Source organism: Electrophorus electricus, chromosome 14 (assembly GCF_041902795.1).
Source record: "Electrophorus electricus isolate QZ-2024a chromosome 14, ASM4190279v1, whole genome shotgun sequence".
Classification (NCBI taxonomy): domain Eukaryota; kingdom Metazoa; phylum Chordata; class Actinopteri; order Gymnotiformes; family Gymnotidae; genus Electrophorus; species Electrophorus electricus.
The window spans coordinates 18,725,001-18,842,500 of record NC_137510.1 but is presented as its reverse complement, the minus strand read 5'-3'; the positions used below and the strand labels follow the sequence as shown (position 1 = coordinate 18,842,500).

The window sequence follows — 117,500 nt, the reverse complement described above, 5'->3', positions numbered from 1 at the left end:
GTTCTGTAAAGTGTTGGGCACTATTGAGCCCAGTGGCTTACAGCTCAGTTTTGCATTTAAAATTAAACTTGCCTTTGTGATCTTTTGTCATATATACAGATAGAAATATCCATTTCATAAATTTATATTTTACACAGACAAAAATGACCGAAATGAAAAATATGATAATCAAATTTTCAGTTTTGTGTGTTTCAGACCCAAAAGCATTTGCACCAGGTTGTGATTTTCCAGATATTCTCAAATATTTATATTTATTTTTTATAACAGTCCAGGGTAGACCATTTAAAGATTTTGTTTTGAACTGTGAAATCATATGGTAACTTCTATTCATGTTACAGTTTGTGTTTAATTTACTTTACTTACAGTTCATGTTACATGTAACTTTCCCTTTCTATATTATTACATGCACATTATATTACCCAGCATGAAATAATATATAGTGCAACTGAGAGGCACATGCTGCTCACTTGCGTGCACAATAGAAAATGAATTGGCCCTTGAATGCTACTTGGTCTAGTTTATAGACTGAGTTGATGCATGTGTTTCTAAACCTACTGAGATGATACTACAATCTGAATGAACCTTTTATTGTGGTCTATTTTAGGTGCCATTGATGATTATGTGTGGTAATTTTACCTGACACAGTATATTCCTTAATATTTCCCACAACCTTATTTTACTCTTATCGATGTCAGAAAGTGCTTACCGACACAACAAAGGCATCATTTTAGTGATGTAAAATTAAACTTGCAACTGTTGTCCACAGGTAACACATTTTGAGGAGCTTATTGTACTTCTCAGAAGTGAAATGTCTCATCATAGAAATGTCAGGCATTTGGGTTCCATTATACTTCTTATGTTATTGTATGTTTCATCCACATTCTCTTTCACTGACCTACTTCACTGGATAACAAAATTTCTCTCTATGGAATGCTCTACTCTGTCGTCCTTTAATTAGCATAAGAGCCAGTGCCTCAATGACACACCACAGGCCACTCATTAAAGAACGAGATGTGCTTGGGAGGACTTGTCCCGTAATTCACACCTCACTGAGCAGCGCTTCCCACATAACTCAGAAACAGGACAGGAATGAGTTCTCATCTGCTGAGGCTCTCCCACTGAATTATTGTTACATGTGGACAGATAGTCCATATGAAGACTAAGTTTCCCCTTCAACTCATATTTCTTCCTTTGGAAGCAAGAAGTGCTCATTTTTTGTTGCCATGGAAACATGATGGTTTTAAAAAACCTAATTTTAGGGTCATTTTAACATTAATTAAAAGAAGTAAATGAAGCCTTAATACTATATTGAAATCATTCACATTTCACATCTTTCACAAGTTGGATCCTAAAAAATGTGAATCCTGAAAATATGCTGGTAAACATCCACTTTAGGAACCTGATCTAGTTCAACAAACAAAAGAGGATTACAGTGGCAGTACACTCATGGCAGTAGAGGCCTACGAGATCCACTGTTTACCCATGTGGCACTATAAATTATAATGAATGCAATGCAATGACACAGGGCCAATCCTTGGCAATTTACATGAATGAACTGGTGTATCATATTCTGTGAGGTATGACACACTCACTGGGCATCAACCAGTATGGCAGGGATAAAAACAAGACCTTCTCAGTCTCCTTTGTTTGTCTTATCCAGTGAATGGTTCCTGGCGAAAAGCCCCATGCATGACTCAGCACAAACTGCTCCATTCTTTCTGTCTTCTCAAGGCCTGTTGTGTACTTGCTCCACTGCCCTCTGCAGTCATGTACTCCAGCAAGGGCCTCAAGTGCTTCCACCTGCATAAAGCACACACCACACAGAAAAACCTACAGCACACAATCACATTAGACACCAACGACAACAACCAGCCTTGGCAGTGATAATGTCCTCTGGCTCGGTGTTCTAATTATTTAAAGTGGGTTGTTGTTTTTTTAAAGAAAATTTTGCCCCTTGTGAAATTGCCCTGCACTGATTCGAGCATGCACATTAAGACCTTGTGTCCACCAGAGCGTGATGAAGCCATATGCTAGACTGGAGCTAAACCCCTCCATCCATAGCAAACATGTCAGGCTGTTGGTGCAGGATGGGCTACTCATGGTCACTGCCCTGTTGTCCCCACTGCTCTTTCCCTCCTGCTCTCTCGCTAGTGCTCCTTCACCCTCACCAGAACTGAATGAGACTTTAACCTTTCAGTGATGACAGCAGATATGGGATTGCTCAGGGTAACATACTGTGTGGCCAACATGATATGACAATGGTATCACTTGGCTCCCTGTTCCTGACACTACTGTACTGGACTCTCTAATGCTTTAAAAGGTCATTTAGAAGGTTTTAGATCTTCACTGCAAACGTTGTGGTTTTACTGCTGAGAAAATGGAACAAATTATAATTATTCTTGGCGCATTGGAATTTACTGTGGACCATAGTTCAATGTTTGATCACTCTTAGATCAAGATTTTAAGTAAATATATTTCTTAAAGACAAACGCGACACTAGATTATGAGCATTTAAAGGCAGATACTTTAATATTTCTCCTCTGACACATAGATTGTGGCATTGAGAAGACATTTTAGAAGGCTTTTGTGTGGATAATTTAAATATAAGGTTAAAATACACTTGTGAGGGGTCGGACAAAACCAGACGCTTGCGGATATGAAAAAGGAGGTGATTTATTAATTGTACAGGGATAGGGGAATAATCCAAGGTACATAAAGGGGCAATCCAAGAGGTAGAGAAATAACCAGTCCAAGTCCGAAACGAAAAGAGCAATGACAAAAAGAACCAGGCAGAAAATCCGAAGGGTAGACAAAGACAAAAACCAGAAATATGAGGACAGGATACGATACATAGAAAGGTTATCCAAAAGAACACTCGGTATGCTTTAAGATAAACTGTCGGCAATACTTCGCAAAGACTACGAGTCTGAAACATTCTTATATACACTTGTCATCAAGACAGACAGGTGAGTTCATACTCCGGCGACACAGATCTGATTGGACACCTCTGATTGGTCACTTCGTTGACTGGGTGACGAACGGGCTGCTGGGTACGGTAGTCTGTATTGGGATCTGGCGTTATCACAACAACACACTCACCACCTCCTTTATTACAAATGTTTATTTATTACAAGCACCTTGTACACATATAGTTACTGATAATAGTTGGTCTTTTATTATAAGACCACTGATGGCAGGATGTGTTTGGATGGGAGATCATTCTCAACACAGCAGTGAAACTGACATGCGTATTCCCAGTAGCACTGCTGTGCCTGATATGCCCATACCAGCAAAACACCCTCCATCATGCTAATACAATAGCAGTGTCACTGCTGTGCTGAGAATGGCCCACCACCCAAATAATACCCAGCCTATATCCAGTCAGACTGTAGGGGCAAATTGTTTCTTTATATATAAATAAAAGGGGCGAAAAAGAACTGCTGAATTTATCATAGCCTGAAAGCATTATTCCCGTGCCAGCTTAGTGTAATGGGCATGTGTGAGCAAATTATTCACTAAAACACAATTTATTATTCAAATACATATTCAAATTTAATGAGAGGTAAATTAGGTTGTCCTGTGATGTTCCTCTAGCCTACCTGGTACAGCATGTAAGACAAGGTGCCAGCAATACACAGGTCATGGGTTTGATTCTTAGGGAGCACACATACTGTTATACTGACAAACTCAGCTATTTAAGTCAATCTGTATCAGAGCATCTGCCAAATGCTCTAAGGGTTTCAATCAATTTGATCACTTGTGAATTAGCCTCTCTAGGTATTGTGTATTAGCTTCCCAATAGAATAGGAGATGGATCTTGTTTCTAAGAAAATGCCTTTAACCTGTATCCTCTTCTAATTGAAGTCACAAGCTGTTTCACAGTTGGTGTATCTCGAGCATGGTGAGAATGCTATTCAAAGACATGTGTCTCTCAAATAATCAGACTCAGCTTCATGACATGAAAAACCTGAACAGTGAGTCAAAGCACTGTACTGTTCCACTGTAGACTGTTATATTCCCTGTTGCAGCTGCCAGTTTATGTGTGTACATTCGCAGCTGTTACATCTAAATATTCCAACTGGGTTCAATAAAGCGTTATCTATGTACACAGTATGGAACAGTGCAGCAGCATTTGAAGTTCACGTTCATTGCATTTGGTCCTTACAGAGAGTTGTTTTGCGGACTACACAGTACTTCTTTTTGTATATGCAAATGGATTGACCTACATTTGGCACAGTCATAACATGGAGCCTTACTAACAAGACCTTTTTTCTCACTTATCTGGAGCTTTGCATGTGTTTGTGTCATATTGTGCACAATTTAGCATGCATATATTTAGATTACAGCAAAATTAATATCTCGTTATAAGAAAGGGAGAAAACATTCTAATCAATTTAAAATGTATGCTGATGCCACCATCTTAGAAACAGCCTGCCTGTCCGGGACCCACTGGACTAACTGAGACTCTAGACCCACTGGACTAACTGAGACTCTAGACCCACTGGACTAACTGAGACTCTAGACCCACTGGAGTAACTGAGGCTCCACATCTACACTGACATGGCTACTCAGAGTACAAATAACAAAGTATGGATTGGTACTAGCTGGGCCACCCAATGGAGAATGGGTTCCCTCTTGAGTCTTGGTCTTCTCAACTTTTCTTTCGAAATCCAACCTAGGGAGATTTTGTTGTCACCTTTGCCCCTGGCTTGCTCATTAGGGATCTGGACCCACACATTTGTAAAGCTGCTGTGTGATGTGTGTTGTAAAAAACAGACACACTATATAAATTAATTTGACTTGACTTGAATAGTGTTTTAGAGTGTTATGTGTTCTCAGAGATGGGGCTAGCCGATGTTATAGGGAACATATGTTGCATTATCTACCCAAGCTAATACATTAGATTATCTGACCAAGCTAATTCACGAAGAAGTAACACTCGAGGCACCAAGTGAGGCTTTGAGAACAAAAAGCTGGGAAGTGTGGGATCAAACTGCATACTGCCTTATTTTCCAGTTGTCACGGTACCCCCCCTTCCTTGCTGGTGTCTACCGGCAACCGGCGGTGCACGTGGACTTTTGTTTGTTATTCCTGTTACCTTGTCAAGTCTTATGCTTGTCCACAGCTTCCTCAGGTGGTGTGTGTTGGAAACGAGTAGCCACACCACCTGAGGGTTATTATGTTGTCTGTATTTAAGCCTGTTTAGTTCGTATGACTGATGTTGGTCATTATTGTTTTTGGCGCGTTTGTTCGCTTTAGTGCACTTGTATGTTCGGTTTCGGTCATTCCATTAATTACTTCAGTTGGAAACTTGCATTTGCTCCTCTTTGTTTATTTTATTAGCCATGTCCTATGGCCGTGACACCAGTGCAGCTGAACAGCCTCCAAGCATTCACTGCACGACTCTACTCAGCCATGTTTCTCTTTAGGGACTCTGCTTTCCACTGACAGACACTCAACGAGGAATATTCTTGACAAACACTAGCAGTGTAGGGAAGGCCTACAATGAAAACATGTTCAAACAAAATTGTCTTGTCAGAAAAGGAGGAAGACCTTATTCTGGAATAAATAACATTTATTTAAACACTGGAACACCACATCGACCCCGTTTTCCGGAAGTCTATTAAGCACAGAGCCTGCTTTCATTCCCTCTGAGGTGACAACAGATTCACATCCATACACAACTAATCTAACATCATCCTGACGAGGGTTTCAGGGCAGCACTGCAACTACCTCAGTACACAGCATGCTTGAGACATTCCTTATATCAAATGCACATACAGGGTTCAAAAGTCTATCCTTTGCCATGTTGAGGTTGCTACTCTAATCAACAAAGACCTACTTTAACACATTATGAAGATTGTCGACCAATATTTCTTGTCTAGTATAAATAATTACTCCCTGCAGCTATGGGAATGTTTTTTTTCCCTTTTTTTTTTTTTTTTTTTTTACAAAAAGAACAAAGTAAATGTGTTGAGTATCAAGTCATCATGCAGATTATCTAGCAGTGCTGACACAGTATATGTGGATTAGAAGAATACAGGCCAATATACAAATGCCATAGTAAAACACAGAGCTTCTTTAAAATACCCTTTGGTACGTTTACATACACATATATAAAAAGTCAAACAGCAAAATCATTGTGAAAGAAAATGATTAACATTGTTGACTATTAAAATAAACAGATTCTATTTCATTTGATCATTGACATGGTACCACATTTGGTAAGTAAATCTAAAAATAGGTAACTGGTGCATTTGTCTTTATTTTTTATAAAACCCACCATATGCATGTTCTTAGTAAACACTTGAACAATGCTTTAGGTGACTAGAATTCTCAAGATCTACTGTGCAGTGTTGTACAAGGACCAAGTGACAGTACTGAACGATTAACTTGGCCCACAGGAGCCCGATAGATAGAGGCAAGAAATTGTCAGGACTTTAAGAGTGGGAGGATGGAGGCAAACTGAGGGTGTGTAGCGTTTAGTTTCTCCCCACATTACGTTGGCTCACTTTGTCCACTCGGGTGCAAAATGAACAAGGGGAGAGAGCAGCTGGAGGTGTGGGCTGTGACGATGGCAGCGCAGTGATTCACAATGCGAGTCACCCTTCTCTTTCATAAGTGCTAAAGGAAGACCCATTTCGTTCCTCAGAACACAGAGACATACATATTATCGCCTCCTTCCTGTGAGTGAGGGACACGGACTATTCACTAAATAATTCAGCACTGAAGAGTGAAGCAAATCTATACAATTGAGAGCCAGAGACACTAATCCAGTAAATTGGTGACAAAGTCATGATGAAATTATATAACTTGAGGAAAGAAGAAATCCTTTCTATTGCATGTAAGAGGATATACCATAGGTATATGATATTTCATGATATTTTAAGACTACATCATTAGCTACAGAGAATGTTCTAAGCACTTATGGTCATTAAAAGCTTCTCACAACACAGTTTTCTCAAGAGTGCACAACTAGGATTACAATGTTAGTTTCGTCTGTTTTCAAGAGCCAGCTTGCAAAAGTTCTCTTTATTCCAGTTTTCTAACTTGTCTTATTACATTTTCTAAGTAGGGCAGCACCAATTTCATGAAATATTTGCATTACAAAAAATAAGGGCATTGGCTAACAATCACTAAAAAATTACTTTTATAAATGTATTTTAGATGTTTACAGTGTTTAAAGACTTGGCACTAGCTGAACTTCACAGTGTGTCACATACAACAAAATATTTGTATGATATGCTACAGTATATTTCCTCATTATCACAAGGGCCAACAGCCTCCAAACAGTTCTGAGTTTGTGCTTTTGTGTTACAGTCGCTACATCAAATATCTCATGCATGATAAACAGTAGGAATCATCAAAAAATAATGAGGTCTATCCAGAGGGCAAAACAGAACAACAAAACAGACATGTGGATAAATACAGTGAATACCTCAGTGTAATAAACATGTTCTGATCAATCTTCACCCCCTTTTTCTTTGTAATAAACAGTGAAAAGGCCTTATTGGCTTGCTACTCTTTAAAAGCTAGGGTGGTGGAAGTGCCCTTGTAGAAAATGTTTCTGGTATTGTCAGGACTGTTTCCTCTTTCAGGAATCAGGATCATATTGCTCTTCCTGCAAAGGGTGGAATTGCGGCTCTGGGGGCCATTCTCGCTGCTCTCCAGCGGGGTAACGCGGATAGTGGAGATGGCCTGATGAGGGTGGTGGTCTTGCACTGTGTTGGATAGGGTGGAGACAGCAGAGATGGTAGGGAGAGTTGGCACTGTGGCAGAGACTGGAGCGGTGGAGTTTCTCCTTTGTCTGTCTGTGGATCCATAGCCATCCTGAACCACCTCTGAGCTCTCGGAGTCTCGGTTTAGGTCGTTGAGCTCGATGGACTGCCTGAAGGTGCTCTGAGACTTCCAGGTCCAGGAGCCGCTGCCATCAGTGGAGTGAGCATGCACGAGTGGCCGGCTGTTCTCAGGGTGCGCCTCCACCCTCACAATGGCCCCCATGGAGCCCTGGCTGGCAGCAGCTAGCCCAGGCTCCTCTGTCAGGCTCTTGTAGCGGTGCAGGGGAGCAGTGGAGCTGGTGTGGCTGCTGCTTTCTGAGCTGGGTGAGCCTGTTGGCAGCAGACCCTGCTGCTTAGACATAGCAATGACCTGCATGACACGTGGCTGCCCATTCCCGTTAGTCCTGACGGGGGGCACCCCACCCTTCTCCATGCTCTTCAGCCAGTTGTCCTGCATGGTGCTGCCTGGTGAGGTGCTGACACACTCCTGGCCTTCCTCTGGAATGTGCACCAGCTGGGAAGAGCCTGGCCTGGACTGAATGGGTATCCTAGTGCCTCCTGCAATGCCGCTGGGGTTGCTGGGTAGTGTAGAACTCCCGGTGGTCAGTTTGAGGCCCTGGCGTTCCCCGCTGATGCCCACGGCAGAGGGCTCGGAGCTGGAGCGTGTCTCCAGGCTTCCAGGCACTGGCTGGCCTGCTCCTCTCTCCATGGCCTGCAGAGACAGCTTGCGGCTCTCAGTCTTGCTCTTCCACTGTGACAGCAGTTGCTTGGAGCGACTGGAGTCCACGGAAGAGTGAACGGTGGCGCAGCGCCGGGCGTCATCGTCCATGGCAGCCGAGTGGATCCGGGGAAGAGTGTGGCTGAAGGTCACCAGGTTCTCCCTGGCTATGGGGCTGATCGCCTCCATGTCAGCGCTGGACCTTTTCAGGTTGCTGAGGGAGGTGCTCTGGCGGGCCGCGGCACTGCGGTGCAGGATGCTCTCTGAGCGGGAGAAGGAGAGCCCATCACTGCTGCTGCAGCTTTTGGCAGGCAGGTGGTGGCCCCTACGCTGCCCCAGCTCGGCCAGGGGCTGCAGCGGGTCCCGGGCTTGAGGCTCGCAGCCGCCACGCTTTTCACCACTGGGCTGGAAATTCCCCACTGCATTCAGAGCCTGCATTGAGCCGAGATATCAGGATCATTCAAAGAGAGATCAGACTCATTCAAAACCACACACAGTACCAAGTGCACATGAGGTGTCTTAGCACTCCTGATTAGACTGGGAAGGAACTCACTAAGTAAACAGCAATGCTTCCTCCAAGGAGGAATCCCAGGTAGACATCTATGGCATGGTTCTTGTGCTGGATGATGCGGGTCAGGCCGCATATGATGGCGCTGATGATGAAGGAGAAGATCAACAGAGGCTTCAGTAGTTTTGATGAGTCTGTCAGAGTGCTGTTGAAATACATCTATAGAAACAATTGCACTTGCATTAAAATCTCAGTTACACTAGCATGGAAAAATAAGACTAGTGTTTGACTCCATTCCACTGACAGTGGCGACTTTCGATACAAAATTCATTTTTGTCCAATACTGTTTAAACAGTGTCTGAGAAAATAAGCATTAACTCTAATCAAGATGACAAAAAACTAATATGTGTGGTTCTAAGCATAGCTCAGTTTATTATTGGTTAACAGATGGACTGGCTTAAGTTAATTGCAACAAGATGGTACCGGATTTGTGACAAAACGGTAACATCTGTTCACTCTAATTTGAATCCAGTGTTTTATATTGATTGAGGATTGAGCAGATCTCAGCCTTATGCAGCTTCTGGGACTGGTCCAAGGTATGTGAGTCAGCGTACTATTCATAGTCACTTCATTAATAAGGCAGATTTATTGCTTGTATTCGCAGCATGAACACACGCCTGCTACTCCAGGGTACCAGGGCAAGGCCAGGCATTGAGAGGAGAGCCTACTGCACCTTGGCTGATCTTGCATTTTTTGTGGTTTACGCTGACTTTTTGCTTACAAGAGAGAACAGCCTAACTGAGCAACAGTGAAATGCATCAACAACAAGGCAGAATTTTGAAATATTCTCTTTATCATTGCAGCATGCAATATTCAAGTACGGTGGATTAGACTTCATATGAAAAAGCTTTGTGTGAGGAGGTAGAATGGTGTGAAGGAGACAATATACTCTGCGTAGGAATAACATGCTACTCACAGAGATGTAGACAGCAGCGAAGGACGCCAACGTGGCATGCTGGGAAGGGAAGGATTTTCTGAAAATGAAAGCATCAAATCACACTGGGTGCCATTATACTGACTTTATCAATAATAATTTAAAAATTCCTTTTTTTCCAAAAGTGCCGGGACAGCAACATAACTGCCTGTACTATTGTAGTCTTTAAACCAATGATCAACCACAAAAACATCAAATGCCAAAAGTTAGCTTTCATTTTATTTTAACAAGTAAATGAGAATAGGTTCTCTGGCACATCAGATAGCAAATGAATTTCAAGTAAATCTAAACTATTTCTGCAAGTGTTCCAAGGTGAATAATCTCACAAAAGGTGGTGCACTGCATATGTCTATGACTTGTGCCATTTTGGGTGTTTCCCAGTGCTGGCCTGAATTTAACGGTCCGTTTCCTTGTTCTGGCTGAAGGATAAATAAAGCTGCTCGTTTTTGCACTCATTGATAGGGACACCAAAGGAACCCTGAACTAACTCCATATTCAAGCACTCTGTAGAAAGGTGGCCTGAATTTCTGCAGTCTAATCCTGCCGTGCAAGGAAACAGTGTATTTTTAGGCTCTCCATACTGAGGGATACAGGGAGATGCAAAATGATCCACTCAGTAATATTTATAAAATGTCTGTCCAGTTGAACTGGTCCAGTGTAAATCCCACATGTGCTCTGCATTCTGTGCTGAGTGTGGCTATATTTCCAATTATTTCATTATTCACTGTCCACTCATAACATTGCCACATCCCCTGAAACCTACCTCATTAAAGTGAACATCAAAAACCTCTCAATCTACAGCCCCCATTCTTTGACTCCACAAGAGCTTCCATATCTGCGGGCTGTTGAGCTCCTTGGTTTAAAACAACACTGGGAATCATGTATTCAAACATGAGGTAAAATACAGGTCATTTGCATGCCAGGTTATGCATGCTTTTAAAGTTTCTGCATGACATGCTGATGCTCTGTGTGGACTTCAATTCCCCAGCATCTGTTAGGGTTGGGGATGCACACTCAGTTCTGCATAACATAAATAAATCAATCAATCAGTCTAGCCTGGGCTGGAAGCTTCCTTTACACCCTTTTTCCTCACCCTGAACTATGCCCCCTCAGCACTTTGCTTAACTGCTTATTTACTTTGAAATTTATAGTTTGTCATCACAACCATACAAATTTACTGCTGACAGTCCCTGGGTTTTTATACTCGCTAGTTTTATGCCGGTTCTACCTGCCAGCATTGATGATGGCAGTGTCAGGCCCAGAGCAGATGTCCTCCAGGATGAAGGAGCTCTCGTCACACGAGGTGTTCAAGTAGGTGTAATTGGGTTTGCAGACAGTGAGGAAGTAGGGTGCTGGATAACCCGTTGACAGCTGGATGATGTCAGTTATTAATGCAGTGGCACAGAGGCCAAACACATGAACCCCTTTGAAAACACATTTTGAGTACAGTTCAATAAATGTCAGAGACTATACATTCACTAAATCCAATTAAAAGAAATCACTGCTCTCAGGAGTGCCAGTGGAAGCTGGGCTGGTAGTTTAAGTGACCTACCCACAAACCTGACAGCACGACGGATGTAGGAGTTGAAGTTGCAGCCGGCTGCATTAATGTCGGCCTCGGCTCCAGGGCCGCTCTGAGTTCTGGACACACAGCAGAAGAGAATGCCCTCTCCTATCATTATCTGTAGACAGAGGAGCCTCAGGGTCAGAGGTTTTTTCATTCTACAGCAGGGACTAAAGGCAAGCTGACATCCTGTATTAAAGGTCTTTTATTAGAGAGTTAATTTCACTTTGTGGATGTGAGTCAAAGATAACTAAAAGTATCTGATAAATGGTGCCATACTTTGAATATGCAGTAATAATTCTGCAGGAGTTAAAATTTTTTCTCTTGATTTGCTCTTGATTTAGTTGTAGTCAGGTGCAGTGATGAGGGTGTCTGACACCAGTCTGTATAGCACATCACTGCATATCTTTTATTCCAGTCTGGCCATGAAACACTGTGGAACATCTCAACAGACAAGAAAACTGTCTCCATCACATAAAAATGCAGGCACCCAGATCACTGGTGCAGTATTTACAAAAAAATGGTAATCAGAAAAATGATCACTTCTTTCATCACATACTCCATGCAGGGTTGACTGGAAATGCCATTTTCATGAGCCATTTTTAACCGGCGCTAACTTCTTACCAATGAGGATGAAAACCATGGAGCAAATCTGCAGCTCTGCACCTGTGCATCCCACCTGTGTATGGTTCAATCTGTCCCTGTCTTCCCATGTGGCCTGTTCTGGCATCACCACAGGCATGGAAGTGGAAGACTACACAGTGTAATGATTTTGTGCTGCCCTGGTCAGCATATCAGCAAAATAACTGCAAATTTTGTCAGCATACATCCATCCCAAAAGCCTGCTTAGAAAATCCTCATTTGGTTTTGTTTCTAAGTGCAGTATGATACTCAACCTTTACAGTCAGGCAAAGCTATTCTAAACATTTTCTGCATATATCACATACATACCCACATACATACAACTGCTGCTTCCATTCCTGTGTAGACTAGACTGCTTTGGTTGCTCGGTGAGGAGTTTAAATCCCGGTGGGACTGTGCGTTTGATGTGTACAGTGCTCCACACGCTGCCCTGGCAGGCAAGGTGCTAAGGATACAGACTGAACGTTGGCTTGATGATGTGTCACGCAGTGAGCTGAATCGGAGCCCAGAGAGCATGCGGATCACAGCACACAGCTCCATCTGACTGACTCCAGCACTCCAATTACCAGCACACAGCCTCTCTTCTACACCGTGACAATTGGCAAAACCACAGGAGTGCCCACAGCCTGCAGTCACTTCCTCCCTAATGCTAAATCTGGCTTGTTAGGTAAACAGACCCCAGTCAAAGATGAGCTAAGGAAAAGGAAAGAAGTGATCTTATAACCCAGGATTCATGGCCAAATGTGTATTTCTACATAGGTATTAGTATTAAGGCAGTGCATATCAAATTAAAGAACATGCTGTAACAAGTAAGTGCTGTAACATAACACTCAGCTTAACTGAAATAAGTTGAAAAGAACACATTTACTTATTACTTACTTTTTTAATGACAAATCATATTTTGTAACATATGAAAACAGCAGATGTATTTATTTTTAATCTGTACTTGAGAATTACATGAAAAACCCTGAAACCTTCTGCAAACTTCTAACTGCAGTCAGGTGTTGAGACTGTGCGCATATATGCTGCCATTTTTGGCTAGGCTCTAAACTGCAGTTCTTTCTGGGTTACAGAAAGGCCAACTGTGGCCAGCAAATGAAGAGTAGGGTCTTTTCATACTTTAGACTACAAACCCATTTAGCCATTGTGTCATTTATCTAAAAATGTACCAATATGCCTCGAGAACTCAATGCCAAATCAAGTGTGCAATAATCAACACATTTGCACCTGACTGACACAAACTCTTACCACAATAAATCTCCAATAACAGCCTAGTGTGACACAGCCCACCAGAAAGCACACTGCCTGGTTTGAGCCCTGGCCACCCTCTTGCTCTTCCTCAGCTGTATACAGATGAGGGAAAGCAGGTTCACCTGTGCTTCCATGACCCTCAAAAGGACAGCCAACCAGCTGGCATTGACTTCCCAGCACCAGGGAAGGGTTGGTCCAAAGTCTTTCTGATTTTCAGAATGGTTGGAAATATGGGACAACCCCATTCTGTCAGCATCTCATAGGAGGTCTACTTTGCAAGTTTTAACTGAATGCACCTGTGCCATATTACCTGTTGTTTTCATATAGCTGTTTATTTCAGTTCATCATTGCGAGGTATTTCCTATTCTTATAAATGCATACCAAGCGGTTTCTCCGTTTTGTGTCTCCTTTGGTTTCAACCTTGTTAGTATCTTGGATTACACCTCTTTGGATCTGCCCATCTGTTTGGTGGTCATCTCTTAACCTACTCGGTTCTGGACTTAGCCCGTTATTGTTTTTGCTCTGGAAACACCTCTTTTGTATTTTTTGCTCTGCTCTGGTACTGACCTCTGATTGTTTATCATTTATGTCTCTGGATTAATGGATCATGATAAAAATACAGTGGAATGCAGCAGATCTGTGGTGATTTAACCAGCAATTATTTATTTTTCTTTGTGTGTTTTGAGTATAAACTAGTGAAACCCCGTAATGAGTTAATATGACAAATCCACCTATAAAGTGGGTTAAGTATGACAAACCTACCTATAAAGTATAAATAGACTGCAACCAACCATGAATGTTTTATTTAAAAGGAATAATCTGAAACAATACAAACAATTTTACTTTTAATGCAAGCATAACAAAGCAGTGTCCTGATTTTAAAATCCTACATGAACAATGCTTTGGGAAACAGTTCCCACTCAGCTGACCTAACAAACAAGCAAGCAAGAGTACATTTTATGACTTTTCAGCATGCTAAGAGTAGAAGAAGCCCTAATGAGGAATACTGTCTGTGTATGAATGTGTGTGTATATATATGTGTGTGTGTGTATGTGTATATGTATGTATGTATGTGTATATATATGTGTGTGTGTGTGTGTGTGTGTGTGTGTGTGTGTGTGTGTGTGTGTGTGTGTGTGTGTGTGTGTGTGTGTGTGTGTGTGTGTGTTACTAACCGTGATGGCAGGTGCAGCAAAAGAGAGGCTGAGGAGCATGAGGAAGGGAATAACCTCGTGCATGGGCTCAACATATGGCAAACTCAGACTGCGGTCATGGCAACTGAACCCCCAGCGCACTGGCTTGAAAATGTCTGTCCACTCTAGAAAGTAAAGGCTCACCACAGATGACACCAGGATTGGAAGCTGGAAGAAAACAAAACAATATAATGAGAGAAAATTACATCAACAGAGCATCTCTAGTGCATTTCATTTTAGGGAGAATGTGACTTCTGCAAGGGTAAATCCTACTAATTTTTAGATCTCATATGTGAAGTCTGTGTAAGCTACAATACTGATTTTCTATTTTGCCAAGACAGAGAATTTAACATGGCTATTCACAAGAACGATGTAATACATAACCACTGACCAATGAAAATCAATAAATCAAACCAACCAAATCAATCAAAGAAATGCCCAACTGGGACCGAAGTCTTGTTTACATCTGGGCCTTGCAACCCAAATCAAGTAAGACACAGTAAAAGCTAAACCACATAAGATAATGTACTATAGCAAATAACAAAGAAACACACATATACCCCTGTATCAACCATAAAACAGAAAATTAAAACAAGAACACTCCTTGTTGAAATTTAAATGGGCTTAAAGTAACCAGATAAGAAAGAAATGCTACTGAAATTAACCAAACAAAAATGACCAATAAAACAAAATGCTTTCTTTCTTCAGTGATGCTATAAATGACTTGCCTGTAACACTGCTTTATCAGGCTATGAAAGGATGCACCACTGCACTGATCTCTTATTGTTATGTCTTGGTTCCCATACAAAGAACACCAATTATCTTTAAGTGCTTTGAGAAGCCCGTTCTGTTAGGCACTCTTTCCTCAGAAGATGTTGCACAGTGCAAACATTCTCATTACTAGGGTTGATGTTTAGGTAATGAATTTCCTGATCAGAGTACATTTCACTTTACAAGGTCCCGACTTCAATCAATAACAACTCCATCTCAACTCAGTTTTGGAATCCAACAATAATTAGAACCGCAACATGGCTTAATTTTTTCCCCCCTTTCTTTCCAATTTGAAAATTTAGGTTCAAAGACACTGGTTTCAGTGTGCTGCCACCTGCCAACAGACATTCCACAGTAGGCAGACGAAACACTGTACAAGGTCCATTCCTAGCCAGGAACAACATCTGTGAAGGGATAAGGGCAGCACCTGAATCCATTGTGAAAGTCATGTAAGAGGACATAAGGTATCTGATAAGGCAAAATGCACTAGGACTGCAAACTGATTTAGTTAAGGTCCTAATGTGTGCTGGGGGATGAAATTACTGACTGGGCAGCTTTTAGAAGCATCTCATGCGTTATGAACCCATACTCACTACAATACATGGAAAAAGAGGGACTTAAGGATGTCGCTTGTAGCTGGAGAGAATACTTGTGCAGCTTAACCGACACAAGTATGCTGTTTATGAGTGGCACTTCCGCATGGGGTCCAAGTTCAGAAATTGGATTCTTCATACAGCATGATTCAATATTCAAGGATGTGCTGAAACCCCCCACTACCTGCTGACCTAAAGGACACATCTTGATGTCAGACCAATCTGACATCTTGTTAAGCTAAGAAAGGCTTAGAAATCCACCACTGAACTCAAACCCACAGCTGGATACAGCATACCCAAAGTGCTAGAATGATAATACTAGAATGAGAAAGTAGAAACCTAATGACAACATAATCTATTAAGGCTCTGCATTTCATTTGTCAAAAGAAGGCAGAAGACACTTCTAAGACACTTTTATTCATGTTTTGCCATTATGAAAAGTTCAAAACCTCAGAGGACAGTGACTAAAGACTGAGGTATGTGTGAAATGATTATTTATGGAAGGGTTGTTCAGAATGCTGTCCCTGAAACTGAATACAGATCTACAGCGGAAAGGAAGAGGGGCTGCCGGATGCCTTATCACTCAGTATCCAAAGAAGTTGCAGATCTCTGTCCCATATGTTCATCCAAAATATTACCTTAAGCATCTCTCTCTCTCTCCCTCCCTCCCTCCCTCTCTCTGCACACACTTCTACTGAGGAGAAATCATAGGTCACTGGACACACCTTGAGTACAGTAAAACTCAGCAAGCAGCAAGCAGTCACAGCTGCTCATTTTAACACAGTGCATATTAAACAGAAGTGAACCCAAAGATCTTCTCGTTCTGCAGCATAACTTACCCCCAGATCTCACTCATTTACTGCATAATATACCCCAAGCCTCAACCCTTTAGTTAATTAATGTCAAAGACCATCACAATCACCATACACCAAGGCATATCATATAACACTGGAGTGTAAGTGATACCTCCTTCACTCCTGGAACACAATTAGGGTGTTAGGGTGGAGCACAATTAGGGTGTACCTCAAAGATGCGGCTATAGTGCCACGTAGTGTCTCAGATTCAAAGAGAGGCAGGCACTGTAAGAGTTAAGCATGGCTGCAATTTCAGATACACATCAGCCAATCTTAAAAGATAGATTAGAATTCCCCTCATGCCTGAAAATGGCCTTCTATGCTTATTCAAGTGTATCATACCTCAAATTGTGAAAAAAATGGGAGGAGGAGGTGGTACTGAAGTTTAAATAATACATTAAAACAAAGAGAGGCTGCTTAGGTTTGGGTTAGCCACTTTAAATACTCAAGGTAGCTGTATAGTTACATCAAGCATGGAACACTTCCCACTGGTGATAAAGGCTTACTAACCAATTCTTTTTAAATTCTTAGACAGTAAGAATTTAACTAATTGTCCCAAAGACAGCAGTGTACAGAGATGTGACCGAGGAGTCAGAGTAGTCACATAAATAGGGGCTTCCACCTCCTGAGTCACCAAGTACAGGAGAGGTGGAGGTGCATAGCATGACCTGAACCAAGGTATACCACCACACAAACACACTCCCACCCACATGTATGAGTACTGGCTCAAGCCTCTGTCTTTCTTGCATTATAATTTCCTATGTGTCCATTCTGTTCTTTGCTGTAATGTAATTCTACATTAGGTCAAATTGGTGGATGAAGTCTCTCTCCTAAAACACACAGACTAAAACACCCATTAAGAATATGTAAAGAAAAAAAAAAAAAAAGTTAACTACACAAACTCAGGGCATAATGACTGTGAGAGGTAAACATGAAAGAGCCAGGGTTCCCCATAAAAGTACAGACATGTTTTAATTAAAAATGAACAAGTTCATTGTTTTTTCTCCTTCTGATCTGGAAGCCTTTAAGAAAGTGTGTCAATGATTCCAAATTTGACTTGTATGAAAAAAAATACTCACATGAAAAATGGTGTTATGGCATGTTTGTTTATGAGTAACTTTTGTTTGCAAACTGTCTCCACAAGTGTCATGCAAAGCCAATACTGATATGGTGACTCATTTTATTTTCTGTATTTTAAAAGAGCCAAACTCTGCAGGGAGCCGTACTGCATTTCATTTTAAATCAAACAAAATGGCATCACGGCAGGTATCTTTATCGCAGGATTTCGAGCGAGATATTTACATTTATCAACAAAACTCCCCATTAGGTCCAAAAAGATAACAATTTAAAGCGTACTTAATCACCTATGTCAGCATACGCGGAGTGCATTTTCTCAGCTGGGGTTTTGGTAAAGCTTTGCCTGTTTTAATTGCCAGTTTCTACGGTAGCACATCGTAGTGGTCAAAGCAGACTGTCACGACAGACATCCAAAACATTCAGTGAAGGAAAAGCCAATCAAAACACAAAGTAATCCATAACCTACCTCAACGAAATAGAAGCATGGTAACAAAGTAATGCTATCCTTAGTCGTCCTTGCACCAAATCTTTCTCTCGAAGACATGGTTATACCTCTTCTTTCCCCCCAGCCAACAAGAAACCCGGATAACTTGTAGCCTTTTTAGTTGACCGCGACCACCTTCAACCGACAATTCAAGGCGACTGTCACAGCTGCTGTTTGCTCCATACGTATCGCCAAGGCTGCAGGGACTAACTACATGGGCTATTACAATATCTTACTAAATGGCCACAATTAAATATCCACCTTTTACGACTCATACGCGCATCGGTGTATAACGCTCATATTCTAATTCGCAACAGCCAGCGAGCACAACAAAACCGCCAAATTACACGAGAGAATGATGGCTTTGGAAGTGCTGAAGCGCATGCGCAACATTAACTACGCTTTGCATTCCTCTGATCTCATATGCTTACTGGAGCGGAAAGGCGCTAACTATTTATTTTAGGTTATTTATTTTACATTTTGCTTTACTACTTTCTACTATAACATTAATATTGTACAATTACATACTATAAATTACATAATATAAAAAACGTTTTCATGGATTGTTAAGGTAAATATTCATGCATTCCTTGCATGCTTTCTTTGCATGCTTTCTTCTAATATAAAGCCCTACTTTTTCATGAAGAATTTTGCAAAGAATTTTTGGAAAGTGACGCTGTCCAAATTTCAATTCTAACTATTACAAAGAAATCCTGCTGTTGTAAACTAGTTTCAGCTATACCTTTATGGTAATGGATTTTAGATACTTAAAGCATGCTTCCTTTGTATTCCTTGAGGTTTGAAGAAACTATTAAACATAACACTAATAATTATATAAACACAGCACTGATAGCTATATTTCAAAATTGCTGGCATCTCCTTATAAAACGTGGTATAATTATGTGATTTTCAGTAAGATACATTTTAAAACAAAGTTTTTGTTTGTGGAATTGTGAAATATGGATAGACTATCAAGCTGGAACTGTATTTCCTACGTTACTACTGTCATTACTATGAGTTAAAACACACTGGTGATTGTACCTGTGTAATCAGTAAGGACTATGTGAAATGGGTCAGGGTGCTCAGATCACACAACTAGCCTGTTCTGAGGTTTGAGAGAGCAAAAATAAAGGTGTAGCAGAGGGCAGTGCTATCAGAACTAACTAACGGATTGTAGATGGATTGTGTCTGGCAACGTTTCTTTGTAAACTTGCCCAAAGTCCTGAACTATTTTTGGACCCGAAGTGGCACCATTTTATTATGAATATGAAAAACTTTATCTCACTGGGAAAAGTTTAGTAAAGAATATGCAAAATAACATAATATGGAAACGATGAGGTCATACTGACATAACGTAGGCTAGATTTAATCAAGTCATGGATCAAGTTTATTTAACCAGCAAAACATCTAACAGCAAACTATATCATATCTTAAACAATTCAATCTCTTTCTGTGTTATATGGGAACTCCTTGACGGTTTTTGTTTGAAAGCTACTCTGTTGTCGGGTTATGTTACTCACTGAAACCACAAGAACGTGGAAAACCTGAGCGTTGTGGTGTGGATGTCTTGTGAACAGATAGCCTACGTGCTATCAGATGGAGGGAGAGGACCAGGTTATGTGGAACGTTGGAAGAACCGACCATTTGTACAGAATGTAAGGGCGACTCAAAGAGCGCATGCGCAGTAGCGTATGCAGTAAAGTAAATGAATAACATTGCCCGGTATGTTATAAAGTGTTTACAAATGTGTGGCAGCAGAGACGAAGCTGTTTCTAAACGTTGGCATAATTCTAAATCAAACAGGAGACAGTCAAAAAGTAGAGTGAGAAAGAAAAAACGTAGTTTGTTCAATCTCCAGGTACCTCTGATACTGCACTGCTAAAACTCGAACTTGATACGGTAGGACTTTCTAATACATCTTGTCATATAACTCACATAGCCTCCGGTTATTATTTAGCACGTGATGTCTGTCCCGTGGTTACAGTAAAAAGAGCAGTGCACCATCGAGTCTTTGCTCCTGTATGGCTATTTGCCTACTCAAAAGCTAGTCATCGAATGTCTCCATAACACCTGTAAAAGCTCGGGCAGTAGGTTACAAAGTAAGATCAGTTTTATTTAACTTATTCAAGTGCTGGTGTGGAGTATTTGTAATTCACTCTGATGGGTTCAGGGAGAGATTGATAGGGAAGAAAAAACAAGGATAAGAGGTGGTGTGGTTCATGGGAGTCATACAGAACTCCATTATGTATTGTTTACTGCAGGAACAATAAAATGAAGCATACACATACAATAAACTAACATGGATACGTGTATTTTATTAGACCTTATGAGAAACTGATAGGAAATAAATAGGAAATATATCGTTGTTTTTTTTGGTATGTTGAGACTGTACTTGAATGTACACTGCACACTGAAACAGTTTCTTTTATATCCTGAGGCATTGAATGTTGATGAAGCCCAACAGTAGACAAAAAAATAAAAATAAAAAAAAGAAACAGGAGGAAAAGCTGGAGCTGTGCTTCTCAGTCTTGATCATGGAGAAGCCTTGGCATGCACACTGAGGAGTTCTCGCTCCCTCTAGCTTATTAGCCTTCACCAGGCTAAAATGAAAATGTTAGTGTGTGTCAATGAGGAGAACTCTAATATTTGCTGGAAAGAGGGACATCAGGAACAGGGCTATGAAGCACTGTGCTACAGAAGGTAAAACGTGGAGATTTGCCTGCTCACTGAAGAACAATCATGTTTTTATACAAAGTTCACATCCGCTGTGATTGAGTCTGGTTTTATTTGTTTGTTGTTTTTGGGTGAGGTCACTCAACTCCATTGCACACAGGACAATGGCTGAGATTATTAGAAGATGGTAGAACGAGTATGGTGGTAGAGGGAGTATGATGGTAGAGGGATTATGATGGTAGAGGGAGTATGGTGGTAGAAAGAGTATGATGATAGAGGGAGTATGATGGTAGAGGGAGTCTAGTGGTAGAGGGAGTATGATGGTAGAGGGAGTATAGTGGTAGAGGGAGTATGATGGTAGAGGGATTATGATGGTAGAGGGAGTATGGTGGTAGAAAGAGTATGATGATAGAGGGAGTATAGTGGTAGAGGGAGTATGATGGTAGAGGGAGTATAGTGGTAGAGGGAGTATGATGGTAGAGGGAGTATGATGGTAGAGGGAGTATGGTGGTAGAAAGAGTATGGTGGTAGAGGGAGTATGGTGGTAGAGGGAGTATGGTGGTAGAGGGAGTATGATGTATAAGGAGTATAGTGGTAGAAAGAGTATGGTGGTAGAGGGAGTATGATGGTAGAGGGAGTATGGTGGTAGAGGGAGTATAGTGGTAGAGGGAGTATGATGGTAGAGGGAGTATAGTGGTAGAGGGAGTATGATGGTAGAGGGAGTATGATGGTAGAGGGAGTATGGTGGTAGAAAGAGTATGGTGGTAGAGGGAGTATGATGGTAGAGGGAGTATGGTGGTAGAGGGAGTATGATGTATAAGGAGTATAGTGGTAGAAAGAGTATGGTGGTAGAGGGAGTATGATGGTAGAGGGAGTATGGTGGTAGAGGGAGTATGGTGGTAGAAAGAGTATGATGGTAGAGGGAGTATGGTGGTAGAAAGAGTATGATGGTAGAGAGAGTATGATGGCAGAGGGAGTATGGTGGTAGAGGGAGTATGATGGTTCAAGTTCAAGTTTGGTTTATTCGTCACATACATAGTCATACACAGTATAACTCACAGTGAAATCGTAGAGGGAGTATGATGGTAGAGGGAGTATAGTGGTAGAAAGAGTATGGGTCTTAAGCCTATAAGCACTAATGCTTTTGATTATTCTGTCCTTAGTTGTGTTGTTACTTTTGCCAGTGTGGTGATTTTGAACTATTGTGGGGTAATTAATCTTTAGGAAAATGTAATAATTCATGTACATTTTTTTAATCACATAAATATGTTTGTTTTTTTTTGTAAAAATAACAGCATAACACATTTTAAATACAATACAAAGACAATTTATTAAAGTTATGTTGAATTCACTTTAGTTTTTTTGAAAATGAGGCCATCTGCTGGGGTTTAAGCAGATGCATTTCCTTACGCGTCTTCATTGTGAATTACTGCTGGAATTTAGCTGTGTATTAATAAAGAGAAAGCTATAGTATTTTGGTTTTATGAATAGTAATAAATAATATAAGCAAAGCAATACAGATATACAGAGGATGACAGTGTGGAAAGGTGACTAAAAGTTAGAAAAGTCAGGAAATTTGGGTAACTGGCTCCATCTTGTGGATAATCTTGGTAACATATCTTTCAATTAAAAATGTTAAACTTGTCTTTTTTTCAGGCCTACAAGAGAAAATGCCTTCTGAAAATCATCAGGGCAAATTCTCCTTTTTTGTGGAGGTAGGTTACAATGATACAGCACTATGGCTAGTTCATCTCTTATTTAGCAGATATCGATTATCTCTTGTAAGCAGCACGACTGGTCTTCAATCTTTCGAAGTTCACATGTCATTCTACTGCTGTGTAGTCTGCTCCCTTCACTGGCTGCGTAGTCTGCTCCCTTCACTGGCTGCGTAGTCTGCTCCCTTCACTGGCTGTGTAGTCTGCTCCCTTCACTGGCTGCGTAGTCTGCTCCCTTCACTGGCTGCGTAGTCTGCTCCCTTCACTGGCTGCGTAGTCTGCTCCCTTCACTGGCTCTGTAGTTTGCTCCCTTCACTGGCTGTGTAGTCTGCTCCCTTCACTGGCTGCGTAGTCTGCTCCCTTCACTGGCTGCGTAGTCTGCTCCCTTCACTGGCTGCGTAGTCTGCTCCCTTCACTGGCTTCCAGTAGCTGCCCACATCAGATTTAAAAACTTGATGCCTTCCTACATAGCCCAAAACGGACTAGGCTCCATGGTGGAACGAATTTCCACTTGCAGTCTTTCAACACAAACTGAAGACCCATCTATTTGTGGAATTTGTAAATAACCACTGATCCTGCATCTATGTTGACTAACTAAAACTCTAGTACTTATTGTAGGGCATTGTTTATTGCACTGATTGTTGTCTGCTATAGAGCTTATGTATTTTGCAAGTCTAGACATTATGATTGGTCCCTGTATTTCAAGAGTATTCTAGTTCATTGGTATCTTGGACTCTAACCTACTGTACTGGCTTGGATACTAAACGCCATAAATGTAAATATATTTTTGTCTGAGGAGAGCCCTCAGCAAATTAAATATATCTAAAGTGTTAATGTGGTCTGTTGATAGGAAAGGCATTTTACTTTCATAGTTTTAAGATAATAGATAAATAAAAATGTGAAAATGTCATTTTTAGCAGGTTAATTTGGCAGGTTATGGCAAACATTATTAAAGATGTTTGATTTTCACCTGAAAGGTGCAAAGGCAGTTTCATCAGTAGGTTATTATCACTAAAGAGCAACACAACATTGCAATAGGCCTCACCTAGGCCTAGGTAAGGAAGATTGTGACTCTGGAATGAGTGTTAAGCAATAATTTCTCCACGCCTTCCATGTAAATCCTCAAATAATGGTACATATTATTGTGTGACCCTTGGCTAGTCTCTTGAGCAGTGTAGAGTTCCAAAGAAACAAACAGTTAGTGGTCAAATTGTGGCTGCTTTGGTCACAATCACAGCAAAACGTTTATTGTGCCAAAAGGAACAGTCTTGAAACTCAGGCAGAGTCGGAGAGTAGTCACAGAGTGGAGCTCACTAGCAGGAACAGACGTCTACACCAGGCTACTTTACTGAAGTGCAAAAAAAGGTCCCAAAAATACTATTAGAATTGTACTGGGGCTGCAGTGCTGACTCAAACATTTCCTATTAGCCATAGTTCAAGATTTAATACAGCATTTTACCAAGTTTTAAAACTCTAAGGTGGTCCTGGTCCTAACACAATTTGGCAATATAAGATGCTTTGTTTCTACTTAGCTATGTGATATCAGTTTCTTACTTATATTAAATGCTCCACACTTTTCTCATAATCATTAAATTTGGGTTCTAGATTTTGGTCATAGCAGAGCAAAAATATGCTGTGTGCCATATTAGCATGCGCATTTGTGATACATCATACATCATATCTGTTTATAAATAATAATGCTTACCTGTAAAGCCCTGGATCCTACAATAACACTTTTCCTGGGTTAATTTAACAAATTTGGCTCTGTGTGAAGGTTATCCACAGATGAGATAAATGTCCCTATGGTGTTAGTGTGGACTGTTCTCTGGTAGAGAGAGACCCGTAAACCAGTGCAGCGGTACAGGGCAGCTGGAAAATGGACTCAGGCTCATCCAGTATCTCCCAAAGCCAAAATGAAGAACCTGTCTTCTTAAGTCTACCATTCAAACCTCCGAATTCAGCAATAACCTGTGTACCTGGGATAACTATATATATTCCATTGGCTTATGTGTGCAGACAACAGAGATATTGAACATTGTTCTGTCTGTGCTTGGCCTTGATTTTAACACCACACCACAGTATTTGTTCAATCAGTGTAATGTATATACTAACCTTCAAATATATAGTATTACTATATATATAAGCCCCTGACATCTGTTTGAAACTGAAAAACACTCCAGGTTTTGCAAAATATTAAAGCTGAAGTTAAAAAGTAAGGGATCTGGTCTTCACCATGTCAAATCAATTTATAAAGAGTTTGTAAGGAGCTATCATCATCCAATCTCCCAAACTCCAAAAACAGAAGTTTAAATCACTGTAGGGAAGGAGTGTGTGCAAGCGGGGCCATGGGACTCTATTCATTGGGCTTTTGTTTTCAGCCTATAATGAAATGCTTGGTCATCTCTCTGTCTTGGCCCAGTCTCATTAATCTGAGGAGTGGAGGCTGGCGAAGACATGCTGGAATGGGGCGGCTGTTTGTCATGCCACAGCAATCAGTGCAACACTACCCTGTAAATATCTTCATTTAGATGAGATGCCTGGTTTGGCTCTGTAGGAGGATGACGAGCTTTGAACCTACTGCTTTTGAGCAAATATAATTTCAAAAAGTAACTGCTTGGTGAATGTGATACAATTTATGATTCATTTCACTGTCATTTAAGATGGCTGTGCAAATTAGGTATTTTCTTTATGAAAGTCATAGTGATCAAGAACATTAGATGGTGCCTACAGAGTGGTCATGAAAATTGTATTTATGATGCATGATTTTTTATATTACCAAGTAACGTATGCGTAGTAATAATGTGCCATCAAATAGATGAAGAGCATTTAAAAGCATTGTTTTGCCTTGAATTTAGTTCCAAGTGTCCTTGATAGCCCTTCCTTTTCCTCATAAGCTTTCCTGATAGTTCCTTTTCTGAGGGACCACCAGATGGCACCTCATTTTCACATAGAATTTGTCATATTCAGAATTTCAGTGTTAAACTAGCAGAGAGCATCTTTGAAGCTTTTCTCAGTAAAACTGGTTATTGTTAGCAAGAGGTGAGTGATGTGGTGTAAAGTAAGGGGATGAGCTCACAAAATTGTGTATGAATTACCACAACTTGAATTCTGTATGAATAAACATGTAAGAAAAGTTACCAATGTGAAAATCCAAATTAGACCTTAGTAGCCATTTGCAAATATTTATATAAACTCGGTTGTGAAACTTCTTACAAGTTTGCATTTGTGAGATAATACTGTCTAAGGTATATCACTTGATCTTGACAATACCAAGATGCACCACATATACCAAAAACATCGCGAAAGCAGTGTGTATAGGACTACTTAAAAGATGTATTTGCACTTCATGAATAGATCTGAGCCCTTGTTCTCTTGTTCACTCACTGCCTGTGGATGGATCCACAAAGTTATGATCTAATGCAGCTGTAAAACTTGGGTCAGTGTGATGCAACATGATATAAAAGAAGTAACACAGACCTAACTACTGTATTGCAGTATTTCTCATAGGAACGCACCAATACCACACATATTGCACAGCCAGTACCTGCTCCAAAGATTGAACTCATTCCTCTAGCATTTTCTTTGTAGTCATGGACACTTGTGTACTGTACATGTCTATTAATGATTTCTATTTTTGGCTATACATAATGAGTCTGCTCCTACTGTATAAAGTCAACACATTCTTATTTCACAAAGTAATGTGCACTGCCTGGCCAAAAAAAGTCACCACCTGGATTTAACTAAGCAAATAGGTAAGAGCCTCCCATTGGATAATTACTGCATGGGTAATTATGTTTTAGCTGGCAACAAGTTATTTGTTAAACAACCATGTCGAAAGACATCCTGTGGTCGTGGAAAAGATGTTAATCTGTTTCAAAGGGTCAAATTATTTGCATACGTCAAGCAGAGAAAACATCTAAGGAGATTGCTGAAACTACTAAAATCAGGAACTGTCCAACACATTATTAAAAAGTGGAAGGACAGTGGGGAAACATCAACTCTGGACAGAAATAAATGTTGTGACATTGCAGAAGCTTGTGTAAACTATGCCACAGCAAATGCATGCCATAATTAAAGCTAAAGGCGGTGCAATGAAATATTAGAGTGTTTGACCTTTCTTTTGGCCAGGCAGTGTAGAATAAAAACATATTTATACCATTAATGATAATATTACCATAAAGCTAACATTGATTACATACTGATATATTCTATATGTTATATGATCGTTATATCATGCAACTTTCTCAATAACTGGTCTCTTTCAGTGGATACACCTGTTTCTAAATTCAGTTTATCCTAAGGTGTGCCATGGTGTCAGTTGAAATCATACAATACTTGCTGGTACTTATAAATAATGCACATTATTATTAACATTATCAGTCCAATCAATTACACTCTGAGTAGTCACTTAAATATAAACCTACCAGCACTCAATTTAATAGATACACTTATATTACAGGTACACTTTTTAAGTTGACAATTACATCTTGTTGCAGACACAATTCATCAGCTAACTTCTGCCCTGGGTAGTGGACCACACTCTGCAGAGCATGATAATGGCATGATTGTGGATATTGAACTCTAATAAGTTCATCAGGTACAGCAGTGTGGCTGGGTTTTGTTACACATGATATTACACATCACCACTGGGTTTTTAATGGCCCAGCACCCAAAAATACCTAGCCAACAGCAGGCCTGCAGTCAGAAACTGACCATTGACGAGGGGCTAGAGGATAGCAAACACTAATCATAGCTGGTGATAGATGGGCTATAGAACCTACATGGTAGAAGTTGGTGATAAAGTGTCTGTTGAGTGAACATAGCCCACTACTTCAGTCAGTTTGAATGCCTAAAGCACAGGAGGTGAAGCAGCTCAGGGCCCAGGGGACCTTCAGCATGTCAGTGTGCCTGATAACATATCATTTGTTTGCTTTTGCCACATTTTCCATACATAAAAACATAAACACTCACCTGATAGTGGTTTCTGCAGCTCTATTATATGACATTATAGCCTCTGGTATTCATGTTTATCATCCTTTGTTGTGAGCCCAAATGAAGTTAGGGCTTACACCAGTTCATTTGTGGTTACATTTATGAATTGATTTTAGATTACAGTGGCTCATTTATGGCTTTCTGGTACAAACAGAATTTCAAATGCAGTGGAAGACATGCTTGCACATGCCCATGCACTTCTCTGCTGTGCTATCATAAACATCAGTTAAATCTCTAAAGACTTATTTCAAATTTGATTAATTATTCATGAGAAGCAGGGAAAACTCCCTTGACTGGAATCTTTTGATCCTCAGGTTACTGAGGTGACATTTCTACACATGGCACTTGCCTTGGTACCCCGGCTCTAGTTAAATGGACAGGATTAATATTTTCAACCCATACCTTATTTAGAAATAGGTATTTTTCTTCAATTATAACAGTGTTGCATGACCTCACTGAAAGCTTTACCACTGAACAACATATTGCTCTTTTGCACCTGTTTACATTTCTAAATGTAGCAAGATGAAGAAACATTGTGTGACATTTTGGAGTGAAGGACCGAGGTGCGAGTGAGAGTAAAAAAAAAAATTAATGGAAAAACAACAAAGGAAATCATGGGAGTGAACTCAGGGCAAAAATGTAACAGAAAGAAGTAACTAAGCAAAAGGTGAACAAAGGCGAATGAGAGACTGAATAGTATTGGAGTTCACAGGCTTGTGAAACATGTTCTCATACTGGAGAAGGTCAATGTGAAGCACTGATGAAATGGTCCTGTGGCCTTAAATAAGGAAGATGGAATGAGGTGCAGATGTGCATGATTATTAATAAATAGGTGATTGTGAACATGGAAGTGGTTGTGTGTCGTGATTGATGGAGGGACTGGTGATTGACGGGCTGGAGGTGTCTGATTGGCTGGAGGAGGGTGAATGGGGATATGTACGTGATAGGCTGTGTGTGTTTGGTTGGGTGTGGGCTGGAGCATGAGAGTACCCCTCCCACCGGTTTCCCTCACTGAGGACTGGGAGCGAGGGCAACCAAGACGTCGAGGAGAAGGCCTAGAAGGATGCACACAATGGAAAGATGCTACTAAATCCGGGTCAAGGATCTGGGCGGCCAACACCCAACTATGCTCTTCAGGTCTGTATGCCTTCCAGTCCAGTAAATACTGAAGCCATCCCCTGCGTCTGGACTGGAGTCCAGAAGAGCCCTCATTGCATACACCAGTTTGCCTCCCATGTCGACAGGAGAAGGAAGAGCAGAGTCAGTGTCTATTTCATTTAGCAGAACTACAAAGAGTTTTAGGGCAGAGACGTGAAAGGCAGTGGACACCCACAGGTAGGTTGATCCCGTACATGACTTCATTAATCTGTCCCTTGATGGTGTATGGGCCAGTGTACCTGGGACTAAGCTTACAACTGGGGCCTGCCCTGCCATCCTAGGTGGCCACTCATCTCCTGGTTGATGTGATGTGATGGCGCATTCTAGGCAATGAGGTCCTAAGCATATAGAGCAGGTTGATACCCCAGTACACAGTCAAAAGTAGTGAGTCCTGTGAAGGCATGACAGAGGGAGATCTAGGAATATTCGGCCCATGGCAGCTGTTGGCATACTCATGGCTGTGCAGTCTCAGGAACTTGCTCAGCCCTTGGGTTACTCTTTCCATTTGGCAGTTGGCAGTTTAGTTTCTTCATGAACTCCCTCCACACTCTGGAAGTGAACTAACTGCCTCTGTCCGACATGACGTCTGGCGGAAAGACACATTGATAAAGCAGTGTAGCAGCTTCACAAGCTGTTGGGAGAGCTGGGAGGGGAATGAAATGCACCAATTAGAAAAAAAAAACAATCGATAATGGATAGAATGGTGGTATTACCTTCTGATTCCAAGATATCTGTAATGAAGTCTATGGCAACGTGCCTCCAGGCCTTTTCTGGTATAGGCAGTGGCAGCAGTTTTGGTGCGGGCAGGGTACATGGCACCTTGCTTCTTGCGCAGATGGGACATGACTTCACATACTTGACCATATGTGGCTGCATGGATTGCCACAAGTAGCGTGCAGCTAATAGTTGTCCTGTGTGGGTGGAGCCCAGAGGACCTGTTCCTAGGGAGGTGTGAGCTCAAGTGATGAGTGAGGAGCAGCACTGCTCTAGAAGATACAACCTGCTGGGAGGACAGCCAGGATGTGGTTAGTCTGTGATATTACATGGTTGAGGTCCCATTTGATGGCTCTCAGGAAGCAAGACGAAGGCAAGACAGGCTCCTGCCTGGTAGGGATTGCCTTGCGGTCAAACTGATGTGAGAGAGCATTCTTGGACATTCTTGGACCTGGGTTGGTAAGTGATGAAGAACATTGACCAGTGGGCCTATGTAGAGTTAAGGCGCCTGAAGGTATGGGTAGTCTGAAGGTATGGGTTTTTGTGGTCTGTTATCACCACAGATGGATGTTGCGCTGCCTCCAGCCAATGCCTCCATTCCTCAAACACCAGTTTGATTGCCAGGATGCTGCGATTCTTCTCGTTTTCTCGATGGGTGACAACCTCCGGAGAAGAATGCAACAGGCTTTAATTTAGGGTTGGTTCCAGAGAAAGGAAAGCTCTGCTCCCACTTCTGCATCCACGTCTACAACAAATGGCTTGGAGGGATCAGGATGCTGCTGGACAGAGGCAGTGGTGAATGCCTCCTTCAACACAGTGAATGCCTCTTCTGCAGCTGGGGTCCACCAATGTAAGTGTACCCAAAAACTCCCATAAGACATCATTAATGAACGCCTGAAACACAGAAGGTAGTGTGGTTATGTTGTAGACAGTAGGTTAGGCAGTAGGTGGACCACTGGATAATCTGCTCGTTGATCCAGGAGATGAGGGGATTGTGTGTGTGTAACCATGGGAGACTTAAAGTGATATGATGTGTAGGTGCACACCATATATGACTAGTTAAACCTCACTTTGCTGAGGAAGGGCAGTGAGGACAGCAGCCAGCTACATGGGCTCAGCTTTGGGCAGGTGGTCTGCCACTGGTGATGTACACTTTTGTGGAGAAGAACAGTGTTTTTCTTGTAGAAGGCGATCCAGGGAGATGGCTTGCTCTATCGCCCTATTGAGTTTTTGCCTGTACCCTGCAAGTTAGTTCCGCTTGGATGTCACTTCTGATACCGTCCACGAACATGTCCACCAGTGCCTCCTCATTCCATCTGCAGGCTGCAGCCAGAGTGTACAACTGGAGAGAGTACTCTGCTGCAGAGTGGGAACCTTGCTTTAGACGTAGCAGGGCTGCTTTAGATGTGGCAGGTCTCTACTGCATGCCCTACCCCGTTTAGGGTGATGAAAAACCACCCTCAGTTGTTGGATGAACTCAGGGTATGTGTACCACAGAGGAGAGTCACTGGTAACAATAGGAGCACCCCAAGCCTTAGACCTTCCCATGAGCAAGCTGATAAACGCTGTCTTGGCGTGGTCAGGCATTTGCGACTGATTGGCGAAATATAATTCACATTAAACTATAAATGCTGTGTATTGCTCCAGATTACCATTGTAAACCTCTGGATATGGTAGAAGCAGTTCCCACTAGCAAGAGCAGAAGCATCATTACCAGTTGCACTAGAGAGAGCCTCCATGCAGCTAACCGGCCTGTCAACGCTGGCATGAAGTTGCCCAATTCCTGTCCCTGGTCATTGAGCATTTGCTGTTGCCTCCCAACAGCCCCTTGGAGGCTAACAGCTTCAGCCAGAGAGATTTCATTTGCTGCACTTCTAGAGTCCGGCTTTCTGAGACATTTTGGAGTAAAGGACAGAGGCACGAGTGAGAGTAAAAATATTATTTGAATGGAAAAAATTAACAAAGGTAAACACGGGAGAGATATGAAGCTTAATCACTTGCCCCATTTAACTATATATAATACGCTATAGTATTTTATAGCTTCTCTTGCTCTATAGACTCCTGAATGGTTCTGAGTCTGTACTTTTCCAATCATGTTTTCATGTGAACACTATAGATTCACTTCCTATATGGACTCCTGTATGGTTCTGAGTACAGACACTGTACTGTTCCAATCATGTTTTCATGTGAACATGCTTTGGAACAGAACATTTACAATCCATGCTCAACTGTTTTTTTCAACATGGTTAGCTAACCATGCTCAGGGCTACAGTCCGTTAGGGAGGGATGACTTAATAATGTAGGGATTCGCTGATTGGTTCTACACAAATGGACATAAGCCTCTTCTTGTTGCCTTCTCTCTTGTTACCAACATTCGGCATTGGAATATGTCCTTTATGTGTTTTGTACACATAAAAAAGAAGCACTAAAAACAGTCTAAACAATTCCTGATTATCCAACTCATCAGACACATGCAGCGACAGGAGATGTTTAGTGATTTTTAATGTTTAATTATGATGAGAACCACTGCTGCCACATATACTACCTTGTTCCGATTGTCAGCAACCAAAAAAAAAAAAATGCAACCAGTCTCAGGAGTCCAAAACTCCTGTAACTGCCTGACACGGCCTGCTGGGCCCTACAGTGGAAAAGAAGTGGCCTTTGTAGTGGCCTTTGATGCAATATTGGCCTTTGATGCAATTCTCATATCCAGCTATAATACCTCATCAATTACATACATCTCTAATACCTTAATCATCACTCACGTCCATACTTTGTCTATGATCTGTCCCATCCATCTCTAATACACTATAATGCCAAAAGTATTCGCTCGTCTGCGTTTGCGCGCATATGAACTTGAATGACATCCCAATCTTAATCCATAGGGTTTAATATGATGTGGGCCCACCCTTTGCAGCCATAACAGGTTCAACTCTTCTGGGAAGGCTTTCCACAAGGTTTAGGAGTGTGTTTATGGGAATCTTTGACCATTCTTCCAGAAGGACATTTGTGAGGTCAAACACTGATGTTGGACGAGAAGGCCTGGCTCTCAGTGTCCTCTCTAATTCATCTCAAAGGTATTCTGTCAGTTTGAGGTCAGGACTCTGTGCAGGCCACTCAAGTTCTTCCACACCAAACTCTCTCATCCATGTCTTTATGGACCTTGCTTTGTGCACTGGTGCACAGTCATGTTGGGGCCATCCGCAAACTCTTCCCACAAAATTGGGAGCTTGAAATTGTCCAAAATCTCTTGGTATGCTGAAGCAAAAATTACACTTGGCACAATGCAGTCAGACAAGTATAATTCTCCTGGCAACCAACAAGCACAGACTCATCCATCGGATTGCCAGACGGAGAAGCATGATTCGTCACTCCAGAGAACACTTCTCCACTGCTCTAGAGTCCAGTGGCGGCGTGCTTTACACTGCTGCATCTGATGCTTTGCATTGCACTTGGTGATGCAGCTGCTTGGCCATGAAAACCCATTCCATGAAACTCTCAACGCACTGTTCTTGAGCTAATCTGAAGGCCACAGGAAGTTTGGACGTCTGTAGCTATTGACTGCAGAAAGTTGGTGACCTCTGCACACTATGCGCCTCAGGATCTGCTGACCCTGCATTTTACGTGCACTTTGTGGCCGAGTTGCTGTTGTTCCCAATCGCTTCCACTTTGTTATAATACCACTGACAGTTGACTGTGGAATATTTAGTAGCAAGGAAATATCATTACTGGACTTGTTACACAGGTTGCATCCTATCACGGTACCACACTGGATTCACTGAGCTCCTGAGTGTAACAGTGAGCGGTGAGGAGGTGGACGCATGTGCGGAGAAGAGCGAGATTTATCAGAGTCGTTGTAGTAGTCCAGGGTCATATTACCAACACAGAGAGCACGGGGATATATGATCAAACAAACAAAACACACGAAAGCAAACAGGGGAAGCAGGCTATAACAAAGGCTAGGAAACACTCGGAGGCTAAGAAACACAAAGGCTAGGATAAACACAAAGGCGATGGAGTACAAACTTACAGGCTTGCAAAAACATCAAAACAACCAAACGCAATGAAGCCTAACAACCACAATGAACAGCCAAGACCAAGGGCACAAGGAAGGGTTTAAATACATGAACTAAACGAGGGACAGGTGTTGAAAAATCGAGGGGCAGAGAAACGAAACTATGGCATGGAACTAAAATACACAAGACAGGGAAAACACGGAACACGGAAGCTGGGAGGGACTAATCATGACACGATTGGCCCATTCTTTCACAAATGTTTGCAGAAGCTGTCTGCATGCCTAGGTGCTTGGTTTTATACACCTGTGGCCATGGAAGCGATTGGAACACCTGAATTCAATTATTTGGATGGATGAGTGAATACTTTTGGCAATATAGTATACTTCATTACTCTTTAATATCTCTAATAGTTCATATATTAGTAATAATAAATAAATAATTGGTTAGAAAATAGTAAGCCTACCCTTTAAATAATCTGACATTTTATGCAAATGTTAATGTTTTGAAAACAGGAATCATTTACACATTTTGAGCAACCTGTAGTACACTTGATCTTAGAGTAGAAAGTATGCATATGCATATGCAGTATACAGTGCTATACAATATATAAGCAATAGTCACATTTAATTAGGCTGCTTTTCTAACATGTCAGTGTAATGAAAGAGCGCTAATAATGTAATAATAAATAATAGCTTCCATACTCTAATAGAAGAAAAGTCACAGAAAGTTCTCAGAATATCTCTGAGGTAATAACACTTCTTTGGTTCTGTTACTCTTTGTAACATACAGAAGACAGAAATGTAAAGTGTAAAACTGAAGAACAGAAAAAAGACCAACTTTGCACGACATATAGTATAATAGCACTGCTGTATGCCCCTTCCTTTCATATTACTTGAAATGTTTCATTAATTTTGAGATAACTTTGATCTAATTTGCCACAATATGAATAAGCTCCATCAGAATGTCTTAATTAAGATCATGTCTTTTAGACAAATAAAGCATATGTTTAAAGCAGTGGTGCACGTCTTTTAAATAAAGCCTTGAAATCTTCTAAAAGAATCATGAGTCGAATTAATAAATTATAGAGCAAGCAGCTCAATGAACACAGCCAAACTTTCAGAGGGAGAGAGCAGTGCTGTCATTTTATAGTGTATAAATGAGTAATACATTAAAGTGAGCACTGGCCTTTGATGTGCATCTCTCTCACATCCATCTCTAATACATTGTAGGCTTTTTTCATTAGAGCACAGGGCTCCTCACAGTCCTGTCGAGTTCTTAAGATAAGATGTGTCCCTCACAGAGGCCAGGCACATCAGGAGCCTGGAGGCTAATGCACACTGCCTGAGCAGAGAGAATGCGTCAGGTGAATATCAGAGCTTAAATACACTGCTTCCCACTGTCAGAACTCCATACTTGACCCCCAGACTGAACCTTTGTGTCACTTTTACAAAAGAGAACTGTAGTCAGAAATTCTACAGCAGTCACACCCTGTGTGATTTTGGTTGTGGAGTCTGGGAGACAGTCTAGTGCTTGTACGGAATCATCAGTAATGGTGGCGTGACAGCTCATCTGGGACCAACAGTAGAAGTAGACACTGATCTTGCAGTCTTGGTTCCATTAGCTGACGTATATTGAGTAGGCAGATCTGCATTTCACTATGTAGAGCTGCTTTGGAAATAGTTGTGTCATGTGGAGGAGTTCTGGTGGAGATCTCTGAAAAACAGGCTTTGGAGGAATAATGAGACACAGAACTCAGGTAAACAAGCAGGGTTCCAATTGCAGCATTTGACATATTTACATGTATTATTAATTAAAACAATAATGACCAAAGAGAGATCCTTGATGAGCTTGATCTACTTTTTAATTATCTTCTCATCGTTCACCAGGAAACACACTTGTTTACATGATATGCAAAAACCTACACACAAATAGCAGAGCTTCTTTTGCTGATGTATAGTGAGGACTATGGTAAAGTATATCCTCAACCCTGGATTCCCTGCATTTGTTCATGTTTTTTTGTGCATTACCTTAAATGTTCTTAAATTTTAAATAGGCAAACAGTTCATTAGTGCTTCTTCATCTTAAGCATATGAACAAGGAAAAGCAGAAAAATAAGGCACTTATGTTGACCTTTTGCTTGAGGCGTTTCCTCTTAAATAAAACTTCTTGATTTTTGAGTCATTTGTAAAGGAACTGCTCTAGGAGCAAAACACACAAATCAATGTTTTTGCATTGGTACCTCTTAAATTCATAATTGATCCCCGAGCCTTTTGACCTAAATCAGAAAAGGTTGAGACATATACTGCAGTTCTGCTGATATTATGCACTGTGTGAACTCTCTTCCTCCCCTTTTGATATTAGTCAACCAGGCACTGTCACAGTAGGCTGGTCTGCCAACAGGAAGGAAACGTCCACTCGCAATAGGGATCACCCCACTTACCAACCTCACTCCCAATCCCCAGATTATTGATTGTGCATACCTGTCCACACTAATTGTACGACTATTTAAACCCACAGGTACACAAGGACAGCACTGCACATTAGCGGACGATCCCTCAGCATTGCTGTTGAACGTCGCTACGCTGCCTACGAACCAAAGATTACCTTTTGTGTTTTGCTTAGCTAGTGCTTCTATTTCATTATTATCTATGGATAATAAAGAGCACTTCGCCGCAACCCCGCCTCTCGCTTCCTCTGTGCTGCCAGCGTCACAGGCACAAATATTTTCTTTCAAAGAATGAATGAATGAATGAATGAATGAATGAATGAATATAAAGAGGATCCCTTTAAATCTTTTTTGAAGACAGGGCATGAATGAATGTATGAAGCATGAAGCAGCTTGACGTGCACTACTTTTAATGCTTCCTATGATATTTTGTTTTTAAAAAAAATGCTCTTTATTTAAACGTGGTGTTATAATAAAAAAAGCCTGCCCTTAATCCTGTTGTTTTAGCACAGGATTAGCTTCCTAGTTCTGATTGTTTTCCACCCCATTGTTATTCTTCTGGCATTTGTTTTGCTTTCTTATGAAGATGCCATTAACGTAGTCGGAGATTTTGTTGACGTCATATGTGGACGGATGGATAATGAGTCTTGGGTTGCTCAGTGTAGGTCTGCATGTTCTTTTGGTAGCTTCTATATTACAAAGTAAGCTTTTTATGTTTGATAACATAAGGTTAACATGAGGACTGGTAAGAGCTTGCTTTTATGCTACAGAACCTCGGTGGCATAGATTATAGAATCCTCATGATTCATTCTCAAATAATAATGAAATAATCTTAATATGCTTAATTACAGGATCTTTAAAAAAATGATAAATGCCATGTTGTGAAGAGAGTTTAATTGCTTTCAATTCCTTATTTTAAATTCTGTATTATTAGAATTTACATATAATTCACATACTCTTCCACAGTTGCCGTTTCCTTCTCTTCCATACTCGCAGTGAGACAAATGCTGGCACTCAAACTGATTGAGATAACAGCTGCCCAATTACCATGATTAGCTTTCAGAGCACAGCAGATGTGCAACTCCATTCCTAGTGTATACCAGATCATCACCCATAATGCATATGCCAGCTGAGTAAGTGAATATCTACTAGGTTAATGTGAACATCTGGGGGTGTGCAAGTGCAGGATCATCACCTTCCAGGACCCCTATTTAGTTTTTTATTAATTCTGAGAAGCGATTAACCCCATAGGGTTTCAGAATAGCCTTGCAATGACATTATGAATAGGTAAAATATAGACATAAGCACACAATCCAAAATCATTAATTTTGGCACATACTGAAAAAATAATACTCTAATCTGACAGACATCTAATTGTTTAACAGAATTAGCTCAATTAATTAGTTAAAGCATGCAACCTATCTCTTCTCCCTGTAGAGATTTGCATAGGTACTGACAAACAGACAATGGTGTCACTGTAACACAATATACTGTATACCAGACTCCAGAAGATTACAAAAATACACTGTGCTGGAAATGACTGTATACACAGTAACAGGATGTGTCCAATCCTTCTGCCTGGTTTCTATCTTGAATAGAGCCATTACTCTGGTCCTGTAATTCTGTTTCTAGTCCTTTGATGCCTACTCTGACATTCGGAATGGTGTAGCGACAAGGTCAGACTTTAACCTACTTTGGCAGATATATTCATTCATAAAACTGTGCGTATCTGAAACTAAAAAGTTTATTCTGTGTGTAAACATATTTGTGTCATCCTTTCAAAATGTCTTTTAAAATCTATATGTTAGGTGCTGCTATATATATATATATATAAATATATATATACACACTGCCTGGCCAAAAAAAAGGTCACACACTAATATTTTCGCCTTTAGCTTTGATTACGGCACGCATTTGCTTTGGCATCGTTTCCACAAGCTTCTGCAATGTCACAACATTTATTTCTGTCCAGAGTTGCATTAATTTTTCCCCAAGATCTTGTATTGATGATGGGAGATTTGGACAACTGTGTAAAGTCTTCTCCAGCACATCCCAAAGATTCTCAATGGGATTCAGGTCTGTACCCTGTGGTGACCAATCCATGAGTGAAAATGATGTCTCATGCTCCATGAACCACTATTTCACAATTTGAGCCTGATGAATCCTGGCATTGTCATCTTGGAATATGCACGTGTCATCAGGGAAGAAAAAATCCATTGATGGAATAACCTGGTCATTCAGTATATTCAGGTAGTCCATTGACCTCATTCTTTGGGCACATAACGTGACCTAGACCAGACCAACTGCAGCAACCTCAGATCATAGCACTGTCCCCACAGGCTTGTACGGTAGGCACTAGGCAGAATAGGTGCATCACTTCAGCCTTCTCTCTTCTTACCCTGATGCACCCATCACTCTGGAACAGGGTAAATCTGGACTCATCAGACCACATGACCTTCTTCCATTGCTCCAGAGTCCAATCTTTACGCTCCCTAGCAAATTGAAGCCGTTTTTGCCGGTTAGCCTCACTGACAAGTGATATTCTTAAGGCTATACAGCTGTTTAGTCCCAATCCCTTGAGTTTCCTTCGCATTGTGCATGTGGAAATTCTCTTACTTTCACTATTAAACATATCCCCGAGTTCTACTGTTGTTTTTCTGCGATTTGATTTCACCACACGTTTCAGTGATCGCCAATCACGATCATTCCAGATTTTTTTCTGATCACATTCCTTCCTCGAAGATGATGTTTCCCCATTGTCCTTCCACTTATTAATAATGCATTGGACAGTTCCCATTTTTAGTAGTTTCAGCAATCTCCTTAGATGTTTTCTCCGCTTGATGCATGCCAATAATTTGACCCTTCTGAAAACATCTTTTCCATGACCACAGGATGTGTCTTTCGACATGGTTGTTTAACAAATAAGAAGCTACTCACTGCATCAGTTAGGGTTAAATAACTTGTTGCCAGCTGAAACATAATTACCCATGCAGTAATTATCCAATGGGAGACTCTTACCTATTTGCTTAGTTAAATCCAGGTGGTGACCTTTTGTTTTGGCCAGGCAGTGTGTGCTTGTGTGTGTGTGTGTGTGTGTGTGTGTGTGTGTGTGTGTGTGTGTGTGTGTGTGTGTGTGTGTGTGTGTGTGTAATCTAAGCAGAATAAATCTGGTACTTCACACACAAACCCACAGACTTAAAGTTGGCATGGTCCTCAAAGAAAGTACCAATTTTTAAATTGGTTATGATGAATGGGTAAATTGGATTAGGTACACAGTGCATCCATGCTTTAGTGACGTATCGGCGGGTTCTACCTGGTCTGTGTTGCGACAAGCAGAAGTCTGATGACTCATTTGGAGGCTGACTCGAGAAAACAGCTCCCTCTTAGCACAGATTTCTCGTTTCCCCCGCTTTATTCCTGAGTGGGTGAAGCAGGCTCACGCGCCAGTCCCCATCATTAGCTGCCCGGGGCGAGGAAGACCTGCCGGACGCGTCGCAGACCTGCGCGAGCGCTTATTTCGCTACCCCTCCCCAACGCGGTATCGTTCTAGCTCGTGCGGCGAAGCGAAGTGCCATGCCAGTGAGCGCGTTTATGCGTGTCACCCTCCGATGCCTACCGACGAGCACTAGATGCGGTCAAAATGTGGGGGTGGCGGAGACTCTGACTATGTTTCTGCTCTAAGCAGACGAGGGGAATGAAGACGGTCAGGCTATTTTGCCTAAGAAAAGGGGATTGGTAAATGTTTTTACCGAAATATTTAACGATCATGCTTTATTTTCAGCTGGTGATAATGGCGGGGACAGTCATGCTGGCATATTACTTCGAGTACACCGATACGTTCAACGTGCACGTCCAAGGATTTTTCTGCTATGACAACTCCTACACGAAGCCCTACCTTGGACCAGAGGAAACGAGCGCTATCCCACCCGCCTTGCTGTATACGTTGGTTGCAGGTGTCCCGACACTTGTGGTGAGTTTCTCTGTGGGAGTAGGAAATAGACTCCGTGGGAGTTTAGCTAGGAGAACAAAAGAATGATACTCAAACGCCTCTGTAACAGACATTGTGTGACATGCTTTGAGTATTATTCCACGATTTTATCGTAACTGCAGTTTCCGTTATTGAACTCGTGGGTCGAAACTTTTAGGCCACATTTTTGTGGTGTTTTGCATCGTTGAATCTGGTAAATATTTATATTAACTAGAATAGAGCAAATAGAAACTAGAATATTAAAATAATACCAAATCTTACCTTGATGTCAAACACTAATGAATTTGTGTAAGCTATGTTTTAGCTTTAACCTGTATTTATAATCTCTCTTTCACATCAATTGTGTACACTGAATATATTGAACTGAATATGTCATGAACTATGAACTGAACTGTGAACTGAATATATCATGAAAATATGTCCTCTTTTATTTCATGGGGGGCTTTGATGCCATCCTCTATAGTGATGCAATATGTTCTCGGTATGATGTTATAATTAACTTGCCCTTGTTTTAAATGTTGGCACAATGTATTCACAACCTATCATTGCAAAAGGTCTCAGTGGTGATGTGATTGTTTGCCTCCGACACTTTATAAAGCCCGTCTATAATGGCGCCAAAGCCCTTGTATTGCACATTACAGCCACTAACTCACATAATTAGTTCCATCACTGTGGATGCTCTGTCCTCAGTTTGATTCTAGTAGGTCTTCACACCCACTGTTGTAGGGGCATTATTAAGGTACAGAAGGGCTGCTTTTTCAAAATGCACACGAGTTCTATTCATGATCATGCTAACAAAAACGCACACCTGCACGCTCTGAAGACGTCTGTTAAGTAAGCACTACTTGAGAAACAACACTTGACACTGCGCAAATCATTTATTTGGCTATTTAGCTTGGACTATTACTCAGTTAGTCTATTGGTATAAGGCTCAAGCACAGTGTGTATGATCTTTCACATCACATTCAGCATGTCTGCGTTTGCGAGTGCAGTGTCTTGAGAAGTATGCTGTCATGTTGTCACTCTCTATCCTTTCGCGTTTAATCAGTAATGGAGTACGTTCCACTCTGCATTGCTACTTCATGTGAATGTTTATAGGCTTTAGTGAGTGTTTACTTCATGTGAGTGTTTATGGGTAGGGACTGGTGGGGCCTCTGGTGCAGTGAGAGCTCTTGTATATACTGTCATTTCTTGGAGGAAATTGACTCTGCTGACAGGAAAAAAAAAAAAAAATCTCCTTGTTGATTCCAAAGGGAGTGGCAGACTCATGCAGGTGAAATTCTTCACTGATGAAGGCGACAGCCTGCATCCAGCTTCTCCTGCATGCTCTCAGACTGAGTCCCAGAGATGAGTGATACGGCTCACGTTCACCTTGATACTGGACTGGAAAAACTAAAAGGAATATCATCAGGCTTTTCTCCAGCAGAGCTTAGTGTGCTGACTGAGCTTGGTCCCCCCAGGACCCATGAGCTTCTCAGCTCTGATTTGTAGTCAATGGCTGCTAGCATCACTGACTATGGATTGCAAAAACAAGAGTGAGACATAGTTTCACTAAAACCGATAAAAGTTCACATTGACACTAATACATATCGAAGATGATCCCTAAACCAAGGTGTGAGAATAGTTGGACAAACCTAAATCCTTTATATCTGTTATACAAGTAGGGTGCAGTGTAATGTTCAGGATCTGTAATCTACAGTTCTGGAGCTTTATTCTATACACTATTCCTAGCTGCTATTATTTATGTACAGGTTTTTAATTTTTTAAGTTGATCGATATTGCTCGTGAGACTTGAAATTTTAAATTGGAGTGACAATGATTAACTGTCTTCACGATTAGACAGATAAAGCATTTTATAACAAGTGTATTTACTTCTTTGGTGCTAAACCTGCTGAGCTATTGCAACCACAGAGAGTTCAAGAGATTGTGCACATCATTTGGATAATGTGTGAACAAAATCATCTGGCCCCATTTTATTTTACTTTTAAAGCCATTCTTTAAAACCCTAAATAATGTTATTATGTGATCTTAAGCATAAAATCTCATATAGATGTTGCTTGTCAGATAATTTGATTTAAGTAGGAATTAAACATGTCTTTAAGACATTGTTGAAGACATTATATTGAGCAATACTATGTGTGAACTACATGAGAAATGATGTTAAATGTTTTTTTCTCAGACTCTTATACACGTGTAGTCCATCCCTACACATGCACCCACATAGTTTCTGTTTCCCAGCTCAGCAGCCCTGGCTGTGACATACTGGAATGAAAAACAAATAAGATGGCACTGAACGCTAGTCCTCTTTATTTACAAGACATGTCTGCCTTAGGAAAAAAATGTAGAAGATTACTGTTTTGTACCTTGGGAGTAGCACAGTTGTTAGTCACAGCAAATAAAGAGCCCTATTTTTCACAAAGAGGCTTATCATTAAAACTTAGGTGGTAGTAGGCAGTGGTGTGTGTGGATATTTGTAAGGACTGCAGTAGATCAGAATGTAACAAAGCAGTGTGCCTAAAGCACTTGGTTTGTGAGCTGATGAAGAAACTTTAAAGTGAATTTTTTGGTACTGCATCTTCTATAGATTATATTTTCTTAAGCTTAAGGTCTTTTTAAGTGATACACATTAAAACCAGCCATTTTATATTCAAAGCCGGATAGTACAGGGAAAAAAAAAAAAAAACCTTGTTGCTAAATATATACTCAGTGGCTACTAGAAACACATATTATAAGTACATATTATGAGTGTAAAATCACACTCTGCAGTGTGACTGTTGACAAGCATAAATCATGAACTACCCTTTTTTCAGTTTCCTATAGACCAGATATTATTTTTGTCTTGGAATTTTTTCACCACAGCCTGATATATTATTGGTATGGTCATGGGTGCTGAACTAGTACCAAGTTATCTGGCTCACTAATGCTGTTTTTACATGTCATAGTTACTGCTGAGCTGAGAGTGGCATTCTACACACAAATATCCAGTCAGCAGCAGCGTGGTTAGACGCTGACCATTGATGAGCCGCTGGAGTATGGCTAACTCAAGCTGTGCATGGAAACTGAGGGGCTGTGGTCTAACTACACCTACAAGGTGTTTCTGTTTAAATGGTCTTTCTGGTAATACTTGAATACTTGCATTCAGTAGCATAGGCATTTGCCAGAGATGCAGCAAACAAGATGCAAGTACATATTGTACTATAGATGTTGCACTGCTTACAATGCAGCAGACTGATTTGGGGCTTACTGTGTTTGGCACTTCACAACTTATAGAAAAGTGGGGGCACTACCTGGGCAATTTAGCTGTGATTTAGGTCTAGCTGTAGAGTTTAGAGAGATGATTAAACTTGACCTCGTACTCTTTGGATCCCTTAAACAGATATCATGAATTATGGATGCTGACGCTAGGCTCTAGCAGGTGGTTTGTTGTTTGACAGCTGTAGCTGAACTCTTTATGTTGCCATTAAATGAACAGCTGAAATAAAACTGTTGAATGAGTTTTGAGGATACTGGCATAATCTTGGACATGACGACACTTAAAAAAAAAAAAAAGTTTATTTAATATTATATTTTGGACCCACCCTTGAATGGGTCTGGTTGAGTTGTATTGCCTCTGTTTTTGCTTATAATTGTCTTTTACAGTTCTTTCGTTCAATAAAATATGTGCTGGGCCATCCTGGGTGTAGTTAATAAGTGCCAATTTTGGTTTTATGTCCTACAAATTATAAATCTCTTCTCACTTGTCAGTCTGCATGACAGCCTTTTTCTGAAACACGTTTATAGCCTTGCAGGTAATTAAGGGCCCTGAGGCATCAATTTGGCTTGAGTCTTGACCGATTTTAAGTGATTTTGATAGAACTTTGTCATTTTAGCCATTTAGGATTGTTGTGTAATCTGTTGTTAGCTTTAAAGAATGATATATTATTTTGTTGCTGTGGCTTTGAATGTGATATTTAGCTCTCCGTGATGTTTGTTATTTCCCAGTATTCCATGCGTGTTGCTTATTCATAAATACATAAATCAGAGTGTGTCAGCTGAAAATAATCCATTTCAAAACATGAAGGGGTAGGCAGCACAATCTGCAGTATAAATATTAATGACATCATTGGTAGATTTCCAAACCCTTGGATGAAATTTATGAAGGACTGCCAAGAATTCTATAAAACCCTTTTAACATATTTTTGGGGAAAAACTGCAAATTGGTTGTTAGGAAACATGACAGTTGTAAGGTACCCACAAATTTATGGTAGTGAATAAATCTGTTTAAACACAGGGGGTTACTTAGATCGTATCACTTAATTCTCAGTGATTATACTGGAGTGCTCCAATCTCTCGGTCGTGCTTAAATCCCTGACCGTTCCATTTCAATGGTCTTAATTTATTTATAACCTCATGCAAATCACTCTCTTTTTCAACATCCCACCACCAGTGATTAGAATTTCAGTGGTTTGAGGGGGGCTGATATATTATCTTATGCTCCCTTGAAAAAGTAATGAGGAAGAAATTGTCCAATGAAGCAAGATTCTTGGCGCCTAAGATTGGCTTCATTTTTAAAGCACTGTATCCCTCCCCATCTAGTATGCTTATGAAAGACCACAATAACTTCTTGGGTTTAAGCACCTCATTCATCTGCAACCCTGTGAAAGAGCACCTACCTTTCTCAGGGCTGACTGATGAGCTCAGTCTGTGGTCCAGACAGACATCCGGCTTATTCTCATGGTTTTACAGTAACACTGCGGTTTCTGTGCTGGCTGGAAATGGAGACACAGTGTGCAGCCTCTCCCTCTGGAAGTTCAGAGGAAAGACATCTCTGTTTTAGCCTGAGATTAACCAGCCTGTACAATTTGCACAAACAACTGACAGATGTTGACACATGCTGGCTCAAAGCTTGTGTCTTAATTGCTTTTATTGTGTGCTTGGCAGAGGGCTGGACAAACGCATCCTGGCTCACTGCAGGAATAACTGGCATTAGAGGGCCAGGAGTACAGCAATACTGTTAGCAAAGAGCTGCAAGCAAAGTCTTTTCCAAGGTTTCTTGGCAAGGCAGTGATGATAAAACATATGTGTGTGTAATTTAGAGATGGAATAAAAGTTTTAAGGTCTTAAGTTGGTAACCAGTTGTAACTTTGTCTTCCTGCATCATGAGCACTACTGCTTTAATCTGTGGTTTATATCTATTAGTCTTAATGGAATGGTAATGTCATGCAAAGCAAAAAGGCAGACAAGAGATTATTTTTAAGAGATAAATAGTTAGAAAATAACTATACCACTGCACTTATACTATCTATACCCATATACACACTATCTATACCAGTATACTCACACTAACTTTACCACTACACTATACCACTACACTCAAACTATCACTATATCACTGCACTCACATTAACTATACCACTACACTAATACTAAATATATCATTACACTCACAGTAACTATACCATTACACCATGCTAACTCTACCACTGCACTCATACTATCTTTATCACTACAATCATGCTCGCTATACCAATTGTAATGAAGGCACACACATGAGGGAGAGGAACCAGCTGCAAAAGGTTGTTTTTTTTTTTTATGTGGCAAGTAGGAACCGTAGGGAAAGGTTGTTGGGCTTGGAGCTTTCCAAGTCAGGTAAGAGGAGTTAGGCGGGTAATTTTGGTGAGGTCGGTCTGAGGTTGAAAATGCGAGGCAGAGTACGGAAGGCGTCCAGGGGTCAGGCAGGACATACAATTATGCCATTATACCCACATTACTATACCACTACACTCACACTAGCTATACCACTACACTCACACTAGCTATACCACTACACTCACACTAGCTATACCACTACAGTAACACTAACTATTCCACTACACTTACACTAACTATACCATTAAACCCACATTACTATACCACTACACTCACACTAGCTATACCACTACACTCACACTAGCTATACCACTACAGTAACACTAACTATTCCACTACACTTACACTAACTATACCATTAAACCCACATTACTATACCACTACACTCACACTAGCTATACCACTACACTCACACTAGCTATACCACTACACTCACACTAGCTATACCACTACAGTAACACTAACTATTCCACTACACTTACACTAACTATACCATTAAACCCACATTACTATACCACTACACTTACACTAACTATACGCCTACACTTACACTATCTTCATCACTACACCCACACTAACTATACCACTACACTCACACTATGAGTCACATCACCAGGCATGACACTGAGAAGGTCTGGTCTGAGCTGGTTCCCTGCAGCAGGCAGAAGGGAGCCTTGGACAGGTGCTGGGGAGCCTTGGACATGTGTTGTAATTGTAAGGTTGGCATTTCAAGTCCTACCATTGCAAAGTTGCCACTGCTGGGCCCCTGAGCAAGGCCACTGGACCCTTAGATTAGAGAGCTGTGCAGAATTTATACTTGCGCTTTTACTGATTTATTTATTTTTTCTTACATGTTCTGCTTTGAGATGGGGATCCCTTCTGTGTTTTCTTTCCTTACATTACCCACTGTACTTCATTCTCTGACTATCAGTAAAACTTGCACCTGGCTACAGACCTGTGGTCCTCTATGCACAGAATAACACGAAGGTTCACATCAGTGAGGTCACTAATCTGCAATATACACTGACGTGCCAAAAGTCATGGGATAGCAGTAGATATTTTGTCATTACTTCAGGGGATGGCTTGGGAACGCCCACACCTGTATAAGTTGTGAAGTGTTATCTTGTGAGTGATGTTAAACACAGCATACTCATGACAAGGTGACGTGAATTATTGGAGTGAATTATTGAGTTATTGGAGTAACGAGGCATGATAGTGGGTGCCAAAAGGATGTGACATTCCATTTCTGAATATGTGCTGGCATTTAACATTCCTCGATCCACAGTGGTACATGTATACCAGGAATACGTCATAGAAGGCATTACCACCCACAGTGGACTGCGCAGTGGCCGCCCACAGGTTACTTAATGATCGTGACCAGTGGTGTCTGGCTAGAACTGTCCGTACGAACAGACAAGTGACTCTGGCAGAAATCACATCCACATTCAATGCAGGAGGACCCCCCACACACATATCATGCAGGTCAGTGCAGCATTGTTTAGCTTCTATGGGATATGGGAGCACAAGACCCACCAGAGTGCCTCTGTTAACACCACAGCACCAGACACAGCACCCCACCTGGGTTCGTGAGGTTGCTAACTGGACCCTAGTGGACTGGCAACATGGCATGGCCTGATGAGTCACTGTACCGATGGCTTGGGCTGATGGTAAAGTTCTGTGCAACCTGGTGGTGGTTCCATACTGGTGTGGGGTGTGATCTCATGTCATGGCTTGGGTCCGCTGGTCCACCTAAACATGTCATTGTCTGGTGCTTGCTATGTTTCACAGCTTGGTGACCATTTTCAGCCCTTCATGGACTTCATGTACCCCCACAGTGATGGGATATTCCAGGAGGATAATGCACCTTGCCATTGGGCCCAAATTATCCAGAATTGGTTTGAGGAGCATTCTGGAGAGTTCAAAGTACTGGTGTGACCTGCATGTTCAGCTGACATGAGCCCAACTGAGCATTTATTGGATGTGGTGGAGAGGTGCATTCACTCATTCACATTTGAGATCATGCACCTTCAAATACCACAGAGTTGTGGGTGGTTATTCATATACCATGGCTCAACGTCCCTCTAGACGTCTTTGTCCACTTGTGGAATCGATACCACGTTGAACTGCAGTTTGCGGGGCTTGAGGGGGTCCTACATGATACTAGTGTCTGTCCTATGACTTTGGGCATGTCAATGTTCAATAAAGCCTCTTATTACCTTTAGGGCTTCCAGTCTACAATCAGGTGAGATGTTAAACAATAGATGCAGTGAGATAACCAAAAGAGAGACTGAAGCAATCAGTGAAATGCTGTGAAATGCTATAATTAAAAAAAAAACCTTTAAGCATTTGCAGTTGCCAATGGAAACCAGGAAGAGAAATGGAGCACAAAATAGGAGAGGCATATTTCACAGTTTCAATTAGCCTTCCCCTGCACTGCAAGGTTTCACAGATGGTGGCTTTACAGCTAAACCTGTCTGTGGTTTGGTGCAAAAACTTGTTCACTTATGGATTTTCAAATAACCATTTAGGAAATGACTTTGCTGTGTTGGTGCCTGTGAAGGGGGTCTACAATATTCATGAACCATGAATTAGAGCTGGGTCTTGTGTGCACTTTTTCTCTGTGCATCATTAGTGAAAGGACACTTAACTGTAGTTTCCATTCAAAGCTTGTTTTGACAAGGGCTATAACTTTGTGATATAATGTGATGTACCTTATATTATACTTTTACTACATTTTAGTGACCATGACACTCTTTCACTTAGCAAGTGTTCTAATGTATCAAGTCATGATTTAAATTAATAAAAGCCCCACATTTGGGAATCCTAACTGTCCCTTAAGGATGCCATTTATCAAAACCGAATGTTCCCATAACCATATAATATAAACACAGGTATAGGTACAATAACTCATAGGAATACATTAAAGCCAACATACATTGCAGGGCCATTGATGCAGTCCCCCTCCATGCTGTGTTCTGAGCAGCTTTCGGCTTTTGCCAGCATATAAATGGGGTTATATGAGAGCACAGTTTAGGACAGAGACTATTCAGAGCCAGGAGAGTCACACACACACACACACACACACACACAAACACAGAGGATGAAAAACACTGGGAGAGTTCAGCTCAGCATAACTTCTCATCAGTTTTCCATCAAGGACTGTGTGACAAACACTTTCAGTATCTTTGTATAGGAAACAGGAAATTGGTTTAATAAAGAAACAAAAAGCATGGATGTGACAGCCTGCCATTGGTACATTTTTTTTCTCTCTGTTGTCTGTCAAGAAATGAGATCAAAACACTCCAGTATTCACAACCTGCATAACTTACATTCATTAGCAACCCATCTAAGATACATGTGGGCCTAACAGCAAAGGGGCAGAGCGTGTTGCATTTACAACTGGGTGGAGGATTCTCAGGTCTGGGGCTGTGGCTTTCTGCAGTACATGGCCCTACTCTTCTTTCAGAATTATGGCTTTGTCACGTTAGGCCTGGGCCTTGTGACTTCAGAGCTCAAAGCATCAATTTAATTTTACTGTCATTAAGTCCACCTGAGTTGTTAATCATTTTCTTTTTTTTTAATCTCCCCTGGTGATTTTTGTGCTCTTGAAGATAACGGTGACGGAAGCAGTGCTGTTCCTGATGCTGTACACATCAAAAGACCCAGACAGTCGAAGGAAGACCATCGTGACCGGAGACTGCTGTTACCTCAACCCTGTGGTGCGCAGAACCTTCCGCTTCTTGGGTGCGTCCCTAATCTCACCATTGTAGTTTATGACACAGGTAATTTTCCATCATCTGGTTCTCAGAGCAGAGCCAGCACTTTGCTTCTAATGCCCTTGTATTACACTGCTCCAGCCATGTTTTGCAAGCTGATGTCTCTATGAGATAAGGATACAGTGGTAAAGGGGATTATTAGCCTCGACCTCAGAGGAAATCCACTCCCATCTTTTGTACTGCTTTTAGCTTCCTTTGGAATACGCCCCCTTTTTCTCTTCAAGTGACTTCACTACCACCACTGCAATGTGTGAAAAAACCTTAATCATTATGGTTTATTTGATTTATATATTTATTTATTTTATTTTTTTCCCTTAATTACTAAGTAAATAGGGCAGTGGTAGCTCAGTGATTAAGGTACTTGACTTGTAGTCGGAAGGTTGCTGATTCAAGCCCCACTACCAAGTTGTCACTGTTGGGCCACTGAGCAAGGCCCTTAACCCTCAATAGCTTCAGTTGTAATTGTAAGACACTTTGGATAAAAGCATCAGCTAAATGCTGTAAATGTTACATTTATAGAAAACATAAAGAAAGCTTAGTTAGATGTGGGATCATTTTTCTGTTTTCAGATCACTTTGGGTCAGGCAGTGGTAGCTCAATGGTTAAGGTTCTTGTCTAGTAATCAGATGTTAGGCCCTTGAGCAAGGGACTTAACCCATACTTGTTCAGGGTGTATTCTATCATAATTATTAATAAGATTTTTTGGATAAAAGTCTCAGCTAAATTCCATAAATATGTAGAGTATAGAGCAGAGGACATGAAGGTGCTAGCTCAGACAACAGATTTTCTCCTAAACCTTGCCTCAATTATTGTCTTAATCCCACTCCACTAATATGGCTACAAGAACATCGGTGCTAGTAGCAATGCACTTACCCTGAACTATATTTAGTCTTTCAGTGACTTCTCCAGTAGCTCCTTTTATCTGCTTGTCCCATGTTTGGTCTGGAACAGTGTGTTCTTTTGCCATTGCGTATTTCCTTTGATATACTATAGCTAAGGCGATAAAGAGAGGGATCATTTCCAGGGGCCCATTTTGCTGATGTTTATAATAGTGGTAATTTCAGCTCTTTGCATGTCAATAGAATGAGTTGAAGTGAAACCAGTTGATTTGCCATCTCTCATTATTTCCATAATGACTCACATGGTGCTGTTTTTCAGAGGAGATAAATTTAGAAAATAGCTTTAGGCCTGATCTTGCCTAGCTCAGACACTCTTCTGCTTTGCATTCTGGGGTTCTCTTCCTCCATTTACTTGCCACCTCTGATGAGGAGAGAATCTTTGCTACTTTATACTACTTATTTGAATGCATAGAACCGGGAAAAATAAACATTTGAAGATGGCTTCAAAAGATGTCAGTTCTGTGGTGTGTCATGCCGACTTACCCCTGCCCTTAGAACTAAAACTAAAACTAAGTTACTGAGCAGTGTTTGAGAACTCAAGTGTTAAATCCATTTCCAGGGGAAAGAAAAATTCTGCATTTATCACGACTCATCTAGGAAGTCTTCAGATCAAATGTACCATTGATTTATTTATTTCCATTTTGGAAATGCAATCCCTGGACTGAGGGATATTAATCTCTTTGATAATTGACTGAGACGAAAAGCCCAGAATGTTGAATAAACTAGTTATAGTACAGTCTGTTAAAGACATTTGTACTGACATGATAGCCAGGATATCTTCCTTTCTGAGACACGCACATGTAACAGACACACACAAAAATACACTTTAATCGGAATCGGCATCTCCTAGCAAAGACGTAATGGCCATGCGCTGTGGAGAGAGTTGCACCTGTGCCTTTGATGTGCAGCCAGGGCCCAGTTCTGATTGCAGCCTGATGCAGTGAACCTCAGTCAGCATCAAAGTTATTGAGGTCACCCAAGCACTTACAACAACACCCGCCGCATGACCTGCCTGACACGCACCAAAGCTCAGGTGGAGCTACAGTTGGCAGGCTGCAACAACTGAAGCGTTCCATCAATAATAATGCTATAAGACCACAAACACCAAGATGTTTAGATCTTTGATATTCTGTATGATTAATCTTTGAGCCAGTTTCAGGCTGCAGAGGTGGTGTTAAAGCAATACCCAAACTAGGCTGTACATCTAAACGTGTCTTTTGTATACTGTACAAAGCAGTGGTGTGTAGCTGGGCATATCAGGCTAATGAGGCTAGATTTGTCCTTTATTTTTGATGCCAAATTGGAAATTTGCTGTGTCTTCAATTACACAGACTTCATTAATTCTTGGATTAGTTGTCTTTGGTAGTCTTATTTGTGGTATCATTAGATAAATGTTATTTGCTCATGCTTACGAACATGACTCACTGTTGACTCATGTCATCTGATGACTATAATAGTAGCTTTGATTTTGCTTTGGAGTTCATTTAATGTGCAAAAATTACAAATCTGGTGACAAGTGAGATTTAAGACTAGACAAAAGGAAAACGGCATTTCCCAGAGATAATAGGGAAGACTTGCATACATGGTGCCTGACTGCAAAATCACCATTAAAGTAAAGTGGAAAATGCTTTGTTAAGAAGCAAGGACAAAAAACAGGTGACAGACCGGAAGAGGCCTTGGCCAGTGTCTTATACCTGAGGTACTCTTACAGGTCCTATTCCTACGGCACCATTATACTCTCCAAGTTGCTGTTTAGGAAAAACAAGTTTGCCTTAAAAGTTTACTTTCTCTACAGCCAAGTGCAGTCTAAGTGTACTTTTCCGGTACTCTAAAATGAATTCAAACCCTGGTGGAAGAGTTAGTAGTCTCTTCCTTGTGAACTTGACATTTATGTCTCCTTAAGTACGTGGCACGTTAGCATTACACAAGGAGGTGACAGCTCAAAAACATTTAGAAGTTTAGAAATGAAACGTTGAATGTCACTTCAGTGTTTGAAACCTCCTGAGTGCTTTCTAGTCTTTTGAGGGGTGGAAGTAACAAATATTAAATGATGAAAATTAAGCCTATATAAATGGATGTGAATTAAAATGAGAGTAAATAAAATGCATGTGAATTTAACATTTGAGTGTTATTTGATAATCAAATAACAGTTTAATTTTTAAAACAGTGCTGACCTGATAAAATGTGATTACAAGATGATTAAAAAGCATGTGTTGGTGTCTTGTCATTTATCATTTAACTCAAGCCATTTTTGTTACTGGCATCATCATTAGTGATTTTATTACTTGTCTTACTTATTTAACATTAGTCATTTTTTATACTGGCCCTGTTTATTGTTGAACACAAGTCATGTTGGTACTTCAGCCTCTCGCGGTTAAATGTCATTGAGAAAGTTCTGCCTGCCTACTCTCAATGATTTGCTCGACATTCCTCTGCTGGTGTCTATGAGGGGTATTGGTATGAATGTAGCCCACTGGTGTTTCGAAGTTAACAATGCCAAATGATGTTCCAAAACCTCTAATGCCAAGTTTGCCAGCTTGCTCAGGGCAAGCACAAGCTTTAGATTCTTTAGGCACTGCAGAAACAACACCTTAGACAGAGAAATCAGTGCTTCCCATTCATACGTGTGTTAGTTATTTTACAGTAATAGCTCATGCACCTTCGTCTTGCAGAAGTTGGAATCTGCCTACCCTAACCTTAAATCCATCTAGTACTGAAAACGTGCTTCACCATCATATTGATTAGCTTCAGTCATTTACTGACAGCACACAAACCAGCTATGTTGAAATCCATGACGGACTAATGGAAATCGTTAAGGAGGTCGCAGCTGAGGAATATTAAACCGTGACCGTCCTACTGCTCCTCGTCTGTCCGGTGTCAGATTAAAGGGACATTAGCATTCTGCAGGCGATTCTTGGACCACGACCTCAGCTGCGACCTCCTTAAAGTCTGACAGGATGAACTCTTACACTTCCTGCTAGAGATCAATCACCCCCATTGTTATAAAATAACTAACACATGCACAAATGGGAAGCGTTGATTTCTAAAAACAATGTTTCATAAAAAGTGATGTTCTGTGTCTAACGTGATTTTCCTGTAGTGCCTAAAGAATCTGGCAAGAAGCCTGTGCGTGTCCTGAGCAAACAAGGCTTGAATTAAATGATAAACAACACAAGACAACAAAAATTACTCAAATCATTTAGTAAAACGTACATTTTCCTCATGTAAAACCCCTCCTCGTCAATGAATAATAAAACATATTTGATTTAAAAATGATATTTTACCATATCAACACTGATGATAATCAAATAACAGTTCATTTCTGTCAAATCAATTAACTTCCACTCAGATTTTAAATTCATTAATTTTTAGCGAATCTAATTTTATTTCATATGCATTTTTACCTGCTTAATTTTCATCATTTAATATTTGCTACTTCCACCCTTCATATTAATTATATTCTGAGTATACTATTTTAAAACATGATTCTGTTCCCCACAATCCAACAACAGCAATGTGTAGTTGATTGATTGTCTGCTTTGCTCTCACAGGTGTGTATGTGTTTGGCCTCTTCACCACGGACATCTTTGTGAATGCCGGCCAGGTTGTAACGGGGAACCTGGCCCCTCACTTCCTCACAGTGTGCAAGCCCAACTACACAGCACTGGGCTGTCAGCAGGCTCTGCGCTATATCAGCCACCAGGAGGCTTGCACAGGCAACGAGGATGACATCCTACGCGCCCGCAAAACCTTCCCCTCCAAAGAAGCAGCGCTCAGCGTCTACGCTGCCCTCTACCTGGCTGTGAGTTACTCAACTAATGGTTCCTTCTCCCGTCCTACGCCAAGCTGGACATTAATTATGCAAACTCATTCATTTCGATGAACATTTCCAAAAATCCAGAATGTTCCGCATAATCTAAGTTTTGAGGAAGACCATGCATGTTTTGGTGGGCAGAAGTGCACCCGTGTCCTTCCTTCAGGTTGTCAAAATGCCCTGTAATCTGTTTGTCCTTCAAGGAGCCAGAGAGATGCCTAAGTAAAAGCTGTTCTGCAGTTCCCAAGCTGGGGCCTAATGTCCCTCACTCCGCTGCTCTCCTGCTGTGTGCTGTTATGAACAAAAGAGACTGAAATGTGTCTCGGTGCAACCTCCGTGGAGCATTCTAATCTGGCACGCAAGCGAAGGAGATGACATCACTCTTGGCTGCTTTTGAAATGCAGATGTGCAGTTGCAGGAGGTGAATTTGCTTTGTGCTCATCAGGCCGAGAGAATGCGCTGAGAGGGAGACAGGATGCAATATGGCGTTTTTGAAGGCCGTGTTTGCTAGGGGGTTTTTCCTTTACAAGTGCCAAAGGAAAGTAGGAGCTCTCATTCTGGCCTTGACTACCATCTCTCCATCATGCAGTCTGTTAATCTAATCCATTGCTGACACGAAAAGAAACTTTAGGTTAAAATCAGCATGATGGGGCCAAATCTCATCCATCAGAACTGAACGTTCTAATGCACACTTTCCAAAACTGTGTTCTGTGTTGTTTAACAGCACAGTTGTCTAAACATCTTCAGGTCTAGGTTGTTTTGGAAATGAATGTATTTGTGGTATACTGGGAATACTGGGTACATAGCTTTGGGAATGATTCATTCTATAGAAGCTTTCTTCTTGAAGCCCCAATATATGCCTCTCCCTGTGTTTCTGTAGCCAACCTTTCAGCTTCAGTCTCTCCCTCCCCCCAACAGGTTAGGGAAATTAATACCTTTATGACTCTCATTCATTTCTCAATTCACACTCCAACTATGCATAATGGAAAGATTTGATTTGAGGCAGACTGCATTCACAAATGAAAAGAGAAGGAGACAGAGGATCCAGACTCATTTGTTAATGAGCATCTGTTTTATTTGAGGCCATCTCATTTCCGATTTGGAGCCAGGTGTGTGTTTGACACATAGGCTGTGCAGCAGGGAGCGGACGTTCCCTTTGGGTGTTTGTTAAAAAGGCCTGTTTGGTTAGTGTATTAGAATGGGTCATGAAGAAGCAGAGAGCTGGGTAGTGCTACTCAGAACCTCTATGCTGAGATCTGTTGTGTGGGAGGATGATCGTCTATGTTCTGTCCTCATAATGCCACAGGCACAAATTAGCAGTGGACATTCATGAATTACACACATGAGCTTTTCAAGATTCTCTTCATGGTCTATATTGTTGATGCAAGACTAACCAAAAACAGCATGGCATTGAGAAGGCATAGAACATATGAAATTATGTAAAATATAAAACTATGAATGATGCTGAAACGTATGGGAATTTTAGGGTGTTGAGATTTGAGAGGTTTTAACGCCAGTTAATGGTGTTTCAGGAGAATGTGAAATATCCTCAGTAGAAGATGTACAGACTTCAAAATAAAACCATTAAACTGAGAACCTTTGATCAAGTGATAAAATAAATGTTCTGTTAATGTCACACATTCAGTTCATAATTCTTAAAAGAGGTCCCAGTGAAATGAAAAGGTGATAGTATAAATGTTCGGCTAATGTCACACATCTGGTTCAGAATTCTTTTAAGAGGTTCAAGTAAATTGAAAAATATTCCTTTTTGGGCATTACATGAGGTAAATCAAGTTGATACTATAATTTAGCTGACTGGCTCAGCAGAAAGGAAGGTCCCCTGTGGATGAGAGACTGCTTGTGTGCAGTGGGGTGTAAAATTGTATTTCTGACAGCTGACACGCTCCAGTCTTCAGGATGTCCACATGTGCTGTCCTTGACCCCAAAGGCAAAGTTTTGCTGCACATGCAGAGACAACGCAATATCACATTTGCTGCAGCTGCAGATGACGGAGGATCTGGGCCTGTGTTGAAAGCCCACTCTGTTTTAGATGGTGAGGTTAATGGCTGGAAGACTTCAGCCAGGTAGTTTTGCATTTTTGTAGGTTGAAGGTTGTTGAGCAGAAAAAGAATCAGGTTAAACATGGCATAGAACTTTCTGTAGAAGCCATTTGTTCTATAGTTTATAATTAGGTTCAATGTTTGTATGAGCAAGTACTTATATATTAAAAGCCAATTAATCAATCAAACCTCTGAGTCATTTTTGTATCACACACTAATAATTTCTATTTGGAGACAGAGGAATAGAGAGAGAAAACTAATTGGCTTATTATTTAAACATAGACCTGTCCTGTTATATACATACATATAAATCTGAAGAAGATTCTGTGTGAGTGTGCTGTATTAAGAGATGTTGTGATATTCAGAATTGTAGTAAAGTACACAGAGTTTCCACAGAAACAGAACGTTTCAGACAGAGGTCCTTCATCAGCTGTGCATGCAAAGTGCTGTGAAGCACAGCTGATGAAGGACCTCTGTCTGAAATTTTCTGTTTCTGTGGAAACTGTGTGTGTGTGTGTGTGTGTTTTATTTATATATATGTATGTATGTATATATATATATATATATATATATATATATATATATATATATATATATATATATATATATATATCTTTATCTTTCCCCTTGAGATAAGGTGATACAGCATCATAGCATGGTGACCTTTGAGTCAAAAGAAATTGTCAAACAAACAAGGGAGGTGGTCCTGTGTAATGGCTCAGACACCCATGGGATTACAATTATGGCCTTTGTCTGTTGCCTTCTCAGGACCTTCAGCAGTGCCATGCTTTTAGAATGTGAATCCACAGGAAGTGAAGTTTTGTGTGAGCGCCATCTCCGCCATGGAGCCTCAGCTCTGTCTCATTTGGCACGGGTCATCTGGCTGCCAGACAGGGCTGCCCCAGGCATGCTGTCCGCCTCCCCCACAGCCGGCCCGATTTAGCCCAGACCGCTAGGCAGCTGCACACTCCCCGTACATGCACACTCCTGTATATGCCTACTTCCCACACATGCAAACTCCTGTACATGCACACATCCCACACATGCACACTTCCCACACATGCACACTCCTGTACATGCAAACTCCTGTACATGCACACTTCCCACACATGCACACTCCTGTACATGCACACTCCTATACATGCACACTCCTGTACATGCACACATCCCACACATGCACACTCCTGTACATGCACACTTCCCACACATGCAAACTCCTGTACATGCACACATCCCACACATGCACACTCCTGTACATGCACACTTCCCACACATGCACACTCCTGTACATGCACACATCCCGTACATGCACACTTCCCACACATGCACACTCCTGTACATGCACACTTCCCACACATGCACACTCCTGTACATGCACACTTCCCACACATGCACACTCCTGTACATGCACACTTCCCACACATGCACACTCCTGTACATGCACACTTCCCACACATGCACACTCCTGTACATGCACACATCCCACACATGCACACTTCTGTACATGCACACTTCCTACACATGCACACTCCCCACACATGGCCATGCACATGCACATATGCAAGAATACAGTCCCGGCACCCTTTATCACACAAATGCTACATATAAACATGTACTATATGTGTAATGTTCTTCAACTGCATACCTTATTGGGCATATTGCCATTCACAGCTCTGATCTGTTGATTTACACCCCCACATCCTCATTCAATCCCTTGTACACTGCCTGGCATTTCATGGGCATAGCTGGATAAGACCTTTTCTAATGGCTGTCGTTAGCAGTGACGGAGAAACCTGGGCAGCCCCTATAAGTGTGTCGGATCTGTTTCCGCTCCCAGACACCAGGCCCTGTTTCCTCTCTCAGGAATTCTGAAGCTGCAGTAATCCGGGTTTATGCGCTACACCCATTAATGCTCAAAAATCCATTATCTGAGTGATGAGAAGAGGAACAGGCTTTAGTGCCCGTGGTGAAGTGAACGTCACTCACACTTTTTTGTTTCTTTTTATTTCAGATGTACATCACGTGCTCAGTGAGAGCCAGAGGAACAAGGCTGGCCAAGCCGGTCATGGCGCTAGGCCTGATGTGCTTGGCCTTCCTCACAGGCCTCAATCGGGTGGCAGAGTATCGCAATCACTGGTCAGATGTAATCGCCGGTTTCATCATTGGCGTGGCCATCGCCACCTTCCTGGTAAGGAGCTTTCAGCTGTGTGTCTGGCTTTCTCATGTTCTTTGAATGATACCCACCCCTGGTGCAGATGCCACACCCCCAGCGTCTATGCCACGCCCCCTGGTGTGTTGTCTACTATAACTGCCTCCTGACTAGCACAAAGCAGCCATCATTATGAGTGTCATTGTGCAGGCTGGCTGCAGGGAGTGATGAGCAAATAACACGTAACACAGGAACATGGTGCGTCATCATGTTTCCATTGCACTTTACACACTTTAACTCCTAGTAACCAAACTATTCTCTTCTCACAGACTCAGACAGTTAATTTAGCATTACTGTGAGGCATATTGACTGTGCTACTGCCCTTTCAGGAGATACAAGATCTAATGAGTACATTGTGAATGAAGGTTCTGTTGGACTATTGCACTTGTGCCCAATGTGTGTTCCAGGGGCCAGCCCCTGTAGGTGGCAGTGAACCAGAGCTGCAGAGACACTGCCCCAGTACTCAAGGAGGCAAAAACACTTCTGCAATGACTAAGACCCTTACTTTCTCTTTCGCTCTCTCTCTGTTTCTCGCTTCCTGCCTCTACTTCAACATTGCTGCTCCCCCTAAAGACATTTTGGCTGTTTGGGGTTAGCATGTATGGGCAGATTAATTTTTCTTCTGACTCCAGCAACCCACTCTGGATTTGTCCCTGTGCAGGCAGTGCACAGCTACTAAGAGCTTGCTCCTCAGCTCTGGGAGCTTAGTACTAATGGCATTGTGGTGAAGGAGATAAACACAGTGGCAGCTAGTGAATGTGTTATTTATGTCTGGGTGTCACTCGCCCTCACAGGGCACAGCGGTGACACTCGCTTTGGGCAGGTCCTCCAGCCACCTTTTAAAACGGAATAAGAAGCAAGGCCTTCATTTTCATTGTTTAAGTATAAGTTATGGCATGCACGCTTGTCTGGTGGCCAATGTGGCCTTGGGGTAAAACCTGCCTTCTGTAGAGAGTAGAGGCTATCACGCTTTGTGACTGCTTTGTGAGGGCATGTATCTGAACCTCCATCAAAGTGAGACTCTTGCTGTAGGTTCTGTAGGCCTTGCTGATAGAAGGACAGTAGAAGCTGGGGAATGGGATCACATCTGCTTGGTCAGATCATCACAGTTAAATGGCTTTCAGAGCTTTTCTATGTTCTGTGGAAGCACCTTGCAGATTTTACCTTCAGATTCTGTAATATGTTCACCTCTCACCTTCAGGCTTAGCCTCAGTGTGTCTATATGCTTAAAGTGTGTGGGTGTGTGTGGGTGTGTGTGTGTGTGTGGGTGTGTGTGTGTGTGTGGGTGCGTGTGTGTGCGTGGGTGTGTGTGTGGGTGTGTGTGTGAGAATTCATTTGATAAGGAGGATAAGAGACCTAGTCCAGTGGGATACTGACACAAACACAGCAGGGTGTAAAGAAGTCTTACAGCCAAGTAAGTCTGAGGAGTAACAGTATAGAGACAGTATAAAGGAGGTGCTTGGTTGCCTGGGCACCCATCAATTTACTGCAGGGTCTTCACGGATCTGAATGACCAAATTGGGTTCATTTAGATGGTAGATCATAGAAATATTTTTTTTTATGTTTCTTTCACTGTGTTTTGTGAAATAATTTTTATTAAGAGCAGTAATATATACAATTGGAATACATTTTGTCCCCCTGATGGGCAAAAGGAGTGGATGTCTCATTTAATGTGTTGCCAAGGACAGAAACCTTCGGTTCATATTTGATTGACTCTAGCAATTATTTCTGTAAGAGGCCACGGTTTGTCAGAACTAATCAAAGGAATACAGTTTTTTTCTTTCAGTGGTGTCTAAGTGAATGTGATGTGAAAGCATAAATAACTGATCCCATTGAACCTTCTTCATAGCTGCAGTGCACTTAAAAACTATAAGCTATATTGTGTAGGTACTGTACTTTGTGATGCTCTAATATCATAGCACCAATCACTGTCATTATTGGCTCTGCTCATAGACACTGCTCTTTATGACTGGTTTACTCTTGGTTTACCATCTGTAATGGATGTAATGACTTCAACTAATCACAATTACTATACTACAATTACAAGTGCTACAATTACTATTCTACAATTCTCCTACCCTGCTTACCATAATTACCAGCTCTCTTCCTGTCTATGGATTATGTGGAGCTATTAAAATAATGATTGGGCCATTTCAGTGCAGTCTTGGATATGGAGTTGTGTATTGCTAGAGAAAGCTCTTAAAGCATGAATATGGCTGAGCAAACCATGAACCGTGAACGTGACCAATTTTGCTCCTATTTGCCTTGTAGGTATGTGGTGTACCGCATCAATTATCCAAACCTCTCGGCCACAAGTACTATCCGGCAGTGTGAATAGCATTAGGCAGCGTTAATAGCTCTGGGAGAACGTGAGTGTTGGATAAATGTGAAACGCTAGGCAGGGAGAGATAGAAGAGGGCACTGCAGTAACCCGGCACAGAAGAACCGGGGCCTCACATATTCATGAGCTTTAGTCAGGGCCGCAGGGCAGCGGTCTGTCAGCTAATGAATGGCAGAATGTTAAAACCTCTCATATGACACACTGCACTCATTTCTTCAGTTTTGTCTCATATAGCACATAATTGAGCTTCATACCCTAAAGGCGTTCGTGTCTCTTCAGGATAAACATACGCTCCCTCCAGGAGACCCTAGCCAAAAGCGCAGCTGTGTGGAGAGCCGTGCACCCTTCTGATGCCATTCAGGTTTGAGTTTTGCCATACACAGCCAGATGGCTGAGGGAGCACAACTGGTTTCCTTAAGTAGGAGTTAAAGACAGAACTCGGTGTCTGTCCTCCCAGTGCTCCCGCAGTATAGCAGCACCTTCCCAAAGTTGGCTGGGCCGTTATGCATCAGAGGTCATGTGACTTTATTAGGCAGAGAGAGAGAGAGATGTAGAGCTGTGAGCTGAGGTGTGTACAGCAGATCCAATTCACAAAGTAAAAATCCTTTCTCAGGATTTAGTTCCATCTGCTTGCATTTGCTAATTAGCTCATCAGCTACAATTAATTAGTGCAGTCTTCTGGGTGATGCAAAATCACCACAGGTCGTTTACTTTTTGAAGTTGAAATTATGTAGATGTGGCTGCAGCCAACTGCACTGGGAATGCAACTGAATAAATGCAGCTCAATTGTGAAAAACAAACCAAGCTAATTTGTTAAAATGTATGCCACACAATTCCATTTTGAATTTGTTGCAGTGGGACAGAACGTTATGAGGTTGGCTCCTGTCTGCATGAAACCAATATAATTTGACAATACTGCTTGAAAAATTACCCTCATTTTTGTCTTATTTTTAGAATAATATAGTTTAAGACTCTCTCCTTCCTGTGCTGTATGTGAGGTTAGACAGCATATTGCATCAGTTTCCTTTTGTAGGGTTGCCCACTGACACTGTTCATTTAACCTTCAGATATACCTGTGCTGTGTGTTTGGTTTCTTTCCCCAAATTCACACATATGTAAATGACACATAGTCTGCTGCTGTTTCAATCCCTTGTGCAGGCCTTTGGTCCTGAATTTTTTTAGAACTGCTGTTCTGTACTACGTTTCAGGTTGTGTGTGTGGTCCATAACTTTAAAGGCACGGTGCTGTTAAGTGAAGACCCTCAGCAGGAGAGTGTGAGCAGCGGTGCCATGATGAGCATGCCCCGGGTGGAGAGCCCCCTGGAGAAGTACATGGCCTCACAGGTACGGTGCCGACGTCTCACCACACCACAGTCGTTCGCTCGTCCGGGACTCGTCCTGCTCGGAGCGCGGGACTTCAAAAAACTCACGCTGAATGATCATGTAGCCTTCATCAACATCAAACCCAGACACTTTCAGATGTGCCAAGCACTGTCTCTGTCCTGATAAGTCTGTGTGTGTGTGTGTGTGTGTGTGTGTGTGTGTGTGTGTGTGTGCGCATGCCTGGGTGTGCACGTGTATGTATGTGTGTATATATGTGTATGTGTTGGTGTGTGTGCACGTGTGAGTGTGTGCGTGTGTGCGTGTGTGTGTGTGTGTGCGCATGCCTGGGTGTGCACGTGTATGTATGTGTGTATATATGTGTATGTGTTGGTGTGTGTGCACGTGTGAGTGTGTGCGTGTGTGTATGAGTATGTCTGCGCGCGTGTGTGCACACGCATTTGTGCCTGTGTGTGGGTGGGTGCATCGTGGCTGATGCTCAGATGGATGAGCTGAGGGCGGAAGAGGAGGACACTGCACCCCGCTCACTGAAAGGGCACCTCCTGAAGCTCTTGAACTGCATCGTGGGAAAAAAACGCCGCTTCAGGCACCCGCAGAGCACAAGGCAATAAACGTATGAGCACCTGCGTGAAGAGTGGCACTGCCAAGCCTCTGGATACACTGCCATGCCTTTACCTCCATGCAAGAGCCAATCACGTTCATTCAATCTGAGTGAAGCAGTGACCTGTGCGGAATGAACCTGTATCCAGAGTCTTCTGCTCTGCTAGCTCAGTGCTCCTGTCTTCTGTGACTGCAATGAGCCAATGAGGGCAGCATTAATTGTCTGCCTTGATCATGCAGTACAGTCTTGCTATTCTGGCATGTTAGTGTGGCTCCAGATCTGACTTAACTGGTGTAATTCATTTGAGAAAATCAGAGAAGTTTAAAACCTGGTCAGCTAATGTGTACTGATTGTCCAGCTGAGTCAGGGCTGACTGTCCTGTATTAAAAATGAGTTGTCATGTGTCCTGAGTGGCTAACCAGTCCAACAGGTGTATTGGTATCTTTGAATTTGTGACATCTATTTCAAAATATTCTACTTTCTTTAGCAAATTTATCTGTATTTAAATCCCCATTAGAAGCTATCCTCAATGGTCGAGCAGTGTAACAATTCAGACCAGGCATTCAGCTGTTAATTACACCACATGCTGCACTCCTACCACTGGGCTAGAATAATTACACTGTAGGTACGAACCTTTAAACACAACTTACAGGACTTACAATATTACCAGGCACACAAGCAAATGACTCAACGATTTAATCCCAGTTTGCTGCGTTGATTCGTGTTTTAATAATATTAGGGATTAAATGCATTACTTGCCTGTTTGTTCAGTTAACTGAAGTAGCGATATGCCTGGTGTTGGGACTGGGGCTGCTTTCATTGAAACGCATGGGTTGGATTGAATAACATTAGAGTTATATTTCCACCAGTAAAAATGCTGATGGCCTATTTTTGCGTGCCCCAAGGCTCATGGCTGAAGAAAGCAGGCCAACCTTATGAGTGAGATTTGTCTTTAGTGACAGGGCACAGGCAGGTGAGGAGTGTGTGTGTGAAGAGGCTGGCGGGCCTGCACGTACCACCATTCTCTCTGCTGCCTGTGAAAAGGCTGCTGCGACCAGGCCTGGATCTCCGGCGCCTTACATGGATGATAGCACGATGGGAGGCTGACTGCACTGCAGTTGCTCCTCCCTATCCCTTGCAGAAGTGCTCTGGCTCAGAGCAAATGTCACTGGAAGCTGGATTAATTTTGTCCGGTGACAGGATGAGTGTCCTTACCACTGTTTATACTGGGGTCATATTATATTTCGGCAGTGACCTCTAAATACAATGATCATTTATCATGAGTCAGTGATGAAGATAATCATCTTCATCATTGACTGATTCTAAAGCTTACATTTGATAGATCAGTGCAGCAGGTTTGTATGTTCTGCCATAGAACTGATAGGAGAGTCTTGGTTTAATACTGTTCATGTCAGTGCAGAAATTAATTTAATAATCAAACGATTCCTCCTCCTATGATACGAAGGGAAAAAATATTCCTGTATGAGACAGTAGGTTTGCCTAGCCTTTTCTGAGTGAATCCTGTTTGCCATGACTCTACAAGAATACTACATCTGATGGGAGCTCCTTTGCTTTCAGATTTGGCTCACGGACAGGGGTTATATCACAGGCCAAATTTCTTAAGGTAGCAGAGAGCTGCTAGTGGCGGCATGGATGCATGGCATGCTGTCACCTGCGCTTTCCCCCAGCACCTGCACAAGTCTAAGGGTGGCAGGTTTGGGCTGATCTGAAAGCACGAAACTGGAACAGCAAAATTGGATGGTCCTCTCCCCTCCTCCCCCCTCCAGACTGGCTCCAGAATCCTTCCTGAAGATGTCTGATATAGATGCCAACATCCAAGCCAAGAAATGCAAGGCATTTTTATCCTAACACATTAACGTACCCTGACAGTTTACTGAAGTGAAATGTTGTAGCCTGTGTTTGCATGAAGGATAAATATGGTCATCTCTTGGTCCAAGAAAATACCCTATATGGAAAGGCTTGTGTAATTGGCATTCCCTTATTCTAAGTATAAATAGGTGTTCTTGACATATGAAATGTTTGTTGATATTTTTCCTCTGTCTCTCACAGAATCACATCACCTTCGATGAAGTCACATGACCTTGATTCAGCAGTGTGGCAGACACATTGGACATCCACGCTCTTTACCGTGCAGTCGTCCTAGTCAAGGTGCAATGCTAACCACATTAGTTATGTCCTCCGTAGTGTTGTTTTGGCTCATTCTTCCCTGGCACGCACGTGTGTTTGTGTGTGTGTGTGTGTGTGTGTGTATGTGCGTGTGTGTGTGTGTAAAAAATGTCAGTCATGTCAATGAATAATAGTGTCCCTCCCCAGTGTTTTGCTCTTGACCTGTCACAACTGGAGCATAAATCAGCTCAAAACTCACTGTGTGTAACTGCAGAGACTGTGTCTGTGTAGGAAAATTATCTGGTGACAGATGGAATTTGCCACTTTTCAAAACTGAACTTATTTCTGTAGATAAATGTATTTTCTTCTTTATTTTTCCACAGTATTATATATATATATGACAATACTTTTGTGACATGCCTTTATTGACAAAAATGTCAATACTTGTGTGGCATAATTTTTAATGCATTTGTTTAAAAAAATCAAATTGGAGTTGCCTACACCTAACAAAAGTCATCATACATGTCATTGATATTTATTGGTGCACTGGTGCAGTTTAATTAATAATTTCGTGTCAGTAACACAACAAGAAACCCTTAACTGCAGCATATTTAGTATAGTATGGATGGGATGTTTTTCAAAAAAATAATTTTAGTTCTAGTTATTTTGCTGATATTCCATATGAACCACTACTCAGACACAGTGGCAACATGTTGAACTACTACAGTAAAACATTAAGGCACTCAAAATGAGCATGGCCTTCCCTGCAGCGCATGCTTCTCCGTGAAGAATGGATCAGCCATGCAGACAATCACGAGTGTCCTCTCATAGGCATTCTGGGTAATTTTCCTAAATGGAAGTCTAACTGTCGTTCACTCTGGACCAATAACTTAATTGTTGAGAGTAGTGATGCATCACTTGAATCAATGAGTTAGGCAAAGACCATTGTGCGACCCAATTCCGCTTCTAGCAGGCCCAGAATATGGCTGTTGCTAGGTTATTTTTAGTGTCTTCTCATTTTCAAATGTATGTTAACTGCTAGTCTAATGGCTAACGTGATAACTGATGTGATTAGTTTGGATATGTCCGCAAAACCTAGCAAAAGATGAGATGGAGCCCCCTTGACCTTAAGCTAAATCCAACCAAGATACCTCAGATGCAACGAAGAAAATGGAAGGACTTCATCATTATGAATTCGATTCCAAATCTAGGAAATATGTCCAGCCCAGCATCGCACCCTGTGGATGAACAGCTCTAGATACCTTCTCTTCTTCAGCAGCATGCTTTGTCATTTATAGGCGCAATTTCCTGCTAATGTGACCAGTTCATAGAAGAGCAATAACATAACATTTAAAGCTTTCTCTTTCATGAGTATCAATAAAAAAGATCCTGTTGACATGGACCCATTTGGCTGTGTCCCCTAATATGGTATATTTTTATAATCCTTGCTGATGCACACAAAGGTCAGTATAATAGACACAAGAATTCTAGCACTTTAAAACTAAAATAGCAACTGCAGAGAAAAAGGGAACACTAGTTTAATTGCTGCATTAATGAACATAGTTATGATCAGGATCCAGTAGTATTCTGGTCAATGTGGACTAAAGTTACTACAGTGCTTGTGACAGTATCATATCTAAAGAAACACAAAGAATGCGTACAAAGAGTGAAACAGATTTCTCAGATTTTCTTGCTGTTTTTTCTTATGTTTGTGTAGTGTGCGTGCGTGTGTGTGTGTGTGTGTGTGTGTGTGTGTGTGTGTGTGTGTGTGTGTGTGTGTGTGTGCCTATCAGTAAAATTACAAAAGTACATACTATACCATATGTACTTCATCCTTATATTAAAAAATGACAGTTAGTTTTGTTACTCATGGAATTGCTGTTCAAACCTGATGGCTGGATATCATTTCTCATTTTTAAATAGCAATTTGTTTATACTGATTATATTTTGCATATTTATGTTCACAACTTCTATCTCCTATTTGTTTTATAGTTTGTACAGGATTTTTGATTGTAAAAGGTACATCCTTACCTACTTTTTTAATTGCTAATTTCTATCTATGTTGTTAGCCATTACCACTTGTTTAGCTGTTGGTTCTGTATGGATGTGGTAGAATGGTGTACTATTGATTTTACATGGTTCCAGCTCCCTGCGTCCTTTAAAGACTTTCATCTAATCAAGGCATAACCCTTTTACACAGTAGAGGAAATGAAATTTAAAGTCTTTGAATAAAAAAATTCTATTCTAACCTTGTTTCTGTCAGGTTTGTCAAAGTGATAACTTCATAGACCTGTTCTGAGTAAGGAAAAAAGCACATTTTCTAGTGAATGGATTCAGGCCTCCAGACGCTGAAGCACCTTGAGGTGTCTCGGGACCCTGACCTCAGGAAGTCTGAATGGCTTGCTCTGTAGAACTTCAAGAATGTGCAATAAGGTGACATCATGAGAAATTGTGGACGACTCACTGTTGCCTTGACATCCTGATTGACACAGCATGTCCTATGATGTACAAACACACAAACAAGCCATCAGGGGAGATGAAGTAGATCTGTGACTTCAGATCTGTATCTGTCCTTGACCAGCCCTGAGCTGAGCTTGCCTGCCTCTCACCATTAAGCATCCTGCTCCTGTTCTACAAACACTTCCTGCTCTTGTGCTGTTTCCTGCAGAGAATTCCCCTCCTAGTCCACCACTGGTCCAACTCATGCATCCTGAACTGCTGAAGATATGAGGCCACCTGCCACCAGTGGGGCTGAAAGAGGCTTGCCATTGTCCTTAAACATGCTTCCAGAAGCCACTATACTGTGAGACTCTGAAGAACAAAACAGTGCAGAGCACACAACTACCTTAATTATGCCTTTGTTATGCATCTATGCATGGTATTATGAAAGGCTGATTTTTCATTGTAAATCTAACATTGCTTTTTCCAGTCAAATCACTCCTATTGAAATATAATATCAGTTAAACATCTTCAATCATATATTTTGTCTTTTTGAAAGGAAAAAATTGTGTTGCTCTTGAATTATGAATTTGAGGGAATATGCACACACATCTCCTACTTCAAGAACGAATGAAGTTCTGGAGGAGTCTTGAGCAATGTCTTTCCTCGTGCTAAATGTTCAAAACCTATTGTGCAGTGCATCTTTAGTGCTCCGGGCTTTTCAAGAATGGCATTGTCTCACTCTGACGCATACTTGGTTACCATGGATGCTCATTTTTGATCTACCATGGGCTTCTAAAGAGTCACAAAAGGCATTGTGTATGAGATAGAAGTGAAAGATATTTGGAAAGAAAAAATGACTCTTTCTTGCTGCACCTTAAGCAATCTAAAAATAGCTATGTAAAAACATTTCTCTGAACAAAGACTCCATCTGAAATAATGTGCAGGCTAAGTTTGGAAAACTATTTTCTCTCGACCCTAAATCAGTTCAGTACCATAATAATAGAATCAATCAGCATTATCAATGCAAGAACAAGAGTTTGCAACCACATTGTGTCACAGACAGTAATGTTTTAGTGTGTATTTTTTCAATGGATTTTTATCACAAGTATATGGAATTTATATTTAAACCATGCAGTGAAGAAGACAGTGAATTAATGCTATAGTGATAAGATTATCTGTAGGGTGTTTAAAGCCAAAATGCACTTTATTTTGGCAAAGGAAGCTTGGAAATAAGCAGCTTCTTACCAACAACATGCTCGCATTTGAAGAACCGATGGAAATGTCTCCCTGCTTCCTGTGAAATATATGACCACCATCTTGTCGGCTAATTTTTCTGCTGTGTCCTGCCTCTTCTCGCATTGCTCTCTGAACACGGCTATGCTGGGATTGCTTGGGTGCATGTAGTAGTGGGACCAACCCACTGTAGTCTTCACACAACAGGTCTGCACTTTTAGCCAGCGGGCTCCAGAGGAAGCTCTGTTCCACATGGTCACCTTGCATCTGCGCTCCCCTGGCCGTTTCCTGGATCACAGACCTGATTCGGGCCACTGACAGACCATTTCTTGGTGTCTGCTTCTCCTGATGGGCCAAACTGGCCAGCTTGCCATGACAGTGCTCCAGCCTCCAGGCAAATGCTCTTTTCCATAGATGTGGAGATTCAGCAGGCCTTGCTTTACGGTTCACAGACGCTAATCCTTGACATCGCCAGGCCACCGGCTCCTCAGTCGCCTGCACACGATATTTAGCAGGAGCCCATCGTATCAACGGCAGGCTCCGCTTCAGTTTGCACTGAATGTGTGTTTGCACTGGACTAAGACTATAATTGATATTTTGTTTATGGATCATCAGGTCAGTGGTCATGTTGGCATTTGTTGGAGCACTGGCTGTGTCAGGCACAGTTTGGCTCAGAGACCTGTGCTCTGCCTGGAGGGCACCAGATTTAGCAGAGAGCACATCATCATAAGACGTGTCCCAGCTTGGACTCAGCTCCCCCACCACATTCCTCTCCTCTGGGTCAAAGCAGAGTGGGTCATTCAGTAAATGATGGGACACCACAATGTTCCTCTCATTCAAATATCTGCATTTGTGCTTTACTTGCTCTTTAGCCTTCTGGAATCCAGAATATATATCATCTGCAATAAATGAAAGAGGATTCATGGTTACCGACAGTGAAAGGAATTACTTTCATCCTGTCTGGGGTGTCTGTCAAAGCACTTGAATAGGAATAAGTTCATTAAACCTCTGAGGGTGTCATGGGAAGAAGCATAGCTGAACTAAATCATTTACATTCAAGACATTCTGTGATTAAATGTTACCATGGGAGCGGGTAGCACTGCTTGTTGACAACAATTAAGCGCCTCCCAGCTCACCTTGACTTTCCCCAGTCATTGACCTTACCTCTTCCTGTCTAATTTAAAAACAAAGCAAAACAATATTTTTTGGGTAAACATATATTCATTTTTTTAAATCAATACGGCTTGGTGTCCATTAAAGCTGTCCCTCACTGATTTCTTTCCCTCCTGTTTATGCTCTGTTGGCCGTGTGTGTGTGTGTGTGTATGTGTGTGTGTGTGTGTGTGTGTGTGTGTGTGTGTGTGTGCGTGCGTGCGTGTGTGTCTGTGAGCTAGAGAGAGAGAGTGGATGCTTTAGGGAGGCCCAGGTCTTGTTAGGATGATGATTAATCACAGGCCATGATCATAAATGTCAGAGCTAAAGCTGGTGTGGCCTGCCTCTGATCGATGACTTACTCTGTGGCTCTCTCTCACAACACTATGAGAAGGAGGAACAGGGCACCAATCATTACTCCAAAATACCCCAGGGAGGCCTATGGAGTGCTTTACTTCACAATTTTTAAAGCTTTCTAGTCTCATGGAGGGGAATAAAACTGAAAACAAAAGGTATTACCAGTATGACTGAAACCACACCTATGAAACTAGATGCTGTATGTCTTGTAGTGTGTGTGATTATGTATGCTGAATCCTCAAAAGGATTGTATATTATTACACGTTTTGGTGGATAAAAGCTCAGTGCTCCTTCCGCTGCAGTGGAAATAACAATAGAAAAGAGCAACTTCCAACAAACATTTACAAATGAGCCTCACGGCTTGCGTGTCAGTGTGAATAGAAGTCTCTGCACACGGCACTTCAGGCAGGAGCCTTTCAATCTCCACGTGCACCACGCAGCCCTATTGATTCCGACTCATACTGGGAATCAGGCTCTGTTCATGTCCTGTTCCCAGCACGGAATTCATCATGACAGCAGGTAAAGGAGCGGTGTGATTAGAGAGGAGGCGCGCACTGTTGTGCACGTTGTAAAAAAGCGACCCCATGGCCCATTATCTTCTCTCCTGCTGCTCAAACTAAACCATGTTTAAGAGTAGTGCAGAGGAAGTGTCTGTTTATGAATTGCTAGAGGCTTTTGTGCTACGTGTTGGATAACATTCTCCGTTATTTCGTTCCTTTCACTCAGGTTCGCTACAGAGGCTGGCTTTAGCATTCTCACTATTACCAGAGTAGAATCATACTGGGCTGAATAGGTTTGATTGCTTACCCTTCAGTCCATTATCAGACAGGACTGAATAGGTGTGATTGCTTACCCTTCAGTCCATTATCGGCATCGTAGATCTCCCAGGCTTCCAGGAGATTTTTCTTTTCATGTCTCCTATTGGCAGATCAGCAACAGAAAAGACCAGCATCTTCTGAATTTGTTCATTAAAGCGGTGATTTCAGCACTTTGTAAATGCCATGTAAGAATTATAATTTTAGGTAAAGTAAGATAACATTTTTGTATGGTTAGTTTGTTTTGAACAACTGAGTTGGGATCACACTTCAGACACTCAGTAAATATGTACTCGTCACAAATACTAGAATACTTTTTTCCGTTTTCTAAATCCGAATTTATGGCGATCTCAAACCACACTTTGGTGTTACTGCATGGAATGACTTGTGCTTTGTTTGCTACAATAAAATGAGATCAATAAAGAAAACTAATGGCTTTTGGAATAATGGATATTTCTGGTTTAAAACCTCATCTATCACATATATCAACTTGCCCCTGTGACTGGGCCAGCCTTGCTGGGGAAAATGAAACAACAGCAAAAAATACCTTGGCTTCATTGTGTTTAGTTGGGTTGCTCTGGTCTGGTAGCTACTGTTGTTTTGGTAACAGCCAAGACAAAGGCTGCTTAACCGTGCAAATGACGTTTAGGCCATGAAAACTGGTAGTAAGCAGTAAAATAAAACAAGTGTCCAGGCCTAACAGTCTCTGTGAGTGAAATGGTCCGTTTTTGCACGTCTCATCGAACCTCTCAAAGGAAAGTGGCTGCACTTGGGAATGCCTGTCCAATGAGTCCTGAAATATTCATAATTATTCCAGTGGAATGTGGCCTATTACATCTGATCAGATCAGCCCTATAGATGACTCTACCTGTGGCAACATCATACAAAATGGCTTTATTTATTCTATCCATGGTAATAACCCTTGTCCAAAGCATTGGCAAGTTATTTCCCCTTTCTCTGGTCTACTTTCAATTCTGTATATTACTGAAACTCTTATCATGGTCTGCCTATGGCATCCCAGTCCTTTATTCTCTGATGGCTTAGAGGCAGAATCAGAGAGATGAGGGCAGACTCAGCCACTGAACTCATCAAGCGCTTTTGGGAGCATCTGGAAAATAGGCCTACAGAGAACAAATCAGAGAGACTCCTGCCTGGTGAGCACTGATCATTACTCCCTGTTTTCTGATGTCAGAGAGCAGCTGCCAGCCTCCTTCAACCATGCTCTCCTCAGTGCTGCTTATGATCCAAGCGATCCGATGAGAGCTAACACTTTACAGCCCAATGAAAGCGCTGGCTAGCTTTAGATCAAATTACATTAAATTACTGGAGCGAGTTCACCTAACGTGTCATTTGAATTCTTAAAGAAATTGATCAATTTTGCGTCTTATGAGGAGAGCATTAAAAAAATAATGAAAAACAACCAAACATACCTTTTCTTCTTTGGTTTATTTTCAGCAGAAACCATGTTCCATCGTCACCCACGGCGACACTTATAAATGGTTGCAGGGCTTTCACATCCAATGACTCACTGGCTGACTGAGACATACAACAGTAAGGAGGGACGAGATAATGGATCAGCAGTAGCAAGAGGTCAGCTAGATCAACCAGAAACATGTATAACAGGTTCTCCTTAAACACATAGGCCAGTCTCTTATCCCTTAAGGCTTATATGAGGGCACCAGACTGCATTTGTACGGTGTATATGTTTGTTTTGATAGAAAAGTCAGCATCTTGTGCTGTAGATTTGCTTTCTGCCGTTTTTTATTTCCATTTACTTCTCTGTGCATGTTCTACAGCTTGCTAGAAACTTGTAAGAATCTTTCAGAGAAAGTTTGATATTTTAAAATTCTTTCAGGCATCAAACTAACAGCATCCATGAATATTAGTTTTGGATTCTGAGAGTAACAAGCACCTCCTAATCACATGTGAATTTAACACAACACCTCTCTAATTCCCAGTAATAAAGAAATGTTTGAAGGGCTGTACTGTGCTAATCTCAGATTCCTGATATGAAGAGTAGCTAGTGAGAAAGACAGCAAATTAATTTCCCACTATTCACTGGGCATGTTTTCATCCACATATGTAAAAGGGCTGTACAAATCATAGCTAGGCTATATGATCATGAATTTATGTCAAAACCCTTTCACACACCTATAATGTATTTGACTCAATCTCTCCATCAATGATCAATTCTAATATAAAAAAAAATGTATAACAAATGACATTTGTATATAGACATTAATAGGATATATAGAAAAAATAGAAATTATGAAGAATATACATTTTTTAAAGTAACATTTTTCAACTTGTTTCAACAGCATGCCCAAAGTTCACCAGCAGGGGGAGATATAAGGGTTGTTTGAAAGACATGGGAAAAACAAAAACAAACAAACACACAAACAAACAAACAAACCTAATAGACGGATTCAGAAGCAGCGTCACTAGAAGGATGCACATGCATTTTGGTAATGGAAGTGAAGATTTGTGCCGTTAATCCGCAGTGGTGATCTCATTTCACAAGAACAGCTAAATCAATTGATAAAAAATAATATGTCAAAGTATTGTTTGGATGTGTTAAAGCATTACTGCACTTTTATCCTTACACAATGATGATGCATGTATGCAGGCATTTAGATTTAATAATGTCCTTCAAAATAAATGTGATGAAGACACTGGCAAGGCTGACAGCCCATCTGATGAAGAGACTGGCTCACTTGAGATGACTGGTCAGACCAGCAATGGACCTTCTGGTGTTTGCATATCAGGATGGCATTGGAGTGGAGCATGTGGTTATCTACTTGCTGTACAAAACATATTCCCATCCGGACACAAAAGGCAGTGCTGTGAGGATCATGTTTTTTTATTTCTCCAGTGCATTCAACGTCACACAGCCTGTGTTACTTGGGGAGAAGCTTCAGCTGATACAGGTGGATGAATCCATCATCTCATGAATAATGGACCATATGACTAGTCATCCCCAGTTTGCAAGGCTGAAATTCTCAGATGACCCGGCCATCAAGGGATGCGTCACGGATGAAGGGTGAACACAGGAAGCGTGCGATGGAATTTGTGGACTGTGTAAACAAAACCTGTTACAAATCAACATTGGGAAGACCAAGGAGATGGTGGTTGACTTTAGAAGGCCCAAACCACCTGTCGCCAGTCACCGTCGACGGAATAGATGTGGCGGTGGTTGGTACTTACAAGTACCTCGGTGTGCACTTGGACAACAACCTGGACTGGAGGCATAACACCTGTGCAGTGTTCAAGAAAGGACAGAGCCTCCTGAACTATGAGGAGACTGAGGTCCTTAGGGTGCGCACAAAACCCTTATGGACATTTTGCCAGTATGTCGTTGCAAGTGCCATATTCTAATGCTGCTGTGTGCTGGGACAACAAAAGAGCTCTGAACAGACTGATGAAGAAGGCTGACCGTGTTGGAGGTCGTAGCACAATGATGCCCAATAAACGTTTCACCATTATAGACAATACATCACATGCCCTGCATGAAATGGCGGAAAAACAGCACATTCAGTAGCCAACGGACACGGCTGCACTGTGCTACACAACGATGTGTAAGGTCTTTCCTCCCCACCACAATAAGACTATACAAGTTTACTTTCTGCAGGAACACTACTAATCTCCTGCTCTCTGAAGTGTGCTGAGCTACACTATACAAATCCATATTAATACACACTGGTATATAGCGTGCTTCGTTACTTACTGTTGTGACACCTTCACTTTCATTTTGCACTTTAGACTGAGTATTGTGATCAGTGCTGCTCTTGGTAATCGTCTGCTGACATTCTGCTGCCTCATACGTGTATTGGTGCAATACCTGCTGATGCTGCTCATGTAAATGTCATGTACATACATCATATATGTATATAGATACATCTTGCTCTTGTAATTTTATTTCTAGGAAGTACTTCTATACCCCCCACCCCCTTCTATTTTAGACTTATTTATCTGTTTTTAAGTATTTTATGTCTACTCTTGTGCAGTTTGCATGCTACTGTGATGCTGCAATTTCCTTCAGGATCTTTAGGGAATGTACACTACATTCAGTGTGTGCTCTGCTGCCTGATTTGGACTGTGCCTGAGAAGCAATTTATAACATTTATCAAACCTATCAAATGTGCGAGTAAAATAATTGCATATACATGTATGTAGTCGGCGTATTTTGGGGTTAACAACAGAAAATCAGTTGGCTGGATGGCAGTAAATGTTAAAACATTTCTATATAGAGAAGAAAATAATGAAGTGAAACAATGTCCGGATGATTTGTAAAGGCCATAGCTGATTAGTCAGTGACATTTGGGAGAAACATGTATAGGACAAAACATCATGTTTTACACTTTTTAAAAATTTCTCTCAGGGTATGAGGTGTTTTTTAAAAATGTCATTCATTTTTTTCTACTGAGAAAAACCCTTTAGACGCAGAGTTCCTTATATGGGAATGAGGACAACTAAGATGACCCAAAACAGCACAAGTGATTAACATGTCCAGACATTCATGCCAAACCTGTGGTTTTTGCTTTCAGTCCTACCATACGATCTGAACTTTATCCATCATAATAGATGAAATGTCAAAATAGAAATCTAAAATAAAAAATTTAGTCCAATATTTCAGAACATCGCATTCATTGTCTAGAACAAAAAGAAATTATTTTAGATGTTTTTTTTATGATCAGCTTTTTAATTTCGATATAAAGATGGACTGAACAGAATATACATGGATATAATACATACAGAGCACATAATATTTGATTTTATTAAGTTAAGGAATTATTATAATTTGAGTATGAAATATTGAAATATACATGCTGGTTATACATCTATAGCTATAGATCTATAGTTACTTCTTTTAATCTATTGTAAATTACATATGTGGTTTCTACTACCTTTTGCATGTGGGTCAATCACTGCTGTAGTGTCACTAGCAGACTAGCAGATTTTCACGTGTTGTATTTAATTTATCATTTTTATTTGGATGGTGTAACGGGCCTGTCAAAAATCAGACGCTTGTGGATAAATGATATGGCTTTATGGCAAGAACACATAATGGAACAGATCACAAAACTCAAGGAATGGAGTAGCTTGAATGTGGAGAAAACAGTCCAAATCAAAAAACCAGAAAGACTATCCAAAATCCAGGCAAAAGAATCCAATAGGGGCAGGCAGAAATCAGAAACGAGATATACAAAGCCAGGGTTCAGTACACAGAAAGGTAATCCAAAATAATGCTCGGTATGCATAGAAGACTAGAGGCAATACTTCACAGTATCCCATTGTTTGAGACAGGCTTAAATAACCAAGTACACAGGCGAGGTCAATGTTCTGGTGATGACGTTCTGATGTGAAGTTCAGGATTGGTGGAGCACTGGGTGTTGTAGTGAGATGAGGAATCAGGCGATATGACAGATGGATAACCTGACCCCCAAGTGGGACAGAATTAAAAATTAATTTTCTTTGTTGAATATAACTTCACTGAAAGAATAAAATTTCCTCATATTTCTAGTGTAAAATTGATGCTGTTGTTGAACAGAGATATTTTTATAACCCCACCCCTACTGTAGTGCACTGTAAAAGTAGGAGTGTATACCATAAAGGTATTCAATTCATTATATAGTGTAGGAAAGGACAAATCCCTCCTTGATATATGAAAACTCCAAAAATACAAAAAAATCATGTATCTGCATTTGTTTAAAAATCTAAAATAGATCAAAGTGAGTTGAAATGTATTTGTTAAACAGATTTACTATTGGCACTCATTTTACACATTCAAATCATATTGGTTTATCAACATATATATTGAAATATGAGTAGCAGCAAGACTTTTCATTACAGATGGTTCATCCATTTTTGATAACTTGCATAAGCACAAAATAAGCAACATAAACAATGAGTTTTTTTTATTTATTTGATTATTACCACCACATCTTGTTTGTCTATGGGCCTGTCAACCTAGTGAATGACCAGAAAATCTATTTTCATTGCGATGAATCCATTTCCTAGACTGAAGTTTCACAGTGAGGGAATAAACAAAAGTGAACGGATAAGTATGAAAAGCCCTGTACACATAAGCTATGCATGTAAATTAGACTGCCTCAGCTACATTTTTATCAGGAAAAATGTGTTATTTCAAAATGTTACAGCTGAATATGGACAAAGTCCAACTGCTCAATTTAAAATGGAGGTCTGGCCATCTAGCCTCTCTAGCTGCATCTAATATCAGTTCCTTCAACTTGTGTAAAATGTGCTATTATTGCAGGCAGGCTAAAAATGAACTGAGCTTGTAGGGATAAATTGTTTTTTTTTTTTTGAGAAAAGGAAGTGGACTGAAAAGCAATTTCCCCTCAAAAATGTAGAGGCTTCAAATTCAGAATTACTCAACAACCATTCAAGGAACCATTCAAAGTGTGACAGGACAAAGGAATCAACTGAATAGTTGCTGTTGTTTATGCAGTACACTCACACACACACACACACACACACACACACACACATTTTCTCTCTCTCTCTCTCTTTCAAAATGGCTTTCAGATGGTGACGTTTTCTCCGGTGTTCCACTGTCACAAACCAGAGCTGTGCACTGCAGACAGAATGCCTTATTTTGTAAATTCATTTCAACCTTGCTTATGTAACTCACTTTGCCTGTTCTCATAGAGAGGGTGTAGACAGATTAACTATTGCTGCACCTCTTCAAACTCTGCATGAAATAAACTGCAGATAAAAGTCATAATTTCAGGGCAGTGTTATTTAGAAAGTGCAGATAAATGTTTAATGTGATTAGGCTAAATGGGTAACCTACTTTAGAATCCAGCCTCCTGTTCTGTCCTACCCAGAGTGAAGGGAAAATCCCAGGACAAAGAAATCAGTATTGAGCCACATGAATCTACCACAAAAAGCCTTTTCCCCGTTTCCAATTTGTCATTCTCTTTATAGCCAAATGAAGATACATCTACAAATAAAGAAAACAAGCAATGCGTTATAATTTATACAGCACACAATTAAGATAACATGATATAAATGGAACACCATACATAAACATCATGTCATATAATACTATTTACACTTTTTTATTCCATAAAATGTTTTTATTTCAGTTCCATAGTAGCAAAACTTGAGTATTTTAATAATGTAAACAAATAGGAGATCAACTTCAGATAGTAGAAGAAATTAAAAAAAAGAACAAAGAACTTGCATTTAACCCAGTAATCCCATATGTATCACATGTATGTATTAAAATGATCAAAGGTGCAGTATAATACCATAAAATGCGTATTTTCAGATTATGTAAATGCTGGACTAACTTAATTTCTCATTGCTAAATTACCAGTTATCATGCATTTTTCAAACAACCCCTGTGAATCATATAGATAAAACTTGCCCCAAACATCCCTGTGAATCATATAGCCAAACAATCAAATCATATGAATAAAGCCATGATCTAATGGCACCCAAATTATGGTAAATCCATTGAGGTTTTCTATAATAATAATAATAATAATAATAATAATACAATAATTTAAATGTATTTTCAAATCTAAAAACCAAATATCCATGTTTGGTGGTTATAATTAACCACAATCATAAAACATTTGCCACTTTTTTCTTGTATTCTACAAAGCTACACAAACAGGTTCGTCTCAGACAGTCTTACTTCAGTATTGGACAACACATCTTCTATCTTTGGACCAGTTAGGAAATTGGCACAATTGAATCCATACTGTGGCCACTCTGGGAGTGGTGTAGTGTACATCTGAAGCTTCAAGACTGTCAAGTAAAAACTTGTCTTTGGTCAAAACTGATTGGCTAAGTGCATCATGGAAGATTAGGAGTCTAATATGTTGTCTCCTTCACTGTCCTCAGTCTTCTGAGACAGCAGGAATGACTCCCACACCGCCAGACACTGCAAGAGAACACACATTCAGAATGATACCAGCACTCTCCTTCACACATTCCCTGTCTCTGTCTGTCCAGTCTGCACTTATGTATTTTAGTCTGGGTAGGGTTTTGGCCCATCAATAAAGGCCTTCTGAGTAATGAAATGCTATTTGAAGGCTGCCAACAGGACTGACACACAGTAACTTCCAATTCAGTCCCCAGTCTCATTCATGAGCTGTGGTCACAGTAGGCCTGCATGTCATTTAGGTAGCACTTGCCAGGCTTGAGATGAATGTCCTCATTCTCAGACTTGACAACCTTCTCTCCCCAACATACCACCCCACCCCCACCCCCCCAGTCCACATACACTTGCCTGGCACTTGAGAGCATGTCATGGTTGGCACACCAGAGGCAGGCTCACTGTGGTTGACTGCCTGTCAAAAGCACTTAGTCAGGCTGGCACTTCAGCATAGGACGAAGGTGAGCTCTGACCTTTTTAAAGTGCTTCAAACAAGAGCATGAGAATGGGTGCCAGATGACAACCATAAACAGCCGCCAAATTACTGCCAAGGTATATCTGCTACATTCAACCACAGATGAAGTACATAAAATAGCCAATTTCGGGTAAACAAAATTTCCAACTACCTCTGGGTCAAAGGTCAGTCAGAGCTTTCAGTGAACTTCATAATACAGAATAGTGGTAGGGCTCAACCGTATGACAGATAACAGGGGTAAGGTGTGACTAGCAGAGATTTGGAAGAGTGTAATAAGGTATAGTGTGGACTTCTTCCCTGCTCCAAACTGCCCATGGACATCTAACTCAGCAAGAACAGAACAAAAATGTGTAAGCAAGAGACAGCGTGCACTAGATCTAGAAGAAAAGAGCATCAACCACATGTTGGCTGACCTCTCCAACACTGTAGACTTAATTTACACCCAATCACATTGAACAGGAGACAGTGGGCAAGTCACAGAGCTGAAAAAGACATTTGCAGCATTTTCTGCTCGTATATTGTATGATGAAAGAGGAAGACACTAAATCTCTCAATTAGTGACTGATTTATCTGAGTGTTTTTCCATTATGCAAAAATATTCCAATCGAGGAAAATTAGACATGAATGTACCACATATGAAGTCAATTTCTCCAAATGGAACTTTCCTTCCCCTTTCTAAAGTGTCTGATTGGCCTATTTTGAGACACTATAGATGGCAAAAATGACACCAAGGAAGACTTTGGCCCAAAGTGTGAGTGAGTCACCCTCCCAAAGGCAGGAGTGCGGGGGGTGGCGAGTACGCATGTGGGGACATGAGCCTGGTGAGCCCATGATGGAGGAGGACGGGCGTGGTTTGCCACCACTCTGGCTACTACCAGGTCACCCTGATCAAGCAATGCGGGGATGTGATGCTGGCACATGCCCTGAGGAGAAACTTTGCTAAGACCTCACAAAGCATGCTGGGAAGATAGAAGTCAAACTGAATGGCAGACAGTCTATGTGAAACAAAATGCATATCATGTTGCCTTTTTTGATTGTGTGACATTTAATAATATGCCATATTACCTATCTGTTAAATTCTGTGACAAAGATTTTTTTTAACAGAGCATTGCACAGAGGAGAATGACATTTTTAATATAGGTCCAAGCACCAAAAATAAGGGGAAAAAACAAACAAAAAACAAAACCTAGTGGTGATTACTGTACAGATGCTACCATCTACTCATGTGCTGGCACAAGTGTCTGCAAAGGTAATAAACTGACCACTGAATGGTGAAGATCATGGCCGGGGCCGGGGGTGATGTCTCCCTGGGAGCTGTATCAAGCATGCAGCTTCCTCTGGCTTCAGAGTCCAGGGGAGCGTGTGTGTGATTAGAGTAGGCCCATTAGGAGGCCGAGGGCATGGCCCCATTAGCCAGCCCTGCTCCACCTACATCCAGCTGCTATTTGATCTGCTACTAAACAAAGCTAATCAGGGAAGTGCCTAGGCCATTTAGGACCAATCACCACAGCAAGACAGGCTTGTCCACAAGCCTTCATGAAAATACATGCACAAACTACAGATATATTGAGGAGACTGTAGGTCAGATCAGCTATTTCAAAGTGTGTGGTAGAGAGGTGGAACAAACTTCTGTGCACAGCGCTGTCAGCACTGGACCTGGAGCTCAGAAGAACAATGCCAAGTGTTGAATTCAAAAGGGAAGCATCTGCTATAGTGGGCTGGTACAGTGAATAATTGAAAGCCCACTGTCAACCCCTGCTGTGGCCTGTTCCAAAACAGGGACAGGGAAAACCTCAAAAATGCTCCCCAGTGTTGAAATTCATTTGAAATTAAATATAAATTTAATGACAGGATGCATGTCTTCCCCATCTTTGAGCAACATCCTTGTTGCTATGGCGTCTCCATGGCAATCCCCTGAACTTGCCACCTTACAGTGTATGGCTGATGTGCCCACAGCATTGTATAGGCCACCATGCAAATGTATAAACATTTCATTGTGAACTCATGCCACAGAACAGGTTTGTCCTGGAAGTCTTCGTGTTCCCCATTTAGTTTATAGTTAAATTCACATGTTCCTGATTACAATGGATCAAGAAAACCACTTGGTCTTTAATTACAGATGATGTAAAGATTTGGTTCTTTATTTTAGCAAAATAGACGGTAAAAAATGACAACACACCAGCCACTTTATTGCACATATCTCCCATGCTAGGTTTTGGCCATGCTCTAGCCCTTTAGCAATGGTCAGTGTCTAAAGACAGTACTGCTGCTAGCTGGGTATTTTTGGGTGGACCTCTAACAGCCCACATTAACTTGACATGTGCAAGAACCCCAGCATCACTGCTGTGCCGATACATTTGCACCAGCTCCCGCAACCATGAAACTACCATGTCAGATCGAGAATGGTGCCAGTAGCAGTGATCAGGCTGCAGCTTCACCACCCCCTCCTCCACCCTGGGTATCACTGTCTGTCTGTCTTCTTCTTACCTGTACATTCAATTTAACCATGCAATCAGACAGACAGACAGACAGACAGACAGACAGACAGACAGACAGACCTACTTTAAAAAGTATAGTACATAAGGTTGCTAAAGAATCAGGATGTTTCAGAAAGATGTATTGTCTAACATTTTACCATTTTTACATTTTCACATGTACATCTGTAATTATAGTATGTTACAACAGTTAAGCCCTGGAACCTTCACATATATCGTCCTCCCTGTGCAACATTGTATATCCATCTTCTCCTGTAAACTTTACTTCATTCTAGTTCTTTGCCATAAGGGGAAGCGGTGGAGCAACCTCCTCCAGGCCCTGTTGGTCCCATGTGCCTCATCCCCTTGCCTCTCGTTATTGAGGTCAATGTGACATGCATTAATCATTCAGTGGACCTGGGCCTGCCATAGCACCTGCACACCAACTCTCCCATGACACCATATTAACACCCAGTAATGTGGCCTCACAACAGGGCCCACAGCAGCTGCCCCTCCAAACTGTCTTTACTTATTAAGACCTCAGACTTGCTGTCTCCCTCGCTCTCTCTCTTATTCCTCCCCCTTTCACCTCGCTCACCAGTTCATTCATATTTTGGATGCTGCCAGGCTTTTCCTGGATATTAAACAAAAATGGAGACCTAGCTTTGGGGTTACACAACATAGCATTGTAATATGAGGACTGAACCTTACTTTGGCTCCCTTGGCCACGAATCTGCAACAATGGATGAATGACCGAGAGCTATTCCATTTAGAACATTCGGAGCAATTAGCAAACCCCTGTGCTTCGCTCAAATGTACATAAATGGCATGGTGGCCTAAAGCAGCGCGATCTCCACCAATAGAAAGCTGAGAAGACTACAAGGAGGCACAAATGTGGATAAAAGAAACTTCTGATGGTCTGTCTTTTGTGGCTCCTTCGTTACGTAGCATTGGCTGTTGATAATGGTGTTCTCTTTCCTGCCTTCCTGCTCTCCTTCCCTCTCCTTACCAAACAAGTCATCCAGCGCCACAGCATCTATAGCAATCTGTTCTGGACTGTGCCACCAGCGCTTGGCTCATGATTTCTGGTTCGCCTCTGAGAAGTGCAGTAGAGGGAGCAAATACAATGAAAGGGTACATGTCTAATGACATCAATCCCAATACCTCATCCTTCAGCTGGAAATATCAGCCATCTTTATAGCAAGCTGTCAGCAGGTATAAAAATGAAGTACTACTACCCTCTACTGGCAAATGCCCAAAGCCGGGAATGTCTACAGGCAGATGACCCCATATATCCATCAGGCACTCTCTGTAAGTAATCCAAATATTTAATGTGGCAACAAACAATATAATCTGCAAGGTTTTATATACATTTTACCTAACATTCACAGTGAACACAATTTTATTGCATTTCTATCATGATGTTTCTTCCACCAATTTAAAGCTTTTCACCTTGTTGTTTTTGTGTCAAACTTACGTACTGCTCCCTGAAATAGGACAGTAAATCTATCACGGACGCACACGGACATGCACGTGTGCTCCATAGTCAAGTTGGATTCTTTCTTCATGTTCATCACCATCACTCACCTTTTCGTAGTACTCCACGTTCTTCTCTGCAGTGCGGTTAAAAACTGATCTCAAGTCAGCCCTCATTCTCTCCTGCCAGCGGTTCCAGTCTGCCTTCAACGCATTATTGGCCCACTCCAGCCGGTCATCCATCTTATCAATCTCTTCCTTTATCTGCCCAGGCACGCAAGTACATAATAAGATAACAGCACATACCTCACTTTCATTGTCTCTACAACATAGTCAAAGAATATGTCTAAAAAAAAAAAACTTGAGAAGATTTCTTTCACAAGCAATGCAGTTGAAATATGGACATTTTTATACTATTACAAAACCCAAACACATGACCTTGCTACACTGCACTCAACTGTAATGAAGCAAATGGCCAAGTCTGATGAACTTGCCCATACAACATTCCTCTCAGTAATTATGAAAATACCTAACTTGGTGCATTCTGTATTGTCTATATAAGTAAAGGTAACTCTGATGCTTTACCACAGCGACACACCTAAAGCCTGCAGCTTCTCCCAATGTTAATTCTTCACACTTTACAATACATCAAACCACACAGCACAGTTTATGTACCATATGCATGCACTTTTCTGTCTGAACTGAGATCAGTCACAATGCAAACCAAGTTGGCACCGTGCACTTAGTGGGGCTGCTGTACACTGGCGGCGTACTTGATTCCACATCCCCATCGATCTGAGCACCTCATCAAGATGTCCCTAACGACCTGTATCAGATGGCAAGAACTCCCTTGGGTCCAATTGGCTTCCAATAACACATGCAAAGTATCACTGTCCACACACGTGAGCACAGGTCGAAATGACAAGTAAACATGCTAATGGACAGCTGGCGGGTTCCAGGCATGCGTGGAGGGGCAGACGTTACATTAACAAGCTAAGATTAAGGCGAGCAAGAGCTTTGGGAAACCATCCACTTATTGACAGCTGAGCTGATGGAGGCCGAGCACTGAGTGTTCGCTGCCGCCTCCGCCCGTATCCCCTCTGGATTGGCGTGTGTGTGTGTGTGTGTGCGTGTGTATACAGCCTCTGATTCTGTGAGGCAATTTTGTTGAACAGGAGTTGGTTTGGGTGAGTGTGGATGATGCACAGAGGGACAGAAGGGGGTTGGGGCAGTGCTGACATGATCAGTAACTGTCTAGAGCTGCGTCTCCCCGGTGACAAGCAGGACAGATCATTAGTTACGCTGATCTGCCCTTACTGTCATTAAGAGAGGTGCAGACAGAGAGATTAATCCTAACACACACACACACACACACACACACACACACACACACACACTTAGTCATTAAAATCAAAGGAACTAGGTCTACATTTCATCAATAAAACAGGCTCCAACATGTTATAAGTTAGGAATCACACATAAATCGGAAGAAATCAGATAATGGAAAACAGAACTCTTTACAAAAAATCATAGCAGTCTCTTATTAAGTGAAACGTGATATATAAATTCCCATAACGCATTTAATGCCTTCTAGAAAGATGGTTTTCCATACACTTACTGACCTTTACTGCCACCTACTGGATCGAATATTATATCGCAGATCATTTCAAATGTAGACATGGGGCACAGTAAACAACTATTCTCTACCGTTGTTCATGTTGCTGTGTTCTGCCATGTGTACTATGGCAAATAGCTTGATATGATGCGTGCAATACAAAGACAGGCATCTACAGCAGTGGCATGCACCTTGTCCCAGAAGGAGGACATTCAGGTTGGGAGGCAGACACATGTAGAAGAATACCTGCCCTTCTACCCCACCCAGAAACATGACGGCATGTGACAACACGCTGTCCGTAAGCATAAGTCATGCAGAAGGAGGAGCTTGCAGCATTTCAGAGTCTCCTGGTCTCACAGGGAAAGCGGTTCATAATTGCCAGTGCGCCATTTCACATCGGAGTGCAGACTGTTGAAATTCCAGACCTCAAAGCAATGATGCTCACAAGAACCTCTAATATGAGAAGTGCGTGTAAGCAGGCGCATGCCTCACTGCGGTTATGAAAGCGGTACCTCTTTCATCTCTCCTTTAAGCTTCTGCTGTCTCTGCTGTCTGACCTCGTCTGGGTCTTTGCCCACCAGGCTGTCCCATGCTAAACTCAGGACCTTTGACTCCTTCATGGACACAACCAATACAGGAGGACACATCAGATGTAACACAGATGAAGAAGAAAAAAAACCCAAAACAAAACTTTTGTCTTTGTGCAACAACCCTGCTGCAACAACTGTTCAGAAGAAAGCAGCAGAGCTGGGAATGTGTCCACTATATATTGAGAAAGATATGGGAAGTAGGCTGATGTTTTAGTTACTTATGAGTTATAGTTATATAGCAACCCACAGTGACATTTTGCATACAAGGATAGATAACAGTGTTTGCATAGGTTTATATTCAAATTAAAACAGGGTTACATCAGGATCAGCACCACATCCCACATTCAGTGTACTTAATAAACCTAGCATAGTATAGTTTTCCAAGAGGTTTGCACTAGGGCTGTATTTAACAACCCTGCCTTATTTGCCTGAAGCCCAGGAACAGGGAGCACCACATTCAACAACAGATCATAAAAGAGAATCCATCCATTTCACAAAAGCTGTACAGCACGGAGGAAGTCAACAGGAACAGTTCTCACCAGCTGTAATTAAATTCTCTGGAGAAAGGTTATTGCTAAGCTGGGGTTTGGTGAGTGGGGCATCGAAACCTTCAAACTCTTCTCTAAAAGGACCTGGCCCAATAACAGTCCTTTCTCTTCCCCACCGGCGGATCTTCCTTGTACCCGTGACATTTGATGGAATTGATGTAAAAAGTCAAAAGCCCACGAGATCTAAACATGACATGATTAGTGCAGGCTGTATTCATCCGTATTTACTGTGTTCTGGCTGAAGTGAGTTCAGGCACATGGGGACTTCCTCTGCTTTTCATGAGATATTTTATATAATCTCACCACATTCCTCTTTAGGCTTAAAATGGATTGCCTTCAAATGAAAGCAGACATGAGTGCCAAAGCATGGCTTTATTAGTAATAATCTTTGGAAAATTGCAGGAGAGCATTGGGTGGGTTATAAGGGAAAGAGAAACAAGCCCATGTTGTACTCACTACTTCTGCTTCTGCTTCTGTCTTCTTGCCAGCAAGAGTTTCAGTCTTCGCCTCCAACTCTGCCTGGATGTTGTCTCGTCTTCGGAGCACTGCCTGCATATGACAAACAGTGGGATCAATGCCTCTTAATGAAATATAGGCCTGGATAAAATACATAATAAGCCTTGGTAAAACACAATGCACACTACCAGTATATTGATCCCAGTATTGAACCAAAGTTTACGCTTCAGGTTACAGCACAAATGACATGAAATGTTAGCAAGAGTCAGCAGAGGCAAACAAATGAAAGATGACTTTTTTATACTAAACATCTACTCTTACTTTCAAACAGTAATCTCAGAGAAAAGAAAAAAAAAAACCACCACAAAGCCTAAAATCTGTGCTTATTCACTGTCAATCCAAGAAAAATGCTTGTTTTCTCTACAGCCCTTCTAGAAAGCTACCAGTCTGTTCTAGCAGTGCAGGTTTACCTTGAGAGTATCTGTGCAAAGCACATACTCATGCAGGGTTGGGAGCAAGCTGTTGCTGAGCTGTAGGACCTGCTCCTCGCTCTCCCGGTGACACCTGTCTAGGCAGCTGGCCATCAGCTTCAGTGGCACCATCAGCTCGTCCTCGATGTCTGACCACTTGGTGTAGACGGGTGAGCCTTCCCCAAGTTCCTCCGAGTACTCTGGACACACAGCGGTTTGTTAAGACTACACTACCCATAGTTCCCTGCCTGGCTGCTTTGTGCATCACAACATGGTAATGGTGGTGGATGTTCAATGCATACCCTTCTGTTCTTTGATGATCCTTTGGGTGACTTTGTCCAAAGAGGTCATCTTCTGACTGAAGGCCTCCACGTAGTCCTGAATGGCTATGAACTCCTCTGGACGTGTTCGTACCCCACGGACAGAGGCTGCTACTGCCCGCACTGTGTCTCCGATGCGGCTAAGGAAACCTGGCCCTTGTTTCTTATGAGTGCCTAGCTCCTGCAGACAGGACCATCATGAAGTGCTGCACATGAGTTGGGCATGATTAACCAAGCCTCTTCCAGAAAAGGACTCTATGGATTAACCGCAATGCACTATAGTAAAGGACTGCAGTGAAACATAAGATTTCCAGAGTAGAGCATTACAGGAAGTAAGTTAAGTTAGATAGGTAGATTACATTTTTTTGTTGGTTTGTTGAAATTAATGCTACTACTTTCTCTTTCGCAGGTATCAATAAGAAAAAATGGCTTGAAATTTTCCTGTAGGACATGTACAGGAGGCCTTGTAGAGCTATATTTAGACAAGTCAAGGTTTCCTGTACCACCATAACATGTGAATAGAGTATCCTGGCCATCATTAAAACAAACGTGTAGTCTTAAACATCAAAACAAATCTTTAGTGTCAGTAATGCACTTAAATTAATTGGTAACAGGCTTTATATGCACAAATGTAAGACCTTTTGATAATACAGATGACTCCAAAAAGTCATTTGCAAATCATTTGTAATGGTGACAACTTTCTTGTGGTTTAAATAAGCAAGAGGAACGATAACACCTCCAGAATAATGCAGAGATCACATCCCTTCTTAAAGATTTTTCACTAATCTCCTAGATGAGACAAAAACATCAAAGACAGGTTCATCAAGAGCGAGATAAATGACCAGCCAGATAACTGTGGTACAACAGCCTGCAACCACTCAGTACTGTAAATGTATTAACACTGCCACTAAAATTACTAGCACAAATGGATCAATTGTCATATCCCATTCTTCCTCATGCATTACTGCACGAGTTGCTTATTGTATTTCTTGCAAGAGATGTAATCAGCTTTACATTGGAGGAACCAAAACAGTCGTTTTGTTGAACACATTTGGACCATCAGATTTAAGGATTGGTCATTTCCAGTGGAAAGGCATTTTCATACTAATGGGCATTGTAGTAATGACATATTGCTTTGCATTGCCAGTTGTTGCTATGGCAGCAGTAAAGTTAGGAAACTCAAAGAAAAAGAACTGAATCTACATTTTCAGAATGTTTGACGCCCATGGAATGAATGTTATGATTATGATTAACATCTATGCTTTGTAACATATACTGGCTTCCCCTCCTGGAACTTCAGAAGTACTTTGCTTGCACAGCTGATGAAGGACGCAATTTTGACTACCCACCCACATTGTGTGTGTGTGTGCGCGCGTGTATACACGCACACACACACACACACACACACACACACACACACACAAAACTTCTCAAATAAACTCAACAATGTTCTCAATTCAAGAGGACTTGGAGGACATCCATATGAATTTATGATAAGGGTAGCTGTGCATATATTATTTGAAGGTAAAAAATGATCACATTAGGATGAGCAGGACATTTGTGCATATGTGTGTGAATGAATATTGGCTACCATCTTCAGGAAAGAAATGCTGTATTTATTTTAGGCAGTTACAGAGAATTATGAGTTTTGATAGAACAGACATGCTCTAAACTGGGAGTCTCTTGGATCAACAGACTGTATATTATATTTGTCTAAAATTGCAGTCCAGTAATATGGAACCATAACTGTGTGTATGTGTGTATTTTATCCAAACCTCTGCTGTGAGAAAGATCTTGAAATCCTCACTGCACGAGAGAACGGGATGGTCGGCTATCCTGTTGAGGAACTTGTGCAGTGCTCTTTTCCTCGTCTCAACAAAGTCGTCACTGAACCGCTCCATCATTCCCTTCATCACAAATTTCTCTGGCAGCGGCTACAGTACAACAAGGAGACCAGCGTTCAGTGTTCAAGTACCACAAACCTGATAAGAACATGTCATGGGGTAATTTGGAGCTGTAGATCACCATGAACACTTGAATCAATGCCTTTCTAAAATGATTTCAGCATAAACAAATCAACTGATAAATCTTCCAATCTACCTGTTGCTGATGAGTTTTGTACTGTTAAATGAGAGGAGAAGGCAGCATGGCTTCAGCACTAAAGCATGCTGAGGGTGGAATGGGTGGGAGGTAAACTACACCTACATGAACAATGAGAGTGGGATGAGTCTCCTCCAGCTTGCCTTTTAACCACAGGAAGTCTTGGTAGCGCCTGCGGACTTCATACTCACTTGAGTCAAACTCACTGCGACTGGTCTGGTGTCAAGAGAGGGGGACACAGGGATTTTCAAGCACTAATGCACCACTCATAGTACACAAGGCGTCATTCTGAGATCAAATACTCATCACTGGAAACATGATTCTTGGTGTACCTTCGTTAAAACCCTGTACGTAATAAACGTCTCAATGGCAGTCACATGGCTCTCAGGCTTATCGACTGTAACAAAAATGTCTTTAGTGTCGGGCACTTCCTCCTCCTCCTCAAACTTGTACTGGTTGACCATGGAGCCAGGGGAGGTTGGCATTGGGGAATTAAAAGAGCTTCCGTCCATGAAGGTTGCGTCCTACAGTGGAAAAAGTACATCTTCAACAAATATGTCTTGCCCATATGGACACCAAGCAGCTTCTTTACTGTGCAGTTATCAGTCTGGACATGGTAGCGACAAGCCAATGACAACAAATAATCTTGTTTCCCCAAACCCCATGATGAATTTGTTAATATCAAGTGTTTTTGTTGTACTGTGAGCTTGTCCTAGAGAATGATGGTTGCAGAAAGCGTGTATTTTAATGGATAACTTTCATTTGAAAAATGGGTTCAATGACAAGCCAAATTTAAAGCTAAACTTAAAAATATTCTTGAGCTGTCCCTCAACCATTTGAAATAGTGCATACATCATACAGTGAATAGTCCTAAAAATTATACTATGTTTAATTCCCAGCGAAAACTCAACGAAATGTGAAGCTGTATTTCAAGGATGTGTATCCTTGACAGGTCAGCCAGCTGATTAGGGTCTTTTTCTTTTAGCAAAGCATAATGTTTGATCTAAACTCAGCAACTGACGCGTGCCAATAGTTGCCATTTTAATAAAAGTTTCACACGAATGATCACGGAGTAAAGGCCCGTGTAGCTTTACCGCGCCTATGCAGAGCTTTCTTGTCATAACCAAAACTGACCGCTGTCAGCAGAAATTTCAGTTGGTGCTAAAAAAAACAAAAAAACAACCGGACACGAAGCAGTTCTTCAATTTCCACATTTTCTATCTGAATCGAACATCTGTTATTAAGAGGGGGAACTGTCACATAGCCTGTCCCCTCAGGTCTGTAGACCTTCGCTAACCTGTCAGTATGCCTACTCTATTATGCTGCAAGAAGTAGATCGCTGTCTTAGTTAGGCTGTGTGTAGGATCTTCGTAATGCCACCTGATTTATGACCTTTGAGACCCAAACGAGAACAAAACAAGGCGAACGAAGTGACGGTGCTTTCCTCCGATTTACGAAGTAAAAAGTCTGTAGCCTACTGTGTGACTGATACCAAGCCAAGTGGAGGCTTAAGCGTTACCGTACTTTAGGTTAGACACTCGTTTGCGTATTGTGTTGTAAACTCTTCTGTCACCAACTCACAGAAGGTTACAGATTTGTAATGTGGCAGTGGTAAGGCCAGACCATGTAGCAGCTAACTATCATATAAGCTCGGGTGTCATCTGCCAGCAGCCTCTCAGTTCCACTGAAGTTTGGTTTTTAAATTACCTTACTGAAAACTTCCAAGTCGTCGTCCTCATCTAGATCTAACACTTGTCCTGCGAGATCCTCCGGTTTTGTAGCAGTTGGAGTATTATTATCGGTAACAGTCCCACTCATCATGGCTCAGATCGATTCTTCTTTTCCAGTGAAATTAGAATTCATAAGTTGAGTTTTCCGTAAAAGTCTGAAACTTGACCAGAAGCAGATACTTTACTGCGCAGAAACGGAAATATCGTATTCAGGAAAAGAAGAGTGGCTGTTGATAGCACAAAACGCTGAATAGTCAATTGAGTAGAAATGAATGAAAAATGTATTTGTTTGTCGTCTACAGACACGAAGGAAAGACTAAAACAAAACAAAACCCAGAGTAACCTACACGTAACCAGTGGTTCATGTGACAGAAGTTTTTGCGATTCCAGTGCTTATTCAGGATAGCCCGGACTTTTACATTACTTGCATTTAGTTAAATTTGAAGTCCTATACAACGTTTTGTCTTAATGCCAATGAGAGATGATAAATAATAGGTTTTAGTACTATAAAGTATTTCTCCCACGGTGATAACCTTTACAATCAAAACAATTTTTTTTCGATTTTATTTTCCATATTATTTATTATTATTTTCCTTCTATTTCCTCAGTGGCTGAGGTTTTTTTTTACTTTTCACACCATTGGTGCGCATATGTTTATTATTGGGTATGTTAATAACCTATGATATACAAGCCTTTATTTTTCTGCATCAATCATAAATAGTAAAATTTTTACTTGACATTTGATATTATGCAGATGAATGTTCTTTGCATATGCACGTATGCAGATGACCCACACTACCAATAGATGTCACTGTAGCACAGTTAAAAGCAAAACAGCAATATCGTGAATTAATATGACTTGTTTTTATCTTACTGTCCGTCTCTATCATCATGATCATAAATAGAAAGAAAGCTTAATATATTGGTAACATTAACAGATACATTTAAAAGTGAGAGATGGACAGTTACATTAAACTAAATTAAAATGATTCCACTTTACATTAATATAAGGCACTGTATAAAGACACCTTTATTAATTGAGTCACTACTCTGCACTATTCACTGAAATGTGGTCTGTTACATAGTCATCACAGTTACACTGTTATATTGATTACATTGAATAGACAATTTAAATTATGTTCTTGTCTGGTTTAGTTGAAAATATAATGTAAATATAATTACTATCATTGTAAAGATTTTTATACTCTGATAACTTTGTGGTACAGGGACAGTGCCAATTTCAACTGAAATTCCCCCAAATGAGAAGTCCTTGAAATGTTGCCACTACCACACAGATTGTGTAACCTTTTGCACAAAGCGTGAGGAGCATATCCTTCAACCATTCAGATTAGGCAGTATTAGAATAATTCTACAAAGGTCAGTTCTTTACTATGCTCTACCCAGACTGGTAGAGCACCGAATGCAGAAAAGGTCACAGGCTCCACAATCATATTATCTTGCTGCCTTTTGATATCATTTGTCTGTGAGATTGATTTTAAACTGATGTTAGAGCTTTTTTTTTGTACCATGTCTAATGGCTATGTCCTGTGTGGTGCTCTTCAGATATGTGTGTGTATGGTGGTAGTGGAGTGAGACCTCAGTGTGCCGAGGTTTGATGGAGTGCCAGCATTAGCCAGAGCCGTTCAATACAGGCCATTAATTGCTCCTTAATTGTACAAAATGTGAGTGATAAACAGCATCTTGGCAAACGTAAGACAGTGCATTTAAAACTATACCTGGGCTGCTTTGCTAAACTTGTATAAATAGTATAAAATTGTTGTACCTTGTAAAAAAATGTTTTAAAAATCTACTCGTGTAGCTCTGACTGTACATCAGAAGTTGCATATTTTAACTAGCAATTACATTAACTACAGTGCATGTTCCTGTTATCAGGAAGGCTGCACAATACCATTTTCTCAGTTCATGTGTCTCCCTACTGAGCTGCTCTGCATGTGGAATGAGCTCCATCCTTTCATTTAGAATAGGGCTTTGGCTTCATGTGTCTGCTATTAACTGTGTCGAGAATGCACAGCCATATGAACACATAACCCGAGTGGGTCGTAACGCATCTTTGTTCATCTCGGCCTCACTGTATGTGTGTGAGTGTGTGGAGGAGTCTCTGGCAGCAGCAAGACAGCGCTGGCTCACTGCTCCGTTGCGTGGCCCTGGCCCAGACCTGCGCCGGCAAAATTCCACCCAGCGCTGGGCTTGCTTCGGTGGTGCTTAATAATTAGATCAGCATTATGCCACAACAATGGCTCACATAGATCAGCTCGTTTCAAATTACATTTGCTTCCTGTCAGGGCCATTAGAGTGGCCCACCAGACCATCTTCACAAAGCTCCTTATTGCTGCTGTTTGAGAGTCCTGAGGCTAGGCAGAACAGGAGACGCTTCAGACGGCTACGCCCAAACATGGCTGAATATCCCCGCAGCGTGGAGTCCGTGGGATCTGGCACAACCAATGCCAGGTCTACAGCTTCTTGTAATGTGGTGAGTTTTGTTGCCTGCATGAAGCCTGTAAAACAGCAAATGAAGACGATTCGGAGCCACCTGGAGTGAGTGCAGAAGTGAACAATTAAAAATCAATTTGCTGTCAAAAAAGCTTTGCTTTCTAATTAAAACCACATGCAGACTAGCTTCTCTCACCACTGTCGGATGCACAGTTGCGAAGCACACATTTATTTATTTTCTTCCCTCCAGACGTGCACTCCAGTTATTATCCTTTTTTTTAATGATTTTTTCATTCTTTTTGCTCTTTGAGATTTGGAGCATTCAGATGGGGACCATTATATAGGGTTTCATATGGATGTAATCATGCACCTAAATGCATTTTAAATGTCTGCTGCTGAATTCCTACCAGGTGTCCAATCCAGCAAGCAGGTTTTGATTATCACCATCATTAGAAGCTTGTACACGTCATATTAATGATCACTCATTACACCACACTACTGCTGCTCTCTGCTAGCTTGGTTAAAGTGCTTAACCAAACTAGCACCTTCCTGTGCCTTCAGTTCATTTCTCTCAGGAGAATTGAATGAAGAAGACCCTGCATGCCCCATCAGTGTTACAATGGTCTCTGAAGGTTTGCTAATAACCTAACCTCTTATCATCTGTTCATTGGTACTGTTGTGCAGAGCTGGGATACAAATAGTGATGAGAGATCTTCTATCATTCTTCTGTACAGGGTTAAAAAAGGGTCAAATGTGTAACAGGTTTCTATTTTTTCCCAAATACCCAAAATAATAAATCCCCATGTTATTTTTTGAGAAAAGCTGTGATTTATAGTAGTCAAAGGCAATCAAGGCTGCATGCTGAAATTTCAGCTTTTAGGGAGACTTTGGATGAATTTTCAGTCATAGCACACACGTTTTCTGTTTTGTTGCACACATCCTGCTCTTTATGAGAGGATGTTTCTGCAATTCTGTGTGTGGTGCTGCATATTTTGTGCTTCTCACGAGCACCCTCTTGTCTGAATGCACACACCCAGAGTTCTACAGCATGACTGTACAACTGTTTTAATGACACTGACAGCACACACCGTTACCCCACCCTACCTCCGAATGTCCCACAACTACCTACTTTAATGACACCCTCTAATTAGAATAATAATGATTATCTTGAACTTTCAGTATGTGGACCTCTAACCTGTGAAATCTAATTAAGTCTCCTCCACAAACAAATAAAAAAGCATTACTAATCAATCAGCCAGAAATAAGATAAATTGGAATAGAGAGGCGAATGATTGCAGGCTGAGCTGGGGAGATAAGCAGAGGGAGGAACATGCACAAGTGTGTTCTGTGGAATTCCAAATCACTGGGCTGCACGCACACCAAGCATCAGGTGTGGCTGCGATGGCTGCTTTTGGAATCATTCATTGTTTATTGTTTTATTATTTATTTACCATTTTGTTTTTAAACATGATGGAAGGAATATCTGAAAGTCTCACAGAAGCCGCTCAGCCATTTCATTTTGTCCTGTTTAAAAAAGAAAACAGAAAACAAAACACAACTTACTCTATATTATATATATACAAAAAAATAATTCATATGGTAAATATCAAGTGCACAAAAAAATCATGCAGAATATGTTAGACCCAGAGTCCTCATTGGCTGAGGCTGAGCGTTCTCTAGGTTCCTCTGGGAACTTGCGTGGTTGACAGACGGCTGGGTTCACACAGAGAGTGGCTATGCAACAGAAGGAGGAGGAGACAGGGTGAAGGGAGCTCAGACACACGGCGCAGCTGACTTGATTTCAATAATTAGGCTCATGGCTACGCCGTCAGTTCCTAGACCTTATGCCAACACCCCTCCTCTTACCACACATCTCTCACTCTATTTCAGTTCAATATGGTTTATTAACAACAGCAACAGGACTCCTTGTGTAATCAGGACAGGTAATGGATTCATAATGTACGTTGTGTATTAGTGAGGTCTTGTAGTGAAGTCTTCATTCCTAAAAGAATGAAGGAATTTTCATGCGTGCTTGCATTCACTATTGATTATTTTTATTAAACTAATTAAAGGTAAATCATTTCAGGTAAGCATGAGTTTGGATCATTTCTTTTCTAAACTCTTTCCTACGCTATTCTAATGCTATTACGTGCATTCGTCTGGTGCCATTAAGCAAATTTCAGTTTTGGTTTGGTAAAGTGAGGAGTTGAGAATCACAGTATTAGTAATAGAACAGTTAGAGCTGACACACCCACCACAAACACTGACCTGTCATGGTACCCCCTTTGTCTTCTCCTTCATCTCTATAGTTTTCTTCATCCTCCTCTTTTCTCATTCCTATTCCAGTGCCACTCACCTCCTTTGCTGTCTCATGATTAGCCATTAGCCCCCTTTTTTGTTTACCCTGCCGTATTTTGAAATGCTTCTTGTTCGTGCACTTCTTTTCAGTTGCGCTCTACTCAGCCCACGCCTCGCCCCATCTCCTCCATCTCTCCTGGAGCTCACATGCCTGCTGTATGCTTTACTCTGGCCCTATCATCCTTGATCCTGTCTCGGTCTGTCTCATTATCTCACTTCTCTCTCCCTCCACACTGTCCTTCCCCTCCCCCATCCCACTCCTCAGCTCTCTGCCTCCAGATACATTATGTAGATTAAACATTGCACAGCCGCACAGCGGAGTATCTATGACTGCAGCACTTTGTTTTCCTAAATAATTAACAAGGCCGGTGTTGATTTACCATCTAATGTAATACTTCCACATCCTTCTAAAAAAGAGATAGACATCTGGCTCCTGCCCATGTCTTGATGGGCCCCCAGAAGCCTCCAGTGTGAACTTGGAGCATTAAAATTTAAAGCAATGCATAGGCACCCACCACAGCACAGCCTCCTCAGCAAACAGAGCAAATTGGGTGGCATTAGACACAGAGAGAGAACCTTCAGCAGCACAATGATAACACTCTTGTCTCTTTTTAATGAGGTGGTTGTAGGAAAAATAGCTGCAACTGTAATTTGGATCCTTTTTTTTTTTTTGGTGCCTCATTTTCTCTGAGGTATTGATTTAAACTCTGGCTCTGTAATTAGCGTCCCTTGGAAGTTGGCATGTCGTTTTAGTTATGTTAATCTGCCCGGGTAGTGTGACCCCAACATGTCCACTGGGGCCTCCCCACAGGTCTTCCACTGCTAAACATGTTACCTGCTTCCCAATTACTCCAGCCGTTTGAGTCACTAACACGCTGCTCTGCTCTCCGGCCCCTATCTCATAATGCAGAGAGCTGGTTTTTATGGGAACTAAACAAACACGCACACCAGAAAAGGTCCCATTTAATCAGCTTACCCTTTGCTTTGGTGCTGGGCGACAGACTGTCTCTAGGAAGAAGCTAGCCCTGCCGTAGTTCATTTTCTCGAACCTCCACTGAAGGCTGTAATGACTCACCATCACCTTCCATTCTTCCAGTACTGAATTCCGGCTCTTCCCTAATCCAAAAGCACGGATTCTGACCAGAGCCAAAGGCAGAAAGCCCAGTTTGTATAAAATTTGGCTTGTTCATAATTTTCATAATATTGTGTTGTTCATAATTTTGTGTCATAGGAGTGACAGTGCTGTGAGTTTTAAATGTTATTTTGTAAACTAACTAACAGCAGGTTCAACTGTTGGCTTGGGCGTCTTATGAACCTGAACCAGAAGCCTACGTGTCTATTCCTGTTTCTTTTCATGCTCTTGAATACCTTCTATGTCACACACCCACACGGGAATATTTGTTATAGTGGAATTGGGAGAAAAGAAAATGCCCAAGGCCATTTTTGCCCCTCCTGTTTTGCTTTGGTCTCCTGGCAGTGCCTGAGTGGTCCAAGGAGTGTTGTCTGGGAGGATATGAAGTTTTGAAGTGGCACATTGATTCCGAAGCTTCAAAGACATCCGTTGTAGAGCCACAAAGCCATTACCAGGGCTACCTGGTTGCTCTTAATGCAAATAAGGGCCAGCATTGTTAGACCACATCATAGCAGCCCGCTCTTTCAATTCCCTCTCATCAAAAAGCAATGAGAGTGGATCCAACATCATTATTGAGCATTTGTTTGTGCACGAGCGCTCATGTGTGCACCTCTGCTGTGTTAGAGTACGAGTGCTCAAGCAAATGTGTGTGATCATGTGTGTGCCCGTGACTGGGTGCACATCTCGGCCAATACGTCTGCCTGTGTGCCTCTGTCCACATGCACCTATGTCCGTATGTGTGTGTGTGGGTGTGTTTGTGGGAATGTCTGAAGGTGAGAAAACATCAGTAAGGCTTTTACGATGAGGACAATAGGATCTGGTTCCCGTTGCTCAAGGTTCACTGCAGAGTCCGGCTGTACGGATGACAATCAGGACACTGGTCATCCCTCCCCCTCCCTATACTGATGACTGAAGGATCCTCCTCTGCACCTAGTGTCACATCATCGCCACTCCCTAATTAGGCCTGTTTTCCCTATTAAAGAGCTTGTGCACGCTAAACAACACTCCTGTTTATTGCAATTAGTTTACCCATTAACTTGCACTTCATAACAATGGGGATGTCTTGGGTGGAAATGAGTTCAGCACTATGTGCATTATGTATGAAGCAGTGTGTGTGTGTGTGTGTGTGTGTGTGTGTGTTTGGCAGGCCCTCCGAGAACATCGGCACAACCAAACTGAACGCTTTTCTCCCCTCTAGACCTCAAAATGCTCTTACACACAGTGTAAGTGCATGTCTGTGTTGGGTGTTTATGATATATTGTGTAGGTGATCTAAAGGATGGTCACTCCCTGTACATTCAGAGGGATATGAGCTCATGCCATCCCATGTATTGGTTTATTGTAGGCTCCATAAAGAAGTTCAATGGCTCAATATGTCTCTGCTCACATTTACTAGTCTCATAATGCTCTGATGAGGTGTAATGAGCCTGGTGAGTTGTGGTGCGGAGCTGTGTGAGGTAATGTTTGGGTCAGTGTGTCTCTTAAGGCTTGAGCTCATAGTGCAGTGAATCATTTTCAGGTCAGTGGGGCATCACAAGTCACTACACCATATCTCAGCCATGATATCATTTCATTTCCACTAACTGGAGCCCAATGAGCTGTATTATAGCCCAGTGATGTCGGCACAGATTTGAAAACACTGTGGAATGTATTCCTTCTACTCTTCAAATCCATGAAGTTCTTGATCTCAAGTTTTGGATATATTATATAATCAACCTTGAGATAAAGTGCAACTGAGCTATTAGATATTAGCTATTAGAACAGATTAGATATTAGCTATTAAGACAAGATATAGAGGGGAAAAAAGCTATATTTAAAGCTTTATTAATTGAATATTGGGTTTTATATAAACTGTATCATGATGCACATGGCTCTTCTTCCGCCTTGTGCAAACTATTTACAGTCCATCCTGGTAGCTGCATACATTTCCCTTTCTATCACAAGTCCCATCACATTTCCATAAGCTACTCTGATAGTGCCTCTCTCTCTCTCTCTCTCTCTCTCTCTCTCTCTCTCTCTCTCTCTCTCTCTCTCTCTCTCTCTCTCTCCGGGGACGCCTGGTCCACCAGCACCACGTCTGGTTCCCAGCTACATCTTAAAAAAACCTGAAATGCATGAATACAAATTGAAGGACTGACCTGGAAGTTGGACTTTTTGATATGACTCCCCCCCCCCCCCACTCTCTCTCTCTCTTGATCCCACCCCCCCTCCATCTTTCTCTGCTGCTCCACTGGCTTTATCAGTTCTTTTCCAGCTTCTGTGTTCCAGACCAGTGTGTTCTGCAAGTTGGACAGGGTGCTGGAGCATTTAGAAAGTGCTACTGAGCCTGGGTTTGGGGGGGGGGGGGGGCACTTGTCCTCGGCCAAAGCCCCTTCCTCTATTGACCCCGAGCTGCGTCCTGCGGTGTTGCGGATGCCCATGTCACCCTGCACGGCACTGGGCCTAATCAGCACTCTAATGCAGGCTATGGTCCTTCGGTGAAAGGCCCACGTATTCCTCCAAATTAGATTTTGGCCACAGCACTAATGATTTTCTTTTCACATTCCTGCTGTAATGCAAAACCCCTTTATTCTAATCATTCCCTGAAAAATGAGCAATTACAGTTTGCGCTAAAATGCACACTGGAGTAAAGGAAATACTCTCATGGCTGACAGATATTAATGACAGCAGCCCTCTTCACTGTTCAATTTGGCTCATGATTAAAAATACATTGAGGCACCTGAATAAATAATTCATGCTTAATGCTGAGTATGAGGGGAAGGAGGAAAGAATGTTTTTTTTTTTTTTTTAAATTCCCGGGGTGTCCTACTCCTACACTGAAAAGTGTTTTTTGCAGGGTGCGTACTCTTGGCATTGAGCTCCCCAGAGTACTTGGTGTGATTACAAATAACTGCACTCCTTCTGCATCAGGTCCATGTCCATCATGAAGTCAGAATCACCCTTCACATTTGGCCTAACGAACACAGTGACTGTTGACCGGTGAGTGCTGTGGTATGCATCTTCATTACGGTCCATTTTGATTGCAGTGTGTAAAATCAACACTGTTGGACAGCAGTGCTAGTGAAATATGAATGCAAGCATGAAGGGAGAGTCGAGAAGACTCTCTGAGACATTAGGAAGAAAGAGTCAAGAAGACTCTGAAACATTATGAAAAGAGAGTTTAGACACAGATGAGGTGCAGCACAACTGCAAATGACTATGCAGGATTTGATAGCCCATAGATGGATGTTTAACAGCAACTCTTCTATTTCCTTGGCTCAACTCTCTCTTCATAATGTCTCACATGAACTATAGTCTGCACTCACATTTCATTCATTGTTCCAAGGCCTTTGAAACCAGGTTTATGTTTACAGTATTTAGCTGATGCTTTTATCCAAAGTGACTTACAATTATGACTGAGTATAACTTAAAGGCCTTGCTCAGGGGCACAACAGCAACAACTCAGTAATGGTGGGGCTTGAACTAGCAACTATCTGTTTACAAGTCAAGTACCTTAACCACTGAGCTAGGTTTGTACACTTGGTGGACTTGGAAGAATAGAAATAATACAATGAACCTGGAACATGGATCTGTATAAGGTTTGCACATGGTGTGTGTGTGTGTGTGTGTGTGTGTGTGTGTGTGTTTCCTGGGTTGATCTATAGATATGCTTTACTCTGAGATTTAAGTGGAAATGCATAAATGTAATTGAATGTTTTGACAGAGTTGGACAAACAGAACTACCATACAAAGCAGCATTGCAGCACCATCCAACACCCAACAGTACAGAGGCTTCAAGCAGAAGCACACCCGAGTTCCTTAATGAATGCAATGAACACATAAGCTCTGGGAGAACACACACACACACCTTCTGGGAAAGATCCGTCCAGGCCCTGCGGTGTGTTGGGTGTGTAGGAGGAGGACGTGTTGGGGAGGGGAGAGGATGTAGCCACCTGGATCACTACAATATCACACTGTTAGGAAAGGCATGTTAGCCCCCTGCAGAGCAAACATAATTCTGAATCCATTGGCGAGGTTTTAATTGTAATGGAAATGAGGTTTGTGCACGCAAGGAGCAACGGAGCGCTGGCCAGCAGCTGGTGCGGTGGCATTGTGCTAGTGACAGGCCTCCTGACGAGTTAATGCGTGGTTTCCACAGAGCTGGAGCCTGTGACGAACTGCAGCAGCCAATGATGCCTTCAGAGCCATACCCAGCCACACACAGACTGCTAGACAGTGCCACTACTGACTCTGATACTACTCTGATACCAACACAAACACTCTCTCTCTCTCACTCACTCTCTCACTCTCACTCTGACTGTTAAGCATATCACACCCTGTACAGACTACACACGTCCTTTCCCTCAATACTCAGTGATCAGTGTTGTCAAAAGGGCTGTATTTCAGTGATCATTCCCTCATTGCCCTGCACTGTTGTCTAACCTACTACTTACAGTATTGTGCTGAAGGCCAGCATGTGGGCGGGGCAATTACATTAGGCATTATGGGGAGTGTAAAAGGCTAACACTAATCAATGCAGGACACAGCAGGGAACTGAGATATCACTCATTATAAGATACTCAGGGCTACGCTGTGTCACCGCCTCCCCAGAGATCGCCAATAATCAGCCAGCAGGCGGATCTGTGACCAGGCAGCACAGCAGACCTCTTTGGCTTTTACACTTCGGATGTTAGCTTTGAAAATGTGGCAGAATTCCTTTCATAGACATTATCTGTATGGCGCATCTTCTGGTAATTTAGGACCAAGTAATTTGTTCACATGGGTTATCTTCATTTTCGTTCTTTCTTGTTAAATCTAGCTTGCAAGTTTCTCATTGCAGATTTCAGCGGCAACGCATTTGGCAGGAAGTTGCTGAAACGGCGATGTTTTTGAAATAAGGCTCAGTGAATGTAGCTTGCATAATCTTTTCAACAGAACCCCTCCCACCGCTTTGCTCTTATTGCATGGAACTAGAGGAGACCAGATATCAGGGGATTAGCATTGACCTTTGTAGTTCTGACATTCACCAATTTTACTTAATTAACGCCAAGCAGCCTGCCTCTGACCTTTTGTCATGCGAGCTGTCACTGGAAACCTTTCTGTTGACTTGAATGGGAATGCTATTTGTTAAAATAATCAGTGGTGGACTGGCCTATGGAGCTTCGCAGGCCTGGCCCACACAATGGGCTGTGACGATTATGAGCAGGCTCATTCACGTGACACCACAGGGAGTCACGCTGCTGACAAATATCATCTCCCCTCATTAGTCATTATACTCATTTGAGTGGAGAGATGACAGGAATATTTACCTATGGAGCCACATCTCCATGATGACTGCAAAGAACACGTTCACACGACTGGCGAAGACAACTTCTGTGACCGTGTGTGTGCGTGTGTGTGTGCCTGTGGGTATTCATGTGTGAGATGGTCATCAAAAATCCTGGGATGCGAGTCTTCTCCTGACTGCCTTCGTCGTGTGTATCGCTACACTGAAAATAGGGCAGCTCGTATCCAAATGCAAGCAGCGTGCCATGCAGTGGGATTTCAATTAAGTCTTTGTTAAATACAGTTCAAAATCGCCAATCATGGTGCTATTGTTCGTGGAGCTGCAGGATCGTGGAGGCGTTTTTCAGCTTCGGTCGGGACAGCACGGAGGCACTGGGTAATGTACTGTGTAAGCAAGGGAAATGGTATTGTTGAGGAGAGCTCATGTAACAGTAATATCCTGCCTAAATCGAATTTGGAGAAGAATCAGAGCCATTAGGCCCCACACTGAGAGAGATAGAGACAGATAGTGCCATGTGCTTCTTAAAAGAGTAATGCTTCCCCTGTACCGAGGCATCAGATCGGCCTCAATGTTGTTAATGTATAAACACAGAGGGGACATGGAGGGTCCTCCTGTGGACTGAAACATGAACAACTACTGCAAATATTTGATAAAGCAGTAGTGACAATAGCAGTTCTGCAGATCACAGGTCATCCCGCCCCGCTTCTGTGGACACCTGCGAAAATTCTGATTTACATGCAAACACAGCTATCACCAAGTGGTTAGAAGTAGTAGCAATAGTAGGAGTAATAATTGCGTTGCTTTCTGTATGTTAATAGAAGTGATATATGACCTAACCAAATGGTTTCGATATGTTTTTATTGATTATCTGTCATTTCATTTGTGAAATTCAGTTTATCTTCTAAGATAGCAGAAATATATGTAGTTACAGCATATAGTCTTACAACAATATTCTATGCAACTTTAACTGTAACTTTAAAAGTATTTAGTCTAGTCATATTGCAACAGTCCAGATCTATCTGTTTTAGAGTTTGGATGTAGATTATGTCCTGCACTCTATGAGAAACCCTTACAAACAACCTGAGACTAATGTGTGGTGTGTAATTTCTGTATGATATTGTTAGATAATTACACTGTGCTATGTTTATTCTTAAAGTCACACTTCAGGCCTATGGCCCAATCTAAAAATAGTAGCTCATTTAAAAAACTGCCACATATTTAATTTCTATAATAACAGTATTTGTTCAAAATGGGTCTTCTCCATTATGTGAACATAGTGTCTCTCTGTGTGTGTGAGTTACTGTCTCACTCAATTTCTAAACAGGAGCAACAGTACACTTTGCTCTTTTTTTTTTTTTTGTTAGTGTTGCTAGTGACTGTGAATTCAGCTGTTCACCCCCCCCGTCTGCATTATTGTGAGTGTGTCCTTATCTTTGGGTAATGAGCCACTGCCGCTGATGCATCTCCACCCCCCCACACCCCACCCTCACTGCCAACTCCTCCTGCTCTTTCTCTGCACCCCCCCCCCGGTGATGGTGACAGGGGGCTGCTAAACTGGGTGTTTCATCCTATTTGCTCATTATCGCACTGGGTTCATTGCCAATAATAAAGATTTCTTGGGCCGCAAGACTTTTGAATTTAGAGGAAATTACATTGAGCAACGGGGAGCCTGTGGCTCTAAATGTTTAATTAGGGCTGATAAAAACAAGAGGATCAATCACTGGCAGTGATCAGGGCCTCTAAGTGAAGAGCTTCAGTCAGCCCACTAGCATTTGGGCTGAGATCAGACTAAAGAAATAACGCCATATGCCACGGCATAGCTGAGAGGACATCAATGCACAGCTGTAGGATGATGTTTACAGAAAAAAAGTTCTCACTGAGATACCCAGAATGCATGATAATTATTAGGAGTGAGCATTCTCCATCTCTGTTGCAAATGCACAGCCAGATGGAGGATAAAGTCACCAGCAAAATCATCAGGAGAAAGAACAACTGCACAGTCTGTAGTGCTGTAGCGCAGTTGGGCAAATTAACATTTACAGTGCTGCATCCTCTCTGGAAAAGAGACAGAGAGAGAGACAGAGAGAGAGACAGAGAGAGAGAGAGAGAGAGAGAGAGAGACAGAGAGAGAGAGAGAGAGAGAGAGAGAGAGAGACAGAGAGAGAGAGAGAGAGAGAGAGAGAGAGAGAGAGAGAGAGAGAAGTAAAGGGACAGAATTAGGATGTAAAAGTAGATGGCTTTAAGAGGGTTTAAAAAGAGTTCTGAATGAGGCAGAATGTGTGAGAAACGAAGAGAAAAAGACTTTTTAAAGAGATGTTTTAAAACCCTTTAGCTAACAATCTTTGTTTAAATCATTGCACACAGCACCAGTTGGGCAGGAGAGAGTTTTAGTTTTATTGCCAGATAATTGCCAGAACAGCAAAACTATAAGGATCCAATTCTATAGCTTTACTCAGTCCATTCATGATTTTAAAAGGACAAGTTTGGCCTGGTTTGGCTGTCATTATAACAGCAGCCCCAGTGCCCCGTACAAATGTCCAGGCAAGAAGGATGGAAAGCATTCACAGGGAAAAGTACCCCTGAACATTATCATTACAAGCAGAGGTGGTTCACTGTCATTCTTGTGCCAGGAAGGACCGCGACAGTACAGAGCATAGAACAATTATAGCTGAAAGGTCTTTTGCACAGGGAAGAAACAAGTGAACAAATGAACTTGACTGGATCAGATAGTATAACAAACAATAGCTATATAATTAACCCAGTATCATTTTAAAATGGAGATTTTATTACAGGAATCACTAATTACCTAAATTATAAAGGCAGCCATATACCACTTAGTTTTAATAGAGTTTTAAATGGTGACAAAGATAACAGCATAGAGCTCACAACCACTAAGGCATTAATCAAAATTACAAACAGGAATGCTTTTTTACAGGACATGATACTAACATAATGTATACATTTTATTAGACACAGTAAAATGCCTTTAATGTACTCTCCAGTGTGTGTTCCATCCATTCAAGCTGGCCAGCAGGAAGTGCATGTGTACCACAAGGTTTACTTAATCCGCCTTGGAAGTGGAATGGCAAAATGAGCAAAACAAGTTACAACATCAAAAATGGGGGTGGGGGACATGGAGTCCACCTAAAACAAAAACACACATTCACATGACCAAGCCATGTAACAGAGCGACTCTAAGCTGGTTGACAAACATCACTTCAGCAGGAGTAGTGATGGACTGGCCAAGCTTTAATCAGGCCAGCACACCATATCCATCAGCTGCAATCCAACAACTCATGTGACCCTACAACAACAGGCAATAGGCTGTTTCTGGAAACCGAATCACCCAAGGACTTGTTCTTTATGTAATAGATCAGGTGCTCTTACATATAGCTTGCACATGGTACCAATAACAGGGAGGCTTAATAATTGCTGGACACTATGCAGGTTCGAGATCATGCAGGGTGCACAAAGGTTATTACTTGGTAACAATGTCACACCTCACTGCTACAGATCAACTGATTTCTCTTAGGGAGTTGCTTACGAAATAATCCCCAGCAGCTCTCCTGGGGCTAGCAAATGAGCTTTCCATCTCTCCATCCTCAGTTTCCACAGCTCGGACCCTGAAAAAAAAGACAATTCTGTAATGCAGATGCAGAACAAGTGCACTGGCACCACAGTGGAAAAGGTCAGCACCCATAAGGCCACTCGGACACTTACCCTGTGTGCGCCTGTGCTCAGGGGGGATGCAGGGTAAAGATGAGTCCATCCAGCACAAAGACCAAGCTTTCTGGGGCCTGAAGAAGGCTGAGATTAGTTACTCCTTTCAGGAACATGTGTATCACTCCAAGTAGAACCACGAACAAAACGTAGACAGGATTAGGAGAACAAAGAGGTTAGAAAGGGTTAAAGAACAGTGATTTGTTTAAGCGGTGACACTGCTCAACTCTTGACAACCAGTGTTACCCCAGACCTCACTACAGCCTAAAACTACAACACAAATCTTGCACATTTGATAGAGAAGTCAAAATAATTGTTAAAGAGAGAGAAAGGGAGTGATAGAGAGAATGAGAGGGGAAGAGTGAGTGAGTGAGAGAGAGAGAGAGAGAGAGACTGAATATTGGTGCAGTGCATCAGTGGGGCTCCAGTAAGTGACGGTGATCTGGGTGTAAGTCTCCCGGGTGCCATGTTTCTGTCACTCGTCGTCTGAGTGATTCACGGCTGGCTTCTGGTAAGAGCCGTCAAGCAGTCCACACCACACTGCCTTCCTGCATCAATTAAGTGCCTACTCACCCTCCCGTACCCAACCCAAAAGCCACTATACCAACACTGAGAGCAACCTGCAATGTTTTTAAATGTCTGTTCACAAATGCCAAATACGAAAATGACTCAGATCAAACAGACAGTGAAGCTCGAATATTTTGATAGTTGGGTGTTGCTGATGTCAGTTCATGACACCATGCTTCCAGTGCATCCTTTGTATAACTGCTCAGTAGTACAATTCTGGGAAGGTGTGTGTGGTTGTGTGTGTATGTGTGTAATGATATTGCAGTGTGGAAAGCAGATGGCAGTGTTGCAGACGACTGCGAGTGTGATTCAGTCACTCTCGGCCCACATTCCCAGTGTCATGTGTCACAGAAACCAGCAGAACATTTAAAAAAAAAGTGTCACTGAACCGGCGACACTTCAACTCACTCTCCCTGAACCACATAAATATCTGATCACTCAAGAGTAAACATGAGTAAACGCGCCAAAAATAAAGACCCGTGAATGAGCCGTGTAGCAAAGGGAAAAGCAAAGGAAACACAGAGATGCAAGGATGCTGACACTTAATTCACTCCTTTTTGGGGGATATCAAACCTAATAAGTCAACATTATTATACAGTTCCGCTTCCACAGACGGCTCCCTGGAGCTGCACACATGCACAAGCTCAGTGTGTGACCTGGTGGCAGAGGAGAGCCACGCAGGGAGACTTCTTCTGCGTGTTGGGTGAGGAGCTCACATTGCTTTATTTGTCCAGCCTGTGCAAATGTCTCCTGTGTTGCACTGGTCTCACATTCGGATGGGTGACATTTCCTATGTAATGATCCAATCATAAAGCAAGGGAAATTGCACTGGTCTGCAGGTCTTTAAAAAGCTGACATGATTTCATGCATTTACCAGTATGCGCTTTTTTTTGGGTGGTGGTATCTAATTTCGAAGCTAGTTCAGCTGCTGAGATTGTGGCATTTAGGAATTTGTCACGTTTGGAAGTTCTACTCGCCCACACTCGCCTACACGTACAAACACACACGCAAACACACACACACGCGCACACACACACACACACACACACACACACACACACACACACACACACGTACGCAGACACAGTGCAGTATAATACATATCCATATAAACACACACACATACATGCAAACACCCCCCGCCCACACACACACACACACACACGCATACACACACACACACACACAAAATACCAGCACTATGTTTATACAAAGCCACTTCTTTTTACATGGCTCATGCTGAGTGCTGACAGTTGAGCAGGCTTTTCTTCCATGGAGCAGATCCAAGTGCTTGTGAAACACACACGTGTGTGCATGCAAACACACATGCACACACACACAAACACACATGCGCACACACACACACACACACACACACACACACACACACACACACACACACACACACACACACACACACACACACATCCCCTGTGAGTATAGTGTTAATTGGATAATGAGGTGGTTTCCCAGGGCAGAGCATGGCATAGGGGAGCTGCTGCAGCTTGGAACTTGGCCTCGAGTTTGGGTCTCTCCCTCAGCCCTCAAGTTATCTTACCCCTACTCTCCCTCAGCCCTCAAGTTCTCTTACCCCTACTCTCCTTCAGCCCTCAAGTTCTCTTACCCCTACTCTCCCTCGGCCCTCAAGTTCTCTTACCCCTACTCTCCCTCGGCCCTCAAGTTCTCTTACCCCTACTCTCCCTCGGCACTCAAGTTCTCTTACCCCTACTCTCCCTCAGCCCTCAAGTTCTCTTACCCCTACTCTCCCTCAGCCCTCAAGTTCTCTTACCCCTACTCTCCCTCAGCCCTCAAGTTCTCTTACCCCTACTCTCCCTCGGCCCTCAAGTTCTCTTACCCCTACTCTCCCTCAGCCCTCAAGTTCTCTTACCCCTACTCTCCCTCAGCCCTCAAGTTCTCTTACCCCTACTCTCCCTCGGCCCTCAAGTTCTCTTACCCCTACTCTCCCTCGGCCCTCAAGTTCTCTTACCCCTACTCTCCGCCATGCGTCAGAGCTGCACGCCACATGGCACGAGGTCAATTCCTGGGTCAGTTTATGAGCAGAAGACTCAAACAGTATGGAACAATCCTGTTGCCTTTAGGTTCCCTGGCCATAAATATCTGGTGGCGTGCAATAATTTTGCTTTGTCACTATTGACAGATGGATGGCAGGATGAGATTGGCTGAGTCTCTCGACGACAGCCAGCCAGCCACAATTGATAGGCGACAGCAACACAGAGCTTTCCAGAGGAGAAAGGTATATGTCATGTGTCCACAGAGAGCTGAGGCTTATTATAGCAAGGCTTTTGTATGCACTGGCATGCTTCATTCTTTGTGTGTTTTTTTCTCTACACAAATGAGCTGTACTAAACAAGTGTTTTAAATAGCTTTTTGTCCTGTTCATGTAGTGTACATTAGAGGTACTTGTGTCCACAGCCACTGAAACACTGAAACCCACTGGGGTGGCAGATTTTCTAAACAACCTCTTCCGTTTTTAATAACTAGCAAATAATTTGCATGAGAGAGCACCCAATTTGCATAGCTAGCCGTAGTGTACAAAGCTTGTGCACATGCACATGCACGCACAGTCACAGAGTTATTTAAAAATGTAAAAACAGATTGAGAGGGAGTGGCAAAGAATGCTGGCTTAATCTGACTTGTTATATCTCTCTCGTTTCTGCTCTATCCTTTTGGTTACACACTACGACTTTCCCTTCAAGGTTTCTGAATGCATTTGCCTTATTTGGATTAACTTATCCAAATATAGTGTAGACTGAGCTTGAAAGAAGAGCTCAACACAGTCTACTCTGTTTAAGCAATGGACAGACGCATAATGGCAGAGTACGCTATACTGAGGTCGCACACTTATTGACACAATATGGCAGAATATGACTACTGCCATGGAATGAACATGAATGCTCAGATCTGATTTTGTTCATTTATTTACAATCAAGATGTTTAAAGTAAGTGCAGAGGGGAGAAGAGTGGTGGGTGAGGAAGCATTCTCCATGACAAGTGAAGATGGCTTGCGCTGGAGTTTGGTGGACTCGTCCAGTTGGTCTGGGATTTGGAGGCAGGAAGCAGAGTGCAGGGATCAGGCAAGATGTCAGTCCAAAGGCTCAGCCTGAGGAATCTGTGAAGAGAAAACAAGAGAGAGAGAGAGAGAGAGAGAGAGAGAGAGAGAGAGAGAGAGAGAGAGAGCGAGAGAGAGAGAGAGAGAGAGAGACAGTGTTAGGCTGTGAGGTTTGAGAATTTCAGATGCTCTCTGACTCTCTTGCACCCGCATTTGGCACGTATGGTGCTGGAGAGCATGGTGTTCATCAGGAGCCATCAGCAGTGAAACCCTTTTTCCTGCTGGTTTCACTTATTGTGTGTTGCTGTCCGCCACTGTGGTGTTGAGCTCGGACGGTCCTTCACCAAGGTCCTAGAGTGGGGCTAGGTGGGCTCAAGCAGGTTTGAGGCCAGGCAGGCTGGCCAGGGCCATGCATGGGTGGGCGGGGCCATGCGGGGCCAGGCGGTGCTGGGTGATTGCCAATGGAGGTGCAAATGGGTATGGCTGCAGTCCACGGTATGCCTAGTGTCACAGTAGGCAATATTCACAGAATAAAAGAAAAGGACATATAATATACAGAAACAAAGTATGAGGTAGTTTTCAAATATGCAATTTTCAAAAGTGCAAAAAATAGTATACAACAACAATACTGCATAGTACTACAAACGTGTGACCAAAATTATACCGTGGTGGAGCGGCACCTTGCAGGATATTAATGTTTCACAGCCAGGCCTTTCTGTATCAGCATGGCTCACGTCTTCGGCTAGTTAGTATGGATTGGTCGAAGTGTTACGGAATGTGATGGATAGTGTATGAATTCTTTGAACACCCTACCTGTTTACACAGGGGCAAATAGCCAGAGCTGTTTATGACACTACAAGGGTTCCAATAGAGCTGCTCAGTATTCAGCGTTCCTCCGTATGTGGCAGTACACCACGGCTGACCTTCCCCAGTGAGGTCGGCATTCCGTGCAGCAGTTCTCTGTCAAGGGCCCAAGTTTTACCAGGCCATGCACTTGTCTCACATGGTAAGAGGTAACTGTGATCCTTGCTAAGGACTCATCATGGTCAGCATACTTATGTATAGTTTCTCGTTATAACTACTCTTAGCATGCCTTAATTGTAACTCTAGAGCACACTTATTTTCAATCTGTTGGCAAATCAAAGATTGTATTGCTAAATTGTTCAGGGCATTTTACTTTCATATAGTGAGTCAGAAAATTTGTACGTCTGCAATTTTTATGTATATCCTTCAGTTAAACTGCTTAAAATCTAGCAGCTTTTTCTTGTAAATTTTCTCCCTTATCCCTTCTCCATATCTCAAAGGCTCCTAGGGGATGTGTGACGGTAGCAGCAAAGGTGCTAACATTTCATATTTACAATAATTTTACAGGAGAAAGAAACTGTGCCTCACCTAGGAACAGCTGTTCCATGGCCTCTCTCTGTCTCTCCAGTTCTGTTGTAAGCTGAAGCGGCCTGGGCTCATCCTCAGGAACGCCGGGTGCTGGTGCTGTGTAGGGTTTTGCCTGGCAGCTAGGGGTCTCCAGTGCTCTGCCTGATAAGCACAATGAACAGGCTGGACTTGACTGACCACCACTACAACACAGTAATATTTCATCTTTAAGGGGACGAGGGCTGGGAACTTTTCTTGAATATTATACGTGCTTATGTAGCATACGTGCGCTACGATGCACCTTTTTCTCCTATTCCTCCTACAAACACCAAATTACCCACGCACACACATGGACACAAGTGTGCGCAAACACCCAGGCACAACTGGGACCCATGTGTACATGCACATATAAGCAGACACACACACATATGCAAGTGTACACATTCATGTGTACATACCATACGCGTGCACACACACACACACACACACACACACACACACACACACACATATATACAAACACATGTATACACACACTGACAAAAGAGGCAGAAAAGACTATTTAAAATAAAGCACATGAACAAATGCAGTAAGTGCCCATTCCTAGCAGGTAGAGAAGGAATGCATGGAGCCCACTTATGTCTTATAGTCAAATATTGGCTTTTTTTTCTTGTTTATTGTTAGCCAGTCCCTCAGCTGTAGCCTAAGGCGCTGGGCTCTTTAATAATGCATTCCTAAGATGTCCACATTGAGAGAAGAATGCCATTTGGTTACAGGCAGCAAGGCCTTTGCTGTCTAACCTTCTTGCTCTGTCCCTAGAGTATGTTTCAGCCTATGTTTGTTTGAATAAATTGTATTTACTGGACGTGTGTATGTGTCTTTGTGTGTACGTGTGTGGGCTTGCTTATTTATGCAAGTGTGCATGTGTGCACATGTGCATGTGTTTGAGCGTGTGTGTGTGTGTTTGTGTGTGTGTGTGAGCATGTGAATGTGTGATTCTGTGTGAAAAGAAATATTGCGCCATGTTCGTGGTGCAGCACTGTGTGTTGCAGGGGAAGGTGTTTTTTTTTGTTTTTTTTTCCTTGTAGCACGAGCCACAAGGTGAATTAACTGAGTGCATCACATCTGAATTAATCATCTTTTTCTATAGAGTGCAAACTCCCCCTCTGCACAAAGAGGGAATGGTTATGGCAGTTAAGCTTTTGCTAATGAAGTAATGTGTTTTAGCTAGCACCATGGACAGCGTAAATTATGCAAAGCTAATAGCAGGTCATTACAATCCACTCACCTACATGCTACAAGCTAGAAGAAAAGGGCAGGCTGAGGCTGTATGGATGATTAGCAGCAGTCATGTGATGCTTGAATGCAGTGAAATATGAAGCATGGTGGAGGAACCACGTTCCTGCACCATGTCATACTCTTTCGGTTTCTTTCCTGCTTTTTCGTTTTTCTTTAGTATTTTGAAGTGGAACAGTGATTAAAGTGACAGTCACCCATACATTATTCAATACTGATTGAAAAATACCTGTGTTAAAAAACACCTGGACCATTGCAGCATTTTTGTGGAAAGTAATTTGCCTCAGACCTTCATCAGCAAGGATGACCACTAATTAATGCATTCTCCTCTTCTGAAAGACAATTTCGATTGCTTAAGCATGATCAAACAGTGGCTATCAGCAGATATGCATGCGACTAACTCCCTTCCCATACCCCCCCACAAACACGCCGTGTGCGCGATGCCACACTCTCACCTTAATTGCTACATTGTGTGCCCCCCCCCCCCCCAAAAAAAAGAAAAAAGAAAAGGCAGAAGGAGAGAGGAAAAAGCGGACCGGCTTTTCATTATGTGTATGCCTTTGTGCCAAGCTGAGTGTTGGCCTTGGTGGCATGACAACGAAAGTAGTCAGGCATCTGAACCTCACTTCTCCTTGAGAGAGCTGGAATGTGCCTCTCTCATGCCTTCAACTCCTGCGCTTTCCGAGCAGCAGACGGACTGAACGCTGCCTGTGTTTTGTATGCTCTGCTTCGCTCTAAGTCTCCACTATTGCTGTTTGTCACCTGGTGTGGTTAGCACTTGATAAAGAATTATTGGCCATTCCCCCTCTAATCCCAGTGGTTGCCTTCCCAATAAGGACTGGTTGCCTGGAACAATGAAGGCCCTGCTGCTTGTACGGCTGAGTGATCGACAGGGGGCAGTAGATGGCCGTCTTTGGCATGAAATTCACCGTGTCCGATTCCTTTGTCTGCTTTGTATTATAATCCAATAACCAGATAGAGCAGTTTTCTTTTCATTTTTCCAGAATATAGATATAATTTGTATATATTCAGTATCGGAAGAATTGCATTTAAGAACAAAAGAGTGTACAGAGGGAATGCAGGGGTTTTACACTGAGGGAATGGTGGATGTTTTTTTGGCTGAAAACACCAGTGTTCTACACCCAAGCCCTGCAACAGCTCAGCGCTATAACTGTTTGGTAGCATTTTAACAGAGATGAACCTGAGTAGGGTCACTGCACAGAAGGAACTGTGTTGAACAAGAAGGAAAACAGAACAGAACAGAACAGCTTCTTGTCTATGCATGGCATTAATAACGGTTTCCCAAATTTATGTTCATCGACTGGGAATAATCTTGGATCTAAATGCAAGGGTATACCGACTTTTGCTTATACAAATGAGACAGAATAAACGTCTCTTTCTCAGATCATTTTAGGTCTTCGTAATTGGAAATGTCAAGCCCAGAAGACAGTCCCTTTGCGGGATGTTAAAAGGCTTGTTGGCATTAAGACAGCCTTACATCACTCTCAGTGAAATTAGGTCCATTTGCTGTTTGGCTTTTTTTTCATTACAGGAAAATTCTTCCTTTCCTTCCTCTTCAAAAAGGAATTCTCTCCACTTTGGGGACCAAAGCTGTCTTTCCAAAAGTGCCACAGTCTTATAAGGCATCTGCTCATGACAACAGCACAAACCATGTTTTCTTTCCTACACAGTTAAAATCAGACTTTGCGATGTTTTTTACATTTCTCTTTTTAATAGCCAACTAAGCAGTGTCAGTCAGCATATGCTGGCCCTGAGAGGGTGGCGGGGGTGCGAGAGCAGTCATTTTCACAATGGCAGTTTTGTGATTGTGTATTAAGAGCAGTCCCGAGGGAGTAAGGGCCACTCTCCCTTTGGGAGGCACAGGACTGGGACTCTGCAGAGCATGTAGCGCCTCAGATCTCCCTCAATTAATCCACCATTAGGAGCCTCGCATCCACAACTCAGTGCGCTTGGAAAGCGCGTGTGGCTCAGATCTAATTATTCTCTCCCTTCCTCTAAACCAGGGAGAGAGAGAGAGAAAGAGACAGACAGAAGGAGAGAGAGAGGAAAATCGCAGTATTAAAAAACCCTGTAGCTACGAGGCTGTAGCTGTGGCTGTGGCACTGGGTACATTTCTCTTGCTTTCTCTCCCTCTCTTTCTCCTTTCTCCCTGTCCCTCTCTCGCTCTCCCTCTTTTTCCATCAGTCACTCACTCAGACCCTCCTCTATCTCCCTCACTCCCCTCTCTATCTCCCTCTCTCACACACACCAAACGCACACACTCTCCTTTCTCTGTCATGCTCTCTCGCTCTCTCAGCCTCTCCCTCGCGCTCCCTCTGCCTCGCTCTCCTTCGCGCTGCAAGTTCATCCCACCGTGTCGTGCAACAACTGGCTCGGGAGTGAGAAGTGCCTTTTTGATCCTCTTTTGTCGAGCGTCCCCCCGGCGAGGACGTCTGTGTCGCCACGTCCACCTGTACACTCTGGGACTGCCTCGCCTCGCCGCCTCCCTTCTGCCTGCCTCACTGCGGCTCCCCGCCAGGCTGGAGAGCATGCAGGAAGCCGTGGCCGTACTACCCAAGGCATACCGCTGCTGCACAGCCCGGGCGACTGACGACTCCCTGGCTTTCAGCTCGGCAGGAGGTATCCGCCGGACCCTGGGGCTGGGAGGGTAAGTCACTCCGCACGTGCAGACATCTCTCCACGTCCACCTCTCTCTCCTCTCAGCTCTTTAGCATACTAGACAAGGGGACGAAAAATAAAAGGCATCCTCCCATTTCTAGCAAGTGTATCTGTTCAGAGCTTTTGTACAAAATCGATTTATTATTCTATTTTCCGTATTGTGTCTTTCTTTGTTTTTTTTCCACTCATTCATTCTTTTTTTTTTTTTTTTTTTGTAGCGTGATGCATATTTGTGCACTGCCCAGTCTAGAGCGCTGCTGTCAAGAGTGTTGTGCGATATTACCATATTCATGGGCTCTTTGCAATTAAATTGCAATCAGTAAAGGGTCCTGCCAGAAGTGCTTTTTTCTGTGAGGTGGAATAGGGCAGCGCGGATCTGGTGTGGAAAGCTGGGGGGAAGCGGAGTGACGGGAAGAATACGGATTCATTCAGAGATGTTCAGCAGGCGGGCTGGAAAGCCAAAAAAAAAAATCAGCGGAGATTTTCATCCCTTTTTTCGCCCTGCAATCAGCGTACCACGCAATTCCATCATAGAGACGTTCCAGAGAGGAGGGCGAGAAATCGACAAAAACCGAAGGAGCAAAAATAATGGTTGGGAGGGAGAAAGTGATTGAGTGCACCCAGAGGAACTTTGCTGAAGACAAACAGAAATAGATCTGCATGGAGACGCATTGATTAATTCTCTGAGTTGGTGAAGGGAGGAGAATCCCTGACTGGTGTGTCGAGTTGGAGAGTGTGTGATGTCTCTGAGGTGAAGAGAGTGCCCTGGGGCTATAATGCTGGGTGAGTGTGCCCTGCGTGCACATGCGCTTGTGTGTGTGTGTGTGTGTGAGTGTGTGTGTATGCGTGTGCTTGAGAGGTATGTCCCGTTGTTCAGGAGCCTGGGAGCTGTGGGGATGGGGCAAACAGGAGCAGAAGGCTGCTCCAGCGTGGGGATGCTCCAGACCTGCTTTTGTTGTGTTGAGGGCTTCAGTCCAGCTTCTCTCTCTCTCTCTCTCTCTCTCTCTCTCTCTCTCCTCTCTCCATCTGCCTCCTCTACCATCTCTCTCCACTATCTTCTACAGCCCTTTTTCAATGTTATCTGTCTCTATTGGGATGTAATAGGGTAAGCTTGTTGTCTTTCTTACCTTGCAGTCTAAACTTTAAGTATTCATTCAGCCTTCCTTTTAACATTTGACTTTTGCTTCTATTTGTGTGTCATCTTCTGGGTATTGATGGTTTACCAGGAGTTTTCTGATGGTCTAAACACTGCTCAGTTGTGTTGATGTTGTCAGTATTATTCCTCTTGCTAACAAAAATAATGTGGAAAAGAAATTAGCTGTATGTTTTATCAACTGCTTCTGGAAGGTATGTCAAACCAATTTAGGTTTCTAAATATGTGCTTTTACCCTTAGAAATCCACTCTCCACAAACGAAAATGTCAGTTGCACCATTTTGAATTTTTTATATATTTTCTAACTGTTTTTATAATTTTATGTATACTTTAAACCTTGTGAATAGCGTAAGAATTATTTTGCAGAATGTTTTCAGTAAAACTGGAATTCCTAATTCAAGTGGGAAAACTGTAAAACAGTTTTCAAAAATTGTCAACAAAATAAACAAAACCAAATAAATGATGACTAAAATGAAGGCACTAATGCCTGAATACTGAATCAGGAGTATTGATTAAAAAGTAAATCAATGAAAAGGAGTATGTTATTTTTCATTCATGTGAGCAGATAATCTAAAATTTTGTATTTACTGCTTCAAATACCATTCATTATTTATAGTTTTATTTGAGCTTTGAGCTTTTTACATTTTAACACTGATAGCCAATTTTTACTTATATGTAATTTTAAAAAAAAGATTTTGACAAATAACAATTTTCCAAATTCACAAAAACATTTTGTCAATATGTGTTAGAGCAAACATGCTGTGTATTATTTAGCGCGTATTATTATAACACATATTCTCTTTGCTTATTGTCATGTACAGTCAATCTGTCATGTACAGTCAGTCAGATTCAAAATGTATATTTGCACTGAAAAAAAAATTCTTAGCAAAATGACGTCAAATTTGACCTCCACCCTCTTTTCTGTTGTACTGGTGTCAAGTCCAGGGGGTCTAACATGCTTCATTTCAATACTCCCCCACCAACAAAAAATTCTCCTTGTGGGGTAAATAGAATATTTGTCTTCATTATTTCCCTCTTTCTTTCAAGCAGAAGACATAAGGCGTGTATGATGGGGTGGATAGCTTCAATGTGTAGGCTTGGCTTGATAGGCCACCTTGCTGAATCCTAACCTCATGTGTTTGTTCTCCAGGAGGGCTGATACAGTGGGATATTGTGTGCAGCGTGGAGCTGGGAAACAGCACATGTACTGGAGCCGATGGAGCCCAGTTTGGGCCAGGCCCTCACCATCCTGTCGACCCAGGTAGGTGCAGGCTTAAGAGGGGGCGCAACCCCCCTCCCCCACCCCCCTGCTCCACACCTCCTCTCCAAGTCTAAAGCTGCTACATTATATAC

General features: G+C 41.9%; 4 protein-coding genes and 1 long non-coding RNA gene across 15 annotated transcripts in view; 2 read left to right on the top strand and 3 right to left on the bottom strand.

The window, feature by feature from the left end:
- Nucleotides 1-5,538: 5,538 nt before the first annotated feature.
- Nucleotides 5,539-18,780, bottom strand: plppr4b (phospholipid phosphatase related 4b). Of its 2 annotated transcripts, none has more exons than XM_035531236.2 (7): nucleotides 18,410-18,780; nucleotides 14,631-14,816; nucleotides 11,551-11,639; nucleotides 11,227-11,422; nucleotides 9,981-10,038; nucleotides 9,050-9,223; nucleotides 5,539-8,928 (listed from the first exon to the last, which is right to left on the bottom strand). In XM_035531236.2, the coding sequence occupies exons 2-7, from the start codon at nucleotides 14,702-14,704 to the stop codon at nucleotides 7,519-7,521; spliced, it is 2,001 nt and encodes a 666-aa protein (XP_035387129.1). In that variant the 5' UTR covers nucleotides 14,705-14,816; nucleotides 18,410-18,780; the 3' UTR covers nucleotides 5,539-7,518. The 2 variants fall into 2 exon arrangements, with proteins under 2 accessions (XP_035387129.1, XP_026872093.2); XM_027016292.3 differs by having other exon boundaries at nucleotides 5,540-8,928; nucleotides 11,551-11,680.
- Nucleotides 18,781-20,152: 1,372 nt separating this feature from the next.
- On the top strand, nucleotides 20,153-66,730 carry plppr5b (phospholipid phosphatase related 5b). 4 transcript variants are annotated; one of them, XM_081696579.1, is made up of 8 exons: nucleotides 20,153-20,326; nucleotides 22,757-22,815; nucleotides 39,923-40,111; nucleotides 49,369-49,501; nucleotides 53,984-54,234; nucleotides 58,318-58,494; nucleotides 62,065-62,199; nucleotides 64,868-66,730. In XM_081696579.1, exons 2-8 carry the CDS (start codon nucleotides 22,771-22,773, stop codon nucleotides 64,895-64,897), a joined length of 960 nt encoding a protein of 319 aa, XP_081552705.1. In that variant the 5' UTR covers nucleotides 20,153-20,326; nucleotides 22,757-22,770; the 3' UTR covers nucleotides 64,898-66,730. The 4 variants fall into 4 exon arrangements, with proteins under 4 accessions (XP_081552705.1, XP_081552706.1, XP_081552707.1 ...); XM_081696580.1 differs by lacking the exon at nucleotides 20,153-20,326 and adding an exon at nucleotides 20,481-20,526; XM_081696581.1 differs by lacking the exons at nucleotides 20,153-20,326; nucleotides 22,757-22,815 and adding an exon at nucleotides 39,455-39,720.
- Nucleotides 66,647-72,479, bottom strand: LOC145651198 (uncharacterized). Its single transcript, XM_081696578.1, has 4 exons — nucleotides 72,353-72,479; nucleotides 70,961-71,025; nucleotides 68,612-69,498; nucleotides 66,647-67,422 (listed from the first exon to the last, which is right to left on the bottom strand). Exons 1-4 carry the CDS (start codon nucleotides 72,385-72,387, stop codon nucleotides 67,258-67,260), a joined length of 1,152 nt encoding a protein of 383 aa, XP_081552704.1. The 5' UTR covers nucleotides 72,388-72,479; the 3' UTR covers nucleotides 66,647-67,257.
- Nucleotides 72,480-75,635: 3,156 nt separating this feature from the next.
- snx7 (sorting nexin 7) lies at nucleotides 75,636-91,285 on the bottom strand. 7 transcript variants are annotated; one of them, XR_014117013.1, is made up of 11 exons: nucleotides 91,063-91,285; nucleotides 89,688-89,879; nucleotides 89,461-89,571; nucleotides 89,031-89,189; nucleotides 87,238-87,436; nucleotides 86,936-87,135; nucleotides 86,466-86,558; nucleotides 85,384-85,485; nucleotides 83,368-83,520; nucleotides 77,737-77,886; nucleotides 75,636-77,648 (listed from the first exon to the last, which is right to left on the bottom strand). XR_014117013.1 is itself a non-coding variant. In XM_081696686.1 (10 exons), exons 1-10 carry the CDS (start codon nucleotides 91,174-91,176, stop codon nucleotides 77,821-77,823), a joined length of 1,389 nt encoding a protein of 462 aa, XP_081552812.1. In that variant the 5' UTR covers nucleotides 91,177-91,285; the 3' UTR covers nucleotides 75,636-77,820. The 7 variants fall into 7 exon arrangements, 4 of the variants coding, with proteins under 4 accessions (XP_081552812.1, XP_026872060.2, XP_026872069.2 ...); XR_014117012.1 differs by adding an exon at nucleotides 78,589-78,837 and having other exon boundaries at nucleotides 75,641-77,886; nucleotides 91,063-91,282; XR_014117014.1 differs by having other exon boundaries at nucleotides 75,647-76,355; nucleotides 91,063-91,284.
- Nucleotides 91,286-117,307: 26,022 nt separating this feature from the next.
- Nucleotides 117,308-117,500, top strand: part of LOC145651258 (uncharacterized) — a 3,173-nt gene continuing 2,980 nt past the window's right edge. The window contains exon 1 of the long non-coding RNA XR_014117098.1: nucleotides 117,308-117,408. This is a non-coding gene — a long non-coding RNA (uncharacterized LOC145651258). The remainder of the gene's footprint in view (nucleotides 117,409-117,500) is intronic.

Bases quoted from the DNA above. Each gene is read 5' to 3' on its own strand.
- plppr4b (XM_027016292.3), bottom strand. From the start codon at position 18,487: ATGTCTTCGAGAGAAAGATTTGGTGCAAGGACGACTAAGGATAGCATT. The intron at 11,423-11,550 runs GTAGGTCACTTA...GTGTTTTCAAAG, and splicing joins TCGTGCTGTCAGGTTTGTGG to GGGTTCATGTGTTTGGCCTC. The intron at 8,929-9,049 runs GTGAGTTCCTTC...GGCTCAATGCAG, and splicing joins GAAGCATTGCTGTTTACTTA to GCTCTGAATGCAGTGGGGAA.
- plppr5b (XM_081696579.1), top strand. From the start codon at position 22,771: ATGCCTTCTGAAAATCATCAGGGCAAATTCTCCTTTTTTGTGGAG. The intron at 22,816-39,922 runs GTAGGTTACAAT...CTTTATTTTCAG, and splicing joins AATTCTCCTTTTTTGTGGAG to CTGGTGATAATGGCGGGGAC. The intron at 40,112-49,368 runs GTGAGTTTCTCT...GTGCTCTTGAAG, and splicing joins CAGGTGTCCCGACACTTGTG to ATAACGGTGACGGAAGCAGT.
- LOC145651198 (XM_081696578.1), bottom strand. From the start codon at position 72,387: ATGGTTTCTGCTGAAAATAAACCAAAGAAGAAAAG. The intron at 69,499-70,960 runs GTAAGCAATCAC...CATTTATTGCAG, and splicing joins TGCCGATAATGGACTGAAGG to ATGATATATATTCTGGATTC. The intron at 67,423-68,611 runs GTAAGAAGCTGC...TGTACATCATAG, and splicing joins CAAATGCGAGCATGTTGTTG to GACATGCTGTGTCAATCAGG.
- snx7 (XM_027016259.3), bottom strand. From the start codon at position 91,176: ATGATGAGTGGGACTGTTACCGATAATAATACTCCAACTGCTACAAAA. The intron at 86,559-86,935 runs GTAAACCTGCAC...TGTCATATGCAG, and splicing joins TTTGCACAGATACTCTCAAG to GCAGTGCTCCGAAGACGAGA. The intron at 83,521-85,383 runs GTACCGCTTTCA...GTGCCTGGGCAG, and splicing joins TTAAAGGAGAGATGAAAGAG to ATAAAGGAAGAGATTGATAA.